Source organism: Lutra lutra, chromosome 17 (assembly GCF_902655055.1).
Source record: "Lutra lutra chromosome 17, mLutLut1.2, whole genome shotgun sequence".
NCBI lineage: Eukaryota > Metazoa > Chordata > Mammalia > Carnivora > Mustelidae > Lutra > Lutra lutra.
Window position 1 is genome coordinate 53988689 of NC_062294.1, and position 140201 is coordinate 54128889.

The window sequence follows — 140201 nt, forward strand, 5'->3', positions numbered from 1 at the left end:
GGAAGGAGGAAGGGAAGGAACGTGTCTGTTCTGAGAAACAGACCCGTTTTCTCTCTTCACCAGCCCGTTGATTCAGAGTACATTCTGAAGTGGTTTTTTTTTTTTTTTTAAGATTTTATTTATTACTTGACAGAGAGAGACACAGCGAGAGAGGGAACACAAGCAGGGGGAGTGGGAGAGGGAGAAGCAGGCCTCCTACTGAGCAGGCAGCCTATGCTGCAGGGCGTGATCCCAGGGGGATCAGGACCTGAGGCAAAGGCAGATGCTTAACGACTGAGCCACCCAGGTGCCCCCGAAGTTTGTTTTTTTATTCCACTTGGAACGCATTTCCACTCCCACGCCCCTCATGCGTTTGCTCTTCCTGGGTTGGAGAAGGCATCTTCCCCTCAACCTCCATGTGGTGTCCTGGCCCTGAGAGACCTCAATCTGGGGACTTCCTGTCTTGTCACACAGCTAGCCGTTGTGACTGCTCTTGAACTCATTCTTGGCATCTGCTTCTGTTCCTCTTCTGTAGAAATAAGGGGCTGCGATTACTCTAGATTAAGATTCCGCAAACTCTTCCTGCAAACGACGAGACAGAAAGTATCTCAGACTCAACTCTGCCTGACATAGGCTGTGGACATACATAAAAGAATGCGTGCGACTATGTTCCAATAAAACTTTATTTATGGACACTGAGATTTGAATTTCATATCATTTCCACACATCACAAAACATCTTTCCTCTTTTGATTTCCCCCAACCACTTATTTTTTAAGATTATTATTTTTTAAATTTTTATGGTTAATAATCTCTACACCCAGCTTGGGGCTCACACTTGGGACCCAGAGATCAAGAGTCACAAACTCTTCCCACTGAGCCAGCTGGGTGCCCCTCCCCCCTACTATTTAAAATGTAAAAAGCACTCCTGGCTCAAAGTTAGGCAGAGGGCCAGACTTAGCCTCTGAAGTTAGCTTGCTGACCTCACAGAGCAGTAGTTTAATTGTCTTTAAAGGCCCTCCCACCTTTGAGAAACTGTGGCAAAGCCAAGACTTTTCCTTGCCTCTCAGAATAGTGTGCTCAGATCTGGGATGGGTGAAGCCATCCTTGGAGGACGAGAGAGAGAGAGAGAGAGAGAGAGAGACTGACTGGTGGCTCATTTTCCTCACCCTCTCCATTCTGCCTGACCTGGGTCCCAGCCCTGCCACGCCGCAGCCCAAGACAGCCTCAGTGGAACTTGACATCTGTGTACTCTGAGTGGGTATCCTCGGGGTCCTGGGTCTCCCGTGGTCTGAGGCCTGAGAAGTGGAGGGTAGCATAATGGAGCTCCTCTTGGTTATTCTGCGATTCTGAGGCTTGAGTGAATGAGTTGGGTCCTGGACAAGTGTGGGCAACAACATGGAGCTCCTTCTGGTTCTTCTTCGATTCCAGGGAGTGAGCACTGGGAGGAGGGGCTCGGGAAGGACTGCGTGGTGCGGCTTTCCGATTCCGAGCCTGAGGGGAAAACAACCATCCTTCATTCCCTCCTCCCTTCCTTCATTCAACAGCTGCTCGAGAGCTTACCATGTGCCAGGTGCCAATTGAGGACCTGAGGATTGATTACATCTTGGGGCAGGAACAAACAGTAAATAATGTCTGTGTGGAGGCCAAGAAAAACAAGGCTGTACCCACCTCGAGTCTAGCCCTGAGATTAGTACAGCCATCTTGGCAAAGCAAAAGCTGGCACCTTGCACCCCTCTCCACCTGCTCCCCTCCCCTCGGTAGTATGTGTGACATCCCTCAGCCACCCCTGGCTGCCCTAAAAGAAAAACAAAGAGTTAACTTGCAGAGATCACAATCCTGCAAGACAGGAGTCTCCCTCGGTTTACAAATGTCCTAGTGAAAGAAGCTATCTTCTCAATAGCCCAATTTCAAGAGACAAATAACTCAGTTCCTTAAGCCCTAATGTCGCCCTCCCCACCATAAAACTGAAGGAGGCTGAGGCAGAAGGAAATGTAAATAAAGTTAAATTTCTTCTCAACCTAAATCTCACTAACAAGGACACTTGATAGGAGGAATGTGAAACTTTATCTCTAAATCTCCAAGATAGTGTCAGCGATCATTCCCAAGCATATGACCCACTGATATACATCTAAAGGGTCTCACAAGATTTTTATTATTGGTAATGAATAACCTTTTCCCCAGACAACAGCTAGCCCCTCAAGGTCCTGGAGACCTCGCTTCCAAAATTCCTTAGAGACTTACATCATCCATAACCCCCTTTGTCCTCACCCACCGCCGAGTCCACCCCTACTCTGCCTTTAAAGACTCTGACTGTAATCTGGTTCAGGGTCCAAGTCCCTACTCCGCTGCGTCGGGTATACTTGGGCCCAAGCTTAAGCATGTCACCTCAGGGTCCAAGTCCCTACTCCGCTGTGTCGGGTATACTTGGGCCCAAGCTTAAGCTTGCTGAATAAACCCTCGTCTGATTACATTGGTGCTTGGCTCCTTGGTGGTCTCTCAGACGTGAAAACTCGGGCATAACAGTCTGTGGCTTAAGCCACCCGCTCTGTGGTTCTTTGCTGTGACAGCCTGAGCAAACAAACACAGACAGATTCCTGTGGCCGCCACCACAGTCAAGACGAGAACTGTCCCATTGCCTCAAAGCTCCTCTCTTGCTATTCCTTTATGGTCCTCATCAGCCTCCTGTCCCCAGCCCGGGCAGCTATGAATTTGTCCTCCATCTCTACAATTTCACCATTTTCAGGGTGTTATAAATATGGAGTCATGCACATATGACCATTTGAGGTTGGCCTTTTTTTGGTCTTTAAGGTTTTTCAACCAGTAGCTTCTTTTAATTGTTTGTTCCTTCCTTTTTTTTTTATAATTTTAGATTTTATTTATTTGACAGTAGGCAGAGAGGGAGAGAGGGAAAAGCAGGTTCCCCACTGAGTAAGGAGCCTGACACAGGGCTTGCTCCCAGGACCCTGAGGTCATGCCCTGAGCCGAAGGCAGATGCTTAACGGTCTGAGCCACGCAGGCGCCCCTCATTTGTTCCTTTTGATTGCTGAGTAGTACCCCATGGGGGTAGATGTACCTGTTTGGGCTTGTAAAGGATAGCATGCAGGAGAAAGAGAGCCAGGCGGTGAGAGAGGAAGCAGGGGGCATGCACAGGAAATGGGGTGGTGCATGGTCTGGTATGGGGTGGGAGAAGTGGTTTGGGTATATTTTGAAGGGGATTTGCTGATGGGTTAATTGTGGCGTGGTAGAGAAGAGAGGAGCAAAAGATGACTTCCAGGATTTCAGCTTAGGCAGCAGGGCAGATGTGGTGCTGAGATGGGTGCGAAGATAGGCCGGGGTGGGGGGGAAGCCTACAGGGTAGAGTTAGTTTTAAGTTCTGTCTCAGGCAGGCTCAGTCCAAGATGCCTGTTAGACATCCAAACAGAGGTACTGCCTCAACAGTTGGCTGTCAGCCCCAAGGTCAGGGGTGAGTTTGAGAGATGTAAATTTTGGAGTCATCGGTGTATAAATGTTCTCTCCTGAAACTATCCAGCATCTGTAGAACACTTGCTAGGTGCCAAGTACTATTCTAAGTGCTTTACAGGTACAGTGAGCATGGTGAACCCTTAGAACAATTCTAGGTGGAAGAAAAAAAGAAAAGAAAGAGCATGATCCTAGGTAATAAGGATTACTATTTTCCCCCATTTTATAGGTAAAGAAACTAAGGCACAGGGAAATTAAGAGATTTGTCCATGAACGCACGATGATAATACCAGGACTGAACCCAGACCAGCTGACTTCAGAGCCCTGCTCTTAATCACTAAATACACTGCCTCTCGACGATATTAATAATGATCACATCATTAGTTATAATCAGTAACATCATCAGAGTGGTAGTCATGGCACGGCCGCTCCATTTTAAGCAAGTGCATGCGTTCTAATCCTTGAACCGACTCCCGGAAGGAAGCAGAGGGAGAAATGGAGGCTCTGAGGGAGCGACCGATCTGGTCAAGGTCTCACAGAGAGTAGGTGCCAGAATCAGGACTTGAATCCAACACCTGCTCCTTTTCCGCCTTGACATCCCTCTGGGGAAATGTTGGGACAGGACAGGAGAGGGGCTGGGGGAGAAGTCTGAGCCGAGAAAGCACAGGCAGCCCAAGAGCCACTTACCAGGGGGCCAGGGTTAGGGAACACATTGATATAGTCCAGGATTGTGCTTCTCCGTGCAGGCCTGGGTCTCAGCGGCATCCCCACCTGGGCCGGAGTCCCCGCCTGGGCCTGAGTCCCCACCTGGACCGGAGTCCCCGCCTGGGCCCGAGTCCCCGCCTGGGCCGGAGTCCCCGCCTGGGTCTGATTCTTCCTCAGAGTCTTCCTCCTAGGGAAACAACCCGCATGTGCCCCCTTGGAACCAAACCAGCCCCAGCCCCACACACCAGCCCCACACACCATCCTTCTGGCTCCTCACTCACATGACCAGGAGGAGGCAGAGGAAAAGAAAGGTCATGACGCCAGTTCCCAGAAATGTTCCATTGGAGAATGCTTGTGAGACGAGACCCTTATCTGCACGAGAAAACGGTTGGCTGTCTCTTAGCCTCTCCCATTAACCTGGAGCCTCACGCCCACCTGCCACAGGGCGCTCAGGCTTTCAGCTCCCTTCCCAGACTTTTTATCTGAAACCCCTTCTGTCCAAGTCTTGGAAACCCTGGGGCACCCCAGGCCCAGGTGACAGGACTTCCAGTTTGGATTTCCCTCTGCATCCCTGGCCACAGGGACTGAGTGCCCTTTCCCAGCTCCTGCTCCAACCACAGAACCCTGGCCCCTGCCCCATTCAGCATCCAGTTGGCGTCCGGACCTGGGAGCAGCAGGACAGCGGCGCTCTGTTTCCCGTGCACGTTCCAGGCCTCACAGGTGACTCTGAGGCCAGAGCCCAGCAGCCCACTGAGGCTCAGGGAGCTGTTGGCCCAGGGCCCCGCAGAGCTGGAGGTGACGGTCCAGGAGGCGTTGCTCTGGTTCCCCTCCAGCAGCTCCTCCCCCAGCCTCCAGAGCAGGGTGGGCGCCGGCTGGGCTCGGGAGGAGCAGTTACAGCGCAGCCCCTCGCCCTCCCAGGAGCAGGAGGGGCTGAGCAGCCGCGGGGGGTCTGCGGGAGAAAGGGGAAGGGTCAGCCGTGTCTCTCCTCCCCAGGCCCCGGGGCAGCCTGCCCCCAGGGGTCCCCACACTCACAGACCACAGAGAGATGCAGGGAGACGTGCTGGGAGCCCAGTGCGTTCTGAGCTTGGCAGGTGAGGTCTCCTTCATGCTCCATTTGTATCTGAGGGAGCTCCAGGATCCCAGGGTGTGCGGGCTGGGAGGGGCTCAGAGTCTGTCCCCCCAGGACCCAGCTCAGCCGGGCTGGGGGGTTGCTGTGGGTGACACAGAGCAGACGCAAGCTTTGGCCCTCCAGGACTGGGAGGGATGTGCCATTCCCGAGGTTTTCCAGGACTAGGAGAGGAAAGAGGACAGATGCTCAGCTGAGGGCACAGGGTCCCTTTGGGGCGCCAACATTCCAGACACTGAGGCCCCCAGCGTGGCCCCATGAGGCCATGGTTTCTCTGGTCCCCTGCCTACCTGTTCTATTTGCATACAGGGTCGTCACTCTCAGGTTCTCTGGGGCGTCTGAAACAGAGACAGGGTTCTGGCTTTAGACAAGGGGCTGCCCTTTGGGCAGAGAACCTTCCTTGGAGACCAAGATGGCAGGATGGGGTTGGGGGGGTGGGAGCGGGGGAGGCGCGGATTGAGTCACCAGCTGACCGATTCTCCTCTGAGTGGCGCAAGGGAATAGATAGGTAAAGGAGGGCTGGCGTCTGTGATTTGTGATTTATAATAAGAAATATCTGTTTGGTCTCTGTCTGGTTCCTGGTGCAGAGCTCCTAAAACCCTTGGAATTTCGTACGTGATGAGAGTCATAAAGGTGTCTTGATATTAATAACAAACCCCTTTCCACCACACCTGGGTTTATGCAAATGAGGCGATTTTTGGAAAGCACCTCCGTTCTGCCCCACCCCTGACTTCCAGGGACTGAAGAGAGGCCGAAGGTGGAGCCAGTCAGCAATGGCCAGTCATTTGCTCAATCCTGCCTTATTGAAACCTCCATAAAAACCCAAAAGAACAGGCTTCGGAGGGTTTCCAGGTGGGTGAGCGTGTGGAGGTGGCAGGATCAGGGCGCACCTGGAGAGCGGCCCTCGACCCATGCCTGCCCACCCCCCCACCCGCGTCTCTTCCACCGGCTGTTCCTGTTCTATCTGCTTGTGGTAGCCTGAGACCGTCAGTAAAATGTCCCCGACTTCTGTGAGCTACTTTATCACATTAATTAAATCTGAGGAGGGGGTCATGGGAAACTCCGATCTATAGATGGTTGGTCAGCCTGGGCTTGAGGCTGGCCTCTGAAATGGCGGGGGGTGGGGGTGGGTGGGGGTGGTCTGGTGGGACTGATACCCGCCACTGCGGAATCTGACTCTGCCTCCAGACAGAGTGTGGTGGAGCTGAACCCCTAGAACGCCTATCTGGCATCAGAGGACTGCCTGGTGGTGTGCAGGGGGAGCCCACATCAGAGATGGAATTGGAATCATCAGCCCCAAAAGGCCTGGGACCCTGCCCCCAGCCCCGGCCTCCTCATCCCTCTCCCTTTCTGGAAATCAGGGCCCGGCAGGTCGCACTCACACTGCACAGAGAGGTCCAGGGTGCGGCTCTGGGAGCCAAGCCTGTTCTCCGCTCGGCAGGTGTAGCCACCGGAATCCCCAGGCTTTACCGCCAGCAGCACCAGCTCCAGGGTTCCAGAGCCCCCGGGGTGGGACCTAGCGAGGACCCGGTCCTCCAAGGCCCAGCTCAGCGTGGCTGGGGGCTGGCCGTCAGCAGCACAGAGCAGTCGCAGGAACTGGCCTTTCTCGGCCTCCAGATGTGGGCTGTTGCCCTGGGGCTCCAGGCCTGGAAAGAGCAGGAGAAAGGCTGCGGGGGGACGACGTCTCCCTCGCCCTCCTGACACCAACCTGTCCTCCTGCCAGGACTAGCCCCCGCCCTGCCCCAGGCCCTCCGTACCTGTACCTGACGTGTTGACTCGGGAAACGCTGATAACCAGGTCTTTGGGAGCATCTGCAACAAGATTGAGAGCTGACTCTGGGGAGGAAGGAGGGGTTCCTTACAGTCTGAGAGAACACCCGCGGGGCGGAGGCGGGGAGAAAGTGGGGCTACCCTCGGGACACAAGTGACAAACATGGGCTGAGGCAGTGTGCTGGGCTCCTCACTGGCCTCTCTGGGCTGCCCACACCGCCCCCCCCGCCAGCTGCTGCTTCTCTCCACCTACACAACCTCCGTGCCCATCAGCACGCTCCGATGCCCCGCCACCAGACTCACAGGCGACATTAAGTCTGGTGGTTCTCTCTGTGCTCACACCCTTCCTGGAGAAGTCCACGCGGCAGGTGAGGTGGGTGCCGTGGTCCTGGGGTCTCGGAGTGAGAGTAAGCACTGAAAAGTAGGAGGACCTGGGCCTGGGCCCTGGGGCGGAGATGGCGGCCCCCAGCCAGGAGAAAGTAGGGGCTGGACATTCCTCAAAGTTCCAGTTAAACACACAGATGACTGTCACCGGACGTCCTGGCTCCAGGATCTCTGGGACGTAGACATCTGGCTTCTGGGTGAGGGCTGGGACACAGAGAGGGCACATGGGAGCCCTGGAAGGGGTGTAGCAGGGGGCGACCCCTGGTCTGTTCCCCACAGTACCCCCTTCCCACTGGGGAGGAGGTGGGGGATGGCAGGGAGGAGGAGAGGCCCCACCCCCGGTCAGTTCCGCACCTGTCACTTGCAGAAAGAACTGGTTTCTCACAAAATTGTATTGCACGTGATGGCCTCTCTCCACCCGAAAGAAGTACAATCCCGAGTCTTCCATCTGGGCCTCTCTGATCAGCAGGGAACAGCTCCAGTTCTGGGGATTGCCAATGAGCTGGAATCGGTCCTGGGGCACGGTCTGCACTGCTCGATTCGGGTTGTTTGTGGCCACTGGCCTCCCGATGCTCGAGTCTGTCCCGGTGAGGAACCAGTAGCCAAGAGCGGGGGTGTCCTCCGTCCAGCCAATCGGGGGGTAGGAGAGGGTGCAGGGCACACGCACACACAGGCCCTCCTGCACCGTCACCACCTTCTGTACTTGCAGTGAGAATCCCTGGGACTGAGCCAGAGACCCTGTGGGAGACAGAGGTTCAAGCTCCAGCCCCCGGCCCGGGCCCCCACCCAGGCCCCTTCTGGCCCTTGGCCCACTCACCGCCCAACAGCAGGGCCAAGAGCAGCAGTGGGAGCATCTCTGCACAAGGAGGCGCTTGGGCCGGCCCCCAGACGCTGGGAGAGGCAATGGGCAGGGCAGAAGGGGAAGAACCCGGCAGAGGAAGCTGAGCCCCAGGCGCCTGATGCGGGGCCCCACATGACACTCCCCGTCCTTGCCACTCCCCACCCGAGCTCATCCACTGGGACCCAGGTCTTCCCTGGGGTGCCCCGCCCAGTGCACAGGACTGCAGAGCTGGTCCTTCCGGCAGTCACCTCCCCAGGGAGGGAGTGGAAGGCGTGTGAGGCCATGGGGCCGGGGCCAGTGGAGGGTAGGGGCTCTCCCCCTGTGCCCTGGGTCACTGGGGAAGCAGAAGTGAAAGTACACGGTGAGCCCTTCTTCAGACAGGGGCCCTGGGGATGGTGGTCAGTGCAGAGGTGGCTTTTGGGGGGATGGGGGAAAGGCTGGTCTAGAAATTCAGAATGTCTAGCCTAGGTCTTTTTTTTTTTTAATTTTTAAAAAGATTTTATTTGAGAGACAGCAGGAGAGAGAAAGAGAGGATAAGCAGAGGGGAAGGGCAGGGGGCGGGGGGGACAAGAAGACACACCGCTGAGCAGAGAGCCTGACCCGGGCTGGATCCCAGGACCCAGAGATCATGACCTGAGCCAAAGGCAGACACTTAACCAACGGAGCACCCAAGCATCCCTAAAGTTCACTGCCAATTAAACAACAAATAATTTTGTTTTGATGTAAGTATGTCCCAAATATTGCAATGGGACACTCCTGTATTAAAATTATTTGTTGTGGGGCCCCTGGGAGGCTCCATCGGTCAAGCATCTAACTCTTGGTTTCAGCTCAGATCATGACCCCTGGGCCCTGGGATCAAGCCCTGAGGCAGGCTCCTCACTAAGCAGGGAGCCTGCTTTCCCTCTCCCGGCACCACCCCTTCCCCCCTGCGCCTGCACACACACACTCTTTCTCTCAAATAAATAAATAAATCTATAAAAAATAAAATTATTTGTTGTTCATACCTGAAATTCAAATTTAACTAGACGCCTTGTGTTTGTAGTTGCTAAATTTGGTAACCCTAGGCCAGTCTTAGTTCCATCCCTTCCTCCCTGATTGGTGGGCTCACCGATCCCCTGGTCTGCCAGAAGCTCCCACCCGCAAGACCTTAGTCTACTTCTACAGCTCCTCTTCTTTTGCCCTAAGATTGCATTTACTTGTGTGTGTGTGTGTGTGTGTGTTTTTTTAATTTATTTCAGAGAGAGAGAGCTCGGAAGCAGGGGGAGAGGGGGCTCGACCGCAGGACCCTGGAATCATGACCTGAGCCGAAGGCAGATGCTTAACCAACAGAGCCACCCACGAGTCCCTGGATGCCCTTACTTGTAATACTTGTGATAAGAACACCTGCACCCATAGGTAAGGGGGATGGGACTGAGTGGAAAAGCTCCCAGATGTTGTCCCCCTCACCCAGCCCTTCTCCTTGAAATGACCCCGGTCACAGAGACATGTGTTGGTCCACTGAACCTCTGAGCCTGGGGACCTAGTGCGTGGCAGGTGTCAAGGTACACGCCGGAGACACAGGCAAATCAGACACGCTGTCTGACCTCAGGGGACCCAGTTTGGTAAATGAAGCTTCTGAGAAACAGAAAAGCACTGAAGTACTCATAACTCCTCCCACTGCCGACCCCCTCCCCCACACTTGCCCCGAAGCCCATGCTAGGAGAGAGAGTGATGAGGAAGGCATGGTCACTTCTTCCTGGAAAGCCAGGAGAGGTCTCCTGGGGAAGGTGACCTGTGGCTGCCTCTGTCCTTGCTCTCATGTCTACTGTGTTCATGTGCTTGGGCTGCCATAACAAAGCACCACAGGCTGAAGGGCTTAAACAACAGGAGAAATTTTCCCCACAGCTCTGGAGGCTGGTAGTCTAAGATCAAGGTGTCAACAGGGTTGATGTCTTCCCAGGCCTCTGTCCTTGGGGTGTACACGCCATCTTCTCAGTGTGTCCTCACATGGTCGTCCCTCTGTGTGTGCTGATCTCTCTTTCTTTCTCTCTTTCTTCCTTTCTTCTTTTCTTTCTTTCTAGTAGGCTCCACACCTAGCATGGAGCCCAAAGCAGGGCTTGGACTTATGACCCTGAAATCAAGACCTGAGCTGAGATCAAGAGTTTGACGCTTCACCAAATGAGCCACCTGGGTGCCCCCAATGTCTTCTTAGGAAAATGCCAGTCCTACTTGATTTGAGTTTGCTCTATGACCTCATTTTAACTGAATTACCCTTTTAAAGGCCCTGTCTCCAAATACAGTCACATTGGTCAGTACTGGGGTTAGGATTCAACATGTGAATGGGGCAAGGCGGGGGACACAATTCAGTAGCTAATATGCACCTTCTGCACTCTGATCCTGGTCCCCACTGCCCAACCTGGGCTTTATCAGGGGACAGCCCCCATCCCTTCTCCCAGAAGCCTCCTGTCTGGGGACTTCACAACGTGAAGCTCATAAAAGGCCTCCCACAGGGAAGAAGAACAGGGAGGGAGGGATGCCTGGGTCCTAAAAAGACCCTCTCTTACTTAGCTTGCCCTGATGGTGCTACTGACAATTCCTTGATTTTCCTATTGTACTTAGCTGTGGAAGATGATAACATTGGGGGACACCTGGGTGGCTTAGTTGGTTAAGTGTCTGCCTTCAACTCAGGTTATGATCCCGGGGTCCTGGGATCGAGTCCAGCAGCAAGCTCCGTGCTCAGAGCAGAGTCTGCTTCTCCCTCTACCTGATGCTTCCCCTGCTTGTGCACTCTCTCTCTCTCTGACAAATAAATATAATCTTAAAAAAAAAAAGATGATAACGTTGGAGGGAGGAGGTTCAAATCCATGGGATATCCCTGTGCACTTCCTGGCAACCTCCCGTGACTCAATAGTTTCTTCACGATGAAGTTCAAAGCAAACCAAAATAGATCATCACAAAATGCAACAACAACAACGAACAGGCTGATGACTATAAATTGTATCTCAGCCCTGACCCTTTCCTGTCCATCAGATTCCTACTCAGGAATCTACAATGTGTGTCTCAAGCTTCACGTGCTTCATGCCACAATATTTCTCACCGCAACCCGCTTTTCAGCTGTCTAAATATTACCATGTGACACCAAGTCCTGACCACTTCCTGTATCTCCATACACCACCACCCACAAGACCCATCAGTTCAGCTTCTTGAATATTAACAAGGTCTATCCACTTATCCCCATCCCCACTACCATTCCTTACCCTGGTCCAAGATGTCAATCTTAGCACTCTTGACATTGTGAGTCAGATCGTTCTGGGGGAGGGCGGGTACAGGGCAGGATGTCCAGCAGCAGCCCTGGCCTCACTCCTCAGATGCTAGTAGCAGCCGTCCACTCCAGCTGGGACAAGTGAAAATGCTCCCAGACATTGCCACCTGTCCCCTGGATGGCAAAATCACCCTCGATGGAGAATAGCTGCCCAGATCCGAGCCACAGCCCTCACTTACCTGTTACGATGGCAGTGATCAGTTGTCCTCCCTGCTTCTACTCTGCTCCCTTCTTGGTGGCTTCTCGACACAGCAGCCAGAGATAGCATGAGCAGGGGGAGTCGCAGGCACAGGGAGAGAGAGAAGCAGGCTCCCCGCTGAGTAGAGAGCCTGACACGGGGCTAAATCCCAGGGCCCTGGGGTCATGACCTGAGCCAAAGGCAGACGCTTAACCAACTGAGCCACCCAGGTACCCCCAGAGTTATTTTTCAAATAGAAATCAAACCAAGTCCCACTCTTACTTAAACATTTCAATGGTATCTGGTTATCTTTGGGAGGAAATCTCAACTGCTCACAGTATCTCTCCCCACCTCCATGACCTCCCCAAACTCACTTTGAACCCTCTTCTGCTTTGTTTCTGCATTCTAACAGTGATCACCCCCTCCCACCGCTCAGTTCTCACCTGCACCAAGTTTACTCCCACCTCTGGGGATGATACTTGGGGTTGTGGCTGCCCCTCCCACTGTTTGGAGCTCAAATTCGTCCACAACAATTCCCCGGCCCCTTCCTGGGCCCCCTCAGAATTTCCCGCCCTTCCTCAGTATGACCAGATCACCTCTGCTCCTCCCCCAGTCCTGCCCAGACAAGAGCCAGGCTGCTACCTGAGGCCAGGAGAATCTTTTTTGGTTATCCTCGCATCTGTCCTCTCTGCCCAAGAATGTTCAGATTTTCTCTGAACATATTCCTTTAAGACAAACAAACACCCAGCTCCGCAGGCCTCCCCTCTCCTCTCATTAATAAATGTTGAACACCTGCTCCTTCTTCCGCTGATGTCACAACAGGGGGCAAAGGTATATGTTGAGGAAGTGAGATGGAGATGGGGAAGTATGGAGCGGGAAAGGGTGGGTGGGGGAGAGGTAGTTAATTCAGGATGCCCCCTCGGAAGGGTGCAGGGGTGTGGGCCTGAGGACTAGAGTGATGTGTTGCAGGGATGTAGGGAAGGATCCTGGTGGAGGGTGAAGAACCCAGGTTTGTCTGTAGTTGAGACCCTGAGGGTGCTGAGGAGCCTTTATTAGGGTCAGGGGGCATCTTATCCTTCCCCGCTACACACACACACACACACACACACACACACACACACACACCCCACACACACACACACACCCCACACACACACACCCCCCCCCCCCACACACACACACCCCTCTTCCTGTCATCTGGCCCCGTAGGACCTGTCCCAGGTGCCTCGCTGCCTCTGCTGCAGTTCAGCACGCAGCCTTCAGGGGGCGCTCCATTTCCCCCCGCAGCACGGACCCCTGTGGAAACCCCAGGCACCAACCAGGGTCTGTGTGGGTGGTGGTCCTGGAGAACCGCCGCTCTCTCCGGGGACTCTTTCCCTGATGCTGAACACTTGCTGCAAACGTGGCTCTTCCCAAAAGGTTGCATTCGTTCTCGCTGCAGCTACAAATTATGACTGTGCTCCTTCCACGGCACCTCAATAAACCGAGTCTCTGCCAGGGGGAGCCTATGAAAGAAGTCACTGTGTCCGCCCTCCTCCCCTGACTGCAAATCCACCCTCCCCAGATTTAAAACACTTGGGTACCTCCCGGTGCTCACACGTCATTCTCAAATGGGGTCCCACCGAGGCACACTCACAAAGTGACGCCCGGGGAAGAAAATGCGATCCTGTGGAGGGTTCGTCTGGGCTGCTATAACAGGGATCTCACCGGGTGGGTGGGTTAAGCAACAAACACTCACTTCTCGTAGTCCTGGAGACTGGAAGTCCCAAGATCAAGGAGCTGGCAGATTCCGTGTCTGGTGACAGCCCACTTCCCAGTCGGCAGAGGGCCATTCCTGGACCGCCATGCCCTCCCGTGGTGGGAGGGCCAAGGGAGTCTCTGGGGCCTCTTTTACAGGGTCACTGGTCCCATTCATGGGACCTCCTGCGACCTTCACATGTGTGGGGGATGGGTTTCAGCATACAGATTTTGGGGGGGACACAGTCTATAGCAGTGGAGTTATCAGGTCCCATCTTTTGCATCGTCTCCGTTGGGGTTGTGTTCTCAGTTGGGCCTTCACCTTTTTCTCTTCAAGCCAAGATAGCTTATTAAGAAGCAAGAAGGTGAGAAAAACACTACTATAGGATAAATTTGAATTCGTTAATTTCTAGTAAAGGAAAAATTTCACGAGTTCAGAACTTTATTATCAGACGCAATTGCTACTGACTGGCACGTGTTTTGACAGTGTGAAGTATCTAATTTTCCAAAGTGAAATGCCAGCTCTTTACGTGAAGACCCAAGGCTGTCCCTGATCTGATCCCTGTTTACTTCTCTAGTTTTCCTATCTTTTTACTCCATTACTTTAAGTTTTTTCCCCCTTTAATAAAGAGTAAAGCAGCCCCTGCTAGCATTCACATCCAGGCCCTGGTGTTCTCCTATTAGATACAAATGATTTCATAGGATTTCACATCAGACACACCTACCCTGTGACCGCAGTGGAACAAGGTAAGGACAAGATTACTCCATAGTCATACCTTAACACAGACACAAACAAGAACATTGTTTAAGCCACAAAATGACCACATAGCCCCTTCTCCCCAACCCCCAATCCAGGGTAATGTAAATGACTGTGGAATATTTACCAACTATAGCTTTAGCCTTTGCAATGGACCAAATGTTGTAACCCTCCCAACACTCATATTCGGGAGCGCAAATCCCCACTGCAGTGGTATTTTGAGATGGGATCTTTGGGGAGTAATTTGGTTGTGAGGCTAGTTTGCTGAATGAGATTTGTGCTCTCACGAAAGAGGCCCCAGAGAACACTCTTGCTCCTTCTGCCATGTGAGGACCCAGTGAGAAGCCCCTCATGAATCGGGACACATGCTCTCACCAAATACCAGATATGTCCATGCCCTGATCTTGGATTTCTCAGCCTTCGGAACTGTGAGAAATAAATTTCTGCTTTCTATAAGCTACCCAGTCTGTAGCACTTTATTATAGCAGCCTGAACTGACTATGACAGATCCCACGGGAGCTCAGAGACATCATTTGGTGAGCTGGCATATATTCATCTAACTACCCTTATCAAGATATTGAATATTTCCGGGGCACCTGGGTGGCTCAGTGGGTTAAAGCCTCTGCCTTTGGCTCAGGTCATGATCCCAGGGTCCTGGGATCGAGCCCAGCATCAGGCTCTCTGCTCGGCAGAGAGCCTGCTTCTCCCCATCCCCTCTCTCTGCCTGACTCTCTGCCTACTTGTGATCTCTGTCTGTCAAATAAATAATTACAATCTTAAAAAAATAGATATTGAATATTTCCATCATCCTAGAAAATACCATCCATCATGCCCTTTCCTATCAATGCCAGTGTTCAGAGTTAGAATCTCTGCCCTGTGGATAAGCAGCAGCTCGAAGAAGAAAGCCCCTAACTTCTCAGCTGTGTTCACCTGGAATTAGCCTCTTCAATATAGCTGGCAAGGAATGGGAGGTGCTGGCAGCCTGCCCTTTCCTGGGAGGAAATGGAGCCTTGTGTCCTTGCTTTACCCACCTGCAGTGGAGTTTCCACCATCTTGAACTAGAATAGGGATGGAAGTAGAACCAGCAACATTATTCTTAAAAGCCAAAACTGGGAGGGGCGCCTGGGTGGCTCAGTGAGTTAAAGCCTCTGCCTTTGGCTTGGGTCATGATCCCAGGGTCCTGGGATCAAGCCCCACATCGGGCTCTCCGCTCAGCAGGGAGCCTGCTTCCTCCTCTCTCTCTCTGCCTGCCTCTCTGCCTACTTGTGATCTCTCTCTGTCAAATAAATAAGTAAAATCTTAAAAAAAAATTTTTTTAAAGCCAAAACTGGGAATGATTGAAATGTCTATCAACTGGCGATGCATAAATGAAATGTGGTGTATATTCATCCAATGTAATAATATTAAGAATAAAATGTCGTTAACTATGGATGTGTGCTCTAACATGGTTCTATCTCAGAAATTTAATGCTTAGTGAAAGATGGCAGACACAATAGACTTTATGTGATTCCATGTGTATGAAATATTCATAAAAACAGTTCATTAGAGACTGAAAGCAGATCAATGATTTCCTGGAGCTGTGGAGGGAGTGGTATTGATTGCAAATGGGTATAAGGATCCTCTTTAGGCTAATCAAAATGTGTGACAATGACTACACAACTCTATAAATTTACCAAGAATCATTGAACTGTATACTTACAACAAATTAATTTTATATGTCATAAGTTATACCTCAATAAAACATAATTAAAAGCTTGTTGGGGACTCCTGCTTCTGAGCATGAGAGGGTAACAGGGCCCAGAATTATCCTCCTGTAAACAACTAGAATACCAAACAAAATACAAGAAACCTCTATTTTCTTTTTTTTAAAGATTTTATTTATTTATTTGAGAGACAGAGATCATAAGAAGGCAGAGAAGCAGGCAGAGAGAGAGGAGGAAGCAGGCTCCCTGCTGACCAGAAAGCCCAATGGGGGGCTCGATCCCAGGACTGTGGATCATGACCTGAGCCAAAGGCAGAGGCTTTAACCCACTGAGCCACCAAGGCACCCCAAGAAACCTCTATTTTCATACATGGAATGTAGACAGGGAAAAACTGTGCTTCTTGAGAGAAGGACAAAAATGAATTCAACCATATAATCATCCAGGTTTTTTGAGAGGAGGATAGCAGTTTGTGGATAGCAGAGTGAGAGGCGATGGGGGCACAATAAAAGGGACTGCAATTTCACTGAGTTGAGGAGCCAGACATTGAAGGTTAAGGAGACTGACCCAGCTAAAATATGTAGGTCAGAGTTTCAGACAGGAGGGAGTATTGTGGAGAAAGGGCTCAAGGTCTCCATGAAAGGTCCTTGAGTGGTTGGCAGAATACCAAATCGCATGTTCACAGGCTGAAACCCCATGAGGCCAAACAAGAAAATTTCTAAGGAGAGAAGCAATTACCGGAGAGCTATTAGATGGGAGATTCCCAGGGCTCACAAAAGGGCCTGGACTTGTGCATATCCCCTCCAGCCAGAGTGAAGATACCTCCTTGAAGCCATGAGACACTCAGTAAAAGTTCTAAAAAGGCCATGGCATTCAAGTGAAAGAAAATGACCCTGACACCAGACCTATCTTAGGAGGAACTAAAAATTAAATAGTCTTTTTTTTTTTAAGATTTTATTTATTTATTTGACAGAGATAGTGATCACAAGTAGGCAGAGAGGCAGGCGGGGGTTGAGGGGGGGAAGCAGGCTCCTCGATGAGCAGAGAGCCCAATGCGGGGCTCGATCCCAGGTCCCTGAGATCATGACCTGGGCTTAAGGCAGAGACGTAACCCACTGAACCACCCAGGCACCCCTAAAAGTTAAATAATCTTAAAAATATTGGCCCAGAGGTGCCTAGGTGGCTCAGTTGGTTAAGCATCTGCCTTCAACTCAGGCCATGATCCCAGGATCCTGGGACTGAGTCTTGCATCAGGCTCCCTGTTCATCAGAGAGCTTGCTTTTCTCTTTCCCTCCCCATGCGTGTGCTCTTTCATTCTCTCTCTCTGTCAAATAATCTTAAAAAATATATTGTCCCAATATGCAAGTAACTTAACTGCCTTAAAAAAAAGTTGGTTTTTAAAGAAATACAACAAAACCAAGCAGTCAGACACATAAAATTGACAATGTCCAGCATTCACTGAAAAATCACTAGATATACAAAGGAGTATAAACACATGACACTCGACAAGAGAAAAGTCATTCAAAGGAATCATGGTCAGACATGACACAGGAGGCAGAAATAGAAGACAAAGACATTGAAAGAGTTATTACAAGTATGTGCCAGATAGACTCAAGGATGTAAATGAAAACATTACCATTATATATTAAGAGAAGAAGAAGATTAAAAACAGGAAACGTAACTTTTTAAAAAAGATTCTATTTATTTGGGAGAGAGCATGTGTGAGCACACACATGCGTGTGAGAGAGTGAGAGTGGGGGTGGGGTGGAGAGGGAGAGAGAATTTCAAGTGGACTTTATGCTGAGGGCAGAGCCCAACTCAGGGTTGGAACTCATGACCTTGAGACCATGATCTGAGCCAACATCAAGAGTTGGACACTGAACAACTGAGCCACCCAGGCATCCCCAGGAAATGTAACTTTTTTTTAATGTTTGTATTTATTTATTTGACAGAGAAAGAGCACAAGCAAGGGGAGCAGCAGGCAGAGGGAGAAGAAGGCTTCCCACTGAGCAGGGAGCCTGATGCGGGACTTGATCCCAGGACCCTGGGATCATGACCTGAGCTAAGAGCAGATGCTTAACTGACTGATGCACCCAGGCACCCCAGGAAACATAACTTTTAAAGAAGAAAATAGGGCGCCTGGGTGGCTCAGTGGGTTAAGCCGCTGCCTTTGGCTCAGGTCATGATCTCAGGGTCCTGGGATCGAGTCCCGCATCGGGCTCTCTGCTCAGCAGGGAGCCTGCTTCCCTTCCTCTCTCTCTGCCTGCCTCTCTGTCTGCTTGTGATCTCTCTCTCTGTCAAATAAATAAATAAAATCTTTAAAAAAAAATAAAGAAGAAAATATATTATCTGAGATGAGAGTTCCACTGAATGGGATCAACAGCAGATAGAACGTTGTAGAAGAATGATCAGTGAAGTTGAAGATGTAGCAGTAGATCCTGTTCAAACAGCAAATATAGAGGGGGAAAAAGGTTGGAAAACACATGTTCAGGGCCCTGTGAGATAGCATCAGGCCACATTACATATGTAAAAGGAGAAACCCAGAGATAATGAGAGAGGAAGAATAGGAAAAAAATACTGAAATAAATATTAGCTTCAATTTTTATCAAATTTTTTCCAAATTGAATTATAATAGTGAATCCACAGACCCAAGGTACTCAACAAATTCCAAACAGGATAATATCTTTCTCTCTCGTGTTCTCCCACTCCCTTCCTTCTCAACACACACACACACACATACACACACACACACACACACACACCCTAAGGCATATATTAACAAAATAATTTAAACCCAGGGAAAAAGAGAAAATATTAAAACTCGCCAGAGAAAAAGACAAAACTACAAAGAAAGAAAGAAAGGAACTACAGAATTCTCACAAGAAACTATGAAAGACAAAAGAATTTGAAGTACCAAAAGGGAAGAAAATGTGATCCTTAAATTCTTTATCCCATAAAAAAATACCTTTCCAAACTAACTTAAACAGAAACTTTTCCAGACAAATAACAGCTGAGAGAATTCAGCACCAGCATACCCACACCACAAGAAAGATAAGACAAGGTGTTCCAGCAAAAGGAAATGGATGCTACAGGGAAAATGTATACAAAAGAATAAAGAGACATCAAAGGGTTAATATGTGGATAAATATGAAATAGTTTATTTTTCTAATTTAAAAAATCTCTTTAAAATTCTCTGTTTTAAAAAATGATATATTTTGAGATTTATAGCACTGTATTGTGGGGTTGAAGTTTGGGCTTATCCAAGATAAACACACAGAAGCAACATATTACACAGGGTATGCCTAATTCAAATGAATTATAACAAAAATCCATCTGTGTCCTCCTCACCACGGATGCAGAACCAGCAGGAAGAGTCTTAATGGCCAGAGGTAGAGAGACCTGATTCCTGGAGAGGAGGCAGGGTCCAGCCCCCCAGGACCCCCTTGCTCCACTGAGCTGTACAGGAGTGAGTCTCTGGGGCGAGGATCTGTAGTTTGACGGATCTCATCCGCGGGTCAGCAGCACCACCGTGAGGAAGAGGGCTCAGTTACAACTTGCAGCCTTACTCTCTTTGGAGCCTCTGAACCTGTTGGGGGAAACACCGTTCTGAAATAAGGGGCCAGTTCTGTGGAGGGCTTGCTTTGGAGAGGACAAGAAGAGTGAAGCCACCCAAGGTGTCCCAGAATCTGGGCTTTTCACCTGGTGTAGTAGATCCAGGTGAGGCCATAGGTCAAAAGGAAGCCAGCCCCCATGAGGGCCCCTCTGAGTAGGGTGAGGATTAGAGGCCAGGTGCCCCCAGAGATTTGGGGACAGGAACAGGAGATACCTGGGGGAAGAAGACCAAGAGGAGGAGGAGGAGAGTGAGGTTTCTTAAGTCCATACCTTAGTCTCGTTCACCTCAGAATGCAGGTGTCCCACGTATACTCATCCTGCACAGCTAGGTTCGCGCAAACGTGGTAGGAGCTCCACAAGTATTGGGCCTGGCAGGGGAATTCTCCTCCATCACCCAAGACCAGCTGGGGCAGCACTAGGACCCTGGGATTTGTGGGCTGGGAGGGGCTCAGAGTCAGGCTTCCCCAGCACCAGCTCAGCCTGGCAGGGAAGTTGCCACCAGTGTCACAGACCAGATGCAGGGACCGGCCCTCCTGAACTTGAAGAGTGGTGGTTCTGACTAGGGTCTCTAGGACTACGGGACAGAGAAAGCCAGAAGGGGAGGGCTGAGAGCCCCTTCTCTTCCTCTGCTCTTCCACAGACACAGCACAGCCGTGGAAAATAGAGTCTCTCAAACAAGTGTTACAAGCACAGGCAAGTAAGAGTGAAGGGCCATCTGGTGAGGTGGAGAAAAGGAGAAGCACCCGATGATCCCAGGACAGGTGGATGGACCTCTGAGCAAGAGCTGGCCTGTCTAGACCTGGCAGAGGACGTCCCAAGAGGTGGGCTTTGATGTGTGATGCTGAGGAGGGGCGTGGACACACGTAGGGTCTGACCACTTGCAGGGAGAGACGTGGAGGTTCACACACAGGTGATGCTCCCAGCCTTTCCTCTGAAGGCCACAGGGAACCGTGGGAGGGTCTGAGCGGGGGAGGAACAGGGCCAGATCTAGGGCACACAGAGAGACACCTGCGGGCTGAATTGTGCTGGGCTGGAGGGGTGGGGTGTTGCACAGAGAATGGCAGGCGGGAGAGGAGGCTGGTCCCAATGCAGGGGGTCTCACTACGCGCAGGTGAGAGGAGGCGGAGGCCTGAGGGGGTGCTGCTGCCAAGGAGATGGAGGAAGAGAGTCATTTGAGATATTTTCGAAGCTCGCTGAGTCATGGGGAGTGCTGGTTGAGGCAAAGAAATGTCTCAAGTGACTTCCAGGATGTTGACTCAGGTGGCTCGGGTGGGAGGGGCTCCCCAGGGAAGCGGAAGGGGCTCGGGAGGATCTGGACTGGACAGAGACAGACAGAGGGTCTTCTGGGCAGATGGGGGACTAGAGGCTCCAGGGCCCGGGGTTACTCACGGGGTCGTGCAGAAAACAGCCCGAGACCCAGTGTCCAGCAACAGGAACCTGTATCTAAGGCTCCTGGTGGGACAGTGAGATGTCATGGCCACAGGAGAGGCAGAGAATCAGAAAAAGGGCGTGATAGGAGAGTGAGGGGAGAGAGGAGGCAGCCACGGTGACAGCGAATGGTCAGCTAGGATTCCCAGGGACTCGGGAGTCCATCCAGGGGATGGGGGAGGGGCAGATTGGGTCTAGGGAGGGGATGAGGAGCGATGGGGCTTCATTCTGGCAGACCCTCACAACATTCCCTTATTTGACCTCTGAGACATCCGTGGTGCCCCGGGGCCTCTCCCACCTGTGCTGTTTCTCCTGAAGGTGTGGACGGTCAGGTTTTGTGGAGCATCTGGAGCAGAAACAAATATGTGTCCACTTGCAGTGTGACGAGGCAGCCATGAGCAAGGGGGTGGGGCCCGAGAGTTCTCTCCCTCTTGACCCTGTGCCTCTAAGAATTCTCCCCAAGTATCTCACCCAACCCCTGTCCCCCCAACACCCCCAGCCCTCAGGGACCCTGGCACCCAGGCCTGGCACTCACAGGACACATTGAGCTGGATGGTTTTCTCCGTGCTCACACCAGCTCCAGGGAAGGTCACTCGACAGGTGAGGTTGGTGCCGTGGTCCTGGGGCCTCGGGTTGAGGGTGAGCTCGGGGGAATGGGGAGCCTTGGAGCCCCAGGAGGGGAGGGCAACTCCAATCCAGGAGAAGGTGGGGGGTGTCCCCTTCTCACAGGCCCATGGCACGCTACAGGTAATGTTCTTTGGGTGGCCAGATTCTAGGGGCCCTTGAATGTGGATGTCAGGTGTCTGTGTCAGAGCTGAGGAGGAGAGAGAGATTCTGGAGTGGGACCCTGAGTGTGCCCCTAGAAGCAGCCTCCACCCCAGGCCAGCTGTCTACTCCCCAGCCAGGATGGAGATCAGGGGGTCCCTTCCCGGCCCTGCCCCAGGAGCCCTCGGGATCCATGCATGGGACATGTGTCCTCTCCTGAAGCCCATTCCTTACCCGTCACAAACACGGAGAGCTGATTCTGCAGGTAATTATATCTCACAGAAGACCCTCTCTCCACCCTAAAGAAGTATGTCCCCGAGTCCCTTCTCTGTGCATCTCTGATGTCCAGGGAGCAGTCGTAGGCCCGGGGGTCCCCGAGGAGGCGGAATCGGCCCTGGGTCTCCTCCTGCACTTTACGACCTGGGTTGTTTGTGGCCACCGGAGCATGCTGGTATACACTGGCCCCTTCCTGGAACCAGTAGCCAAACGCCGGGAAAGACTCAGTCCAGGACATTTTGGAGTGGGAGAAGCGGCAGGGCACGGAGACGCACAGGCCCTCCTGCACCTTCACTGTCTCCTGCACCAGCAGCTGGAATTCCAAGCCCTGAGCCAGGGACCCTGTGGAGAATGGAGGGTCAGCAGCAGCCCCGGCCCACCTCGCCCCCTCCCCTCGGCCCACTCACCTGTCCAGAGCAGGGGTAGAAGCAGCAGCAACGGCAACAGCATCTGTGAGATGGAGTGTGTGTGGCCTCCGGTGGGTGAAGGAGAAGAGGAAGACAGTGGGAAGGAGGCTGAGGGGGACCCACGGGAAGCTGGGGAGGAGCACAGGGCCTTGTGGTTCACAGAAGAGGAACTACAGCTCCAGAGCTCTCCCCGATCTCTACACAGAGCCGGCCACACCCTTGGCTGGACACCATGGAGACCCACTCGGGAAGGAGAGAGCAGGAGCAGACCCGTGTCCTGCCCCTCATCTCAGCACTTCCCTCTGGCACCAGAGCCTGGACCAGGACCTCTGAAGATACATGAGGCCTGGGACACAGTGAGTCTCCTGAGGTCTCTTCCATCTGAGGGGCTTGTCTGAGCAGCACCGTCTACACTGGGGAGCTAGTCAACTCCTGGCTAGACCTGGAAGGTCACATCCACATCTAGACCCTTGGGTGTTCTGTCCTGCAAGGTAGAGGACTCTTTAGGTCTGTGTGAGCCTCTGGGGCAGAAGAAGAGATGGGATCCTGGGTGAACAGAAGGCAGCGGCCATTCATACATTCATTCATTCATTCTCCATGAGCTTAGTGAACATCTGTGTTGGGGGAACTGGAGACGAGACAGCTGGACCTGGCCTGGTCCATCCTGTGACGGGGTCCCCACCCAGGGAGCCACTTCTTCCCTAGACACACGGTACCGTCCCCGCAGGGCTCAGAGCTACAGGCACCTGTAACTGTCACATGTCCTGGATATTTTCTAAAAATATGAGTATGAGATTATTTTTGACATGAATAAAGCAAGTAGTAAACAAGAACAACTCTTTTTAAGCTGCAAAACTTGAACTCTACCCATTACTTTTTTTTTTCTTATTTGACAGACAGAGATCACAAGTAGGCAGAGAGGCAGGCAGAGAGAGAGGAGGAAGCAGGCTCCCTGCTGAGCAGAGACCCTGATGCGGGGCTCGATCCCAGTACCCCGGGATCATGACCTGAGCCGAAGGCAGAGGCTTAACCCACTGAGCCACCCAGGCACCCCAAATTCTGCCTATTAAAGAACAACTTCCCATTTCCCCTACTCCTGGCCCCTGAAACCACCATTGCACTTTCTGTCTCCAGGAATTTGACTCCTTTTGAGAACTCACATAGGTGGAGTTATCCAGCACCCGTCTTCTTTGTGACCAATTTATTTAACTTATTAACTTACCGTAACATCCTCAAGGTTCATCCATGTGGCAGCTTATGTCAGAATTTCCGTCCTTTTTAAGGCTGAAAAAATTTTCCATGATAGGGGCACCTGGGTGGCTCAATCGGTTAAAGCCCCTGCCTTCGGCTCAGGTCATGAGCCCAGGATCCTGGGATCGAGCCCCGCATCGGGCTCCCTGCTCAGCGGGGCATCTGCTTCTCTGTCTCCCTCTGCTCCTCCCCCTGCTTGTGCTCTTTCTCTTTCTGCCAAATAGTGAAATTAAAAAAAAAAATCTTTCAAAAAAAATATTCCACGGTAGGTTAGGCCACTTTTTTATCTGTTCAGCTGTTGAGGGATCCTTGGGTTGCTTTTACCTTTTGGCTCTGGTGCCTAACGCTGCTATGAACATGGGTGTGCAAATATCTCTCAGGCCCCTGCTCTCAGTTCTTTTGGATATGCACCTGGACGTGGCATTGCTGGATCATATGGTGATTCTATTACTCATTTCTTGAGGAAAGGTCATACTCCTTTATAACTTTATCTATTATCACGTCACATTAGCTATGCATTTTAACGTCTCCACTCCGGACCCCTCTTCTGATTCTGGACATTTGTACTCCTGCTCTCTCACGGACATCCCCGTTGGAGGTCAAGGGGCTTCTCCAAATGAACCTTTCAAAACCCGGCTCTCTGGAGTCCTGCCTGGAACAGGACTCTGTCCTTCCAGCTGCTCAGGGGAGACCCTGGGTATCGTCCTTGCTCCTCTCTTCCTCCCATCCCCCACATCCATTAGAGCATGCCGTTGGCCTGATCTTCGGAATACATCCAGAATATATCCTCCCCAGCTACAGTGCATCCCTGGTCCGGCGCACCACCACCTCCTGGACCCCCCTGGACCACCGCTGGGACCCCTCCACCCCCTACCCCCAGTGCCGTGCCTCTCTTTTTTGTTGCCCTGGCCCTGGTCTGGCTGATTCTGAACAGAGTAGCCATGGGGATCCTGCTAAAATGAGGGTCTCAGCATGCATCTGCTCTCTGCAAAGGCTCCCAGAATCTTGCGGTGGGCCGCAGTGGCCTTCCTTGGGGGTCTGTGCCATCTTCCGGGCTCCCCGACATTTGCACTCCTGTGCTTTCGGCCTCAGAGCTGCCGTACTCGCAATTCCCCTCTTCCCATCTTCCTGGAATACCTTCCTCTTAGGCAAGCAAAGAGTCTGCTTCTTCTCTCCCTTGGGGCCTTTGCTCCACTCTCACCTCCCCAGCCTCTCCGCTCCCAGAAACCCAGCCCAAGGCGCTGGAGAGCTCTTCCTCCAGGTCTGTATCAATCCATGACATGCTATCATTTTATTTTTTACTTTTATGTATTCTTTTTTTTTTAAGATTTTATTTATTTGTCAGAGAGAGAGAGAAAGAGAGAGAGATCACAAGTAGGCCGAGAGGCAGGCAGAGGCAGAGGGAGAAGCAGGCTCCCCGCCGAGCAAGGAGCCCGATGTGGGACTCAATCCCAGGACGCTGGGATCACGACCTGAGCCGAAGGCAGCCGCTTAACCAACTGAGCCACCCAGGCGTCCCACTTTTATGTATTCTTGTCTCCATAACGACAGCACTTTGACCACAGAAGTGCTTCCTGTCCCCTTGAGTTTCTTGTGATAAAATATTCATAAAAATAAAACTTGCAAATTTTTGATACTGTAGAGGGTGCAATTCGGGGACACTGAGTACACTCACAGTGTGGTGTAACGATCACCGCTGCCTCTTTCCAAAACTTTTTCATCATCCCCAACAGAAAGTCCACACAGTTACCCAACAACCCCTCCCCACCTCCATCCCTGAGCTCCTTGCAACCTCCATTCTACTTTCTGTTTCCATGAGTTTGCCTGTTCTGAGTAGCTTAGAGAAGCAGAATCAAACAACATTTGTCCTTTAGTGTCTGGCTTTTTCCTTTAGCATACTGTTTTCAAGGGTCATCCCTGTTGTGGCTGCACGACATTCCATTGTGTGTCTACACCACATTGACTCATCTGTTCTTTTGTTTTTAAATCATCTTTTATTATTATATTTTGATTTTGTATTCATTTGAGAGAGAGAGAGCTAGAGAGAGAGCACAAGCAGGGGTAGTGGCAGGCGGAGGGAGAAGCAGACATCCTGCTGAGGGCGGAGCCTGGCTTGGGGCTCAATCCCAGGACCCTGAGATCATGACCTGAGCCAAAGGCAGAAGCTTAACCGACGGAGTCACACAGGTGTCCCAAAACTGTTTTGCTTCTTGCTTTATGATCTGGATAATTCTTTTTTTTTTTTTTAATTTGACAGAGAGAGAGAGATCACAAGTAGGCAGAGAGGCAGGCAGAGAGAGGGGGGAAATGGGCTCCCCGCTGAGCAGAGAGCCCGATCTGGGGCTCGATCCCAGTATCCTAAGATCATGACCCAAGCCGAAGGCAGAGGCCCAACCCACTGAGCCACCCAGGTGCCCCCTGATCTGGGTAACTCTTATTTCTACTTCTTGCATTTATTGCAGTGGAAAGGATCTACAAAATTCTGTTTAACAGAAGTGGTAAGGGCAGCCATCCTTCTTGTGTTTGATCCTGGTGGGAAAGTTCTGTGACCTCTGGGACCGGCCCCTCCAGGCCTTCAGAGAAATCGTTAGCAGAAACTTTCTGTTAAAGCATCTAAGAGAAGTCCTGACACACACATGTGTGCAGAGTTCACAAAAAGCTTTGTGTCAGGACTTACTGACTCATCGATCTTTCGTGATCATCTCGCTAGATGAGGATAACTTCCCTGCTTTGTAGAACAGTAAAGTGAGTCATAAAGTGTGTCTGTGGCGTAGACGGATTGGAACTCAGTCTTTTGGACACAAATCCTGGGGTCTTCCACATGTACTAGGAGATTCAAACCATTGCCAAGAAGCCCATTAATTTTAAAAAAGTCAAGGCTGAGTGTGACGGGCTGAAAAATCATAAGATTAATATATTGAAGTCCTAAACCCCAGTACTATAGTACTGAGACTATAGGAGATGGGGTCTTGAAAGAGGAAATTTCAGTTAAAATGAGGTCACTACGGTGGGCCTTAATCCGGTACATCTGGTATCCTCAGAAGAAACTTAGGACACAGACTCACACAGAGGGAAGACCAGGTGAGGACAGAGAAAGAAGACGGCCAACTACAAGCCAGGGAGAGAGGCCTCTGCTGACACGTCGATCTCAGCTTCCAGCCTCCAGAACTATGAGAAAAACAGTTCCTCACTTGTGTGTCTTGATCTCTGAGTACTCGGTGTGGATGTCTTCCTGTTCCTGATACTTCGGCTTGGGAAATCTGAGGAGAGCATAGTGGAGCTCCTGTTCCTCTTCTGAAATGGGTCTGGCTTCAGCAGGAGCTGGGGGGGCTGCAGGGATGTCCGTCCAGGACTGTTGCTGATATGCCTGAGTGGAAGCAAGAGATACTCGAGCTGGTCAGTAGGGTCTGAGGGAAAGCAGCTGAGGACCAGAAGGGAATTGGCCCTGATGGGACTTTTATCACTTACCCATTCATTTATTTTTAAATGTTTAATAATTAAGGTTGGCCAGCCCTTAATTAGTGTTTATATCAATTACGTTACATTCTTTAAAAAAAAAAGTCTGAGAGAGGGTATTATTTATGTATTCATCACACAAATAATAAAACTAAGGCTAAGAGAAATGATACACATTGCCCTAAGGACACACATCTATATAGGGGTGCTTGGAAGGCTCGGTCGGTTAAGCCTCTGACTGTTGATATCAGCTCAAGTCTTGATCTCAGGGTAGTGAGTTCAAGCCCCAGGTTAGGCTCCATGCTGGGTGTGGAACCTACTTTAAAAAAAAAAAAAGACACACGTCTGTATAAATGCATCATTGAGCCAACTCAAAATCAGTTCTAACTGTAGTACCATCCTTTGTCTGGACAGTGTATGAGCTGTTGTGTGGAGTGACGAACAACACAACTACACAAGTACAGTTCCTGAGATCAGACGGCTTATGATTTTCTAGGAAAGGCAGTCACTAAACAAATAGAAAACAAATACATTCAAAGTTCTACATTTGTGATAGGAGATATTTTGAAATCTAAAACAGTCAGGGTTGGCGTATCCAGTTCCCAGGCAGGGGCAAGAAGACCTAGCAGAGGTCAGATCTGGCCATCAAGATGACAGCCCGCCTCTGCTCAGGACCCACAGCACCCTCAGGCTGTGGCAGCATGAAACAGAGGCCCTCACACAGTGGCTCAGTGAGGCAAAGAGAAAGAGTTCTCAGATTAAGAGGAAGCAGGTATTTCTCGGGGCTCTGGGGATACAACAGGGGATAAAACAATAGCAACAGCCACAAACCGCCCTTGGGACTCCCCTGCTTAGGGGAGGGAATGATTCTGATTGGAGTCATGAGTCCTGGGCTTAGTCCACGCCAGGTACTGTGTTAGACACTTCTCGTCACTACTCTACGATACTCGATGGACTCGTAATATTCCCATGTCACCAACATAAAGAGCGGTCAGAGAGGGTGTGTCACTTGCCCAAGGTCACCCAGCTTGTCTGTGGGGAAAGATGGGATTTTGAATGCAGGAGTCTAGCTCCAGAGTACATGTCTGTGGCCACTATACTGTACGAACTGCAAAAGACATTCCCTTAAAAGAAAAAAATACTGAGAATTTGAAAGTAAAGAAATGGAAGCTGTATTTCCTGATTCCTGACAAGATGGGGATTTAGCACATGCTAAGGGTCCCATTCCCCAAGGTCAACCAAGGAGAAACAAGACAGGGAATTATGGTAATTAAACTTTAAAAATGATTTTGTGTGTACTTGTTCTGCCAGTTACTGAAAGAAGAGTTTTGAAATCATCAACTATAATTGCCAATCTGTTCTCCTTACTGTTCTGTCAGTTTTCATACGTTCATTTTGATGACTATAATAATAATAATAATAATAATAATAAATTTATATTATTATATTATTTATATTATTATATTTATATTATTTATATTATATTTATATTATTTATATTATATATTATTCTATTTATATATAATTATATATTATATAATGTATATAATATTACAAAATATTATATATAATATTACATATACTATAATATTAATTAATATTATTGATTATAATATATAATATAATATATTATTATTATTATTATTATTATTATTATTATTGGAGGCATATATGTTTAGGATTTTTACATCCAGACAAAGGGAGTAAATATTCCATGATTTCATTTATATGAAGTTCCAGACGGGACAAAACTAATCCATAGTGATAGAAATCAGTGATTGCCAGAAAGGTCAAGCTGACTGGGCAAGGGAACAAAGGTATTTGGGGACCTGATGGAAATGTTCCACATCTTGACTGGGGACATGGGCACAGGGCGAACACCTTTGTTAAAATTCATTTCACTGCATACTTAAGATAGGTGCATTGTTATGTGTAAAGTATACCTCAATGAAGTTGATATCAAATACATACACAGGGGTAGATTTGAAAAATGAAAAGTGGGAGTGATGAGTTGTGAGTTTGGGGTTCCCAAGTCTCTCTACCTTAGGGCTCAAGTCTACTGCTTCCCTAGCACCCAGTGGGTCTGGCACAGACTAAGTTTGGGTCAATGTACTTCTGGGTCATCAACCCCACAAGAAAAAGCTAATATTCCAGGGGAATGTGATACTCTGACATAGGAGCCATAAATATCTCTACAAGCAACTGGGCTATATACTTAGTCCATCAGAAGCAGAAGTATTAGAGCAGTTGAATCAGGAATTTAAAATAACCACATGTGGAGCTCCAGGGAGTATTAGATATAAATCGGGAAATGCTCAGGTGCCCTGACTGAGGGCTCCTTCCAAAAGCCATTTGCTGAATAGGAGCTCACAGCCTGTCACTCACCCCAGAGCCTGAGCTGCCAGCTGGGCTCATATCCATGCTTTGCACTGGCTGGACTGTTTTCTTCCTGCCGGTCTTCACTCTAAGGGAACAGCCGCGGGTCTTTCAGCTTGGTTATTTGGGGCATGCAGTAGGCAGACCATCCCTTGCACCCCATGAAGGGCATAGAATGAGGTAGGTGGAGGTGGGTCCAGTCCCCAGGTGCTCGCCCTAACCCAAGAGCTGGACCAGGGGCTGGAAGCGGCCCCAGGCTTGGCCCAGTTGGGTATGGGTTGATTCACACTACCACGCAGCCTCCTTCCCTGACTGCTGGATTTCCAACCAGCCCAGGCTCCTCTAGCTCAGGCTCTCCGAGATTCCACGACCTTATGCCCTTCCCTCTCCAGGCTTCTCCCTCTATCCCTGGACCCACTCTCACCTGAAGATGAGGCAAAGGCAGAGGGAAAGCAGGGCCATGGTTCCAGCTCCTGCAACTGCTTCTATGACCCCACTGGTTCTGGGTTCCGGTTTATCTGCTGAAAATTTGAGTTGTGTGTAAGCTCCAGCTCCAATACATGGCACGTTCCAACTGGCCACTTCCTTCTCTCCCCACCCCCCATTAGTATGCCCACTACCCATCTAGGACTCAGTCATGTGACATTCCACTCCCCAGGGGACCCTGAAGCAGCCCCTTCCCCAGACCTCAGGACTGAGGATCTTAAACCTCCAGCTGCTCCATTTGGGGCCTTGGTAGCTCTCCCCCACCAGCCCCATCTCTCCGGGGCTGTTATGGGTTGAATTGTATCCCCCACCAAAGTCATATGCTGAAGTCCTAGCCTTCTGGTATACCCTTCCACCCAGCATCTCAGCATGGGACCTTACTTGGAAACAGGGTCTTTACAAAGGTAACCGAGTTTTAAAATGGGACTGCTAGGGTGGGCCATAACCCAATATGGCTGGTGTCCTCATAAAATGGGGCTGTTTGGACACACACACACACACAGGGGGATGCCATGTAAGCATGGAGGTATAGGTTGGGGTGATGCTTCCACAAGCCAAGGAACACCAGATTGCCAGCAAACACCAGAAGCTAGGGGAGAGGCTGGAAAAGGTTCTCACAGCCTCAGAAAGAACTGATCTGCAGACACCTTGATCCTAGGCTTCCAGCCTCCAAAACTGGAAGACAGTAAATGTCCATTGTTTAAGGTACTTTGTTACAACATCCCTAGAAAATTAATACAGGGTCAAGTTCTTCTTCCTCCAGGCATCACTCCCCAACAGACCCCAGACCTGGGAGCAGCAGGACAGCGGCGCTCTGTTTCCCCTGCGCATTCTGGGCCTCGCAGCTGAGTCTGAGGCCGGAGCCCAGTGGCCCACTGAGGCTCAGGGAGCTGTTGGCCCAGGGCCCCACAAGGCTGGAGGTGACAGTCCAGGAGGCGTTGCTGTGGTTCCCCTCCAGCAGCTCCTCCCCCAGCCGCCAGAGCAGGGTGGGGGCCCGCTGGGCTCGGGAGGAGCAGTTACAGCGCAGCCCCTCACCCTCCCAGGAGCAGGAGGGGCTGAGCAGCTGCAGGGGGTCTGCGGGAGAAAGGGGAAGGGTCAGGGGTGCCGCTGATCTCCAGGCCCCGGGCGGCCTGCTCCCAGGGGTCCCCACACTCACAGACCACAGAAAGATGCAGGGAGATGTGCTGGGAGCCCAGCAGATTCTGAGCTTGGCAGATGAGGTCTCCTTCCTCCACAGCCCCTGCTTGAGATAGGTCCAGGATTGGACTCCTGCAGATTGGGGTGGCTTTCCAAGTGGGGGATCCCCGGAACCAGCTCAGCATAGCAGGGGGGTTGCTGTCAGTAACACAGAGCAGCTGCAGAGCCTGGCCCTCCAAGATGAAAACTGATGAAGTGTTTTGCAGAGTCCCCAGGGCTTTAAGGAGAGAGAGAGAGAGAGAGAGAGAGAGAGAGAGAGAGAGAGAGAGACACCTGAGTTTTATGAAGCTGGTGTTTCTCTCCTCTTGCAATGTCCACACTTGCTCTGAGGAGGAGACTAGCAGAGTCCATGCCAAAGTCCTGCAAAGGAGGCTCAGACGATTTCCCTGGAGCTGCTCCAACTGTCCAGCAGATGAAAATCTGAGGACCCGGGACCGGAATATCATGAACAAAAGCAGGGAAAGGGTCAAAGAGGAGCCCAAAAGCAGGAGGAGGATTTGCCCAAAGAAAGTTGTAGGTGAGCGAACATTCACTTCAGGGAGTCAACGTTGTTGGGGGCTTCTCCCCACCACTCTCCCCATGCCTGAACTCAGTGACTGGCTTCTTGTACATGTCTCATGCAATTCCTGGCCAGCAGGAGCTCTGAGACCCAACAAGGACTGTCCTGGTAGACCCAGTTTCCACCCCAGCCCTGGAGAAAAGAGGTTCTTTCCTACCTGTTCTGCTTCCTTGGAAGATCCTGATGGCTGTGTTCTGTGGAGCATCTGGACAGAAGGATGAGGCAGCCTCAGCACTCGCGGTAAGAGAGGAGTGTGTGCTGGGCCTTCCCCCCAGGAGCCACAGAAGCAGGTAAAGGGGTTCTCTTCCTGCTTAGCTACCAAGACCCCATTGTCAAGCCCTAGCCCAGCTCCGCCCTGGTCTCACATCTCAGGGACGTGGGCATCCTGGTCCCACACTCACAGGTGACATTGAGCTGGACAGTCCTTTCCACCATCACACCAGCTGCAGGGAAGTACACTTGGCAGGTGAGGTTGGTGCCGTGGTCCTGGGGCCGTGGGGTGAGGGTGAGCACCGAGGAGAGGTGAGTCCTGGGGCCCAGGGAGGTGAGGGCAGCTGATGTCCAGGAGAAGATGGGCGGCGTGCTCCTCTCACAGGCCCAGGGCACAGAGCAGGTCAGGTTCCTGGGGTGTCCAGACTCCAGGGTCCCCGGGATGATGATATGAGGTGTGTGGGTCAGGGCTGTGAGGACAGAGAGGATAGATAGGGGCCTCTCGTTGTTTTGTTATCCTGTCCCAGTGCCTGGCCATGGCTGTCTCCACCCCTCACCGTCCCCCACGAGGAACAGAATGTACATTTTTCTATCTCTGGGGCCTTTCCCTGGGCCCTTACCATACCTGTCACATTCAGAGAAAACATAGTATCTAGATATGAATATGTGCCCAGGTGAAAGAAATAAGTCCCACTGTCCCCCATGCGGACTTCCGTGATGTCCAGGGAGCAGTTCCCGGTCTGCGGGTCCCCATGGATGAAGAACCGGCCCTGGGTCCTCTCATGCAGCTTCTCGTTTGGTTTGTTGGTGGCCACTGGAGGATCTTGGTTTACATCTGCCCCTTTCTGGAACCAAGACACGTAGGCGCTTATAAAGGGAAGCCAAGGGTAGGAAAATTCGCACGGCACGTGGACACACAGACCCTCCTGCACTGTCATGGACTTCTGGAGTTTCAGCTTGTAGCTCAGAACTTGAGCCACAGACCCTGGAGAGAGAGAGAAGGAAAAACTCATCCCAGAGCTCCAATGCCTCCCCCGAGTGGGGCCCCCTCTCCCATCAGCCCACTCACCTCTCCACAGCATGAGCAGCAGCCACAGTGGCATCCCTCCCCGATGCCCGGGACAGCCTCTGCGGTTCCTCTGATAGAGAAAAGAAGCCACAGGATACGGGAGGGCAGAGGAAGCTTCGACCGGAAGCCTGTGGTAGAAACAAAACGTCACAAACCTAGAATAGAGAACTTCATACCCTCAGTCAACTGTAATTAACCTTTGAAATAGTCTGGTTCCCTTTCTGTGTGTGGCAGGTGGGTGCTGAGGCTCTGAGGCGGCAAAGGTCTTGCTTAAGTAAGGCAGCGAGGAGGGACGAGAGCCTCCAAGTCCTGCCTCTTGGGCTCCTGCCCAGTGGTCCAAACTGGACACCTGTTCCTGGACAGAGAAGTGGTTCTGAACTTGGGTTTGGCTCTTGGCCACTTGAAAATAATATTCACACACACCTAGAACTAATATAACACTGGATGTTTACTATACTAGAATTAAAGGAAAAGGAAAGAAAATCAATACTTGAGAGACAAGAGATGGTGCTTTATTCAGGAAGCTGGCAACCTGGGAAGATGGCAGACTGATGTCTCAAAGAAGGCATAGGAAAAGGAAAGGGAGCTGCATGCAGAAGAAGCAGGTTAGTCATGTGCGGACATGACCCTGAACAGACTGGCTGACATCCACAGCAGCTCTGTTCACAGGTGGTCATGCCTTCTCTCTTGGGAAAGTCTGGTCCTTCACTCCTCAAGGCTAGTGGTCTGCCAGTCTCAAAGAAAGAAAGTTAGTTCTGCTGCAGATCAAGAGACGTAAGTCAGCATGCAAGGAGAGCATAAGCTTGAAGCAAATTAACCCTTCAGACCTGTTGGAATGCTGTTAGAGTCCCAGCCAGCCAGCCCTCCAGAGGAGAGTCACAGCCTCGGGATCGTCATGGATGTGGCCTGCAAGGGACGGGTCTCAGGATAGCCTACATAGCTTCAGAGGCTTAAAAGAGTCCAGATGAAGCAAGAGAAGCAACACACATCTTCACTTCATCCATCCATCCATCCATCCATCCATTCATTCACAAAATAACATTGAAAAAAAAAAAAAGACAGATTTGAATCAGTCCTGACCTTCAACTAACTCAAGCAGTGGGGGAAGACGACAAACTTGGGCTTCATCTGAAGGCAATGGGGAGCCATGGAAGGTTCTTGAGCAGGAAAGAGGCAGGGTCATATCGTTATCAACATGATCCCTCTAAGGCCAGTTGTGGGGAAGAACTGGAAGAGAGAGGCTGGAGGCCAAAAGGTCAGAGAGGAAACTGTTGTGACTTTTGGGGAGGGGAGAACCAAGCCCAGGTGGAGATAGCAGCCTTGGTGATGGAAGAAAGAATGATTTAAGACACTTTTAGGAAGTGAAACTGCAAGAGAGGTGCAGCGGGTGGGGGAGGGACTATTAGAGGGACTCCCAGAGCCCTGACTCTAGTGATGGGGGCTGGAGGTGTCATGGCCAAGAGTAGTGAATGTGCAGGGCTAGGCTGGGAAGAAGGCGGTGGGAAAGGTAGCAGAGTTCGCCCCAGGGGCAGGTATACTCAGTGGGGGGAGCCGGGGTCCCTGGGTGGAACCGTGGAAACACACATACACACACTCAAGCTTAACTGTGGGAATAGGAGTGAGGGACTGAGGTGGCCTGGAAAGGAAAGTAGCAGGAGAAGATGGTCCTTGGTGACCCTGGTGAGAGTTTTTCCAGGAAGGAGCTGGAGGGGGCAGCAGCCAGACCATGAAGGGGGCATTCAACAGGACATCATCAGCCTTCTCCCCTCTGACCTCTGACTTCTGCCCTGAGCAGCAGAAACCCCACTTCCATCACTTCCCCAGAACAGAGTGTCTTTCCTACTTGTGCCATTTCCTTGGACAGGGCCCAATACCAAGATTCCTAGACTATTTGGACCAGACAATGACAATATTTTCTATCTCAACTTGGAGATGGCGGCTAACACTTTGGGTCTACAGAAGGCTGGTGAAGTGAGACTGTCATGCTTTCTTCTCCTTCCTCATGCCAGGCTTTTAGTCAGGCCCCAAGTCACACAGGTCCTCAGGGACCCAGGTGTCCTGACCAACAACTGTAGGAGACGTTGACCCAGGTGGTGTCAGGAGTTTAGCTGAGCGAGGGGTCTAAGCAGACAGCTCAAGCAGCAATGAGTCAAAATGAGAGTAGCAATGAAGCCTTTAATCACATACTATGGTATATTCTACCGGAGTCTAAATGGGAGAAACCACCGCCTCCTCCCTGTCCCACTTTCCCCAACAGAAAGATGATTGGGTGCTAAAGGAAAAAATATATATGATTCTAGGGGCTCCTGGGGGGCTCAGTTGGTTAAGCATCTGCCTTCGGCTCAGGTCATGATCCCAGGATCCTGGGATCAAGTCCTGCATCAGGCTCCCTGCTCAGTAAGGAGCCTGCTTCTCCCTCCCCCTCTGCCTACCACTCCACCTGCTTGTGCTCTCCCACTCTCTCTCACTCTCTCTCTCTCTGTGTGTCAAATAAATAAATAAATAAATAAATAAATAAATTAATTAATTAATTAAATTAAATCTTTTAAAAAAAGATGTGATTCTAACTGTCAAGGGAAAAATTATTCATGACACTCCTTTAGGAAGGATAAAGACTGTATTCAGAGCCATTGCAGTAGATACAGAAACCACCACAATGGGGTTTGGCAGCAGGAGAGAGACTGGGCTCAACTCTGAATACAATAAAGAAAAGTGGGAATTTAAAGCCAAGGAGCAGGATGAGGGTCAGTGGAGGGAAAATCATTTTGAGGGGTGGAGATGGGGAGGTAGGAGTGGAAAATACTGAGTTCTGAGTCAGAGTGGGGAAAGTGTCTTCAAGTTTTTCTCCTCTTTCCCCCATAAGGAGGCCTCAGTGGAGGAGCCTGAAGACCTCTGCCTGAGGCCCCAGGTAAAGAGGGGTCAGAATGAAGACCCCTGGCCTGTAGATGCAACTATGTGAGGAGAATGACCAGCCAGAAAGGTCTGAGTCCTTGACAGGAGCAACTCTCTTCAGACCTTTTGATGTGCTGGCTGTCAGCAACTCTGGAGCAGGGAGGGAAGCTTTGCCCCTTGAGGCCTGTCCTCCAAGGAAGGCCTTCATCTGTGCCTGTGACTGGCCTGGAAAATCACATACAGGTTTTAACCAAGGGCCTTCTCAGATGGTACTGTCCACAAAACTACCACTTCCTAGGCAGGTCACCTGATATGTAGTGCTGGTGTCATGACCTTGGGATCTTAAGATATGCATGAGTACTAAGGGATGAGGGGTCTTGGGGCCCAGGGAGGTGAGAAGCATCTTACAGAAGCTCCTGGAAAAGTGCTCTTCAGATTCTGAAATGATTCTGCCCTACAAGCTATAAGGGTATAGATTTGGTGTATATGGTACAAACTGGGGAAGTCAGCTTTTCCCCTGGAGGAAAAGACTCAGATCCTAGAGTGTGATCTTGGGCACAACCTCTGCAATGGCCTCTCCTTCTATTAGCCTCAGTGCTCTGTACATCTCCCCCACCCTCTAGATAAGGAGATGTGTTCCCATTTCTGGGGTCCTTCCCTGGGGACCCTTGGCTATTTGTCACATTCAGAGACAGTGTCATATATTGGAAGCTATATTTCTCTACCTTTAAAAAAAAAAAAGATTTTATTTTTAAGTAATCTCTACACCCTTTGTGGGGCTTGAACCTACAACGTTGAGATCAAGAGTTGCATGCTCCACTCTCTGGGCCAGCCAGGTGTCCCTATATTTTTCTATCCTGAAGTATTTCCACTTCTCTGAATTTTGGTTAATCTGATGCTCAGAGAGCAACTGGGGGCCCTTGGGTCCCAGAGGAGGTTCTCTCTCTTTGCTTTTGTTAGGATCTGTGGCCAGAGAAGAATTATGATGTCTCTCGGCTGACTCCAAGATCTAAAAGTGGGCATTGATAAGTCAAAGTCAATCTTAGGAAGGTCCTTCAGCACCTAAACACTTTGAATGTCTTCCTTCGCTTCCAAAGACAATGCCTTAGTCAGCCTCCTGATATTCCAGTCCTTTCTTTATCTGACAGACACTGAAGTATATATTTTTTATTTTTTTTAAGATTTTGTTTTGTTTTTATTTATTTGACAGACAGAGATCACAAGTAGGCAGAGAGGCAGGCAGAGAGAGAGGAGGAAGCAGGCTCCCTGAAGAGCAGAGAACCCGATGCGGGGCTTGATCCCAGGACCCTGGGATCATGATGACCTGAGGCAAAGGCAGAGGCTTTAACCCACTGAGCCACCCAGGCGCCCCTGAAGTATATTTTTTAAAAATCTTTTAGGATCTGGCACATAACTAGAGTCAGTAAAGGATCATGAGACTTGTTCTCCATCTTTCAAGGTTCCATTTGGGTATCAGCCAGAGCCTGAGCAAGAGAAAGAGGGAGAGAGGGTGGAGGAGAGAGGGACAGAGGAAGAGGAAAAGGGAGAGGGAAACAGGAGCGAAAGGGGAAGTGGGGAGGAAGATATCAGCTTTTTTGATAGAGAGGCCCTTCTTGGAAGAAGTGGAGGAGAGAGTAAAGGTTTATCCAGACAGGGAGGGATCTCTGAAGAGATTGGGGGTGGAGTCAACCCTGAGAGGCAAGAAACCAAGTGTATATGAGCAGTCCCGCACATAAGGCCCTAACTCCCTGGGGTGGTAAGGAGTCTGGGAAGGGCAGAGCTAAACTGGGAGGCACTTACCCTGTTGGTATCTATCCCCAGGACTTCCCGATTCTCCCATTGCGTCTGCCCACAGAGGGAGCGCTCTATCCAGCCAAGACCCCGAAATTAGGCAGCGCCGCTGTCCGTGGTGCTGAAGCAGGATTAGGTACCCAGTTCGGGAATAATTGGGCTGTGCAGAAGGGTCTCAGTCCAGGAAAGCAACTGAGTCAGGACTGGGCCTGCCTGGGAGTGAGAAAGCTGGGAAGGAGCCAACCCCTTTCCCACTCCTCCTTCCTTACCCCGCTGGCTAAAGTTGGCTCTGCCAAGCAGTTGAATCAAAGCCCCTAGCAGCCCATCTCTAAACTTAGTGTTATGTTAGAAAAATAAAACCCCATTTATTAAGGTTCCTGAAAGTCCGCCTTGTTGTAACTTAGAACAAAATGCATTTCTCATTGATACGTTAGGTGGGAAGTGGAGATGATTCTTCCAATTCCATCTGACGCCAACAAGACATTTTCCAAAAGTGTCCTACTCATTTAAATATCCCGACGACCCATTAAGACTGCCTGATATGATTGACTTCTCTCACTTTTCTAATTCAAGATTAGGGAAATAGTGTTATATTTCTTTATTTTCCATTGATGTGATTATAAACAACTTTCCTCATCTATTTCTGTTTAGTTAGCTATAATCCTTCTTGGGACGCCTGGGTGGCTCAGTCGTTAGGCATCTGCCTTCAGCTCAGGTCATGATCCCAGAGTCCTGGGATGGAGTCCTGGGATCAAGCCCTGCATTGAGCCCTGCAGCGGGCTCCCTGCTCGGCAGGAGGCCTGCTTCTCCCTCTCCTACTCCCCCTGCCCATGTTCCCTCTCTCACTGTGTCTCTCTCTGTCAAATAAATAAAATCTTTTTTTAAAAAAAGATTTTATTTATTTGACAGAGATCACAAGTGGGCAGAGAGGCAGGCAGAGAGATAGAGGGAGAAGCAGTCTCCCTGCTGAACAGAGAGCCCGATGTGGGGCTCGATCCCAGGACCCTGAGACCATGACCTGAGCCAAAGGCAGAAGCTTTAACCCACTGAGCCACCCAGGTGCCCTAAATAAATAAAATCTTAAAAATAAAATGAGATAAAATATTCATCCTAACTCTAAATAAAAGGAACCTATTTGATGAAGTTCTAGAACCTAGACCTAGGTTCTAGAACCTTGGTGAGGTTCGGTGGTGGGGTCTGGAGCTAAAGACCAAGAAAGAATTCTTGAGACATCTTTGGTGCAAAATGGTGGTTTATTAAAGCACAGGGACAGGACCCGTGGGCAGGTAGAGCTGCTGCCCCGGGGATGTGAGGAGTGGTCTATTATATATTTGTAAGTTGGGGTGGGAATTAGGGATGACATAAGTCTCTAAGGAATTTTGGAAGCAAGGTTCAGGACCTTGAGGAGCTAGCTATTGTCTGGGGGAAAGGTTATTCATTCCCAGTGATAAAACCTTTTCGTGAGGCCCTTTAGATGTTTATCAGTGGGCCACATGCTTGGGAATGATTGCTAACACCATCTTGGAGGTTTAGAGATAAAGTTTCCAAAGGAATTGTTAAAGTAGACTTACAGGATCCTGGTTGGGGGTAGGGGGTCAGTCAGGCTAGGATTGCCCTTTGCCCTTAGCAAAGCCTTAAGGTGGGGGTAGTTGAGCCCCTAGAAGAGAGTCACTCTGCCTGTTTTAAGGGCTTGTCAGTAGGTAAGGAAATTTAATAATTTTTCTTCTGCCTCTGTTTCCCACATCATATTCACCCCTGTTTGGGGAATCACAGCTTTGGAAGTTATGCTCTGTGATCTCTTTATTTGCAGCAAAGAAATTTTCTTTGTGTGATAACTCCACTGGTGTAATTTCTGACGTGGATAACAAAGGCAAAAGGAAATGTGGATAAAATTAAATTCCTTATAACTTGCAACCCATTGACAAATGCTTGAGGTAGGCAGAATATGACATCCCTCTAGAACTCCCAACTGTCTTAAGGTTAATGCCTTCCTAGAGGGGGAAAACAAAACAAAAAACCCTTAGCTTGACAACAGTCAGAACTGGAGGATCTTTTAAGTCTTCTTTAGCATCTGAAAATCCTTTTGGAAACTTCTTTTGTCTTTACCTCCCCCAACTCCAAAGGATATAATTAATTGCTCCTTAAAAATCCCAGTGCAGCTCTTTTGGCCCAGGGGTCCTGTCCTGAGTTTTAATAAAACTACTTTTTTTGTACCGAAAATGTTTCAAGAATTCTTTCTTGACCTTTTGTTCTCCAACCTCACTTCAAATCACATCAGCTTCTATTTGTGACTTCACAAGGAAGGAACTCACATTAGTTCAGTTACACAATGACCTTAAACAATTTTTCTTGGGCATACCACAGGAACCTAATAAATATTTGTGGAATAAATGAACCAGAATATTTTTCTCACATAACAGCACAGCCTTATTATGTAACAGCACTGTTTTAAACATTTTTAAATTTTTTTAAAAGATCTTATTTACTTATTTATTTTTAAAAGATTTTTATTTTATTTGACAGAGATCACAAGTAGGCAGAGAGGCAGAGAGAGGAGGGAAGCAGGCTCCCCACTGAGCAGGGAGCCCGATGTGGGGCTCGATCCCAGGACCCTGAGATCATGACCTGAGCTGAAGGCAGACGCTTAACCCAATTAGCCACCCAGGCTCCCCTTATTTATTTATTTGAGAGACAGAGATCACAAGTAGGCAGAGAGGCAGGCAGAGAGAAAGGAAGGGAAGCAGGCTCCCTGCTGAGCAGAGAGCCCGATGCGGGGCTCGATTCCAGAACCCTGAGATCATGACCTGAGCTAAAGGCAGAGGCTTTAACCCACAGAGCCACCCAGGCGCCCCTGTTTTAAACATTTTGCCTATGATAATTTAATTATTTAATCCTCATAACTTTTTGAAACAGGAAATTGAAATACAGAGAGGTTAACTAACTCGCCCAAACTTGAACATCTTGCTTTAAACCCAGGTAGTCCAGCTCTAGAATCTTTGTGCTTAACCGTTATATCTGATGTAGGAAAGATGTTAGGGTTTGGAAGCTGATGGCCAAGAAAGAATTCTTGAGACATCTTTGGTGCAAAAAGGTGGTTTTATTTATTAAATAATATAAAAGGTGGTTTAATTTATTAAAGCACAGGGACAGGACCCATGGGCAGAAAGACTTGCACTGGGGTCATGAGGAGTGGCCCATTATGTACTTTCAGGTTGGAAGGGGGTTAGGGATAACCTACGTCTCCCAGGTATTTTGGAAGCAAGGTTTCCAGGACCTTGAGGGGGCTAGCTATTGTTGGGAAAAGGTAATTTATTACCGTCTAATAAACCTTAGTCATGAGACCCTTTAGATGTGTATCAGTGGGCCATATGCTTGGGGATGGTTGCCGACACGAATCTTGGGGGGTTTAGAGATAAAGGAAAATTCTAAAGGAATTTTTATATGTTCAAGTAGACTTAGAGTGGGGGGGGGGGCGTTGTCAGTCAAGCTAGGATTGCCTTTTCGCCTTAGCAAAGTATTAACATCACGCAGTTGAGTCCCAAGAGGAATGCCACTCTGCCTGTTTCAAGGATTTATAAGTGGGCTGTAGATAGTAAAGAAATTTATTAATTTTTCTTCTCCCTTTGTTTCCCGCATTATACCTACTGCACTAAACGGCTGCAGAACTTACTACTTCTGAACACTGGGTCTGGCTTTGTCTCTTCTCACCTGCAGAGCACTGGGGAGTGGCTCCTATCAGTCCTGAAGGGCCAATCCCTGTGTTTGGTCTGAGGATTGACAGCAACCCCTGCCAGGCTGAGCAGGACCCTGGAGAGGCAAGTCCACAGCCTACCCAGTCCCCAGAGTCTGCGGTTGGAGCTACTTCCGGGGGAGTCTGGTGATAGAGAGGGGTTTGTCGGCCAGGCTCACCACACGCTGAGATCCCACTAGCTTTTCCGCGCAAGGTGAGTTTGGTAGGGAAGAAGGGACAGAATACCTGGATCCAATAAGATGCCATGATGACTATGGCAGGGTATCGCTTCACAGTTTCTACCGAGCATGCGCACCGCTCACTCCTGGCCGCGCTAACAATCGAGCCTGGAAATCTAACCCAGACCGGAAGTGGCTTGACGCGGCCCTTTCGATTGGGTTGTTAACTGGTTCTGACCTGTCACCCGTGTGGGAGGCCCAGGTGTTTCCGGAAGTTAGCCGTGGAGATCCTTTGGGGTCCGTGAGGGGAGCTCGGCTTAGGGTGAGTGTGAGGGGCTGAGGGGAGGAATGACGAGGGTCTGCGGAGTGAGTGACGGGGCCTCAGTGAAGGGGGCTGTGGGATGAGGGGCGTTTTCTAATCCCGGTTGGGTGATTGGCTCGGTTATTTTCAGGCTCTGCGTATTTCCTGTATGCGTGTAAGTGTTCTGGGAGTTTAAAATCCCAAGTGTTTTGGTTTGTTTTTTTAAGAATTGTTTTTAGGGGCGCCCTCTGGCTCAGGTCATGATCCCAGCATCCTGGGATCGAGTCCCACATCGGGCTCCCTGCTTGTCGGGAAGCCGGCTTCTCCCTCTCCCACTGCGCCTGCTTGTGTTCCTTCTCTCGCTGTGAAATAAATAAGATCATTTAAAGAAAGATTTTAGAGAGAGAGCAGGAACAGGGGGAAGAGGGAGAAGGAGAAGGAGACGCGCGCCTGGAACAGGGAGCCCAGCGCGGGGCTCCATCCCAGGACCTTGAGTTGAGATAGGACCCAAGCGGGAGGCAGACGCTCAACCGACTGGCCACCCAGGAGCCCCCCAAGTGTGTTTTAATATCACGTTTTGCATTGTTGGCCCTTGAAACTTGCTCACTTGAGGACGGCGAACATGATTCTGGAGCGGGCCTTAGTAGGTGGCACTGGGGACATGCGGGGAGTGACTCTGGAGACGGTGATTGACTGGGAGCAGGAGCTTCAGGGATTGGAGGAGCTTGAGGGTCCGGTTGTAACATCGCGGAGCAGTGTTTGGGGACCTGCGGAAATCAGAGCGCGGTGCTAAGGGTAGGGTATGGGAGCCGAAGGACTGTCGGTCTGGATGGTCAGTTATGGGGGTTTCCGAGGCCCTTCCTTAGCCCCCTGTGGACATGGTGAGGGTCGGTAGTGGTCAGCAGTTGAAGAGATGGATGATGGTTTCCTGTTGGGCTGCGTTAATTGCAACCCCATGTTGGGGATTATTTGGGGTCCTGTGGAAATCACAGTCCCTGGGAAACACTGGCAGCCAGCGTAGCCTGGTTACGTGGGTGATAGGGAGGCATTTCATGACCTTGCGGCAGTCCTGTGTTCCACTCCTTGGGGATATCAGGAGGTCAGTGCTGTCAGTGACTGCATTTGATGTGGGGTTGGGAGGCAGTTCATTACGTACAGTCAAGACACGTTAGGGATCTGGGGTCCTGGTGAGGAGGGAGCTTAAGGCAAGCTGTGGACAAAGCAGAAGCTGACCCCTGCAACCTCCGCCCTCCCCCCAGTCCTGGGTGGGACCGGTGGGACCTTCCAGGAATGTCCCATTTTATGTTAAATACCTTGCTAGAAGGGAAAAACAACCTTAATCTGACAAAGGCAAGGCCTCCAGTATCTTGTAGGTCCTCTTTAGCATATGAAAGTTCTACTGAAACCTCCCTTTCTCCTTACCTCCCCCAACCCCATCCTATATAACCCACCACCCCTCACAATGGGACCTCGGCTCTTTCTGCCCCTGGGTCCTGCCCCCAGGCTTTAAAAAACGACCAGTTTGCACCAAAGCTGTCTCAAGAATTCTTTCTTGGTAGTCAGCTCAGACTCCACCCCACTGAACCTCACTTACATCCTAAAACTTCATCACTGTGCTTGTCTGCAGGCTTTCCAGGTGAAGGGGGTTGAGGACAGGAAATTTAAGTTTCAGCTTTGTTATGGGGCTCCTGGCTGCTCAGTCGGTTGAGCGTGTGACTCCATGTGGGGGCTGTAAGTTCGAGCCCCACCTTGGGTTCAGAGATTACTTAAAAATAAAATATTTAAGAAAGAAAAAAAAGAGAGAAGTCTGGGCTGTCTGGGATGGGCACTGAAATGTCCAGAGGCTTGCACGGACGTATCAGCTGGGCCACCTCGGATCCTCACCTCTCTGAAGGCAACAGGAAATGGGAATGGTGTGTCTGGAAGCTGACCACGTAGGGGATCACGTGGGATAGAGTCAGCTGTGTGTAGTTTGGGACAAGGCAGAGGAAGGACTGATTCTCTTTTCTTCCCTCTGCAGACTGACCGCAAGGCAAAGCCTGGAACAGCTTCAGTTTTCTCATCCACAAAATGGGCATAATAACGATCATAATGTTTAGTGGGCCAAGTTATGTGGAAATTAAACAGGGTGTTCATGCCAGGCAGGTGCTGCAGGCTTAATGAGACTCATCACAGGTCAGTGTCCCGATGCCTGCGATTAAAAACTTGCATCCTCGTTTTGGAAACTGCATTTAAAGTCATACTTTCCTATTCCCAAGGCTAAAAGGTGGCAGAGCTACAGTTAAACCTTCATGTAGTCCAAACTCTGTGTTTTGTTTAGTTTTTTCCAAGATTTTATTTATTTGACAGAGCATAAGTAGGCAGAGAGAGAGAGGAGGAAGCCGGCTCCCTGCTTAGCAGAGAGCCCAATGTGGGACTCGATCCTAGGACCCTGACACCATGACCTGAGCTGAAGGCAGACGCTTAACCCACCGAGCCACCCAGGTGCCCCTAAGATTTGTTATTAGAGAATATGAGTGCGGGGAGAGCCAGAGGAGGGAGAGAGGATCCCAAAGCAGACTCTCCACTGAAAGCGGAGCCTGATGAGGGTTCGATCCCAGGACCCTGAGATCGTGACCTGAGCTGAAATCAAGAGTCAGCCACTTAACTGAGCCACCCAGGCGCCCCAGAACTCTGTCTTTTATTTTACCCTGATTTGTAACCGGTTGGGTTCTTCTGAACTAATAGTCCATGGGGTCTAGCACAGTGACCTCTCCCTAAGGACCCTCAAAAATACTTGTGTGGAGCAAATGTTAGAGAAGCGACCATGTGAGCACTGCCTTTCCAGGACTTCCTGGTGGCTTTGCAGAGCTCATGGGTCAGACCATATCACTGAGCCTGCGGGTCTCTCTTCACAGCCCAGCCAGACACTCCCCGGCAGCTCTGATCGAAGCCTCCAGATGCCCACCCAGCTTCGAGGTCCCAGGAAAAGTGGAGTTGTCGGCAAGAGAACCCGAGAAGTGAAGCCCAGGGGAGACATGCCCGCTGACAAGAATGTGCCCCAAAGGTCCCAGGTCCTGGGTCCACAGGAGCAGAATGGGCCATGTGAGGTAAACAGGAATGGCGCCAGGGACGGTTCTCCAGAATTTGAGGGCAGACACAGGAAGCAGCGGGCTCTGGACTCTTGCTGAGACCATGTGCCCCTCCTCCTGAGAGCGGACCACAAGGGCTTATGTCCCCTCATCACAGGCCTTTTGTACAGACCGGTGGAGTAGTGTATGTTGTAGAGGGCTGGTCCAGGGGCAAAGGAAGAAGAAAAGGGAGCCCCTGATCCGGGTGGGAAGCCCCAGCCACTGGCAGGGCAATGCGGACTCCTTCCTGCCCTGCTGGGAAGTGCCTTCATCCACCACTGGGTCTTTGCATGTTCTCAGCTGGTCCCAGTCTGACTTCTTACCTGCTTGTTGGGGGTTGGCTCTTTTCCCTCTGTCCTCATGGTTTATAGAATCATAAGATACTAGAGCAAAAACAGAGTTTTAAGGACATGTATGGTTTTTCCTATTTTATTTTATTTTATTTTACTTTTGGTTTTTCCTATTTTAAAAGATGAATACAAATGCCAGAGAGGAGTGTTTCCAAATTGCCCACAGATAAAATACTTGATATTGGGGAAAGAGGAAGATTGTTCGGTATACCGAAGATTTCCTGAAATTCCTAGTCAGTGTGTTTTATTTATTTATGAAAGATTTGTTTATTTGAGAGTGAGAGGAAGAGAGTGCAAGCATGAGCAGGGAGGGGCAGAGGGAGAGGGACAAGCAGATTTCCTACTGAGGGGAGAGCCTGACTCAGGGCTCAGTCCCAGGACCCTGAGATCATGACCTGAGCCCAAGTCAGATGCTTAACTGACTGAGCCACCCAGACGCCCCTAGTCTGAGTATTTAAAGACACTGTGTTTTAAAATAATACTGAATGGCCATAATAATAAACAGTGCATTGTTTACCTGTGATAGGTTTATAATCAAAGTTACAGAAAGTTGTTCTGTTTTAAAAAAGCATAACAAATGCATGGTTGATTACCACTGTGAGCCAATACATTGTGAGATTATCTATTTCAGTAATGTCTAAAGTCATCTCCACCTGACAAAAACATTTGATAATAGAAAATTTGAGAGAAAGTGTTAAAACTATTACAGTAAATGCCAAGTAAAAATCATTTAACATCAAAAGATACTGCCCCAGATATTCAGAAGTCATTCTTAAAATGAAAACACCCAAATCTGAAACAAAATTGTCCAGATCGTCATTGAGTGACTCAGATAGTTCGCTAGGGCTTCTGTATCAAAGTACCACAGAGTGGGTGGTGGCTTAAATGCCTTAAACAGAAATTTATTTTCTCATAATTCCAGGGGCTAGAAATCCAGAATCAAGATGTCAACAGGGTGCTTCCTTCTGCGGTCTCTCCTTGGCTTGTACATAGACTTCTGACTGTGTTCTCACACAGTCTTCCTTCTGTGGGGGTCTGTGTCTTAATTTCCTTTTCCTATAAGGACCCCTGGTCATACTGGATTAGGGCCCAGCCTGCTGACTTCATTTTAACTTACTTACCTCTTCAAAGACAGCATCTCCAAATACTGGCACATTTTGAGGTACTGGGGGTTCGGACTTCGACATGAGAATTTTGGGGGTGGGGAGATACAGTTAAGCCCGTAAAGAGTGACAGAAAATTACATTGTAGGAAAATGCCTCTTGTGTTGCATTGCTGTGGGTTGAAGTATTAAGAGTGTGATTGAAAGCATTTCAAGTGGCTGTTAGGATACGGGTTATTTCAGGGCACCTGGGTGGCTCGGTGGGTTAAGCCTCTGCCTTCGGCTCAGGTCATGATCTCAGAGTCCTGGGATTGAGCCCCCGCACCAGGCTCCCTGCTCAGCAGGGAGCCTACTTCCCCCTCTCTCTGTCTGCCTCTCTGCCTACTTGTGATCTTGATCTCTCTCTCTGTCAAATAAATAAAAATTTTTTTAAAAAGGATGTGGGTTACTTCATAGTAGCACATTGCCTTTGATACGATGAAATTAATTTTGCCCGCTTGCCCTGGTTTTCATTTTGCCGTTTCAATAGATAACCCTTTTGCTAATTCCAATTTTTCGGTCAGCTTGTAAACAAAAACGCTGCCTTTGCAGACAGCGCCCTGTGGCAGAGAATCGAAATGGTCCTGACTCCCAGCTTGCTAGAGCAGGAAGGTGTAACCTGGTTCACTGTTCTCCGTAAGAGCACGTGTTCCAGCTCAAAAAAAAAAAAAAACCAAAACAGCTAACAGCTGTCAAGATTGTCTTTCTCCTCAGTGGCAGTGAATTTTTACCCTATTAACGAAATATGTGGCTGTTTACCTCCCAATCCTTTAATGACACTCTTACACAGTTGTGTGACACTGAGGTTTATGAGAAACCTGTATATTTGGTTGTTGTCGGCATCCAGGGCTCCTGGCTCACAGCTCCCCAGATCTTTGGAATTTCCTGAGCTATAAGTAGTAGGAGGGGCATCTTTTGTGCCCGGATTTAGCCTTTTTCTCAGTTCCTGGCAGCTGGGGGGGGGGGAGCTTTAGTGCGTGTCTTGTTATTCATAACAAGCCCATTTCCACCACAACTGGGTTTATGTAAATGAGCTGAATTTTGGAAATCCCCTAAGGGTGGTGGTTGCCGAGGGAACCGACCCAATGGTTAGAGGGGGCATGGGAATGCCCACGTACCTTGCCCCGTGCACCCCTTCATTTGGCTCTTGATATATATCTTTTTCTAATAAACTGGTGATCCCAGTGAGTAAACGGATTTCCTTAATTCTTTGAGCTGCTCTAGCATATTAATTGAGCCCAAGAAGGGGGTCGTGGGAACCTCTAATTTAAGCGAGTCAGAGGTACAGGTGACACAGCCTGGGCTTGTGACTGGCCCCTGTAGCGGTGGGGCAGTCCTAAAGGGCTGAGCCCTGGCCTGTAAGAGCAGTCGCCACCTCCAGGTGGATGGGGTCGAATTGAGTTGAATTGAAGGCCGCACCGCTGTTGGGAGACCTGCTTGGCGAGGGGAAGGGGGCATCCCTCCTTCCACACATCTATTGCCATTTGGTCCAGAACCAAAAAGAGCTACCTCAGTTGGAGTTTTGAGTGAGCGCTCTTTCATATCCTCCCAGACCCTCGGAACTAGCGTGCTTTTCACGCCCACCCTTCCAGGAGAGGGGGGATCAGCTTTTGGTCAGATGGATGTTCCCTGTTGAAAAGGAAAACTGCTTCTCCTTCACGTCTCCTTTACACACACAGAAAACTGCGCTTCTGATGCTTCCTGTTTAGCCAGAGCGGCCCCACCTCGGTTGAACAGCCATTTGGTTGTTTATGCCGTAAAACTTAAATTGACCCTGTCCACCCCCCCACCCCCGGGGAACTTACTTAAAAGCAAGTCCGGGAGGGACGCCTGGGTGGCTCAGTTGGTTGGGCGGCTGCCTTCAGCTCAGGGCATGATCCCAGTGTTCTGGGATCGAGTCCCACATCAGGCTCCTTGCTCAGCAGGGAGCCTGCTTCTCCCTCTGCCTCTGCCTGCCTCTCTGTCTGCCTGTGCTTGCTCTCTCTCTCTCTCTCTCTAAAAAAAAAAAAAAAAAAAAGCAAGTCCAGGAAACCAGTCCCAGGTAACAGCCCAAATACAAGCGTGGGTCAGGTCAGGTGGAGACGTTCAATCAGTGGGGGCCATACTGTCTCCTAGCTACCAAGGTGATGGGCTAGTTTCCATAGCTACTATGGGGTGAATTGTAATTCAGTTCGCCACCTGTGTGTGGCCAGGCCCAACCACATGGCCTTTGTCTGTGGTTAGTTAGTCTGGAAAGCAGGGAGGGGTTGTCCTCTCTGTAAGGGGCGGCCCCAACCGGTCTGTTTGACGGTCGGTCTGATTCTTGATGCTTGGTGCGAAATAAAGCTTTGCTTGACCTTTGCTTTGTATCAGTCTCGCTCCTTTTGTTGGGTCCATGGTCAAAGGAGCGAGACTGATACAAAGCGAAGGTCAAGCAAAGCTTTATTTCGCGCCAAGCATCGAGAATCAAACTGACCGGCCAGGGCTGTCTCTTGCAAAGAGGCGACCCCTCCCAGCCTCACAGACTAACTTTTATAGAGCAAAGGCCACATGGTTGAGCCTGGCCACACACAGGAGACCAATTGAATTTTACAATTCACCCTGTAGTAGCTATTTCAACTAGCCTATCACTCTGGTCAGAATTGGCGCCCAAAAGGCAGGGCCCACATTCTTGGGTGGTTACGGAGATGCTTTCCTGATTGGCTGTCTTCACCTGGCTTGACTCATCCTTGCATTCTGGGCTCTGTTAGCTCCCCCTGACCTGACACGTCCTGATATATGGGCTCTGTTATCAGGGGCTGGTCAGTCATATTTTACTGGTTTCCCAGACTTGTTTCTAAGTAAGTTCCTGGGGGGGGGGGGGGTTGTCAATCTTAGTTTTCTGCGTAAACAACAAAATGGCTCACTCTGGCTAAGCAGGCCCTTACACTTTGACCATGGACTCATCATTTGGGGACCCAACAGCATGGGGAATTTTTTCCCACACTGAGCACTTCCCTGTGACACCAGCTGGGTGTCCTACAACGTGTCAGCAATCTGCAATGTGAAGATTTGATCCCAAGCAAGGGAAAGCCTCATTGCCATCCATTTGCCATACTGGGAAACCACAGCCTTTGGGTACAAAATGGGGAAGGTTTAGGGTTAAATAGGCAAAACCTGCAAGTTCTATACCGCTAGCGAGGGTGGTCAGGCTGAGGTCCCAGACTTCAACCTCAGGCGCAGCGTGACAGGCGGGGTGCAGCTCCCAGGTTTCTGGCAGTGACTCCGGGATGTGGTGGCCGATGAGGAGCAGGAGCACGTATCGTGGGGGTTTCTCTGAATTTTGCGCAGGCGCGTCCCCTTGGGCTGTGCTGACCAGGTTTGTCCTCACCGTCATCTGGCCTGGCTGAAATTAATTTCTCTCCCTTGACATGAGAGAACCCATCTTGTGCATTAGCTGTTGCTAATTGTTTGGGTCTTGTTCTCAAATTCAATTCTGGCACTGTCTGCCCGTATATGGGGCCACATCCCTCACGTTAAGGGCACAGTCCGACAAGACAGCCCCTCTCCCCCGACCTCAGATGCCGGTTGAAACTCCGCGTTGTCACCAATGCTTCTGACCCTCTGGGCTTCAGAGGTTCCCGTAACCTCCTCCTTGGGTTTAATTAATTTTCAAGAGTAGCTCACAAAACTCAGGAAACCCATGTACTCACTAGGTTACTGGTTCACTGCAAAGGAGATTAAAGGACAAGAATCATCAACCAAGGGCACCTGGGTGGCTCAGTAGCTGCTTTGGGCATGGGTCATGATCCCAGGGTCCTGGCGTCAAGCCCTGCATTGGGCTCCCTGCTCGGCAGGGAGCCTGCTTCACCCCCTCTCCCTGCTTGTGCTCTTTCTCAGATAAATAAATAAAATCTTAAAGAAAAAAGTCAACCTCCAAATGAAGAGATACACAGGGGGAGATTCTGTCCCCATACAGTTGGGAGGCCGGGCTGGGTAGCGGATGAAAGTGATCTGGTTCAGCAACCTGGGAGTTGTCCAAACCCTGCCCTTCCGAGTGCTTATGGAGGCCGAGGAACACGCAACCCAGATTTCAGTGATGAAATCGTTGGCGACTGGTGATGGGTTCCAGGTCGTGTCCCCTTCCTGGACTTCAGCAGTGGGGCTGAAAGTTCAGTCCTCTCATCACTTGGTGGGTTCCCCTGACAACCAGCACCCCCATATCCAATACTGACCTGTTAACAGAAGAGAAGACACCCTTTATCACTCTCCTCACTTAGGAAATTTCAAGGGTTTTAAGGAGCTCTGTGCCAGAAAACTAGAACAAAGACCAGCCCAGTGTCAACGTACGTAGTAGACGGCAGCGTATTTCTAGAGACTTTTTAAAACCCCCAAATACAACATGAAATGGGTATTAGTGGAAAGCCGTATAGATCGTGGTGAAGTCATTAAAAAGAAGTCTCCAGGTAGCTGTGTTCACCGGTAGTGAGTAATTGACATCGGAGTATGTTGTTACAGGGATTGGTGTCATTTGAGGACGTGGCCATGGACTTCAGCAGGGAGGAGTGGCAGCGGCTGGACCCTGCCCAGAGATGCCTGTACCGGGACGTGATGCTAGAGATCTACAGCCACCTCCTCTCCGTGGGTGAGCACACCTGACCCGGGAATCTTGGATGGACCTCGTTGGGATTTCCTTCCTTGTTGTGCGACGCAGTAGGGCATCTGAAGTATGTAATCCGTGTGCCTTTGACTTGTCCCGGATTGTTCATTCGTTTAGGACACCCCTGGATATCACTTTGTTCCCAGTGGAAGATGTTGACTTTTCTGATGAGCCAATAGCCCGTAAAGCCCCAGGCCCCATTCAGATCCGAGATTCCTTCTCATTACCAGGATATCACAGTCCCAACCCAGAGATCATTTCCAGGATCCTCTGAGCTGAGAGGCTCAGCTCCCCTATCAGAGGCATCAGAGTGAGTGACTATTACCTGGCCGATGTGGATATCTTTGGGGGGCATTATCTGTCCCCTAGTGGTGGGCTGTACGTTGCCTCCCACTCCCAGTTTCTGACTAACACTGTGATACTTTATCTTGTAAACGCCCCTTGGGGAGAGGTGTCAGAATTTCTCCGAGGTGGACACTCGGGAGCGGGATTCCCTGACCCCTGGACAGAAGTTTAGTTAATGTGACCACGGAAGCCATCCCGCTCTGGAGACGAGCTGCGTAACCTCCGCTCCCGTGGGAGAGCGCATCTCACCTGCCAGCCTGGCTGTTCATCAGCCTTCTCTTGGCCCGTGTGGTGGGCGATAGGGCTATTTCTTGCTTTAATTTCATTTTTCTAGTAAAGACAGCATCTCCTCATCTGTCATCTGATTGGGTTTCCCATCTTTTGTCATCTTGTTGCATCCATGGAGTTTTTTCTTAAGGCCTTTTTTCCTTTTTATTTGTCCCCTGAATTCATCGGTTTTTCTTTTCTGTGCGGGATCTTCTTTCTTCTTCTTTTCCCCTGATTGTAGCACCTGCAGTTCAGGGCCCCCATGCTTCCTTTTTTTTTTTTTTTTTTTTTTAATAAGATTTGATTTATTTATTTGACAGCGAGAGAGGGAACAAAAGCAGGGGGAGTGGGAGAGGGAGAAGCAGGCTTCCCACCAAGCAGGGAGCCCGATGCGGTGCTCGATCGCAGGACCTGGGGATCGTGACCTGACCCGAAGATAGAAGCTTAACAACTGAGCCGCCCAGGCACACTGTGTCCATGCTTCCTTCTGATCATCCCTTCACGTAGGAAGTTAAGGCCCCTTCTCTTCGAACACCCAAGCCGCAGTTTTTTTCTGGTGGTCCCTAGATCGACCCCCTCCAGTCCCTGTGCCTAAACCATTCTCTTACTCAGTTACATGGCAGACACTTCCCGTAGGAAGACTCACTTCCTCTAATTTTGGGAGATCAGAAATTGGAATCCTTACACAAATCAGACGTGCTTTCTCGCCTTACACGTTTTACCAGAGTCTCCTGCATGTCTTGGCTCTTCCACCACAGTCCTCTTACTGAGAAATCTAACAATTTTTTCTTTTGAATGTGCAATTTAGTTGATGCTTTTTCTTAATCCCAGTGGTCTCCGCTAAATGAGCTCCTGTATCTTCCTGCTTGTGTTTTTGTTCCTAGTGGGTTTTGTGGATTCTAGATGAGGTCAGTCATGATGCCTTGACAGAGTTTTCCAATATATTTTTTTTTCCCTGAGATTTTGATGGAAAAATACAGTTATTACTATGTAGGATTAACAGAGTCTTCTCAGTGACATCAGAGTTGTGGCCACATATTTCTAATTTTAAGTGTAGCTGAAGAGTTGGATTGCTCATGCTCTGTTCTGTTGGGTTCCTATTTTGTTCCATGTCTGCTACAGAGACATATGTATGATATACATAAAGGTAGACAATACATATTATCTAAGAAAACTGTAAATATCTGGGCGTGAGTCTATTTAAAATAAGGAAATTTTAAAAAGATGGTTGAGATCATAAATTTCATAATTACATGTTTTTTACCACATATTTTTAAGATTTGATTTTTAAGTAATCTCTGCACTGAACGAGGGGCTCTAAACTCACAACCTCAAGATAAGAGTCATGCGCTCTACTAACCAGGCCAGTCAGGCGCCCCTCTTTCTTTTTAGCATCTGTTCTATACTAGTAAATTTGATGATCAATGACTCCCATTCTTGGTGGGGAAAAAATGGTGTATTAGATGGTGTACAGAGACACCAAGGTTCAGTGACAATTTCTAGAATAATTTCTCTCCTGTAAAACAGTTTTTTAAGAAAGCAGGTCAGGGGCACCTGGGTGGCTCAGTGGGTTAATAAGCCTCTGCCTTTGGCTCAGGTCATGGTCTCAGGGTCATCGGGCTTTCTGCTCAGCGGGGAGCCTGTTTCTCCCTCTGCCACTCCCCTTGCTGTGCTCTCCTGCTCGCTGTGTCAAATAAATAAAAAAAAATCTCAAAAAATAAATAAGTAAAAATTAAAAAGCAGGTCAGCAGGAAGCCTTGCTTCTTGTATTCTTCAGGTGTCTTGAATTTTTCCCTCGCTGTTGCACTCTGCTCTGTGATGCTGTCCCTCTGCAGCATTGAATGTGCCGGGTACCCAGAGGCAGGTCCTGCTGGGCAGAAACGGGGTGGAGGGTACTGAGAAGCTGTGATCTCATGGCCCAGGCCAGAGCTGGTGGATAATGCTGCGTTCGCATTCCATCAGCAGAAACAGACTCACCGTCCCACCTCCTCGCAGCGGCGCTGGGAGCTGTTCTGTAGCTTGGCCTGTCCACAGTTCACTTCTGTGGAAGAGGGTGACACACGTTTCAGGGGACAGCTTACTTGTCAACTTCTTTAAGATTTTATTTATTTATTTGACAATGCACAAGTAGGCAGAGAGGCAGGCAGAGGAAGAGGGAAAAGCAGGCTCCCTGCTAAGCAGAGAGCCCGATGCGGGACTCAGTCCTAGGACCCTGAGATCATGACCTGAGCCAAAGGCAGAGGCTTAACCCCTTGTCCACTCTTCCAATGTACTTTTCTTGGGTCATAAGTTTATCGGTTCAAGCAAACAAATTTCAGCTTCCTGGAGAGTTGAGTCTGGGCACAGGTGTCCTTTCCCTGCTTGGCCGTGTCAGGGTTGGAGCTTTCTTACTTCTCCAGAGGATTAACAGGGCAACTGGGTTTGGTATCGTTTCTAACAAGTGAGAGGAAACTGGCGGGTTAGTGACAGTTTAGATCTGAAAGCTGATGAAGAGCTGCCCTCTGAGCCCCTCCTTTTCAAGCCTTGGCTGTTCCCACATGTGTCACACCCCTGTCTGTATTTTCTGTCATCGTAGGTGTTGGTGTCTCCGGGTTTCTAGACCACCGGCCTGCATTAGGTGGAGCTGGCTTGTCTTTGTTCTCATCTAATTTTCCCCAGAGCTCCGGGAGGTGCTTTTGGTCAGCTACTTAGAGACTGCCGCCTTCTGTTCTGTGAAATGGAGAGTAAGCGCAGTTACGCGTGCAGGGTTGTGAGGATTGAAGAGTTTCCGCGTGACGCGGAGCGCTGTTGCACACTTGCTCTGTGCTGTATGCAGACAGGTGACATGTAGCGAAGGCAGGGTGGCTCTCTCCTCTGCAGCACCGCCCTCCCATCGTCGTTATTACCGTGACCCAGCAATTCATGTTTGCCCTCAGTCCGCTCCTATGATTTCTCCTCCATCCTCTCCTAACTCGTGTCCCTTTCATCTTCTTCCTCTCCTAGAAGGGGCGTTGGGACTTAAAACCTCCCAACAGAAAATATTTGAAAAAGCTTCATTTCACAATGATAAGGAAAGTGAAGTCACAAGAGGTGGTCCGTGGTGTTCCATTTCAGAAGACCTGTGGGGACACCGTGGTCGTGCAGCGAGGGGTCAGCAGAAGCAAGATGAACCTGCATGGCGTGGGGTCTTCCTTGACGGGAAGACACTGGATACAGAGAGAGACTGGGAGCGGAAGGACCCGGGAAGAATCATTCATGTGAGGCCTCACCTTGTTTGTTCACAAAGCAGACCTCTTAAACACTGCTCAGTTGCCAAGAGTTTGAAGCCTAATCCAGACGTGAATCATCAGACTCAAAGCAACAGCACAGAACACCGCGGTGAGCTGGCTGGCTCTGGCCGGCTGTTCACCCGTAGCTCTTCCCGGGCCAGCTGCAAGCACGTTCATCCAGGAGAGAACTTCTGCGAAGGGAATCAACGTCTGAAAGTCCTCAGCCATAAACAGTCACGCACGCAGCACCAAATTCGTAATCAGGAGAGACCCCATAAATGCGCTGAGTGTGGCAGGGGCTTCCCCCAGAAGCCGCCCCTCGAGCAGCAGAGATTCCATAGTGTAGAAAACCTCCAGGAGTGTAGCAGATGTACCAAGGGCTTCACCCCACAACCAAAGCTCGGTGTGTATCCGACAGCTCACACAGCTAACATCTGCAAGGAGTGTGGGAAGGTCTTTGTTCAGAGAGCAGAACTGATGACACACCAGAAAACTCACACAAGAAGGAAGTCCCATAAATGCCACGAATGTGGAAAAGCCTTTTTCCAGACGTTATCTCTCTTCAGACACCAGAGGACTCACACTAGTGGGAAACTCTACGAATGCAGTGAATGTGGGAAAGGCTTCTCCCAGAATTCAACCCTCGCCATCCATCAGAAGATTCATACGGGTGAGCGCCAGTACACGTGCGGTGAATGCGGGAAGGCCTTCACCCAGAAGTCAACGCTCAGCTTGCACCAGAGAATCCACTCAGGGGAGAAGTCCTACGTGTGCATTGAGTGTGGACAGGCCTTCGTCCAGAAGGCGCACTTGACTGTGCATCAGAGAGGCCACACCGGAGAGAAACCTTACCCATGCCACAGCTGTGGGAAAGCCTTCATTTCCAAGTCACAGCTTGATATACATCACCGAATTCACACCGGGGAGAAGCCTTATGAATGTGGTGACTGTGGAAAAGCCTTCACCCAAAAATCACACCTCAACATCCATCAGAAAATTCACACCGGAGAAAGACAACACGTATGCGGTGACTGTGGGAAAGCCTTCAACCAGAAGTCCATACTCAGCATGCATCAGAGAACTCACACCGGGGAGAAGCCTTACAAATGCGGCGACTGTGGGAAAGCCTTCACTTCCAAGTCACAGTTCAAGGAGCATCAGCGCATTCACACGGGAGAGAAACCTTATGTGTGCACCGAATGTGGGAAGGCCTTCAATGGCAGGTCAAATTTCCACAAACACCAGATGACGCACACCAGAGAGAAAACCTTCGCCTGTTACAAATGTGGGAACGCCTTTCTCCAGAAATCAGAGTTGGTGGCACATCAGAGAACGCATGTTGGGGAGAAGCCTTATGAATGCTATGACTGTGGGAAATCCTTCGGCCGGAAACCACAGCTCCAAGTGCATCAGCGGATTCACACGGGAGAGAAGCCTTACGTATGTTCTCAGTGTGGGAAGGCCTTCAACAACAGATCCAATTTTAATAAACACCAAACAACTCATGCTAGAGACAGGTCTTATTAAAGCAATTATTGCATGAAAGGCTTTACCTAGAAATCAGTTCCTCGTATGCATCAGCGTATACACGAATGAGATAAACTAAATTTCTTGAAGAAGAGAAAAATCTCCCAAGCGTCAGATTCAGTTGTAGGTTACAGAATCCAGGATTCTGAAGAACTCCAGGAAAGCACTGCGTGTCGCAAAGTTGCACATCATTTGACGTGAAAGAAAGGGCTCAGAAAATAACATGAATTAACATGATTGAGGGTAAATGTCCATATTTGTACTAGCCTTGTTAAGGACTATGAAACTCATCTGGGAAGAAACCCTGACTGACACACTGAGAATTGTGTTCCTCTGGGAAGTACAAGACTTGTCACAAAATTCTTCTCACAAAATTTGTGAGAAATTAATGGTAACCCTGTTGAATTTGGAATATCGGTATTTTCAAAGAACTAGAAACCGGAATGACCAGACAGGTGTGTGTGTGTGTGCACCTACATAACACTCAGTTCTCTAGTGTTTGCTGTAGGCTTAACTGCATAGCAGAGGTGTGGGAAGGTTTATTTGTAAAGGATCTACCATAATTAAGTCTATCAAATTTATTCCCAATTGAATATATCCTGAGATTGCACAGTCAGTAATTACTAGTTTCTTTATACACACAGGCACAGCTACCTCATTTTGTCGTGCTTTGCAGATACCGCGTTTTTACAAATTGAATGGTTTGTGGCAGCCCTGTGTCGGGAAGGTCACTGCCACCTTTCCCCATGGCGTTTGCCCCCATCATGTCGGTCACATGTTGGTTGTTCTTGGGATATTTCCAAGTTTTTCATTATTATCCTATTGGACATGGTGATCTGTGATGAGTCATTACAACTCACTGAAGATTCAAATGATGGTTGGGGTTTTTTTTAAGTGTTTTTTAATAAGGACACACTTTCCTTAGGGGTACCGCTGTTGCACACTTCATAAACTATCATGTAGTGCCGACGTGACTCTCACATGCACCGGGAAACCCAGAAATTCATTGGACATGTTTTATTGCGACATTCGCTTTATTGAGGGGCCTGAAACTACCCAAAGCTGCGGTATCTCTGAGGTGTGCCTGTCTCGACACGCGAGTGTACTTTCTTGGTTAAATATATAAATGGGATTTTGTAACATACACTGGCCTTCATAGTGCACCTTTTCTCTTTCGTGACCCGCTCAGCTCTACCACCCCGCCCCCATTTCTTTCCACTTCCACCGTCTGGTGAGCAGCTCCATAAATGACCAGTGTTAACCTTACGGTATGGACTTCTTTGTATTTTTACACAGGCTCCTGATCATTTACACCAGGAGTCAGCAAACCCGCCGTCAGTCAAATAAGGTTGGCCACCTGCTCTTTGGAATAAAAGTTTTACTGGACGTAGCCATGCTTCTGTGTTGATGTGCGGTCTGTGACGGCCCCTGTGCTCCAGTGGCCTGTGTGCAAGCCAGAAATACACGCCATCTGGCCCTTTCCAGAAGATTACCTGATACCCACCTGCGTTGATAATCTGTACCCGGGTGGGAACTCTGTCCTCTGGAAGTACCAAATCACACCACACACACGCGGGCACCTCGGTTCTCCCTGCCGCTGTGCGTCTGTTAGTGGCTGTGTGGTGTGTGCGGTGAGCACGCTGGACCGTCCTCACAGGTTTTACTATTCGTTCTTGGCGCTTTCGTTGCTACAGGACAGCGGCCGGGCTGCCTGCTCTTCCAGGGCATGGGCCCAGGAGCCAGGTACCCAAGTTTGATCAAATGTCGGTCACACAAGTGTTTAGCTCCTCTGCCCTGGGTTTTTAAAGGATGATGCTAACAGTGCTGGGTGGGTGGGTGGGTGGTCAGCACTTAGAGCCACATGGAGAGAACCTGAGAGTTTGGGGCTCTGAATCAACGCCTGGAAATGAAAGGGTGGGGATGAAGGCTGGAGGAGAGGAGAAGTGAGTAAAATAAACTGTCCTTTAATAGGAAATCAGTTGGGAGGGCTGCCCTGCAGCCCAGGTCTTGGGGATCCTGGTCCAGCCTCCAGCTCCCCTGCAGCCTGCCACGGGGGCTCCTAGGACCGGGGAGTGGGGAACTCGATGTCCATGGTGAGGTTGGTGTAGAGGGGCTGCAGCTCCTTGGAGAGCAGCCTGTAGCCCAATGAGTCGATGCCATCCTGCAGCCCTTTGTGGCGGATTGAGGCCAGGAGGTCGGGGCTTAGGGGAGGGGGAGCAGCCACATGAGCCCAGGACCTAGGAATCACCTGAGGTGGGACATCCTGCTTCAAACCCCAGCTTACCTCTGGGGGCTCCGCTGGTGGCTGGGGTCCTGCCCCTCCAGCATGTGGTAGCAACCGAAGAGCAGATGGGGTCAGGAGAGAAGCATCCCGTTCAGTTGCAGCCTTACAGGGGGAGAGGACAGGGAACCCATGCCACACCCAGCCCTTCAGGAGATGGTGGCCCGTGTACCCCACACCATGGGGGTCCTGCAGCCCCGTGCTAGGTTCCTCAAGCAGGGCCCCCACCTGGCAGCGATGTCATGGTCCTCACGATCCCAGCCCCGGTACGAATTGGGGAAGCTGTTGATCCTCAGGTAGTGAATGGGTCGCAGGGCAAACACACCCCAAGGTAGCCGTGGTAGGGTAGCCTGGAGAGACAGAGTTGGAAACAAGTTTCAGGCCACAGGGGCCCTGGCTAGGATCTCCAGGCATTATTTCTGGGTTTGCCCTTCCCCACTCACCCCTGTGATAACTAACCACTCCCCTGACCCCTCAGGTGTCCCTCCCCTAATCTTAGAGTAGCCCTTCCTCTGCCCCTTGAGATGGGCCCTCATTTGACCTGGGATATTCCCTCCCCTAAATCTGACAGGCCCACCTTGTGACCCCTTGATGGCCCTTTCTCCCCAGACTTCTGGGATAACCCTCTCCTGCCCCCCAGACAACCTGTCCTTTCATATATGTTCTTCTCTGACCTCCATCAAGACCTTATCACTGACCCCTCCCCCCACCCCCCAGTTAACACCTGCATCCCAAAGGAAGGTTCTCCCCTGTCTACAAGGCTTTTCCTTGGGCCCCATCATCCCTCTCTGCCTCGGTGCCAGGGAAGCACAAGGCCTGGCCAACCATCCCCCACAGGAAGCTCCCTCCCTCCACCTACTTGTAGTCGAACTTGTCGATGGCCACAGACACATGGGCAGGGAAGATGTCGCAGATGTAGAGGTTGCGGTCATCCTCTGGGAGGAGGTTCACATCATGGAAGAAGACACAGTCCCATTCCTCCTCCTGCATGGCCTCCCAGAACCCCACGTTGCGCAGCTTGCCCCGGTTGAAGGCGGTGTTGTGCACCTGGGATGGACAGAGACGCTCCATGCTTTCTTGCCAGCAGGCAGAGCATGCTCCCAGTTGCCAGGCCTGTCCTCCCCCACTTTCCAAGTGCCATTCTCCTGCCTGGACCCTATTCCCACTGGAGCTGGAGAACCCAGACCCGTCCACAAGGGCACAGTTCAAAGGTTACCTTCCCTGGAAAACTTCCTGAATTCCCGCCCCCATCCTACGCAGAGTCAGTTTCGACAGCCCCTTGCTCCGTCCATGGCCATTTCCAAGGTTCTCAGGGAACCTCCCCTTTAAGAGACCGTCTGAAGGAGGCAGGAATTAGGGTGAGCAGGGAGCACCTACGGCTTTCTGCTCTTACCAAAGACTGGGTCTGATGCCCAGAAACCATGACAGGGTTTGCCTCTCCCTCTCTTGCTCCATGGTCATGTTCTCCTTCATCATCTTCTTGACTCATAAATCCAGCCCCCATACACCCTCTGGCCCAAATGCTGTCAGCTCAGAGGCTGACGACTTCAACCTTGACTCTCCACGGCCATGCTCAGACCCCTCTGTCTTCTTGTCTCCAGCCCTCCCCGTGCTGGCTGTACCTGGTTCACCACATAGATGGCGTAGTGCAATTGCTGGCGCTGGAGGAAGGGGTGCAGGTGGAAGAGCAGGTGCTGCAGATGCTGGTCTTGCTCATAGTAGGGCACCACGACCGCCGGGTGGTGTCGTGTCCAGCAGTCAGGAGGCCGGTACTGGCCTCCCAGCTCCACCAGCGGGTTCTTCTCCACCACCTGCTCCATCGTCAGGTTCTCTGGGATCATCACCCTCAAGGGGCCATCTGAAAGGGGCAGATGTCAGGGACCTGCCCCAGAAACGCCACAACCTAGCTGTGTTCAATCATGTCCACCCCCACCACCTCCGCCGTCGCCAAACCCTGTCTGCCAGCACTTCAGAATGGGACCTTGGAAATAGGGTCCATGCAGATGCAGATGGTTAGAATGTGGAAATTCTGGATAAGGGTGGGCCCTCAATGTAACGACTGGTGTCCTTATAAGATCATCTGAAGACCCAGCGAGAAGGCAGCTGTGGAGGCAGAAATTAAAGTGACCTGCTTACAAGCCAAGGAAAGCCAAGGATCGCCACCAACCACCGGAAGCTAGGAGAGAGGCGTAGGATGGCTTCTCTCTCGGAGCATCTGGGAGGAACCAACCCTGCCCCAACACCTTGATTTTGGACTTCTGGCTTCTAGAACTGTGGGAAGATAACTTTCTGTTGTTTTAAGGATGTCTCCCCTGGGCTGGTTCTCAGGACACCGGCTCTCCCTACACCTCGGACTGCTCCTTCCAGTTCCCTCACTGAGGGCTCCACCATCCACCTGCCCAGCTCCAGCGGCGGCTCTGGCCCAACATGCCCTTCTTACAGTGTGACTTTGATGCTCCCCCCAGGGAGAGTGAGTCTGTCTCCACCCCTTAAAATTGGTTGGGGGGGGGGGCGCTTTATGACAGTTTCAATGAGTAGAGTATGTCAGAAATGACACTACACGGCTTTTGAGACTAAGATCATGACTTCTGCCTGATTCATGTGCACACTTGCTCCTGAAGTTTGCAGTTGCCGCGTAAGCGCTCGGGCTGCCATGCTGTGAGGAAGCCCACACGAGCCCGGGGAGGGGCTACGCGGCGACTCTGAGATTTCGTGGGGAGAATGGGTTGCTTCTACTCCAGCTGCTGTCTTACCTCCAGCTATATCGCACTGCAACTGCGTGAAACACCTGGACCACGACTGCCCAGCAGGACCCTTCCCCAGACTCCCAACCCAGATACACATTGAGAGTTGGTGGCTTTTAGAGACACTCATATCTGGGGTCGTTCGTTATGATGCAGCCACAGATGACCAGCACATCTCTCCATCACCCCCGGCCACCAGGCCTGTGCCGTCTGCTTCCAGGATCTGTCCCTCTCCCCTGGGAGTCCTGCTAGCTCCCCAAAGCCCAAGGCAGGGTTGAGGGTGGAGGATGCCCTGACAAGCTTACTCATGTAGGGGGAGATGAGGGGGCAGCTGGGCAGGTCCTCCTTCCTACGGTCCATAGGGTGGATCTGGCTGAGGTTGGCGTATACATCCTGGGAAGAGGTCCCTGCAGAGGAGACCGAGACCAAAAAGGGCAACTCTTCTCCCACCGCTGGCCTGTCCCGTCTCAGGACACGCAAGAAGGAGGCAAGGCTGTGGCGGTGGTGGTTCTGGTAGAGGAACGCCCCCATAAGCGGCAGCTGTACCCCCAGAAATAATAACAGGAGCCCCCTCTGCTGTTCCGTTCTGGGAAAGGAAACAGAAGGTCATTCTTCCCATTTTGCAAAGCCCACCTTTACCCCATATACCTCAGTTGCAGGGGCCTGCACCCACCCTCCCTGACTGCGCGCTGGAAGGGGGGCCAGGGTGAGAGAACAGTGCGGCTGCTCAAGATGCATCACCCGCATGAAGACCCCGCCTTGTGCACATCTCCTCCAGCCGGTCGCCTCCAAACCCCAGGGTCACAGTGGACCCTAGCTGGTTGCTCCCCTGGGTGACTCTCTCTAAGGCTCAATGTCATTGTCTATAATGGGCACTACATGGAATCGAGCTCACTGGGTTGCTGCACTAGAACACGCAGTGTGCAATGCAACCGGCTCCAGATTATTCCAGACTGTGCCAGGTCTGATCATATCTCCAGCATCCTGTATGAAAGGGACCTACGTGACTCCTGTTCATTCTGGGTGCTCTTCTTCCTTGTAACGGGCACCAAGTAGCCCCTTAGAGGCTTACACGGCCTCTATATCTACCTCCACCACAGTCTGTCATCCTGGATTGTGACTGTCCTATCAACTGCCCCCATCAGACTAGGAGCTTGCAGAGAACAGGGTTCAGGACTGACTCATCTCAGCCCCTGGCACAGGAGGGCCCAGGAAATGAATGATGAAGAGTGAGTGCTAGAAGGATTTGCAACCTGGTATACTCCTGCTCGTCCTCAGCCACCGCAAGTTCTCCTCTCCTCTTCTCCACATCCTCCCCTATCTGCCTCAGCCCTCCTGGCCCCCCATATCTCAGCTGTCACTGCTCTGGCCCCCAGACAGGGAATGATCTGTGTCCAGATCTCCTTCCCTCACCACACGGGGAGTGGGGCAGGCCTCAGCCCAGCTCAGCCCTGGGTCCCTAGCATTACCCAGCACAAAGGCTGAGTGTTTGTTCAACTCTAGTCACTAAGCATCACTTCTGTGCCAGGATTACTGTGCAAACCAACAAAGCTGCCACAAGCAAAATCAGCAAAACCCTCTACTCCCGGAAACCCACATTCTGGTGGGGAAGACTGGCAAGAAAAAGGTTTCAGTGAGCAATAAGAACCTATACATCAAAAGGGGTGAAGAAGGAAATGGATGGAGGCTATCTCTGCTAGGTGGCTGGGCAAAGGGAACAGCAGGTGCAAAGTCCCTGAGGTGGGCAGGGGGAGTCAAAGGGCACTGAAGAGTCACACACAGGCTGGTGTCCTTGTCACTAAGTCGGCGAGCGTATTTTTAGATGAACCAAAAAATTATCTCATTACAGAAGCAGGCTCAGGGCTGCATCTCAAATGTGGAACAAAACAGAATGTGATCGGGGACAGAATATCCTTCAATTCTGAAGCACGGAGACACAAGAATTGAGTGTCGGTAGCAAATCCCGTGTTGTGGGGCAGGAATAAGGAAGAACTACCTGCTGGTAGAATTCCTCTTAGCTTTCCAGCTGGAAAGACAGCATACAAAAGAGTGTTGTTTCACAGAATACCAAGCCGACTTTTGAGTGGCACTCCAAATTCAGATGCCCCGCCTTTAATCAAAATGAGAAGAAACACCCAGATCTGGTGGAAATGCACCCCATTCTCACACAGAAGACAAGTGATGATCAAGTATGTCTCAGGAGCCCTCGGGACCAAAACCAGTCTTGGCAACATGCTGGTAGAATTGGCCCAGCAGCAGTTTACAAATGTATTCACTGAAAACAGCAGGGCTCATACTAATCCCTATTTCTCAGCTGTGAATGCTGCGGGTGTGGACCGTTCCTGAGTCCTGCTGCACCTGCCAGTGTCCAGCTGCTCTGTTAAGTCGGAGGTGCCAGCACAGCCTCGGTGGTGATTCTATTTCCTCTTCCTAGGCAGGGGGTCGGTGAGCTTAGGGGAGCAAGGAATCTTTCACGGCGTATGTGTGCTCAGGAGTGTAATTCTTCACACAGGAGTGTAATTCTTCACACAGGAGTTGGCTGCATCTGGTGGTTTCCGTGGGGCCACCAACAAAGGGAGTGTGTTGGATACACAACACCCAGTGTTAGGACATGCAGGCCCACTTCTCCAGATTTCCCCCTCCTCCTGCAGGACAGGAAAGGCTGCTGTTGAAAGTGTGGGCTGTCTCCTGGAGACCTGAGTAAAAAGGACCCCTCCGACTCCACAAGAAATGTGACAGTCACGTTTTTGTGGACGGCAACAAGCTTTTATCTTCTGATCCCGCGTTTTATAATCAATCCCTATTGCAAATACAGGGTTTTGTGGGTTTTTTTTTTTTAAGATTTTATTTATTTATTTGACAGACAGCCAGGGAGGGACTGAGAGAGGGAGAAGCAGGCTTCCTGCTGAGCAAGGAACCCGACGCAGGCCTCGATCCCAGGACAGTGGGATCATGACCTGAGCCAAAGGCAGACACTTAACGACAGTACCACCCAGGTGCCCCGGAAACATAAGGGTTATGACTTAAGACGCAGTGTGACTGTCACTTGGGCTCCTGGGGGAGAAAATTTAATTATGAACTCAATGACTAAAAAAAAAATTTTTTGGAACCATGATCATGTGACTGTAGGGGTGGGAGCATAAATTTTCCTGTTACTTCCTCAAAAAATAGAAGAGTCCATTTCGCTACTGTTGAAAGGTGAACCAGGTAGGATGAAATCAACTGCATACTGTTCCCCAAAGTTACATAAGATTTCAAGGAAAAAAAAAAAACCTGACGTCTTACACTAGCAGCAATTCCCATGCATATGACATGATTCAAATTAGCACACCCACATTTCCCAAGTGACATGTTTCCAAGTCTCATTTAATAAGTTATATTTTCATTTGGGGGAAGTAAGCTTTATCCGGCTGCTGTGTGGTGCACGTACAACCAGTAAGGGCCCACAGTGACTTGGGAGACCCAGAGTCTCCCCCAAGGAGTCTGGACTCCCTCAATCGCCCTGGGAACTGGTCTCTTCCTCCTGGCAGGTTTCTGGTACATAGAACCTCTTTTATCTAGCAGAGGTCTTCCAAGTGGGGTGTCTACACACAACTCCCTGCATGGAAGTGTATTTCTATTCTAGTCATTTAAGGTGATGGTTGGTTCACGTTGGGATGTTTTATATTCAGAACAACCAAAGCATGAGTGTTTAGTAGAGCTAATTTTTTTTTTTTTTAGTTCAACTGCAATGTTTTCAGGGGAAATTTTTTTTAAGTTACACTGAATAAAATATCTAGATAAAAATTAATGGTCCTCATTAGAATTGATATGCATTTTTCTCTTAGGTACTTAAAGCCTATTTGAGTCATGTCATAAAATATTTACTCCATTAACAGTCAATCTCATCTCAAGTCACCTTGGAAAATGTATAACATTTTCCACCTCTGATGCCTGGGTGGCTCAGTCAGTTAAGCTTGTCCCTTTGGCTCAGGTCATGCAAGCCCCATGTTGGGCTCCCTGCTGCAGGCGCCTTTTTTCCTTCTCCCTCTCCCTCTGCCTGCTGCTCTCCTCCTGCTGTGCTCTGTCAAACAAACAAACAAATAAATAAACAAAATCTTAAAAAAAGATGAGGTGAGGATACAAAATTCTTCAGAATGGTTTCCTCCCAAACAAAAGTATTTTAGAATTACTATAATATGCACATACACACACACACTCAGACCCCTTCTGTCTTGGCTGGTTCCAAGATGTATGAAAAATTGTTTTAATAATTTCCTAAATCGTAAAACCAAATGGGAAAATTCACTCATTGGATCAGAAGTAAATGTACTAAGCTTCTTGGTGAAGGTCCCTTTGTCCTGGGGAATGGGGCGGGATGACCTTGCAATTTGCTGAGACATTCTCATGGTCCAAAGTGAGTATCATTGCAGTATAATGCAAGTCACAGATGTACTTTTACATTTTTTTAAAAGATTTTATTTATTTATTTGACAGAGAGAGAGATCACAAGCAGGCGGGGTGCGGGGGGAAGCAGGCTCCCTGCTGAGCAGAGAGCCTGACGTGGGGCTCAATCCCAGGACCCTGAGATCATGACCCCAGCCGAAGGCAAAAGCCTAACCAACTGAGCCACCCAGGTGCCCCTGTACTTTTTACATTTCTATTAGTCCCATTTAAAAAGTGAAAAAATAAATAGGTACAATTAATTTTTTAACATTACACTTAAGCCAATATAGCAAAAATGTTATGATTTCAACATGTAATCAAGGTAAAGGATTACTGGAGAGATATTTTACGTTCTTTCTTCACATGAAGTCTTCTAATCTGATATTTTGTATTTACGGCACAGCTCTAATCAGACTAGGCACACACGGCCAGTGGGCGCCATACTGAAGAGCCATGCTGAGGACCCCTGTACATTTCCCCCACGTTCCTGGGAAAAATCTGTACTTTCCCAATATCAGCTACAAGTTCCACTTCAGACCCTTAGTTCAAGCTTGTCAGGGCTCTTGTTCGAATTTTCCACAGCTTTATAGTTTTTTATCTGCTTGACGAATTGCTGAGAAAGATGTGTTAAAATGTCACAGTGCTTCTAGAATGTGCCGGTTTCTTCTCATCCTGCTCACTTCGGCTTTATTTCTTTGGAGTCTGTGTTGTGAGGTACATCCAGTTGTTTTGCCAACCTGGTGATTCCTTCATCATTCGCGATGACATTCTTTACTACTCACAGTGCTTGTTGACTTGAAAATCTGGTGGTTGTAGCTGAACTTGGATTTCTTTGTGCTGTGTTCCTGGTGTGTCTTCTTCCCCTTTCACGTTCACACTTTTGAGTCTTTACTTATTAGATGTGGGTCTCATGTGCACAACAAATGTTTTTTTCTTAACTCACCTGGCAACTGAAACAATCTTGTTCATTCCTGTTTTGCCCCACACGAAATCTTATTAAGAAATTTTTATTTTTTTAAGTTATCTCTGCACTCAATGTGGGGCTCAAACCTACAATCCCAAGATCAAAAGTCACATGCCTTTTGGAGACTGAACCAGCTAGTGCCCCCACAGCAAATCTTTTTTTTTTTTTTTTAAAGATTTTTATTTATTTATTTGACAGAGAGAAATCAAAAGTAGGCAGAGAGGCAGGCAGAGAGAGAGGAGGAAGCAGGCTCCCTGCTGAGCAGAAAGCCCGATGCGGGGCTCGAACCCAGGACCTGGGATCATGACCTGAGCCGAAGGCAGCGGCCCGACCCACTGAGCCACCCAGGCGCCCCGTCCCCACAGCAAATCTTATTTAAAAACATTCCTTGGGGCGTCTGGTGGGGCTGAGTGGGTTAAGCCTCTGTCTTCGGCTCAGGTCATGATCTCAGGGTCCTGGGATCGAGCCCCAAATCCAGTTTCCTGCTCAGCAGGGAGCCTGCTTCCCTTCCTCTCTCTCTGCCTGCCTCTCTGCCTACCTGTGATCTCTGTCAAATAAATAAATAAAATCTTTAAAAATAAATAAATAAATAAAAAAAAAAAGAAGAGAGCATGAATTTGAGTCTAGGCCTGTGTGTGTGACTCCAAAGTTCTTTCCATTACCTGGTTGGGAAAATCCTGGGGGACAGGGTGAGCTCAGGAAAGGTTTCCCCCGAGAGGTAGTATTCTGAGGCAGGTCACGAAGGATAAGCAGGCATTTAACCCCCACACCAAGGGAGGGAAAGGCACGCTGGGCAGAGAGAATGGAGGCACAAGAAAGCTCGCTGTGCATAAGTAGCAGCAGTCATGGCACCTCACATCTCTGGAGCTCTTACTCTGGCCCAGGAGCTGCTGTAAGCACTCATCAGGTGCCCCCTCCTCTCGGCCTCAGCACATACTGACATTTTAGGCATGTTAGTTCTTTGCCATCGGGGCTGTGCTATGTTTTAGACGTTTTACCACTGCTGGATGCCAGTAGCCCCCTACCCCACTTGGGACAACCAAAAATGTCTCTGTCGAATGTCCTCTGGGGGTCACAATCATCCCGGGCTGAGAACCACTGCTGTCGTCCTATGAGGGCTGGACTATTATTTCGATGTTACAGGTGAGCAAATGTCAGTCGCCCACAGTTACACAACCAGGATGGTAATCCCAGGATCTGAACCAAGCTGCTTCTGGTGACCACTACGGTAGGGCAAGCTTCCTGCCTGGGCTCTGTGCCCACTGGGGGGCAGGTACCAGCAGGAGACAAGAAAGGAGGGGTGAGGCAGGGACAGCTCAGGTGACAGAGCCCAAGGTGATAGGGCCTCTGACCAAAGTGAGGGCCCGGGGCTGCAGGAGGCCCGAGGCGGCTTGCTCGTTAATATGCAGTGCAAGGGAGGACAGGTCCCGAAGGCTTCCTGGAGGAAGTATGTCCACACGGCTACCTGGATGAGAAACAGGAATTAATGTGGTGAGGAGGGGTGAGGGAGGGAGGGTCTTCAGGAAGAGAGGATGGCATGTGTAAACACACTGGCATTGGGTGGGACCTGCCAGAGCCACAGGAAGCTGAAAAGTCACCAGGGGCCCGGTTGCAAACACCAGGCTGAGGAACTCAACCTTCCCCTGCAAGTGCTGAGCAGCCACAGTCCTCTGCCGTCTCCAGAAGCCTCTGCCACCAGCTTACAGTCTTTTCCACTGGATTATTAATGTGTTGCAACAAACGAAACGTGAAGTGTTTGCAAAGCACCCATGAGGAGCTTCTGCCCAAACCATGCCAGCTTGCTGGTGGATGCGGCCACCGAGGGCTAGAGGGACCGATCCAGTTCTCACCATCACCAATTCCTGCTGCCCCAGGGAAGTGACCTGAGGAACGAGAGCACCCCAGCCCCAAGCACTTACTAAGCACGGAGCCCCGATATTAACACTTTACACAGGTTAACTCACCGACTTCTTTAACCCAACCATGCTATCATCATCTCCACTGGACAGATGAGGACACTCAAGCACAGAAAGTTTTCATCACTTACTCAAGGTCACGCAACTAAGCAAGCAGTGTAGGGCGTCAACTGGCAGGTAGACTTTCACATCCTCTTTCTGTCCCTGACGTCCAGTTTGAGGTAAACCTTTTTTTGCCAATTTCTCAGCTGAAAGTATGTGGGTGGTGTTCCGACCTGCTCAAGTACTTAGTGAAAGAAACTTGCAAAGTAGGAGACTAAAACCAACACGGAAACACCTGAACCTGTGAACCAAATACTAGTTTTTGGGTGAGAAAACCAACGTGCATCACAGCAGAATACCGCTTAGATCAACGTTTCTCACCTTTGGCACTGTTGTTTTGAACCAGATAATTCTTTACAGTGAGACACCAGCCCGTACACACTATGTTTGGAAGCATCCTTGGCCTCTACCTACCAAATACCAGTCACACCCTTCCCCTGCCTCCTTGTTGTGACAACCAAAAACGTCTCCAGAGAGTGCCAAATGTTCTCTGAGGTACAAAACCACGCCCAAACTGGGAACTGACTTACAGACTATCAGTAGGTTGCCTGAGGTTTTCAAACTCTCACCCACTCCTTGCTTTAAAAAGAAAAACTAGGGGGAACCTGGGTGGCTCAGTTGGTTAAGCATCTGCCTTCGGCTCAGGTCATAATCCCAGGGTCCTGGGTTCAAGCCCTGCATTGGGGCTCCCTGCTCGGTGGGAAGCCTGCTTCTCCCTCTCCTACTCCCCCTGCTTGGATTCCCTCTCTTGCTGTCTCTGTCAAATAAAAAAATAAAATCTGTAAAAAAAAAAAAATAAATAAATAAAAGAAAAATTAGGCCTGGTCACCAAAGGAAAGCCATCCCTGGTTATGAAAGCTAAGTGAAAACAATGACAGTTTACTGCTTGGTGAACACTTTCTGTATTACCTCATTTATCTTCACCAATAGTCTAAAGGGCAGATTCTGCTATTACCCCCCCACACACACACCCCCACACACACCACCCCCCCACCCCCCCACCCCCGCTTACAGAGGAGGAATTTGAGATGCTGCCTGGAAATGCAGAGTCCATGCCAACTGCTCAGTAAGTACTGATCTTTCCCCCATGTCCTGGCTTGGAGCACTTGTAGCGTCTGGGTCCCTGCAGCTCCTGACATCTGGTCCCTCCACATCAAGCTTCATCATCCTTATCTCCCCAGCCACGCCTGACACTCCTATGTCCCCCAGGGCAGAACCTGGCACACTGGAAGCCTCAGTCAAACACTAATGTATGAGCCCGATGACCCGGGGTTCAACCCTCTTGACAGTTTCATAAGCTCCAAGGTCCCGCATCACCCTTCATTCACAGTCCTCCCTATTAAGGACTCATGGGGGTTAGAGACAAGAGAATGTTGGAATATAACACGCGGGAAAGGAGGCAATTTGGGGGCTGGAAAGCGACTGAGGGGAGCAGGGTTCTGGCTGACTCTTGAGAGAATGCACCCTAACCCTGGGAGCCTCCCATGTCATGGGTCTCACCTGCCCTCCATCCCGAGCTCTGCCTTCAACCCTGCAAGGCTGGAGGTGCGCGCACTTGTCACTGGGTCACACCGGTGCGTAACTGCTCACCGGTGCGTAACTGCTCACCGGGGTCACGCCCCGACCCGGGCACGCGCCTGGAGAAGCGCAAACCGCTCCTGTCAGCTCCGCGCACGCACAACCCCGCAGCTGCACGGCCGTGGCTCCCACCGCGGGCGCGCACCAACTCTCACTCCCACGGGGGCGCGCGCAGAAGCCCACGCTGTGTCCCGGGCGACGCGGCCAATCCGGGCACCTGCGCGGCGCCCGTGCCGTCTTTCTCCCTTGCTCACCCCTATTCCTTTCTCCTTCCACCCCGACAACTCTCCACCCGCACCTCAAATCCTATCAGACTCTCATAAAGGCTGAAAACCTAAAAGACATCCATTGCGTCTTTACACTAAAGTACACAGCGCGAGATAACGTCTACAAACCACACGCCCCACCTGTTGTTGCGCAGGCGCATACGACGGACGCGCCGGCCGGTCCTGGAGCACTCTGGGAGTCGTGGGCGGAGTGCGTGACGTCACCGCGAGGCTCTCAGGGTGTGGGCCTACTGGGTCTCAGAGCACCAGGCGCTTCGGGCCAAACCGCCCCACCGGCACCTGGGAGTCGTAGGCGGGTAAACCCAAAGCCTTCTGGGAGTCGTAGTCCCTTCACCGCTTCCGCGTTTTCCCGGAGCCTGGACTTTCCTGCGCGGGTTCTACCCACGTGAGTGTTCCCTTCCTCTGCGCGCGGATCCTGGCCCTTTGTCGTACTCCCGTGTAGGATCTGAGGGTCTCCATATTACTCTCCCACGCATTCCGGTAGGCATCCCTGGAGATATGGCTCTTGTCCGTGATCCCCCAACGCATGTCTCTGGCGACCCTCGGGGCTGGAGTGCCTTAAGCAGCTGGTGTCCCTGCTAATCCGCTTTGGACTCTGCCTGTGTTCGGGCTCCTTCTCGTTTCCACCCCCCAACCTAAGGGCGGTCCCTCCTTTATCCTGATTACTACCTAGAGTGATCAGGGCTGGCGTGGGGGGCGTCCGGCAGCCGTGGGAGCCCAGAGGAGGTGCCAGAACCAGCCCAGGGTTCAGGAAGGACTTCCAGAGGAAAGGACCTCAAAATTTACCATGCCCAAACAAAATGACAGATTCTCTGGCCTAAACCTACGCCTCTCACAGTATTTGCCTAGTTTTCCTATTTCCCCCACCTCCTCTCCACGAAATGGTCCCACTATCCTTCCAGTGCTGAAGCCAGAACCCTGAAGTTGTCCGTGCTCTCTGCTTCTCTCACCTACTGCCTCGCTCAACCAAGTCTTGTGTGAGTCGCTCCTAATCTGTTTCCAGAAGAGATCCAGAATCTGACCCCTTCTCTCCACCTCCACTGCCTCTGCTCAGCCCTAGGCCGCATTATTGTTCACCTGGATCATCGCAGGGGCCTCCTTACTGATCTCCCCTCGCCACTCTCCACCCCCTGTTCACACGCAGCAGCCAGAGGGATCTTGTTAAAATATAAATCAGATACTGTCGCTACACAGCTTATAACCGTCCAGTGGTTCCCATCTCCTTCAGGATAAAATCCAACCTCCTCACCCTGCCAGCCTTCAAGCCCTGCTCCTCTTCCCTCCTCAGCCATAACTCACTTTCCAAACAACTGAACCTGAACCTGCCCTTCAGGTCTTTGCATTTGCTATTAAGTCTGTCTGGAACGTTCTTCCCACCCCGATGTAATACCTGACTCCTCATCCTTCTGGCCTCGGCTCAGAGGATAATTCCTCATATTGCTCCTTATATTTGTAAGGTATCTTGGTTATTTACTTGTCAATGGTTTGGCTTGGTGAACTTGGTGCCAGCAACCGACCCTGTTTTGATCAGTGCTGTCCTAGTGCCTTATGCGTGTTAGGTAGATGGGAGGCAATGAATGGTGTCTGTTGGGTGAATGAATAATGAACGCTTAAGCTGAGATTTGAAGGTGTCAAGCTTGCGCAAGTGCTGAGAGAGTAGTCCAGGCAATGGGTGTACTCAGTGCTATCCAGGCCGCCTCCCTAGAGGCAACGACCCCGCAAGCCGGCATCCGCATGTAACCCGCCTCCCCTCTCTCCCTGTCCAGGAGAAGCCAGCTCCTCCCCGCACACCCGGAACCCAGCCCGCGATGCCCGCTCCTCAGTGCTCCTCCTGCCACGCGGCCCGCGCGGCCCTCCGCCGCCCGCGCTCCGGCCAAGCGCTGTGCGGGCCCTGCTTCTGCACCGCCTTCGAGGCCGAGGTGCTGCACACGGTGCTGGCGGGCCGCCTGCTGCCGCCTGGCGCCGTGGTGGCCGTGGGCGCTTCGGGCGGCAAGGACTCCACGGTGCTGGCGCACGTGCTGCGCGAACTAGCGCCGCGCCTGGGCGTCTCGCTGCGCCTGGTGGCGGTGGACGAGGGCATCGGCGGCTACCGGGACGCGGCGCTGGCGGCCGTGCGGCGCCAGGCCGCGCGCTGGGACCTCCCGCTCACCGTCGTGGCCTACGCAGACCTCTTCGGGGGCTGGACGATGGACGCTGTGGCCCGCAGCACGGCCGGCACCGGCCGCAGCCGCGCCTGCTGCACCTTCTGCGGGGTGCTGCGGCGCCGCGCGCTGGAGGAAGGGGCGCGCCTCGTGGGAGCCACGCACATCGTCACGGGTGAGCGCGGGCACTGCAGCCGAGGCGCGAGGGCCGGCACCTAAAGGGGGCTGTGCACGGGCCCGATATCTGGTGGAGGAGATGCTGGGGGTGCCCCGGGTGGAGGATGTCCACGAGGAGAAGCGGATATGCGTGCCCGCTGAAGGCACACGGGCGTAGCACTCGCGGGCCGGGATGGGCGCGGCAAGCTTTCGAGTCCCTGCCGTCACACTGGCAGCTAGAGGGGCGGAGGGGTACTCCCCGGCGCTGTGGTTCCCTGCATTTTAAAAAATGACACACTTTGTGTCCCCCTTCACAATAGGAGGCCAGTGAAGTGGTACCACCCATCAGAAGCCAACTGTATTCTGAAACGCCCCTGTCCTTGAACTGCTTTTCTCTGTTAGCCTCTCCTCTCTGATAACCCTTACCCTCTCCTGGTCATTACTTCCACACGTGATTCTTGACCATTTACTATGTAGCAGATACAAGCTTGGTAGCCCAGAGCAATACCTAGCCTCAGTTACCTCTTCTGTAAAATAGGGTTATTAATATCCAGGTCCCAGGGTTGTTGGGCATTAGATGACTTATGTGTGAGGCGCTTAGACCAGAGACTGGAAAATAGTAGACCTTACGCAAATGTCACACAAGAGTCTCTGTGCCTGCTCTTCTCTCACACACATATTTAAAACCTGAGAAGCTCTACTAAGGAAAATCGCACAGACTTTGCCAGTTTATAGCAGGAACACCCCATGGAAGGAAAAAAGTAGGGGTTAGGAGCATTTCCAGAGTAAGGCAAGACCTGAAGGCCATTCACGTAAGCAGTGGAGGGTGGACAGAGGGTTGGGTTCTGAGCAGAGGAAACAGCTTATGCAAAGGCCCTGAGGAGGGTTAGTATGGCCTATTGGAAAAGCCCTGAGAAGACCAGTGTTTTACTATCTGGATTATACAGACTCACATTTAAGATAACAAGATGCAAATTAGTAGAGATTTAGCTTATGTTTTTTATGGCGATTGTTGTGTAAATCTTTCCTTACCTCCTTCCTGGTCTTTCTAAATTCGGTGATCTGCATTCGCAGAGGCTCAAGGCTCACTTGAGAATCTCCGCTGTTTAATGTCATTTTGACTTCTGTGCAGTGGGAAGCACACTTCTGAGACTGAAATGATATTTGTAGCACAAAGCACTTTTACTACCTTCGTGAAAAGGCAACTAGCACAGGGCCTGGTTGGTAATAAGTAGGTGGCTAATGAGGGCACCCCAAGTTGCTCCCTGGGAGCCTGTGTGTGTTCCCCTCTTGTATTTCATGGTGACCACCTCCAGCCTCCACCAGGCTGGCCCATAGTGCCCAGGGGCCTCCGTGGCCCTGTCTGGCCCCTCCCTGCTGCTCCCCACACCCCTTCTGCATCTCTCTGGGTCCTGGCTGCCGCATAGTGTCTAGGGTGTGAGGTCTCCATGGCCCGGTCACCCACTCTGCCACTTTCCACCTCCCCGTCTCTCTCTGGGTTCTTGGGATGGGGTCTCCATGGCCCGGTCGCACACTCCGAGCCGCTCTCCAGGCCCCTCCCCGTCTGGCTGGGTCACCGCTACCCCACGGTGGCGCCCCTGCCTCACCTGCTCCCCCTCTCTCCCCCAGGCCACAACGCCGACGACATGGCCGAGACCGTGCTCATGAACTTCCTGCGGGGCGACGCGGGGCGGCTGGCCCGGGGCGGGGGCCTGGGCTCGCGGGGCGAGGGGGGCGCCCTGCCACGCTGCCGCCCCCTGCAGCTGGCCTCGCAGAAGGAGGTGGTGCTGTACGCGCACTTCCGCCGCCTCGACTACTTCTCCGAGGAGTGCGTCTACGCGCCCGAGGCCTTCCGCGGCCACGCGCGCGACCTGCTCAAGCTCCTGGAGGCGGCGCGGCCGTCGGCGGCGCTGGACCTGGTGCACTCGGCTGAGCGCCTGGCCCTGGCCCCGGCCGCGCGGGCCCCCGCCCCCCGGCGCCTGCTCCCGCTGCGGGGCGCTGGCCAGCCGCGCGCTCTGCCAGGTCTGCGCCCTCCTGGACGGCCTGCAGCGCGGCCGGCCCCGCCTGGCCATCGGCAAGGGCCGCGGGGGGCGCGACGAGGAGGGGCCGCCAGGGCCGCGGTCCCCGCCGCCCAGCGACCCCGGGTCTGCGCCGGGCCCCGCCGCCGGGGTGTGCGGGGCAGCCTGTAAGGAGCGCAGCGAATAAACCCCCCTCTGCCCAGGGCTGCGGTGTGAGGTTTAGAGGGGGATGGACGGGACCAGCCCGAAGCTGAAGCTGGGACCCCTGGGTCTGAGGGAGAAGGGACTGGGACGGGAACTCTTGGATCTAAAAGAGAAGAGAACTGAACAACTTCCCATTCCCAACCAGTGGGAATTAGGGGGCTGCTTACTTAGTACTCTGCCCAGTTCTGGGCATGCGCAGGATAGTCCCAGCCTTCTTGAGCACCTACTGCGTGTCATGTTTGCCTGTAGGGGGATTTGACTTGACTTGGCAGGTGGTCTCTGGTCATTTCCAGTAACCATGATGCTTATCTCTGAGGGCTGTGAGTACTACCACGCCACAAGGTCTCATTTCATCCAAACCACACACCATCTCATTGGCCTGAGGCCCCCCAACTGCCTGAGGTCACCTAGCTGGAGAAGGACGGAACTGGGGGCTCCCACTCAAATCCGCACCTGGAGCTCAAGATGGTGGACTTGCTCCCCACCCCCACCTGAATCTCTCCTGGGGTTTCTGTGTGATGGGTGAGGAGCAGCTGGGTGGGCCTGGGTCAGTGACCTAACCTCTCTGGTCTTCGATTTCCTCCTCTGAAATGGAATTGCACCCCTCCACCCCCTATCAAAGCACTGTTGTGAGGATTAGAAGTGCTCAACATGTGGTGGTCAACTTCATGGGTCATATTACATTTTGGCCACCAGGGGGCTCTGGGTTTCAGATTTGCTACTCGGTGTTTCCCGGAGGGTGTGAGGCGGGGAGGAGCTTCCTGCATGACCCCTGGGGAGAGAGTTGGCGTTCTCATTCCCCCTCCAAGTTCTGCTGGCTTGGTCGCTTATCAGGAATGTCGTCCCTTTGCCATCTTCCTTCTCAAATCCTCCAGGGGACTTCTAGAAGCCTTCCTGACTCTCTCTTCTTACCTGCCAGCTCGGGACATAGAGCTCTTCCCAAATCCCAGCTCCTGGGGCCCGCCTTCATGTGTGGCCACCCACACTCTGGTTCTTGTTCTCCCTAACTGGAGTGAGGTTTGAGGGCAGATCTCCTGCCCCACCAGATAACCAGCATCATTTATTCAGTATGTATGGAATCCCTAATGTGTGCAGGGACATTTCTAGACATTGTTGAAAAAACAACAACAAACAAAACCCTCTCGCTCAGGGCTCCTGGCTGGCTTGGTCGGTGGAGCATGCAGTTCTCAATATTGGGGTCGTGAGTTCGAGCCCCACATTGGGTGTAGAGATCACGAAAAATAAATAAATAAATAAATAAATAAACTTAAAAAAAAAAAAAAAAACCGTCTCACTCATGGAGCTTCCAGTATTGGGAGAGAGGGACACTAGACAAATCCGGAAGCCTGATGAAGGCTGCTATGAATAACAAAGCAGCAGAAGGGGGAGGGGTGTGGGGCAGGTGCTGTATCAGTTCAGGAGGTCAGGGTTTGAGAAAGTGACTTCAACGGAGACCGAAATAAAGCAAGAAAGGTTTCTAGCTATGTCGGAGTATCTCGGGTCTGAACAACACTGCCGCTGAGACCAACTGAAAAGAAAAAATGGATCTATAACAAAGCAATCTCTTTGAAGACATCAGAGAGGTACCAAGGGGGCCAGGATCCCACAGAATAGGCTCATTTTTGCTGCAGGGACTCGTTTCTGCTGAGGAACGGGCAGAAAGCATGGGCTAAGAGGCTGGGGATCGGAGTGGAGCTTTCAACATTGTGATGGGACAGGAGACAGTATTGGAGTCCGGGACTAGTGGGTGGGGACTCGAGGGGCCAGAATCAGGGGTGAAGGGATGAGCATTGAGGTCAGCCAGACACTGTGTTCATATGTTCTCCTGGAGGGTTTCATGGAACTGGGGTAATAAATTGGATGCTCAGGGTCTCGTACAAAATAGAGGCCTGGTAAGCACCTGTTAGCACCCAAATAAGGTCACAAATTAGAAGTAAGGGTCACCTAGGGGTGCCTGTGTGGCTCAGTGGGTTAAGCCTCTGCCTTCGTCTCAGGTCATGATCTCAGGGTCCTGGCATGGAGCCCTACATTGGGCTCTCTGCTTGGCGGGTAGCCTGCTTCTCCCTCTTTCTCTGCCTGCCTCTCTGTCTGTGATCTCTCTGTTAAATAAATAAATAAAATATTAAAAAGAAGAAGAAGAAGAAGTAGGGTCACCTAGAAGTAGACCCACCCACAAAAACACCAGAACCTAGCTTCAAACACACTCAATCCCAGACCAGTGAAGAAGGTCCCTACTTTGCTTGCCAGAAAGCAGAAGCAGGGGTAGCCCTAGCCGCTGAGCCTATTTACCCTTATATTGATTAAAATTGAATTTAGAGGGAGGGAGTCAAGATGGCAGAGAAGTAGCAGCTGGGACTACTTCAGGTAGCAGGAGATCACCTAGCTAGCTTATCTAAAGATTGCAAACATCTACAAATCCAACGGGAGATTGAAGAGAAGAAGAACAGCAATTCTAGAAACAGAAAATCAACCACTTTCTGCAAGGTAGGACTGGCGGAGAAGTGAATCCAAAGCGACAGGAAGATAGACCGCGGGGGGAGGGGCCGGCTCCCGGCGAGGGGCGGAGCAACGGAGCACAAAATCGGGACTTTTAAAAGTCTGTTCCGCTGAGGGACATTGCTCCAGAGGCTTAACTGGGGTGAAGCCCAGGCGGGGTCAGCGCGGCCTCAGGTCCCGCAGGGTCGCAGAAGGATCGGGGGTGTCTGAGTGTCGCAGAGCTTACCAGTATTAGAACGGGGAAGCCGGCTACAGAGACAGAGCCGAGGAGTGACTCTCAGCTCGGGGTTGCCTTGAACTGGTCGCAGGCTCGGTCAGCTCGGAGCGCGGCCGGAGGCCAGGGTGGCGGGAGTCATTGGGCGCTGTTCTCTGAGGGCGCACTGAGGAGTGGGGCCCCGGGCTCTCGGCTCCTCCAGGCCGGACACCGGGAGGCCGCCATCTTCATTCCCGCCCTCCGGACTCTACGGAAAGCGCTCAGGGAACAAAAGCTCCCGAAAGCAAACCCGAGCGGATTACTCAGCGCGGCCCGGGTAAGGGCGGTACAACTCCGCCTGGGGCAAAGACGCTTGAGAATCACTACAACAGGCCCCTCCCCCAGAAGATCAACGGGAAACCCAGCCAGGACCAAGTTCACCTACCAAGGAGTGCAGTTTCAATACCAAGGAGAGCGGCGGAATTCCAGAGGAGGAGAAAGCAAAGCACGGAACTCATGGCTTTCTCCCCATGATTCTTTAGCCTTGCAGTTAATTTAATTTTTTTTTCTTTTTCAATTTTTTTTTCTCTTCTTCTGCTAAATTTTTTTAACTTTTACCGTTTTCTTTTTTTAACGTTTTTAAAATAGTTTATCTAATATATATATATTTTTTTTCCTTTTTATATTTTTTCTTTATTGGCTTTCTTTTTTTATTTTATTTATTTTTTTTCTTTCTGAACCCCTTTTTATCCCATTTCTCCCCCCTCACGATTTGGGATCTCTTCTGATTTGGCTAAAGCATATTTTCCTGGGGTTGTCGCCACCCTTTTAGTATTTTACTTGCTCCTTCATATACTCTTATCTGGACAAAATGACAAGGCGGAAAAATTCACAACAAAAAAAAGAACAAGAAGCAGTACCAAAGGCTAGGGACCTAATCAATACAGACATTGGTAATATGTCAGATATAGAGTTCAGAATGACGATTCTCAAGGTTCTAGCCGGGCTTGAAAAAGGCATGGAAGATATTAAAGCAACCCTCTCGGGAGATATAAAAGCCCTTTCTGGAGAAATAAAAGAACTAAAATCTAACCAAGTTGAAATCAAAAAAGCTATTAATGAGGTGCAATCAAAAATGGAGGCTCTCCCTGCTAGGATAAATGAGGCAGAAGAAAGAATTAGCGATATAGAAGACCAAATGACACAGAATAAAGAAGCTGAGCAAAAGAGGGACAAACAGCTACTGGACCACGAGGGGAGAATTCGAGAGATAAGTGACACCATAAGACGAAACAACATTAGAATAATTGGGATTCCAGAAGAAGAGGAAACGGAGAGGGGAGCAGAAGGTATGTTGGAGAGAATTATTGGAGAGAATTTCCCCAATATGGCAAAGGGAACAAGCGTCAAAATCCAGGAGGTTCAGAGAACCCCCCTCAAAATCAATTAAGAATAGGTCCACACCCCGTCACCTAATAGTAAAATTTACAAGTCTTAGTGACAAAGAAAAGATCCTGAAAGCAGCCCGGGAAAAGAAATCTGTAACGTACAATGGTAAAAATATTAGATTGGCAGCAGACTTATCCACAGAGACCTGGCAGGCCAGAAAGAGCTGGCATGATATATTCAGAGCACTAAATGAGAAAAACATGCAGCCAAGAATACTATATCCAGCTAGGCTATCATTGAAAATAGAAGGAGAGATTAAAAGCTTCCAGGACAAACAAAAACTGAAAGAATTTGCAAATACCAAACCAGCTCTACAGAAAATATTGAAAGGGGTCCTCTAAGCAAAGAGAGACCCTAAAAGTAATAGATCAGAAAGAAACAGAGACAATATACAATAACAGTCACCTTACAGGCAATACAATGGCACTAAATTCATATCTCTCAATACTTACCCTGAATGTTAATGGGCTAAATGCCCCAATCAAAAGACACAGGGTATCAGAATGGATCAAAAAACAAAACCCATCTATATGTTGCCTACAAGAAACTCATCTTAAACCCGAAGACACCTCCAGGTTTAAAGAGAGGGGGTGGAAAAGAATTTACCATGCTAATGGACATCAGAAGAAAGCAGGAGTGGCAATCCTTATATCCAATCAATTAGATTTTAAGCCAAAGACTATAATAAGAGATGAGGAAGGACACTATATCATACTCAAAGGAACTGTCCAACAAGAAGATGTAACAATTTTAAATACCTATGCCCGTAACGTGGGAGCAGCCAACTATATAAACCAATTAATAACAAAATCAAAGAAACACATCGACAATAATACAATAATAGTAGGGGATTTTAACACTCCCCTCACTGAAATGGACAGATCATCCAAGCAAAAGATCAACAAGGAAATCAAGGCCTTAAATGACACACTGGACCAGATGGACATCACAGATATATTCAGAACATTTCATCCCAAAGCAACAGAATACACATTCTTCTCTAGTGCACATGGAACATTCTCCAGAATAGATCACATTCTTGGTCCTAAATCAAGTCTCAACCAGTATCAAAAGATTGGGATCATTCCCTGCATATTTTCAGACCACAATGCTCTGAAGCTAGAACTCAATAACAAGAGGAAATTTTGAAAGAACACAAAAACATGGAGACTAAACAGCATCCTTCTAAAGAATGAATGGGTCAACCAGGATATCAAAGAAGAATTGAAAAAATTTATGGAAACAAATGATAATGAAAACACAACGGTTCAGAATCTGTGGGACACAACAAAGGCAGTCCTGAGAGGAAAATATATAGCGGTACAAGTCTTTCTCAAGAAACAAGAAAGGTCTCAGGTACACAACCTAACCCTACACCTAAAGGAGCTGGAGAAAGAACAAGAAAGAAACCCTAAACCCAGCAGGAGAAGAGAAATCATAAAGATCAGAGCAGAAATCAATGAAATAGAAACCAAAAAAAAAAAAAAAAACAATAGACCAAATCAACGAAACTAGGAGCTGGTTCTTTGAAAGAATTAATAAGATTGATAAACCCCTGGCCAGACTTATCAAAAAGAAAAGAGAAAGGACCCAAATAAATAAAATCATGAATGAAAGAGGAGAGATCACAACGAACACCAAAGAAATACAGACAATTATAAGAACATATTATGAGCAACTCTACGCCAACAAATTTGACAATCTGGAAGAAATGGATGCATTCCTAGAGACATATAAACTACCACAACTGAACCAGGAAGAAATAGAAAGCCTGAACAGACCCATAACCAGTAAGGAGATTGAAACAGTCATCAAAAATCTCCAAACAAACAAAAGCCCAGGGCCAGATGGCTTCCCGGGGGAATTCTACCAAACATTTAAAGAAGAACTAATTCCTATTCTCCTGAAACTGTTCCTAAAAATAGAAATAGAAGGAAAACTTCCAAACTCATTTTATGAGGCCAGCATCACCTTGATCCCAAAACCAGACAAGGATCCCATCAAAAAAGAGAACTACAGACCAATATCCTTGATGAACACAGATGCAAAAATTCTCGCCAAAATACTAGCCAATAGGATTCAACAGTACATTAAAAGGATTATTCACCACGACCAAGTGGGATTTATTCCAGGGCTGCAAGGTTGGTTCAACATCCGCAAATCAATCAATGTGATACAACACATTAATAAAAGAAAGAACAAGAACCATATGATACTCTCCATAGATGCTGAAAAAGCGTTTGACAAAGTACAGCACCCCTTCCTGATCAAAACTCTTCAAAGTGTAGGGATAGACGGCACATACCTCAATATTATCAAAGCCATCTATGAAAAACCCACCGCAAATATCATTCTCAATGGAGAAAAACTGAAAGCTTTTCCGCTAAGGTCAGGAACACGGCAGGGATGTCCGTTATCACCACTGCTATTCAACATAGTACTAGAGGTCCTAGCCTCAGCAATCAGACAACAAAAGGAAATTAAAGGCATCCAAATCGGCAAAGAAGAAGTCAAACTACCTCTCTTTGCAGATGATATGATACTATATGTGGAAAACCCAAAAGACTCCACTCCAAAACTGCTAGAACTTGTACAGGAATTCAGTCAAGTGTCAGGATATAAAATCAATGCACAGAAATCAGTTGCATTTCTCTACACCAACAACAAGACAGAAGAAAGAGAAATTAAGGAGTCCATCCCATTTACAATTGCACCTAAAACTATAAAATACCTAGGAATAAACCTAACCAAAGAGACTAAGAATCTATACACAGAAAACTATAAAGTACTCATGAAAGAAATTGAGGAAGACACAAAGAAATGGAAAAATGTTCCATGCTCCTGGATTGGAAGAATAAATATTGTGAAAATGTCTATGTTACCTAAAGCAATCTACACATTTAATGCAATTCCTATCAAAGTACCATCCATTTTTTTCAAAGAAATGGAACAAATAATCCTAAAATTTATATGGAACCAGAAAACACCTCGAATAGCCAAAGGAATATTGAAAAAGAAAGCCAAATTTGGTGGCATCACAATTCCGGACTTCAAGCTCTATTACAAAGCTGTCATCATCAAGACAGCATGGTACTGGCACAAAAACAGACACATAGATCAATGGAACAGAATAGAGAGCCCAGAAATAGACCCTCAACTCTATGGTCAACTCATCTTCGACAAAGCAGGAAAGAATGTCCAATGGAAAAAAGACAGCCTCTTCAATAAATGGTGTTGGGAAAATTGAACAACCACATGCAGAAAAATGAAATTGGATCATTTCCTTACACCACACATGAAAATAGACTCAAAATGGATGAAGGATCTCAATGTGAGAAAGGAATCCATCAAAATCCTTGAGGAGAACACAGGCAGCAACCTCTTCGACCTCAGCCACAGCAACATCTTCCTAGGAACATCACCAAAGGCAAGGGAAGCAAGGGTAAAAATGAACTATTGGGACTTTATCAAGATCAAAAGCTTTTGCACAGCAAAGGAAACAGTGAACAAAACCAAAAGACAACTGACAGAATGGGAGAAGATATTTGCAAATGACATATCAGATAAAGGGCTAGTGTCCAAAATCTATAAAGAACTTAGCAAACTCAACACCCAAAGAACAAATAATCCAATCAAGAAATGGGCAGAGGACATGAACAGACATTTCTGCAAAGAAGACATCCAGATGGCCAACAGACACATGAAAAAGTGCTCCATATCACTCGACATCAGGGAAATACAAATCAAAACCACAATGAGATATCACCTCACACTAGTCAGAATGGCTAAAATTAACAAGTCAGGAAATGACAGATGCTGGCGAGGATGTGGAGAAAGGGGAACCCTCCTACACTGTTGGTGGGAATGCGAGCTGGTGCAACCACTCTGGAAAACAGCATGGAGGTTCCTCAAAATGTTGAAAATAGAACTACCCTATGACCCAGCAATTGCACTGCTGGGTATTTACCCTAAAGATACAAACGTAGTGATCCGAAGGGGCACGTGCACCCGAATGTTTATAGCAGCAATGTCTACAATAGCTAAACTATGGAAAGAACCTAGATGTCCATCAACAGACGAATGGATAAAGAAGACGTGGTATATACACAATGGAATACTATGCAGCCATCAAAAGAAATGAAATCTTGCCATTTGCGACGACGTGGATGGAACTAGAGGGTATCATGCTTAGCGAAATAAGTCAATCGGAGAAAGACAACTATCATATGATCTCCCTGATATGACGGAGAGGAGATGCAACATGGGGGGTTAAGGGGGTAGGAGAAGAATAAATGAAACAAGATGGGATTGGGAGGGAGACAAACCATAAGTGACTCTTAATCTCACGAAACAAACTGAGGGTTGATGGGGGAGGGGGGTTGGGGGGGGTGGGGTTATGGATACTGGGGAGGGTATGTGCTATGGTAAGTGCTGTGAAGTGTGTAAACCTGGCGATTCGCAGACCTGTACCCCTGGGGATAAAAATATATGTTTATAAAAAATAAAATTTAAAAATTGAATTTAGGGGCTCTTGGTTTCAGCTCAGGTCATGATCTCAGGGTCCTGGGATGGAGCCTCATGTAGGGCTCCGTTCTCAGCAGGGAGTCTGCTTCCCTTCTCTCTCTCTCTCCCTCTGATTCTCTCCCCACTTATGTGCACTGGGAGAGGGTCTCTCTCTCTTTCTCTCTCTCTGAAATAAATCTTTTAAAAATTTTTATTTAATTCAAAACACAGTTCTTTGGTTACACTAAACCCATGTCAAGTGCTCCACAGACACACACGGCCGGTGGCTGCCATACAAAACCATGCAGACACATTCCCATTGTCACAGAACCTTCCCCTTTGCAGAGCTGTTCTAGAGACTTCTACAATCCAGGGGGGAAAGATACCCACCCAAGCCTCAGGAAATCTCTGCAATTTTCATACAAAATACCTGACTTTCAGTTTAAAAATCTGCCAGGGGAAAGGACAAAATGATGGCATACGGAGAGAAAAACAGCATAGACATGACCACGGGTGATCTTGATGGAGAAGTTTTAGGCATGGACTGGAACCATTATCACCATGCTTAAGAAAATAGACAATAAAATGGAAAATTTCATTGTTGAGTCGGATTTCATTTTTAAAAACGCCAGACAGGATCAAATCACCAATACGAGACTTAACGCTCCTAATGTAAACAAGTATAAAACTGTATGTAGCGTGTGGGGCGGTTCACTGTCTCACTCCCCGTGCAGGCTGTCTTCCCTGATGACCAACACCAGCCTCAAGCCCACTACCACCCACCTGGCCAGGTGCCCACAGAGGCAACGGCTGCTCAGAGAACTTTCTGGAAGCTCCCGCTTTGGGCTCCCATGTTGGCAGCTGCACATTCTCTGTAAACTCTGACATGTCCCCTCCCCCCACATGCACCTGTACTTCAGGAGAGCTACGGAACGATGATGCTCTCTCTTTCCCCTCCTGCCCCCTCTGGGACCCTTCTCCCCAGTGACGACCAGGGAGGAGAAAGCTGAGCTCTTTTCACTGCAGAACAGGTGTAACCTGTCACGGGGCCCCTCCCCTCGCACTCCCCACTCAGGTTGCTTCATCCCAAGTTCATTCCGCCCCCCCACCTCAGAATATGGATGCGGGGTGTCCCTGTCCACTCGGATTCTTGGACCACTCTCTCAGAGCAGGAGCATCTGGGGGCCAGGACTTACCTGAAACTGAATCTTTCCTGCATTCTGGCTCTTAGCCCAGACTTGGTCAGACACGAAGCCTCCAGAAAGCAAGGCTGAACCCAGGCTCATCTGCAGGGATCCCTAGGGCCCACCCACCACTAGAACTGACATCTGGGGCCCTGGCTCCGGCCCCAGACTTGCCTGTGATGTTTGCAGGTTTATGGTGTCGATATGAACTCAGGAACTGTGTGTGGCTCATTCTTGGGTTTCCCTGGGGCCCTACAAGTCACTCATCTTCAGAATGAGTCCTAACCTCAGCATTTCCTTTAGCTCCATGAGGCCTCCTCTGTGGTACTTACTGGATCTTCCTTCCTTACCCACCACTGTTTCCCCGATCTCGAGGCCTGACTGAGACCTGAATATTTACCTTTCATATAAAGTGAAGGAAAACTTAGAATTTATCTCTGTGACCCACCAGCTCCAAACATAAGATCTCAGCCTGGCTTCTGATGCTTTATTCCTTCAACGGAGCTGAATCAGAACTCGCCATGGCACCAGGCACAGAGCAGGATTACAAATCATGCTGTCATCGAGTTCCTTGGCGCTACAAGGAAGGGATTAAAAGCAGGAGCAGGGACACCTGGGTAGCTCAGTTGGTTAAGCGTCTGCCTTCAGCTCAGGTCATGATCCCTGGGTCCTGGGATGAAGTCCCACATCAGGATCCCTGCTCAGCAGGGAGCCTTCTTCTCCCTCTGCCTACTGCTCCCCCTGCTTGTGCTCTCTATGACAAATAAATAAAATCTTTTTTAAAAAAGCACAAGCAAATATCAACACATGGAAAGTGAGGGGAAGAAGGGGAGGAATGGGACCCAGAGAAGGTTTTCTGGAGGGCGTGAAGGCAGAGTCAGCCCTGGGGGGCAAGGCATCCCGTGTTCTGTGAGAAGTGCATTTTGTCTATGACGTTAACTAAGCCCCCAGGATGAGGAGGTTCTCAGAGGAAGAGGGGACGCTTGGCCAGTACCTCAGCCCCTAGGACAGAATATCACACCAGTCCCATTCCCCAGCCCTCCTGTCTGCATCTGAGGCAGCTCAGGGATCTGCCTCCAGGGGGCGCTCCACCTACAATGCCAGACCTGGAGACCTCCCCGCCCAAGGGTTGGCGCTGTCCGTGGTTCTGGAGCAAAGCTGGGTGAGTTCAGGAACCCCAACTCTGCCAAGGACCCCAATCCACAGGCACAAGTTCCCGAGCTCTAGGCCAGCAGGGCACCTAAGTCGGAGCGGTTTCCGAAAGGCTGGGTCCCTCCTGGCAAGGAGGAGCCAGAAGAAGTGGTGGGAGTGGGCTGGGCTCATCTCTGTGCTTTTCCCTTCAGCCCTCTTGTTGCCCTAACATTCTTTGGACCTCGTGGTGCAAGCCTGGTGAAGAGACAAGGAGGAACAAGGTCTTCTGTGAGGTTCCAGATTATGCTCATGCTGCTGGCCTTTGACCCAGACTATTTTTTTAAAGATTTTATTTATTTATTTGAGAGAGAAAGAGAGAGAACATGCCCACGACAGCAGAGGAGAGCAGCAGAGGGAGAGGGAGAAGCAGGCTCCCCGCTGAGCAGGGAGTCTGACAGGGGACTTGATCCCAGGACCCCAGAATCATGCCCTGAGCTGAAGGCAGATGCTTAATGACTGAGCCACCCAGGCATCCTGGACCACACTTACTAGCAAGTCTGTGCCCAGATCTTCCCTCAAGTAGAGGATAGGAAAGAGGTGGGTGTTCACTGGAGCTCCTCCTGTGCCAGGCTCAGGACTGTGCCTTTCTGCACATTGCCCCAATGAACCTTCACGACCACCCCTAGAGAGGACTGGCTAACAATTCCCATCTGGCAGAGTGGGAAATGAGACTCGAAGTGGTAAGCAACCATCACAGGGTCTCACATCATTGATGAATATTTGGAGGCTGGACTCGTGACCCACACATGCTTGAGGCCATAGAGAGGGATACCTTAATGCGTGGCACTCTGGTCCCAGAAAAGGAGATGATGCACAGTGGGAAGCTGTCTTATTTGTAAGGGATAGGACTTATCTTATCAGATAAGGACTATCTGACAGTAGTCCAGGACTGATGGCAGCCACAGACCGCAGGAGAGACCTCCATAGGAGGAGGCGTCTAAAGGAATCAACATCATGTCTCTAAGGAGCAGCCCCTATGCCATCTTCCAACTGGTCCAGGAGACTCTGCTGCTAATGAACATGCAACATGCTCATGAATATTAACAGTGGATTTCACTTTGCATTTGCAACCGAATGTCCCTAGAAGAGGAAGTTCCCCAGAGAACTTCGTATCTTAGGGAAGCTACCAAGCTTATCAGGCCACCACTAAGAATTAAGATCTCAGTGTGACCTACAGAGAGGGTAGTTTTTAGGCCAGCTATGGAGAAGCAGGGGACTGGGGAAGAAGCTGTGCTGCTGCCCCTCGGAACAATTTGTTAAACTGTAACCCCTGGAGGATTTCACTAGTTGCCAAGCACATGTAGATATGGCCTTAAGAAATACATATACTGGGACACCTGGGTGGCTCAGTTGGTTGGACGACTGCCTTTGGCTCAGGTCATGATCCCGGAGTGCTGGGATCGAGTCCCGCATCGGGCTCCCAGCTCCACGGGGAGTCTGCTTCTCTCTCTGACCTTCTCCTCGCTCGTGCTCTCTCTCACTGTCTCTCTCTCTCTAAAATAAATAAATAATATCTTAAAAAAAAAAAAAAGAAATACATATACTGGCAACAGGTCTTTGGGGAGAAGGACGATATACGACCGTGAAGCTGGGCAGCTGGGGATGCCCCGGCTCGCTCAGGGCGGGAGGCAGCCCCTTCACAGAAGCCGAGCACACGGGAACACCCCGTCAGCTCAGGGTGGAACCAAAACCGCCTGCTTCCCTTTTCCGTGATCGCTCCTTTCTCTTCCCAGAAGCACCCGTTGTTAGTTAGATGAGTCCTTTGAATGTGCTTGGTTAACTATAAACTTTGTCCTCCTCCTCACTTGTCCACAAGCCGAGACTAACATCTGACCTTCATCGGTCCTTCTGTTGGCTATTGTTTCTATCTAATAAAAGTGAGACTGTGGTGTTGCTCGTGGCAGCAGTCTTTTCGATGGTTGTCCCCTGCTCCCGATCTCTTGCAGCTGACTTGTTTGTGCCTAATTCTTCTCCCGTCGCCGGCTGGAAGCGGCAAAGCTGGGCATGAGCAGGAAGAATGTGCGGGAATTTGTTTAAAAAAAAAAAAAAAAAACCTCTGGGACACCTGCCTGGCTCAGTTTGTGGAACATGCAGCTCCTGATCTCAGGTTTGTGAGTTTGATCTCCAGTTTGGGTGTAGAGATTACATAAAAATAAAAACTTAAGAAAAAAAAAAAAAACCCTCCTATCATCTTCTACCTGTCAGAATGGCTAAAATCAAAAACATGAGAGGGCGCCTGGCTGGCTCAGTCAGAAAAGCATGTGAGTTTGAGCCCCATGTTGGCTTTAGAGATAACTAAAACAAAATAAACTTTCCCCCCAGAGGTTTTATTTATTTACTTGAGAGACAGAGAGAGAGAGAATGAGCAAGGAGGAAAGGGAGAAGCAGGCTCCCCCCCTGAACAGGAAGCCTGATTCGGGGCTCTATCCCAGGACCCCAGGGACAAGACAGGACAGGACAACCTGAGCCAAAGACAGAGGCTTAACCGACTGAGCCATCGAAGTGCTCCCAAAACAAAATAAACTAAAACAAAACAAAACCAAAACCAAGAAACAACAAGTGTTGGAGAGGCTGTGGAGAAAAAGGAACCCTCCTGCACTGTTGGTAGGAATACAAGCTGATGCAGCCACTGTGCAGAACAGTTTGGAGTTTCCTCAAAAAGTTAAAAATAGAACTACCGTAGTATCCGTAATCGCACTGAGTATTTACCCCAAGAATACAAAAACACTAATTCCAAAAGGTATATGTTTTGGAATACCTACATTTACTGCAGCATTATTTACATTATAATAATTTGGCTATTATTTACAATAGCCAAATTATGGAAGCAGCCAAAGTGTCCACTGGTAGGTGAATGGATAAAGAAGATATGGGATATTAGCCATAATCTTCTAATAATCTTCCAATAATATTCCAATACAGTGGAATATTAGTGTAAGGTCCTATTCAGCCAGAGCAGCCCCACCCTGGTTGAACTGCCATTTTGCTGTAAAGCTTAAATTGACACCCCCCACCCCCACACCCCCACACCCCCACCCCCGCCAGGGGAACTTATTTAAAAGCAAGTCTGGGAAACCAGTCCCAGGTAACAAAGTCCAAGTACAAGGGTGGGTCAGGCCAGGTGGAGGTATTCAATCAGTGGGGGCGCATATTGTCTCCTAGCTACCAAGGAGTATGGGCCCCCACCCTTTGGGAGTCTTTTGGCACCAATCCTAACCAAGGTGTGATAGGCTGGTTCAAATGTCTACTAGGGTAAATTGTAATTCAATTGGTCACCTAGCATCACTGTGGAGTTTCCTGTGGGTGTTACAATCTCATTGGCCACTTGTGTGTGGCCAGGCCCAACCACATGGCCTTTGCTCTATAAAAGTTAGCCTGGAAAGCAGGGAGGGGCCCGAGAGGCGGCCCGACCAGTTTGTTTGACGGTCGGAATGATTCCTGATGCTTGGCGTGAAATAAAGCTTTGCTTGACCTTCGCTTTGTATCAGTCTCGCTCCTTTAATCACGGACCCATTATTGGGGTACCCAATTTTGGGGGGACCCAACATTAGCCATACACAGGAATGAAATCTTGCCTTTTGCAACAACATGTATAGAATTGGAAAGTACAAGGCTAAGTGAAATAAGTCAGGGAAAGACAATTGCCATATGATTTCACTTGTATGTGAAATTTGAGAAACAAAACAAATGAAGAAAGAAAAAAGAGACAAACCAACAGACTCTTAACTATGGAGAACTGAAGGGAGTGGCGTTAGGTGGGGGGATGGGTGAAATAGGAGAAGGGGATTAAGAGTACGTGTACCATGATGAGCCCTGAGTAATGTACAGAACTGCTGAATCACTGTACTGTACAGCTGAAACTAACATGACATTAACTATACTGGGATTTAAAAAAATAGTGTCATTTAGGCCAAATCCCAAACTGGGACTTAACACAAAACCTAACTGCAGTTTCAGTCTCCTATCATCAGGGCTCAGGAGTGCAGGAGCAGCTGGCTCCAGGAGTCCCAGACAGATGGGTTCAGCCACTCCAAAGGTAGAGACACAAGCGGTGGTAAAACAAGGCAGGAATTTACTCCAGGAAGGCCAACACGGGGACCACAGTGGACTAACGTCTCCAAGACTGTCTTCAGAGTGCTGAAAATCTTCCTAAGTTTATATGAGGAAAATGTGGACGGCGCTGGGGTGGCTCAGTCGGTTAAGTGTCCGACGTGATTTCAGCTCAGGTTATGATCTCAGCTCAGGTTATGATCTCAGGGTTGTCTGATTGAGCCCCACATCGGGCTCCACGCTCAGCACAGAGTCAGCTTGAGATTCTCTCTCTCTCTGCCCCTCCCTCCCCATTCCCATCCCTTGCACACACTCGTGCTCTCTCTCTCTTAAAAAAAAAAAAAAAGAAAGAAAGAAAGGGGAACCTGGGTGGGTCAGTTGTTAGGCATCTGCCTTCCGCTCAGATCATGATCCCAACATCCTGGGATCGAGCCCCACGTCAGACTCCCTGCTCGGCGGGGACCCTGCTTCTCCCTCTCCAGTTCCCCCTGCTTATGTTCCCGCTCTTGCTTTGTCTCTGTCAGATAAAATCTTTTAAAAATACAAAAAAAAAATTAAAAAGAAAAGAAAGTACGTGAGGAAGAGCAGTGGGGACATGCTGTTAGGCAGGATAGGTCTGGTAGATGGTTGTCTTGGGATCAGACCTACTGGGTCTCGCTGGCTTAAGGCAGTGCTTATTGGTTGAGGGGGTATTTTCACTTCCCATCGCGGATGCTCCCCCCTCCTCCAAGGTCTCTTTTTTTTTTTAAGATTTTATTTATTTATTTGTCAGAGAGAGAGAGGGAGAGAGAGTGAGCACAGGCAGACAGAATGGCTGGCAGAGGCAGAGGGAGAAGCAGGCTCCCCGATGAGCAAGGAGCCCGATGCGGGACTCGATCCCAGGACGCCAGGATCATGACCTGAGCCAAAGGCAGCTGCCCAACCAACTGAGCCACCCAGGCATCCCCAAGGTCTCTTGCCTGAGTTCAGAGATAAGCTGGAATGAAGAACTTAATCAATTAGAAAGTACAGACTAAAGCAGCGCCTGCATGGCTCAGTCTCATGAAGGGTCCAATTCTTGACCTCAGCTCAGGTCTTGATCTCAGCGTGGTGAGTTCAAGCCCCAGGCTGGGCTTCACGCTGGGCATGGAGCCTACTTCAAAAAAAAAAAAGTACAGACTGAGGTCAAAGTGGAGCTGGTTGACATCCTCTGTCATTCCCCAGAGACGCAGTCCTAGCTGGTCAGTCAGGAATTTTCTGGTCAGCGCCAAAGAGTCTGCCACAAGGGCCCCTCCATCCCCCAAAGGAAGATGAGGTAATCTTAGGAGGACACCCTTTACCTTCACCTCTCCACACAAGAAAAAGCAGCCTAGCCTGGACCAATCCTTTTCTCGTGCTATAACTTTCTTGCCCTACCTCCTTCTAGAAAAATTTCCATTTTGTACCTTAATTCAAAGCTTAATGTCAGGCACTTAACGATCAGGAAAGTTCAGAAAAGCTCATTGGACACCGGCATGACAGTGCTGCTGGGGAAGTTTCAGCTGCTTTCATTTTAGTGCTTTCTTGAAAAAAAAAATAATAATAACAAGTTAGTTCAACTTTACAGGAGAGGCGAGAATGAGCTCTTTCTTCAAGGCTCTGAGCCGCAGTGCGTGCAAGGACTCAGGGGCGAAGGACCAGCCCCTGGACACCAGGTGAAGCGAAGAGGCAGGGCCTCCAGGGGAGGGATCTCAAACTGCACAGCCGTGGGCTGGAACAACACAGAGGTTGTAAGGAAGAAAGCAGAGAGAAGTGCAGATGAGCGGGGCCAAGGAGCAAAAATTCCACCGAGTAAATCTGAAGATGTAATTGGCTTTATTCAATGACTCCTGAATCGGGCAGCATCCCATCCCGTAAAGAGACAGGCACTCTGAGGGGCTGCACGTAGGGGAAAGTTTTTATAGGCAGGAGGGTGGGGCAAGGGAGTTATTATCAAAAGAAAAGATTTTTTTTTTCAGGTCGGGCCATTTTTGGGGGGAAGCTCTCACCCTGCTGGTGACCTCATCAGGGCTGATCAGGAAATTTCAGACCCTCTGTTGAAAGGCCACATTTCTGGGAGAGGTTGAGACTGCTGTTACTCTTGGTTTGCTCAGTTGTGGGGGCAAGTGTCTCCACTTCGCGTCTGTGGTTTCTTTTCCAACAGTAGCTAGCAGGGAGGGCATGATGGACTTTAAAAGCCGGGGGCAGCCAATGCTCGTGATGTATTGTCTAAGGCTAGAGAGCCTTGAAGGCGGTTGTGCAGGAGACCCGGGGTCAGCTCTCTGGCTGCTGGACACATCGCTGTGGGGCCCATCCATGAGACAGGGAAGGGACTGGAGGTCAGGAGGTGAAGGAATGTGCTGGAAGAATTGACAGGTACAACTGCGATGAGAAGACTCCACAGAGATGATAAGAGGCACATATGTCATGAAGCAAACACCAGGCTGAGCGACTGGTCTTTCTTTCCCTGAGGGGGCTCTGAAGAGCTCTGGGAAGGAGAATGACACCAGCAGGTCGCTACGCTGTGCTCCGGGCCTGGTCATCCCGAGCCTCAGGGTAACTTGCCAATTATTTTTCTGTCCAAAGAAGAGAAAGCAGTAGGTACTGAGCATAGGTAAGGCAGTTGAGACGGGACTTTTGTTGGTTGATTTCTGTGTGTTAATTTCTTTAATGTCCACAACCACCTCTGAGGCAGAATGCGCGATCTCTGATTTACAGAACAGGAAACTGAGGCACAGAAAGATGAAGTGACTTCCTTGGCAGCCTACATGAGAGCCCGAGTCAGCTCTACCTGGGTACGCTCGGCCAGTCCTTCCTGTTCATATTGCCACAGGGGTCCACATGCTTTGCTGATTAGTGCCTGACTTCTCCTCTGCCCCAGGAGCTGCGATTCCTTGGGCCAGCCCCAAGCTCTAAGCCGTCCTCATTTGTCTTGATCTCTGAGTACTCGCTGGTGCCTGTGCTCTCCTCATCCTTAGGCTCCCTCAGCTTCATCCCTTGAAAGCTGAAGGAGGCGTAATGGAGCTCCTGTTGCTCCCCTGAGGGAGGGGCATCCCCAGTACGGGTTGCTTGGGTTGGGGGGCTGTCTGGACAGGACTTTTGCCTGGAACCCTGAAGAAAGGAGAAACAAGGGAGTCAGAGAAGAAATAAGGCAAGTATGGGATAATGGGACATTTATTCATTCATTCATTCATCCACCTATTCACACACACTTCCTATGAATCCAACGCTTCACTCATCCATTTAAAATCCTGTAATGCTGGGGTGCCTGGGTGGCTCAGTCGGTTAAGCATCTGCCTTCGGTTCAGGTCATGATCCCAGGGTCCCAGTCCCAGGACTGAGTTCTGCATCGGGTTCCCTGCTCAGCAGAGATCCTGCTTCTTCCTTTGTCCCTCCCCTGACTCATGCTCTCCCTCAAATAAATAAATAAATAAAATCTTAAAAAAATAAAATAAAATTCTGTAATGCTACATTACAGAATGCTACAATATGGCTGATTAGGCCATATTGAAGGCTTACTAATCAGTTTAATCCCCACAGTGTGAAGGATACTGATTTCCCCCATTTTACAGATTAGGGAGACTGAGGTGGGGGAAGGTAAAGTAACTTGCCCTCTAGTCACCAGCAGAGCCAGGAACAAAATGAGTTCTGTTGTGTTATTGGAAATAAAAAGGGGAGGAAATACTTGGACAAAATAAAGATAAAATTCCCAGAATTGAAGAAAGATAAACCAACACAGCTGAAAAGGGCCCCACAAATGGAAGATTTTAAAAAGAGCAGGGGAGGGGAACCTGGATGGCTCAGTGGGTTAAAGCCCTGCCTTCAGCTCGGGTCATGATCTCAGGGTCCTGGGATTGAACCCCACATAGGGCTCTCTGCTCAGTGGGGAGCCTGCTTCCTCCTCTCTCTCTGCCTGCTTCTCTGCCTACTTGTGATCTCTGTCAAATAAATAAAATCTTAAAAAAAATAAAAAAATTAAAAAAAATTTTTTAAAGAGCAGGGAAACCACATACCCTAATATAGCACAGTAAATCTTAAGAATACCAAAACTGAGGGCACCTGGGTGGCTCAGTGGGTTAAGCGACTGATTTCAGTTCGGGTCATGATCTCAGGGTCCTAGGATCAAGCCCCCACATCTGGCTCTTTGCTCAGCAGGGAGCCTGCTTCTCCCTCTCTCTCTGCCTGTCACTCCCCCAGCTTGTGTGGGCCCTCTGTGCTCTTTCTCTGTGTGTGTGTCAAATAAACAAACAAAATCTTAAAAAAAAAAAAGAATATCAAAGCCGAAGAGAAAAATGTAAAAGTTTCCAGTGACAATGAGTGGATCGCTTAGAAATGTGCAAGATTCATAAAGACATAAAATTTCCTTTTCTTTTTTTTCCCTTTTTTTTTTTGAGAGAGAGACAGAGTGCATGTATGCAAGCAGGGGGAGGGGCAGAAGGAGAGGGAGAGAGAATCTCAAGCAGATTCCCCAGTGAGCACAGAGCCCGACATGGGGCTAGATGTCACCATCCTGAGATCATGACCTGAGCTGAAATCAAGAGTCAGAAACTGAATCACCTGAGCCACCCAGGTGTCCCTAGACATAACCTTTCTTAACCGTGACACTGGGTACAAGAAACAAGACAGTACAGTGTTGAAAGCGTTGAAGAAAGAGGATGCATGGCTGGCTCATTGGGTAGAGCTTGTGACTCTTAATCTTGGGGCTGCAAGTTTGAGTCCCATGTTCGGTATAAACATCCCTTAAAGTATAAATAAGATAAAATAATAAAATAAAGCATTGAAGGAACATCAGTTTGTTCCTAGAAATTATATCCTGCTAAATGAAATTCAAATGTAGGAGCATGAAAAAAAATTTCAAACACACAAGTCCTCAGAAGTCTTAACACAAGAAAACCCATATTGAAAGCATATTGGGAGGAAGAATTCAAATAAAAGTAACAAAACCTGAAAATGCTGCAATAAATCTGGGGTACAAAGGTGACAAAGTACCCCGGTAAAATGTGTGGCTGTATCTTAAAAGACCAAATTTTAAAATGTTAAGTATGTTCATAATAACCCAGAATGAAAAATGAAGATCTAGAAAAAGCACCAATATCTTGGAAAGTGGAGGGAAAGGAGAACAAGAGATATATAAAAGAACACTAAAGTTTTTTGTTGGATATAAGAGAGATACTAATTTTTTAAGAAAGGAGAAAATGGAATATTGAAAAAAATGGAACCTAGAGGATAAAGTATTTCTAAAATATGTGGGCTCACAACACTGAGATCAAGAGTCACAGGCTCTTCCTACTGAGCCAGAAGGTGCCCCGTGATAATTTTTAAATCGAAAAAAAAAAGCCCATTAAAATGGCCAACAAACACATGAAAAAGTCCTCAATATCACTTGCATCATGGAAATACAAAGCAAAAACCACAATGAGATACCATCTCACACCAGTCAGAATGGCTAAAATTAACAAGTCAGGAAACGACAGATGTTGGCAAGGATGTGGAGAAAGGGGAACCCTCCTACCCTGTTGGTGGGAAGGCAAGCTGGTGCAGCCACTCTAGAAAACAGCATGGGAGTTCCTCAAAAAGTTGAAAATAGGGGCACTTGGGTGGCTCAGAGGGTTAAGCCTCTGCCTTCAGCTCAGGTCATGGTCTCAGGGTCCTGGGATGGAGCCCCGCATCGGGCTCTCTGCTAGGCGAGGAGCCTGCTTCCCCCTTTCTCTCTCTGCCTGCCTCTCTGCCTCCTTATGATCTCTCTCTCTCTGTCAAATAAATAAATAAAATGTTTTTTTAAAAAAGGTTGAAAATAGAGCTACCCTATGACCCAGCAGTTGCACTACTGGGTATTTACCCTAAAGATACAAATATAGTGATCCAAAGGGGCACATGTACCCGAATGTTTATAGCAGCAATGTCTACAATAGCCAAACTATGGAAAGAACCTAGATGTCCATCAACAGATGAATGAACAAAGAAGATGTGGTATATATACACAATGGAATACTATGCAGCCATCAAAGGAAATGAAATCTTGCCATTTGCAGTGACGTAGATGGAACTAGAGGGTATTATGTTAAGTAAGATAAGTCGAAAAAGACAATTATCATATGATCTCTCTGACATGAGGAATTTAAGAAACAAAACAGAGGATCATAGGGGAAGAGAGGGAAAAAAGCAAGAAGAAATCAGAGAGGGAGACAAACCATAAGAGACTCTTAATCGTAGGAAACAAACTGAGGGTTGTTGGAGGAGTGGGGGTGGGGGGATGCGGTAACTGGGTGATAGGCATTAAGGAGGACATGGGATGTAATGAGCACTGGGTGTTATATAAGACCGATGAATCACTGAGCTGTACCTATGAAATCAGTAATATATTACATGTTAATTTTTTTTTAAACCTGTTAAAAATACTTCAGTGTCGGGGTGCCTGGGTGGCTCAGTGGGTTAAAGCCTCTGCCTTCGGCTCAGGTCATGATCCCAGGGTCCTGGGATTGAGCCCCGCATCGGACTCTCTGCTCAGCGGGGAGCCTGCATCCTCCTCCCTCTCTGCCTGCCTCTCTGCCTACTTGTGATCTCTGTCCGTCAAATAAATAAATAAAAATCTTCAAAAAAATACTTCAATGTCTATATACAAATTATTAGAACTAACAAGGGAGCTTAGGGGTGCCTGGCTGGCTCAGTCGGTGGACCATGCACCTCTTCATTTCAGGGTTTGTAAGTCTGAGCCCACAATGGGTGTAGAGATTACTTAAAAATAGAATCTTTAGGGGTGCCTGGGTGGCTCAGTAGGTTAAGCCTCTGCCTTCGGCTCAGGTCATGATCTCAGGGTCCTGGGATGGAGCCCCACATCAGGCTCTCTGCTCAACAGGGAGCCTGCTTCTCCCTCTCCTCTCTGCCTGCCTCTCTGCCTACTTGTGATCTCTGTCTGTCAAATAAATAAATAAAATCTTTTTTAAAAAAATTGAATCTTTAAAAAAAAAAACTAACACGAGAGTTTAGCGAGCTGGAAGAATATAAGAGCAATATATTTGTAATTGCTTTTCACGCGTTGCTGCATCTACAGAGAGAACGAAGACAATTCTCAGCATCCAGACCAGCACCCCAAAGAGCTGGGTGTCACTGGAAGAGACGAACATTTACAGTGGATCCCCAGAAGAACTCTGCAGGGGTGCTCGACCCCACCACGGTAGAAAGTAGCAGGAGAAGCTGCATGGACACATTAAGGAACTGGCTACTGTTGCCTCTTTTGCCACCTACTACCCACACTCCTTGTGACACAGACCTCTGTGACCAGAAAACAGAGTCTGAGTGTGCTCACTTTCCTACCACTGATTCAGGAGACTGAGTCACTTACTGAAATTCAAAAACTCTTAGAGGAAATATATGTCTGCAGAGGACGCAGTACATAAAGGCCAAAAGGACGAGTTGATTCTTGAAGGAAATGACATTACATTTGCATCAAATTCAGCTACTTTGATTCAGCTAGCCATGAGGGTTAAAAACAAGAATATTAAAAAAAAAAAAAAAAAAAAAAAAACAAGAATATCACAAATTTTTCAGATGGTATCTCTCTGTAAAACCAGGGTACACCAGGGTACACCAGGGTTATGAGTAGATCTAAAAATGCTCCAGCTACCAAACCACTAAGAATCTAAATGACACACCATTTGTAATTTTTTTTAATTCTAAAATGCTTTATATAAATTTTTTGAAGTTTATTAGTATTATTATTATTTTAGTAATCTCTACACCCAACATGGGGCTCAAACCCATGACCTGGAGATCGAAAGTTGCATGCATCTCCCACTGAGCCAACCAGGTGTCCTAACGCTTCATAATTTTTTTTTAAAGATTTTATTTATTTATTTGACAGACAGAGATCACAAATAGGCAGAGAGGCAGGCGGGGGGTGGGGGGGAAGCAGGCTCCCTGTTTAGCAGAGAGCCCGATGTGGGGCTCGATCCCAGGACCCTGAGATCATGACCTGAGCTGAAGGCAGAGGCTTAACCCACTGAGCCACCCAGGCGCCCCAAATTTTTAACAAATGTTTTCATTCTGTGTATCATTGATGAATGATCAGAAAATGCACTTTTTAAAAGATAGCATTTGTAGTACTAACAAAGCTGGTTATTAAGGAAGTAAAATAAAAGATTGCAAGACCTGTCTGAAGGAATTCTACATCTTTCTTGGAAAAAACTGGACCTAATATCTGTTTTTATGGACAAGAAGACTGGAATCTATAAATAAGTAAATTCTTCCCAAGTTGATCTACAGATTCAACATAATTCTAATAAAAACACCAATAGGAGGACTTTTTGGAATGTGATAAACTAGTTCTAATGTTTAAATAGATCGGCAATGGGGCGCCTGGGTGGCTCAGTCAGTAGAGCATGTGACTCTTGGTCTCGGGGTTGTGAGTTTGAGCTCTATATTAGGCATGAGTCTACTTAAAAAAAAAATGAAATAAAGGGGACACCTGGATGGCTCAGTCATTTAAGTGTCTGCCTTCAGCTCAGGTCATGATCTCAGGGTCCTGGGATAGAGCCCTGTATCAGGCTCCCTGCTTGGCAGGAAGCCTGCTTCTCCCTCTCCCACTCCCCTTGCTTGTGTTCCCTCCCTCGCTGTCTCTCTCTCTGTCAAATAAATGAATAAAATCTTAAAGAAAAACTATTTTATTTATTTATTTTTCAGGGAGAGAGAGCACAAGCAAGGGTAGTGGAAGAGGGAGAAGCAGGCTTCCCACTGAACAGGGAGCCCAACATGGGGCTCCATCCCAGGACTCCAGGATCATGACCTGAGACCAAGCAGACATTTAACAACAGAGCCACCCAGGTGCCCAATAAAATCTTTTTTTTTTTTTAAAGAAACTATACTTGAATATCCTTCTAATCCTAGGGTAAGAAAGATTTTCTTAAATGAGACCCAAAGTCACTCAACAGAAAGGAAGAGATTGTTGAATATGGTTATATTACAATTAAGAACTAACCTTCATCAAGGTCACCTTTAAAAAGTGAAGACAAGTTACTCACTGGAGAAGATATTTACAATGCATATAATGGAGAAAAAGTAGTATGAAAATGTATAAAACTCTCCAATAAACTCAGTAACAAAGTCGAACACCCAATAGGAAAATGGGCTGCTGATGGGACCAGGCATTTTAGAGAGGAGGTGTTCATATACCAGCGAGGGCAGAGACATTTTCATCCTCATTGACAACCAAAGAAATGCAAGTCAATACCAGAGTGAGATAGTGAGATGGAAAAAAAAAAAATTAGAAAACCAAGCGCTACAGAGATTATAGAACAACAACATGTGATAGGCATAGATGGATGTATAAACGGATGCGTTTGCTCTGGAAAACCCGGTCAATCAGAACATTCACATACCCGCCCACCTAGTAACTAAATTCTTATGTAACAATGAAGAAAAACTCTTGCATGTGAATGCAATGAGATATGAACCAGAACATCTGGAACAATTCAAATGTCCAGCAACAGGACCTTAGGCAATAGACATAATCATAAAATGAAACAGCGGCAATGTCCCGCAACACAGATGGTTCTGTAGGACGTAACTCACGGTGCTGGGTCTACAAAAGAAAGTCCAAGAAGAATGCACAGAACGTGACCTTTGTTGGTGCAGAAGCAATGAAACTAAACAGTGACTCTTTCAGGCATATGTCCGTGGGATAACGCTAGCAAGAAAAGACTCAGTGGTGGTTCCTGGGTATGGGGTCACAGAGCAACCTGAGTGGATGGAAGTTAGGGTCAGTGTTTGAGGTCTTCGGTTGGATAGTAGGGTCGCAGCTGCTTATCATATCATGAACAAAAGGAGTAAGCACAAATGAACAACGCTTGTTCCTGCAATAAGGGGTTGGTCACGAATCAAGCATTTTGGATAACTCCATTTAGAGCGACACGGGTGCAATTTTGTAAGAGGTGAGAGGGGGCAGGTTGCACATGGAGTGAGAGACAACAGCAGCCCCCTGCCCGCAAAGACGTCACAAATACAACAGGGCAGAGACAGGCAAAGGCAGTGATGCTGTGTAAGGTGCCCCTCAAGACAGGGATGGACACGGAGCTCTCTCTATGCGAGAGAGAGACACAGACACTGGCAGGGAGGGGGATGGCAAAAGCTTCCCGGAGCCGATGGTGTTGGTACTGGAGCTGGAAGGGCGATCACACGAGGTGGTCTGGTGGAAACGGGGACAGGAGTTTGGAGGAACCGTACATGCAAAGGCTCCAAGTTGTAGGGGAGCAGGTGTGTATGGAGACCGTGAGAAAGCCAGTGTGGCTGGACCACAGCAGGACCAAGGCCATCGGGAGACTGCTAGAGGGACTTTAAATATCAGACCAAGGAACATGACTCGATTCTCTAAACAACATCGTTGAAACTCCCAAATGGCTGGAAAGCAATAGAGTCTAGGAGAGGTTCCATCAGGCTGTGTCTAGAAAAGGCCGATCAGTGGGGATGGAACAAGAGGTGACCAGAGGGCCACTGGGTCTGGGAGATGAAGGTGAAGAACAGAAGGGAGGTCAACTCCCAGGCGTCCTTCCAGGAGACCAGAGCAGAGCAGGGGGTGGGGAAACGCTGGGAGCCCCATCTGGACTCGGAAGGGACAAGCCCAACAAGCGCCCCAACTGCACGAGAGGACGCCAGCATCACTCACCCAGGCCACTGTACCCATGACAGGATCTTCGTCATCCAGGCCCTCTCGTCTCCCGGATGCTTGCTTCCCGCGGGCTTTCACTCTAAGGGGAGAAAGCAGCACACCGCAGCCACGGCTCAGGCTCACATGGGCCGGCTGCCCACTCCCTGGTGAGAGGGCGTCCAGACCCCGGACCAGCCTCAGACCTTCCTGACCTGCACGTAAGCACTCCGTCCCCCTGGGTGAGCAGAGGTTGGGCCGGACCAACTTCATCACTAAAGATGCCCCTAACACATAAACCCTGGGGTCCGAGTGGTCATAGCAGCGTTCTTCGTGACAGCCCAAAGGTAGAAACAACCCAAATGTCTATCGATACACGAGGGAGAAAATGGGCTCCACCCTTGCAATGGAACGGCATATGGAGATAAAGGATGAGGTTGGGCACCTGGGTGGCTCAGCTGTTTAAGCGTCTGCTTTCAGCTCAGGTCATGATCCCAGGGTCCAGGGATCAAGCCCCACTTGGGCTCCCTGCTCAGTGAGGAATCTGTTTCTCCCTCTGCCTCTGCCTCTGTCTCTCCCCCCTACTCGTGCTGACTCTCTCTCAAATAAATAAATGAAAATCTTTTTTTTTTTTTTTAAAGGACCAAGTACTGACACATTCCACAACATGCAGGATCCTTGAAGACATGCTAAGTGAACGGGGTCAGTCATGAAGGACCCCGTGTTGCATGACTCCACTTAACACAGAATGTCCACAATAAGAGGCAAAGGCAGAGAGACAGAAAATAGACTGGCAGTTGCCTAGCGCTGGGGGAGGATGGGGCCAGGATGAAAATCAAGGAGAAAAGGGTTTCTTTTGTTTCTTTCTTTTTCATTTGGGGATTGATGAAAAAGTCCTAGAATTGGGGTCATGGATGCACAGCTCTGAATATGCTAAAAGCCACTGAATTGTACCCTGTAAACGTGTGGGAGTGGTATCGCCATGCAGCCCTTATCCCCCAGAAGAAATGTCCCCTGGATCTACTCTACTCGGCTCTGCGTTTCTGGGATTGAGTGGCCTCTCTCCGCACTCCCTGTCGCTCCCCCGACAACAACTTACACGCAAAAGAAGAGGAGGCACAGACTTAGGGACAGCAGAGCCATAGCACCGGCACCTCCAAGAGCTGCGGGCACTGCTCCTGCCAGGAGCACCGGTTTCCCTGCAGGGAAGAGGCGTGGCGAGACTCACTTCCGGGACCTGTCTCTTGCTCTCCTACTTCCTCACAGAACTTGCTGAAGGACCAGCTTAGGCCAGAGACGGAGCAGCACCCTATCCCACCAGTCGCCCCCTGTGCAGACCCAGCCCCACCCCCAGACCTTCTTTTCTAGGATCCAGACTCCCTCCTCCTACACCTCTACCCCCGACAGCTCCCGGACCTGGGAGCAGCAGGACAGCGGCGCTCTGTTTCCCGTGGTCATTCCGGGCCTCGCAGCTGAGTCTGAGGCCGGAACCCAGCGGCCCACTGAGGCTCAGGGAGCTGTTGGCCCAGGGCCCCGCAGAGCTGGAGGTGACGGTCCAGGAGGCGTTGCTCTGGTTCCCCTCCAGCAGCTCCTCCCCCAGCCGCCAGCGCAGGGTGGGCGCCGGCTGGGCTCGGGAGGAGCAGTTACAGCGCAGCCCCTCGCCCTCCCAGGAGCAGGAGGGGCTGAGCAGCCGCGGGGGGTCTGCGGGAGAAAGGGGAAGGGTCAGCGGGTCAGCGGTGCCGCTGTTCCCCAGGCCCCGGGCAGCCTGCCCCCAGGGGTCCCCACACTCACAGACCACAGAGAGAAGCAGGGAGACGTGCTGGGAGCCCAGCGGGTTCTGAGCTTGGCAGGTGAGGTCTCCTTCATGCTCCATTTGTATCTGAGGGAGCTCCAGGATCCCGGGGTCTGCGGTCTGGGAGGGTCTCAGAGTCTGTCCCCTCAGGACCCAGCTCAGCCAGGCTGGGGGGTTGCCATCAGCAGCACAGAGCAGCCGTGGTATCTGGCCTTCCTGGGTGAGAATGGCCGAGGCGTTTCCCAGAATCTTCAGGGCTTTGGGAGAGAGATGCAGAGAGAGAGAGAGGGAGAGCACCCGCTCCAGTTGTAGGAGGCTGGCAGTCTCCTTCCTCCCTCCTTCACAGGAGCTGGTTGGCATTTCCCTCTCCTTCCTTGACCCAATGACTCGGTTCTGTCAGGGTTGAAAGGGACTGGCTTTACACCCCAAAGAGTTTGACCTCATGTGTCTGCACCTCATATCTTCAGCGGAGGCTCAGTGTCCCACTGGGACATGCTTGGTGGCTTCACTCAGTGAACGCGGCAGGAAATAGGATGGAAGAGGCTGGGGTGGCGGGGTAGGCGGGAAGCCAGAGGCCTACCACTCGTGAGTTGAAACAGGCTTTGAGCAGTTAGTGTGCGTGTGTGTGCGCGTGTGCACGTGTGAGCATGGGTGCGTGGGAATGCAGGTGCATGCACCCGTGGGAGGTAGGGGGCTGCTGATTTTTTTTTTTTTTTTTTTTTTTGCTTTTCCCCTATCTGATCCCATTCAAGCTATGATCCCCTCCCCTTTGCTGGGAGCTGACCCCCTACTCCCACCCCAGGGCCTGGTCTCAGTCCCCAAGAAGACAGGTTCTTTCCTACCTGTGACATTGCTGGAGAGGAGGCTGATGGTGAGGTTCTGGGGAGCATCTGGGATGGAAAGATAAGGCCCTGCCTCAGACCTGAAGATTAGGATGGAAGATGACCCAGCACCCAAGGAGGGGTAGAGGACCACAGGGGACCGCAGGGAAAGTGGGGAATGCTGTCCTTGTCCACTCCCCACCTACGCTCCCAAGGTGCATCTGCGCGCACACACACACACACACACACACACACACACACACAGTCCCCACTGCCCTGGGGAGCCCAGCCATCCCTCCAGCACTCACAGGAGACATTGAGCCTGATGGTTCTTTCCACGGTGCCCTGACCTCCTGGCAGGTGCACCTGACAGGTGAGGTTGCTGCCATGGTCCTGCACCCTCGGGGTGAGGGTCAGCACCGAGGAGTGGAGGGTCTGGGGGTCCAGCGAGTCAAGAGCACCCCCTACCCAGAAGAAGCTGAGAGGTCCTCCTTCTTCACAGATTCCCCGCAGACTACAGGTCAGGTTCGTGGGATAGCCAGACTTCAGGGGCTCCGGAAAGTGGATGTCGGGTTCCTGTGTCAGGGCTGAGGAGGACAGACGCAGGTGCCTGGGCCCCAGGGAGCTGGGGACCCAGAGTGTGACCCTGACAGGGACCAGGGCCTCAGGGCACAAGCTGACCTCAGGCCCCCATGTCTCTTCCCACCATCTCAGCCCCAAGACCTGGAGCAGGGAATGTTCCAGTGTCCTGCTCCTGTTCTAAGAGGGGGGTCTCCACATCCCAGAGCTCTCCTGGGGCCCCTGCCATACCTGCCACCTGCAGGTTCAGCTGCTTATCTCTGTAAGCATATCTCCGATAGTCTGTCTCTATTTGGAACCTGTAGAGTCCCTGGTCGCTCCTCCTGGCCTCTCTGATTCTCAGGGAGCAGTCGTTTTCCCCGGGCTTCCCGACGAGGATGAACCGGTCCCGGAACTCTGTCTTCACCTTTGTTTTTTGATCATTTGTAGCCACAGGCTGAGAGTTATGGGAGCTGTCCCCACTCCGGAACCAGTACACGTAGGGCCTCTCACGGGTAGGCCACGAGCTCCTGGGATAGGAGAAGGTGCAGGGCACGTGCACACACAGACCCTCTGGCACCGTCACCGTGTCCTGCACTTGGAGCTTGTACCCCCAGTCCTCCTGCAGGGACCCTGGAGGGAAACCGAGGCTCAGCTGTGGCTCCGGCACACCCCCACCTGTGCCCGCCAGCGCTGCCCCTTGGCCCACTTACCCCCCCACAGCAGGGGCAGCAGCAGCAGGGGCACCATGTCTGCACCAGCCTGCGTTCAGGTCCCTCTGTTGGGGAAGGAAATGGCCCGAATGAGGCCAAGGAAACCCCAACAGGAAGCCGTGTGTCAGAGCTGTGGTCACTGCAGAAAGGGAACTTGGGCAGCACCGGGCACTGGGGGGGAAGGGGCTGAGAAATTACCATGTCTCACCTCTGCATCTGATACAGCAGGTGAGAACATCAAGACCACCGCCCCAAAGGCTGGGATGCTTGTCCAGATGTGAATCTGGACGTGAACATCTTCCAAATGACGTTTAAATCGAGAGTGAGGTCAGCGAAGGGCTAGAGCAGCTAGAAAAGAGAAACAGGGAGGATGCGGCCAGCCTCAACCCCTTCCCCCAGCCCTTTCTCTTCCCAGTTCGCCATCAGCCTGTGCCATCAGCCGGGGCTGCTTTGGGGAACGCCCTGCAGGGCCCTAGGGTCTTAGTTCTTCATCATGCCCTACAGTCCCTTGGACACGGATCACACCTAGAGCCCGCTGAGCCCCAGCTCCAGGATTTCAACAGTCATCCAGACCCACAGCAGCCGCATCCAGCAGATCTGCGGAACCACCACTCAGATAAAGAATCTTGATGATCTGGGCGCCTGGGTGGCTCAGTTGGTTAAGCAACTGCCTTTGGCTCCAGTCATGATCCTGGAGTCCTAGGGTCGAGTCCTGCATTGGGATCCCAGCCCCGCTGGGGAGTCTGCTTCTCCCTCTGACCTTCTCTTTTCTCATGCTCGCTCTCTCTCTCTCTCTCAAATAAATAAATAGAAATAAGTAAATAAATAGTCTTTTAAAAAGGAATTAAAAAAAAAAAGAATCTGATGAGCCAATGAGGAAGTAAGTGGGACTGGAGCAACCAGAGGAAAATCTGCAACAGTTGGAATATTCCAGCAATCAGCTTGCTAAGGAAACAAATGAATTACTGAACTGGGAACTTCAGAAAGATGCCTCCTGAGTGAATTCTCTGGAGCGGGAAAGATTTCCAAGCAGTGCAGGGAAGAATGGCTGAAAAGGAAAAGGAGCTTATTCTGCCTTCGGCTTGGGTCATGATCCCAGGGTCCTGGGATAGAATTCTGCATCAGGCTTCTTGCTCAGCAGGGAGCCTGCTTCTCCCTCTGACCCTACCCCTCACTCATGCTCCTCCCCAAATAAATAAAATGTTAAAAAAAGAAAAAGATTTGGCCATGACGATCCATGACCAAGGTGACCCAGTGACAGCAGAGAAGCCAGTGTGGAAAGCTCAAAGGTGCGCGCAGACAGAACCGCTGGTCAGTTACAGCACACTGTTTACTATCAGAAAAAATTCTCACAAGAATATCTATATTCTGGCCCTTGTCCTGTTAGTGATGATTGCAATCTTGGCAAATTTGAAGCAATTGCCTCAGGGCTGCCTTTTGCTGAGCTGTTTTTAGGGGCCAGGGCTTCTTGGAGTCTTGCCAGAACAAACAAATATCACAGGAAGAGAACATATATGCTGGAACGACCTGTCATCAGTTAGCTAGAAACTAATGACTAGCCAGACAGTGTTTTTCAATTTACATATACATTAGATTGATTTCTCAGATTAGTAAGAGTTAATTTATGTGGATTTTTCTCACTTTTGAATTCTGATGGCCCTTCATCGTGAGTGTTTACTGACACTTGCATTCTAGATATTTTTTTTCTAGATATTTTTTTTAAAGATATTTGTGTTTTGACAGGTGACACTAGAATCTGGTAACATCACCTTTTTAGTGTATAAAAGACTCATCTTTTCACTAGCAACTGAGAGAGAATTACCTTCTGGCACCCAGAATATTGGAGCCTGTCAGAAACTATATAATAAGCCAAAGCTTTTTATGATTTAGCGTTTTCATTTGAATTTCTAAGCAGAAATCTGCTTTGAAAGATTTTGGCAATGTGTTTAACTGTAAAGCAAACAATTGCACTGTGATCCAGATTAAAAGTATGGATTGGAGCCTTCCAGTTGTTGGGGTACATGCTATTCTGGGTTTGAAGTTTTCTTTATTGTCTGCTGGTGTCCGTAACAGCTTACCCAGAACCATCTTGTTCACAGTTTAAAGCAGTGAATTTCATTAACATGACTATACTCTCTGGAGTCCCTCTCCTCCAGTCTGTATAGAAAGGAAGATATATTTATTTTTTTTAAAGATTTTATTTATTTATTTGACAGAGAGAGATCACACGTAGGCAGAGAGGCAGGCAGAGAGAGACGGGGGAGAAGCAGGCTCCCTGCAGAGCAGAGAGCCCGATGAGGGGCTCGATCCCAGGACCCCGAGATCACGATCTAAACCGATGGCAGAGACTTTAACCCACTGAGCCACCCAGGCGCCCCAGAAAGGGAGATTTAGACAAAGCATGCTTTTGAAAGACAAATGGGAATTGTTTGGAATGATTTCATCTTATTGTTGTTGTTCACTTGTGGTTCTATGGTCCTGGTGAACAAGGAATGTTGCTATCTCTCTGAAAAGGTTGCTATCTCTCTCAAAAGTCAAAAACCAGAAACAAATGCAGTCATTGTAATTTAGAATAAACAACTGGGAGGATAGTCACACATGGAATGACTAAAATTAACACATCAGGAAATGACAGATGTTGGCGAGGATGCAGAGAAGGGGAACCCTCCTACACTGTTGGTGGAATGCAAGCTGGTGCAACCACTCTGGAAAACAGTATGGAGGGTCCTCAAAAAGTTGAAAATAGAGCTACCCTACGACCCAGCAATCACACTACTGGGTATTTACCCAAAGGATAAAAACATAGTGATCTAAAGGGGCACTGACACCCCAATGTTTATATCAGCAATGTCCACAATAGCCAAACTATGGAAAGAACCCAGATGTCCGTCAACAGATGAATGGATACAGAAGATGTATATATATGCAATGGAATACTAGGCAGCCATCAAAAGAAATGAAATCTTGCCATTTGCAACGACATGGATGGAACTAGAAGGTATTCTGCTAAGTGAAATATATCAATCAGACAAAGACAATTATCATATGATCTTACTGATATGTGGCATTTAAGAAATAAAACAGAGGATCATAGGGGAAGAGAAGAAAAAATAAAACAAGATGAAATTAGAGGGAGACAAACCATAATATCAAACAATATAGTCATAGGAAACATATAATCATAATATATAATATAATATATACCACACAATCATAATATACAAACCATATAACCATAGAAAACAAACTGAAGTTTGCTGGAGCGGGTAACTGGTAGCTGGAGGAAAGGGGTAACTGGGTGATGGACATTAGGAGGGCACGATATGGAATGAGTACTGGGTGTTATTTATAACTGATGAATCACTAAACTCTACCTCTGAAACAAATATTACACCATATGGTAAGTAACTGATTTTATATAAAATTTAAAAATAAATCAAAAACAATACCAAAACCAAAAATGAATTATTGATACATATAACAATATAGATAAATCTGAAAAATGTAAAACTGGGAGAAAAAATTCAGACCCTAATGCATATGTAAAGCTTGAGTCCACTTACATAGCGCCCCAAAATTGGCAATACAGATCTGTATCGACAGAAAAGAGGGAGTTGGCATGCGTGTGACTCTGCTGACTTGAAGGAGCCCAAGACAAAGCCCAACACCTTCAGCACGGCGCTCGCGGCTCCAAATTTTCTGACCCTGCCTTCTGTCCCGCCGTGATCATGTCTCTGGTGCTCCCGGTCATCCCCACCAAGTTACAGGTACAGGTGTGCTCCCCTTCATCTGCCAGGGGGTCTCAATTCTTGGCCCATCTCCGCCAAAGCTGCCTGCCCCCCCTGCCTATCCTTCCCATCTCGTGGCGGGACCTGACCCTCAGGGGGAGGGGGATGGAATCTGTATGTTGAACTTGGTGTTGGAAGCAAGGGTGTGCACACAGGTAAGCATTCATCTAGTTGCACTCCTTAGATTTGATTATTTAATCAATTTAAGTTAGACCTCCAAACACAATGAATACATAAAAAGTCTTCTTTAGACCGTGTTCAACAAAAAAAAAGGATAGAAGATTGAGACATAGTTTTGCTCTCGAAACTTCCACAGAGACATTAAACAGTAAAATTAATTTTTAGGTTGCATCTTTAATAAAACTTTTATTTATAATTAAATGTGATGTTCTGTAGCAATTATTATGAGGTAGGTGTCTCTCATCTGGGAAAGAAAAGCTGTATTCTTGACTCTATTATGCACTATCGTCTACACTGAGAGGGAAGTTTGAGAGACCAGAAACTCAGGGGTTGAGCAGGTCATGGGAAGTAAGCTCCCTTACAGGGGCAGGGCTGGGGATGGAGAGGAGGAGGGTGGGAGGGGTGGGATGGGCAGAGCCAGCAAGGAGAGGCAGGCTGAGCAGATGGAGACTGGCCTTAGGCAGAAACAAGGGGGCATCAGCTATGGTGTGTTTTTACTTCCTTTTTTCCTTAAAAAGCTTGCCATCTGGGGAGAGATGGCGCCTCCTAGGGCTAGCCAGTTTTTAGAGATGGCAAAGAGTTCTGCCGGGAGCTCAACTTTCAGATCAAACTAACCAATCCCCAGCACGTGTCCCCCAAATACCCTTTAAAAAAAAAAAGTTTTATTTATTTATTTGAAAGAGAGACAGAGAGACAGAGAGAGCACAAGCAGGGGGAGGGGCAGAGGAGAGGGGGAAGCAGGCTCCCTGCCCTGATGGAGGGCTGAATCCGGGGACTCTAGGGTCATGGGATCATGACCTGAGCTGAAGGCAGATGCTCAACCAACCGAGCCACCCAGACGCCCCAAACACCACTTTTCTCTAACCCACACACCCTGCCCTAAATCACCAAGGACAGGTCGCAGACAACTAGAGTCACCCCTTTAGGTCAAGGCCCCCCAGAATTACTCAAGACTAGCTGATCCTGAACTATACTCCTGGCCTTGTCTTTCTCACACAAACCCCAGGAAAGGCTTTTGCGAGGCCTCCCCTGTACCTGCTTCTGCCTCCCAGCCAAAACGTGGTGCTTCTTCTCGCATGGCCCTGCATGGCGTGGCATGCCCCGTTTCCTTGGGAAACGTAAGTAGTAACTTCTGATGGTGTTGGCCTCTCTGTGTCATCGCTCCTTCACCTCCCCAAATTAAACTCCAGGGGTACAGTGGAGAAGGTTTGAGTTGAGAGGTTCCAGGAAGAAGCTGACCATGACGTCTCATATCTGTCCCCCTGGGCTCCAGGTCCACACCTCAGTCCCGTCTTGAGAAGGAGAAAGGCTCACTCAGGCCTCTCGGCCCCGATCCCTGGGGGTCCCCTGCACCTGCAGAACCAACGCGGGTCTCAGATCAGAGAGCAGCCATGTAGTTCTAACTCCAGGCAGGATGGGACGGCTCAGCCCCACCCAGAACTCGGGGCCAGTCAGCAGACTTCCCGGGAGAGGGATGGGCCCGCTCACCTGGTGTAGTAGATCCAGGTGAGGCCATAAGCGAGGAGGAAGCCAGCCCCCATGAGGACCCCTCTGATCAGGGTGAGGACCAGGGGCCAGGAGCCCTCCTGCTTCTCAGTCACACAGTTGCAGGAAGAGGGGCTACCTGGGGAAGGAAGTCCAGAGGCTGAAGCTCTGTCCTCAGACCCCAGTCCCTTCCACACCCCAAACACCTGACCAGGCTGCCCCCTCCCCAAACCTGTATTATAACTCACTGTGCACAGAGAGGCTGATGGAGATGTGCTGGGAGCCCAGCGTGTTCTGAGCCTGGCAGGTAAATTCCCCTTCATCTTCCACCCCTACGTGGAGCAGCTCCAGGACCCCAGGCGCCGAGGGCTGGGAGGGGCTCAGGGCTTTGCCCTCCCGGGACCAGCTCAGCAAGGCAGGGGGGTTGCTGTCAGCGATGCAGACTAGGCTCAGGAACTGACCCTCCAAGACAGGCAGTGACATGCCGTTGCTCAGCATCTTCGGGACTGGGTAAGAGAGTCACCACCAGCGGGTGGAGCCCAGAGAGGCATCTCTCCCTCCCTCTTCCCACAGAGCCAAAGTAGGCAGCTCTGGCGGAGATGTGCCAGGAACTGAAACCGCCTGGCAGATGGGGGAAGTGCACTTGTCCCTGGAACTTGGTGGGGACTGGGGACGACCGGGAGCATCAGAGACATGATCAAAGCGGGAGAGAGGGCAGGGTCAGAAATTCTGGAGCCGGGCTGAGGGCACTGGGCTTTGCCCAGAGGTTACTGGGAAGCGGTAGGGGCTATGAGCAGGGGAAATGCAGAATCAGCGCTGGGTCTACAAAGAGCTGGGCCAAGTGCGGCCCGGGAGATGTACAGGAGGCAGGGAGGCTGAGGAGGAGGCTGAGGCAATGGTCCAGGGCCCGGGAGAAAATTGGAGCTGGCCTGGGCCAAAGGCAAGAGGAGTGAAATGATTTGGGAAATGAAGTTCTCAAGACTCACGGACTCATGGGTGCAGCTGGTGAGAAGGGGAGTTACCCAGCGTGGGGTCCAGCCCCGCCGCTGGGGTAAGTAGCACACGCAGAGAGGCATCCGCAAGAGGCAACTGCACATCTGACCCATGACCGGCTAGAGAGTTGTGGGGGGCACCAGGACAGGGTCAGCATAGGGATGGGGTCACAGGAGGAGACCGGGGACAGAATGAGGATGCCAGGAAAGTGGACACAGAGAGCAACAGGGGTCCAGGGTGGAGTTACGGGGACTGAGAACAGGGAAGGGTCCAACAGAAGACGACGAGCTCGGCCACGAAGGAGTGCGGACGGAAATTCAAGCGCGGGGAGCAGAAGCTGGGAGCTGCAAAACTCACAGAGACAGGCGGAAGGTGAGAGGCGGGAGGGTGGCCGCCAGGGGCTGGGGGAGGGGTTGGGCAGTCAGTGTCTGGTGCGCAAAGAGTTTCGGTTTCGCAAGCTGGAGAGAGCTCTGCAGGCGCCGTACTGAAAGCCTCCAACACGGCTGAGCTCTAGCCTTAAACATGGTGAAGACAGTAAGCTTTACTTTGTGTCTGTTTTATTACAATGACACATAAGCTCTAGGGCCCCCCTGGGTGGCTCAGTCAGTTAAGCCTCTGCCTTGGGCTCAAGTTATGATCCCAGCCAGGGTCCTGGGATAGAGTCCTGCCTCCCGCTCTCTGCTCAGCGGGGAGCCTGCTTCTCCCTCTGACCCTCCCCCTACTCGTGTGTATTCTCTCTCTCAAAAATTCAGAAACAAGGGGCCCCTGGGTGGCTCAGTGGGTTAAGCCTCTGCCTTGGGCTCAGGTCATGATCCCAGGATCCTGGGATCAAGCCCCACATCCAGCTCTCTGCTCAGTGAGAGAGGAGCCTGCTTCCTCCCATCTCTCTGCCTGCTTCTCTGCCTACTTGTGATCTGTCAAATAAATAAATAAAATCTTTTAAAAAAATTAATAAACAAAATATTTTTTTAAAAGACTCTCCCCTTACCTTTCTGCCCCTCTCCCCCATCTCTCTAAGGTGAAGAGATAAAATAAATCATTTTAAAAAGAAAACAACCATAAATTCTACAGCTAAGGAAAAAAGGAAGGAGGTCAAAAGGCACCAACTTCAGTTATAAAATAAATAAGTTACATCCTCTCCTGAGGATGTAACGCATACGGTGACTATAGTTAATAGTGCTAGACTTTATCTTTGAAAGTCCCTAAGAGTAGATGTCAGATGTTGTCATCACAAGGAAAAAAGTTTGTGACTATGTTACGTAGACTTACTGTGGTGATCATTCTGCAGTGCAAACAAATACCAAATCATTATGTTGTCTACCGAAAACTAATACTGGTACATGTTGATTAGAATGCAATTAAAATGAAACATACATAATACACACAAACTAGAGGAAAAAAAGAGGCAGCAGCTGAAAGCAATCCTGGGTCCACAATGGAAGACCCTGGTGAGGTGGGGGGGTAGACAGAGAGAGACTCAAGGGGCTGAGTGAGGGAGGGTCTCATCTCCAAGCCCTGAGCTCTGAGCAGGCAGACCCTGTTCTCATCACAACCCCAGGTGAGAAGATCTTTCCTACCTGTGTAGTTTCCCTGAAAAACACGCGTGGTCATCAACTGTGGAGCGTCTGAGGAGGGAAGATGCGGTGAGGGGCAGGTGGGCTTTGGCCCTTTGTTCCAGGAGCCCCATAAGTGGAAGGGATGAACTTTCCAATTTCCCCCAATCTCCTCTGGATAAAGGATCCCAGGACTAGCCCCTTTCCCCCCACTGCCCTGAGGGACCCAGCCATCCCTCAGCACTCACAGGAGACATTGAGCCTGATGGTTCTTTCCACGGTGCCCTGACCTCCTGGCAGGTGCACCTGACAGGTGAGGTTGCTGCCATGGTCCTGCACCCTCGGGGTGAGGGTCAGCACCGAGGAGTGGAGGGTCTGGGGGTCCAGCGAGTCAAGAGCACCCCCCACCCAGAAGAAGCTGAGAGGTCCTCCTTCTTCACAGATTCCCCGCAGACTACAGGTCAGGTTCGTGGGATAGCCAGACTTCAGGGGCTCCGGAAAGTGGATGTCGGGTTCCTGTGTCAGGGCTGAGGAGGACAGACGCAGGTGCCTGGGCCCCAGGGAGCTGGGGACCCAGAGTGTGACCCTGACAGGGACCAGGGCCTCAGGGCACAAGCTGACCTCAGGCCCCCATGTCTCTTCCCACCATCTCAGCCCCAAGACCTGGAGCAGGGAATGTTCCAGTGTCCTGCTCCTGTTCTAAGAGGGGGGTCTCCACATCCCAGAGCTCTCCTGGGGCCCCTGCCATACCTGCCACCTGCAGGTTCAGCTGCTTATCTCTGTAAGCATATCTCCGATAGTCTGTCTCTATTTGGAACCTGTAGAGTCCCTGGTCGCTCCTCCTGGCCTCTCTGATTCTCAGGGAGCAGTCGTTTTCCCCGGGCTTCCCGACGAGGATGAACCGGTCCCGGAACTCTGTCTTCACCTTTGTTTTTTGATCATTTGTAGCCACAGGCTGAGAGTTATGGGAGCTGTCCCCACTCCGGAACCAGTACACGTAGGGCCTCTCACGGGTAGGCCACGAGCTCCTGGGATAGGAGAAGGTGCAGGGCACGTGCACACACAGACCCTCTGGCACCGTCACCGTGTCCTGCACTTGGAGCTTGTACCCCCAGTCCTCCTGCAGGGACCCTGGAGGGAAACCGAGGCTCAGCTGTGGCTCCGGCACACCCCCACCTGTGCCCGCCAGCGCTGCCCCTTGGCCCACTTACCCCCCCACAGCAGGGGCAGCAGCAGCAGGGGCACCATGTCTGCACCAGCCTGCGTTCAGGTCCCTCTGTTGGGGAAGGAAATGGCCCGAATGAGGCCAAGGAAACCCCAACAGGAAGCCGTGTGTCAGAGCTGTGGTCACTGCAGAAAGGGAACTTGGGCAGCACCGGGCACTGGGGGGGAAGGGGCTGAGAAATTACCATGTCTCACCTCTGCATCTGATACAGCAGGTGAGAACATCAAGACCACCGCCCCAAAGGCTGGGATGCTTGTCCAGATGTGAATCTGGACGTGAACATCTTCCAAATGACGTTTAAATCGAGAGTGAGGTCAGCGAAGGGCTAGAGCAGCTAGAAAAGAGAAACAGGGAGGATGCGGCCAGCCTCAACCCCTTCCCCCAGCCCTTTCTCTTCCCAGTTCGCCATCAGCCTGTGCCATCAGCCGGGGCTGCTTTGGGGAACGCCCTGCAGGGCCCTAGGGTCTTAGTTCTTCATCATGCCCTACAGTCCCTTGGACACGGATCACACCTAGAGCCCGCTGAGCCCCAGCTCCAGGATTTCAACAGTCATCCAGACCCACAGCAGCCGCATCCAGCAGATCTGCGGAACCACCACTCAGATAAAGAATCTTGATGATCTGGGCGCCTGGGTGGCTCAGTTGGTTAAGCAACTGCCTTTGGCTCCAGTCATGATCCTGGAGTCCTAGGGTCGAGTCCTGCATTGGGATCCCAGCCCCGCTGGGGAGTCTGCTTCTCCCTCTGACCTTCTCTTTTCTCATGCTCGCTCTCTCTCTCTCTCTCAAATAAATAAATAGAAATAAGTAAATAAATAGTCTTTTAAAAAGGAATTAAAAAAAAAAGAATCTGATGAGCCAATGAGGAAGTAAGTGGGACTGGAGCAACCAGAGGAAAATCTGCAACAGTTGGAATATTCCAGCAATCAGCTTGCTAAGGAAACAAATGAATTACTGAACTGGGAACTTCAGAAAGATGCCTCCTGAGTGAATTCTCTGGAGCGGGAAAGATTTCCAAGCAGTGCAGGGAAGAATGGCTGAAAAGGAAAAGGAGCTTATTCTGCCTTCGGCTTGGGTCATGATCCCAGGGTCCTGGGATAGAATTCTGCATCAGGCTTCTTGCTCAGCAGGGAGCCTGCTTCTCCCTCTGACCCTACCCCTCACTCATGCTCCTCCCCAAATAAATAAAATGTTAAAAAAAGAAAAAGATTTGGCCATGACGATCCATGACCAAGGTGACCCAGTGACAGCAGAGAAGCCAGTGTGGAAAGCTCAAAGGTGCGCGCAGACAGAACCGCTGGTCAGTTACAGCACACTGTTTACTATCAGAAAAAATTCTCACAAGAATATCTATATTCTGGCCCTTGTCCTGTTAGTGATGATTGCAATCTTGGCAAATTTGAAGCAATTGCCTCAGGGCTGCCTTTTGCTGAGCTGTTTTTAGGGGCCAGGGCTTCTTGGAGTCTTGCCAGAACAAACAAATATCACAGGAAGAGAACATATATGCTGGAACGACCTGTCATCAGTTAGCTAGAAACTAATGACTAGCCAGACAGTGTTTTTCAATTTACATATACATTAGATTGATTTCTCAGATTAGTAAGAGTTAATTTATGTGGATTTTTCTCACTTTTGAATTCTGATGGCCCTTCATCGTGAGTGTTTACTGACACTTGCATTCTAGATATTTTTTTTCTAGATATTTTTTTTAAAGATATTTGTGTTTTGACAGGTGACACTAGAATCTGGTAACATCACCTTTTTAGTGTATAAAAGACTCATCTTTTCACTAGCAACTGAGAGAGAATTACCTTCTGGCACCCAGAATATTGGAGCCTGTCAGAAACTATATAATAAGCCAAAGCTTTTATGATTTAGCGTTTTCATTTGAATTTCTAAGCAGAAATCTGCTTTGAAAGATTTTGGCAATGTGTTTAACTGTAAAGCAAACAATTGCACTGTGATCCAGATTAAAAGTATGGATTGGAGCCTTCCAGTTGTTGGGGTACATGCTATTCTGGGTTTGAAGTTTTCTTTATTGTCTGCTGGTGTCCGTAACAGCTTACCCAGAACCATCTTGTTCACAGTTTAAAGCAGTGAATTTCATTAACATGACTATACTCTCTGGAGTCCCTCTCCTCCAGTCTGTATAGAAAGGAAGATATATTTATTTTTTTAAAGATTTTATTTATTTATTTGACAGAGAGAGATCACACGTAGGCAGAGAGGCAGGCAGAGAGAGACGGGGGAGAAGCAGGCTCCCTGCAGAGCAGAGAGCCCGATGAGGGGCTCGATCCCAGGACCCCGAGATCACGATCTAAACCGATGGCAGAGACTTTAACCCACTGAGCCACCCAGGCGCCCCAGAAAGGGAGATTTAGACAAAGCATGCTTTTGAAAGACAAATGGGAATTGTTTGGAATGATTTCATCTTATTGTTGTTGTTCACTTGTGGTTCTATGGTCCTGGTGAACAAGGAATGTTGCTATCTCTCTGAAAAGGTTGCTATCTCTCTCAAAAGTCAAAAACCAGAAACAAATGCAGTCATTGTAATTTAGAATAAACAACTGGGAGGATAGTCACACATGGAATGACTAAAATTAACACATCAGGAAATGACAGATGTTGGCGAGGATGCAGAGAAGGGGAACCCTCCTACACTGTTGGTGGAATGCAAGCTGGTGCAACCACTCTGGAAAACAGTATGGAGGGTCCTCAAAAAGTTGAAAATAGAGCTACCCTACGACCCAGCAATCACACTACTGGGTATTTACCCAAAGGATAAAAACATAGTGATCTAAAGGGGCACTGACACCCCAATGTTTATATCAGCAATGTCCACAATAGCCAAACTATGGAAAGAACCCAGATGTCCGTCAACAGATGAATGGATACAGAAGATGTATATATATGCAATGGAATACTAGGCAGCCATCAAAAGAAATGAAATCTTGCCATTTGCAACGACATGGATGGAACTAGAAGGTATTCTGCTAAGTGAAATATATCAATCAGACAAAGACAATTATCATATGATCTTACTGATATGTGGCATTTAAGAAATAAAACAGAGGATCATAGGGGAAGAGAAGAAAAAATAAAACAAGATGAAATTAGAGGGAGACAAACCATAATATCAAACAATATAGTCATAGGAAACATATAATCATAATATATAATATAATATATACCACACAATCATAATATACAAACCATATAACCATAGAAAACAAACTGAAGTTTGCTGGAGCGGGTAACTGGTAGCTGGAGGAAAGGGGTAACTGGGTGATGGACATTAGGAGGGCACGATATGGAATGAGTACTGGGTGTTATTTATAACTGATGAATCACTAAACTCTACCTCTGAAACAAATATTACACCATATGGTAAGTAACTGATTTTATATAAAATTTAAAAATAAATCAAAAACAATACCAAAACCAAAAATGAATTATTGATACATATAACAATATAGATAAATCTGAAAATGTAAAACTGGGAGAAAAAATTCAGACCCTAATGCATATGTAAAGCTTGAGTCCACTTACATAGCGCCCCAAAATTGGCAATACAGATCTGTATCGACAGAAAAGAGGGAGTTGGCATGCGTGTGACTCTGCTGACTTGAAGGAGCCCAAGACAAAGCCCAACACCTTCAGCACGGCGCTCGCGGCTCCAAATTTTCTGACCCTGCCTTCTGTCCCGCCGTGATCATGTCTCTGGTGCTCCCGGTCATCCCCACCAAGTTACAGGTACAGGTGTGCTCCCCTTCATCTGCCAGGGGGTCTCAATTCTTGGCCCATCTCCGCCAAAGCTGCCTGCCCCCCCTGCCTATCCTTCCCATCTCGTGGCGGGACCTGACCCTCAGGGGAGGGGGATGGAATCTGTATGTTGAACTTGGTGTTGGAAGCAAGGGTGTGCACACAGGTAAGCATTCATCTAGTTGCACTCCTTAGATTTGATTATTTAATCAATTTAAGTTAGACCTCCAAACACAATGAATACATAAAAAGTCTTCTTTAGACCGTGTTCAACAAAAAAAAAGGATAGAAGATTGAGACATAGTTTTGCTCTCGAAACTTCCACAGAGACATTAAACAGTAAAATTAATTTTTAGGTTGCATCTTTAATAAAACTTTTATTTATAATTAAATGTGATGTTCTGTAGCAATTATTATGAGGTAGGTGTCTCTCATCTGGGAAAGAAAAGCTGTATTCTTGACTCTATTATGCACTATCGTCTACACTGAGAGGGAAGTTTGAGAGACCAGAAACTCAGGGGTTGAGCAGGTCATGGGAAGTAAGCTCCCTTACAGGGGCAGGGCTGGGGATGGAGAGGAGGAGGGTGGGAGGGGTGGGATGGGCAGAGCCAGCAAGGAGAGGCAGGCTGAGCAGATGGAGACTGGCCTTAGGCAGAAACAAGGGGGCATCAGCTATGGTGTGTTTTTACTTCCTTTTTTCCTTAAAAAGCTTGCCATCTGGGGAGAGATGGCGCCTCCTAGGGCTAGCCAGTTTTTAGAGATGGCAAAGAGTTCTGCCGGGAGCTCAACTTTCAGATCAAACTAACCAATCCCCAGCACGTGTCCCCCAAATACCCTTTAAAAAAAAAAAGTTTTATTTATTTATTTGAAAGAGAGACAGAGAGACAGAGAGAGCACAAGCAGGGGGAGGGGCAGAGGAGAGGGGGAAGCAGGCTCCCTGCCCTGATGGAGGGCTGAATCCGGGGACTCTAGGGTCATGGGATCATGACCTGAGCTGAAGGCAGATGCTCAACCAACCGAGCCACCCAGACGCCCCAAACACCACTTTTCTCTAACCCACACACCCTGCCCTAAATCACCAAGGACAGGTCGCAGACAACTAGAGTCACCCCTTTAGGTCAAGGCCCCCCAGAATTACTCAAGACTAGCTGATCCTGAACTATACTCCTGGCCTTGTCTTTCTCACACAAACCCCAGGAAAGGCTTTTGCGAGGCCTCCCCTGTACCTGCTTCTGCCTCCCAGCCAAAACGTGGTGCTTCTTCTCGCATGGCCCTGCATGGCGTGGCATGCCCCGTTTCCTTGGGAAACGTAAGTAGTAACTTCTGATGGTGTTGGCCTCTCTGTGTCATCGCTCCTTCACCTCCCCAAATTAAACTCCAGGGGTACAGTGGAGAAGGTTTGAGTTGAGAGGTTCCAGGAAGAAGCTGACCATGACGTCTCATATCTGTCCCCCTGGGCTCCAGGTCCACACCTCAGTCCCGTCTTGAGAAGGAGAAAGGCTCACTCAGGCCTCTCGGCCCCGATCCCTGGGGGTCCCCTGCACCTGCAGAACCAACGCGGGTCTCAGATCAGAGAGCAGCCATGTAGTTCTAACTCCAGGCAGGATGGGACGGCTCAGCCCCACCCAGAACTCGGGGCCAGTCAGCAGACTTCCCGGGAGAGGGATGGGCCCGCTCACCTGGTGTAGTAGATCCAGGTGAGGCCATAAGCGAGGAGGAAGCCAGCCCCCATGAGGACCCCTCTGATCAGGGTGAGGACCAGGGGCCAGGAGCCCTCCTGCTTCTCAGTCACACAGTTGCAGGAAGAGGGGCTACCTGGGGAAGGAAGTCCAGAGGCTGAAGCTCTGTCCTCAGACCCCAGTCCCTTCCACACCCCAAACACCTGACCAGGCTGCCCCCTCCCCAAACCTGTATTATAACTCACTGTGCACAGAGAGGCTGATGGAGATGTGCTGGGAGCCCAGCGTGTTCTGAGCCTGGCAGGTAAATTCCCCTTCATCTTCCACCCCTACGTGGAGCAGCTCCAGGACCCCAGGCGCCGAGGGCTGGGAGGGGCTCAGGGCTTTGCCCTCCCGGGACCAGCTCAGCAAGGCAGGGGGGTTGCTGTCAGCGATGCAGACTAGGCTCAGGAACTGACCCTCCAAGACAGGCAGTGACATGCCGTTGCTCAGCATCTTCGGGACTGGGTAAGAGAGTCACCACCAGCGGGTGGAGCCCAGAGAGGCATCTCTCCCTCCCTCTTCCCACAGAGCCAAAGTAGGCAGCTCTGGCGGAGATGTGCCAGGAACTGAAACCGCCTGGCAGATGGGGGGAAGTGCACTTGTCCCTGGAACTTGGTGGGGACTGGGGACGACCGGGAGCATCAGAGACATGATCAAAGCGGGAGAGAGGGCAGGGTCAGAAATTCTGGAGCCGGGCTGAGGGCACTGGGCTTTGCCCAGAGGTTACTGGGAAGCGGTAGGGGCTATGAGCAGGGGAAATGCAGAATCAGCGCTGGGTCTACAAAGAGCTGGGCCAAGTGCGGCCCGGGAGATGTACAGGAGGCAGGGAGGCTGAGGAGGAGGCTGAGGCAATGGTCCAGGGCCCGGGAGAAAATTGGAGCTGGCCTGGGCCAAAGGCAAGAGGAGTGAAATGATTTGGGAAATGAAGTTCTCAAGACTCACGGACTCATGGGTGCAGCTGGTGAGAAGGGGAGTTACCCAGCGTGGGGTCCAGCCCCGCCGCTGGGGTAAGTAGCACACGCAGAGAGGCATCCGCAAGAGGCAACTGCACATCTGACCCATGACCGGCTAGAGAGTTGTGGGGGGCACCAGGACAGGGTCAGCATAGGGATGGGGTCACAGGAGGAGACCGGGGACAGAATGAGGATGCCCAGGAAAGTGGACACAGAGAGCAACAGGGGTCCAGGGTGGAGTTACGGGGACTGAGAACAGGGAAGGGTCCAACAGAAGACGACGAGCTCGGCCACGAAGGAGTGCGGACGGAAATTCAAGCGCGGGGAGCAGAAGCTGGGAGCTGCAAAACTCACAGAGACAGGCGGAAGGTGAGAGGCGGGAGGGTGGCCGCCAGGGGCTGGGGGAGGGGTTGGGCAGTCAGTGTCTGGTGCGCAAAGAGTTTCGGTTTCGCAAGCTGGAGAGAGCTCTGCAGGCGCCGTACTGAAAGCCTCCAACACGGCTGAGCTCTAGCCTTAAACATGGTGAAGACAGTAAGCTTTACTTTGTGTCTGTTTTATTACAATGACACATAAGCTCTAGGGCCCCCCTGGGTGGCTCAGTCAGTTAAGCCTCTGCCTTGGGCTCAAGTTATGATCCCAGCCAGGGGTCCTGGGATAGAGTCCTGCCTCCCGCTCTCTGCTCAGCGGGGAGCCTGCTTCTCCCTCTGACCCTCCCCCTACTCGTGTGTATTCTCTCTCTCAAAAATTCAGAAACAAGGGGCCCCTGGGTGGCTCAGTGGGTTAAGCCTCTGCCTTGGCTCAGGTCATGATCCCAGGATCCTGGGATCAAGCCCCACATCCAGCTCTCTGCTCAGTGAGAGAGGAGCCTGCTTCCTCCCATCTCTCTGCCTGCTTCTCTGCCTACTTGTGATCTGTCAAATAAATAAATAAAATCTTTTAAAAAAATTAATAAACAAAATATTTTTTAAAAGACTCTCCCCTTACCTTTCTGCCCCTCTCCCCCATCTCTCTAAGGTGAAGAGATAAAATAAATCATTTTAAAAAGAAAACAACCATAAATTCTACAGCTAAGGAAAAAAGGAAGGAGGTCAAAAGGCACCAACTTCAGTTATAAAATAAATAAGTTACATCCTCTCCTGAGGATGTAACGCATACGGTGACTATAGTTAATAGTGCTAGACTTTATCTTTGAAAGTCCCTAAGAGTAGATGTCAGATGTTGTCATCACAAGGAAAAAAGTTTGTGACTATGTTACGTAGACTTACTGTGGTGATCATTCTGCAGTGCAAACAAATACCAAATCATTATGTTGTCTACCGAAAACTAATACTGGTACATGTTGATTAGAATGCAATTAAAATGAAACATACATAATACACACAAACTAGAGGAAAAAAAGAGGCAGCAGCTGAAAGCAATCCTGGGTCCACAATGGAAGACCCTGGTGAGGTGGGGGGGTAGACAGAGAGAGACTCAAGGGGCTGAGTGAGGGAGGGTCTCATCTCCAAGCCCTGAGCTCTGAGCAGGCAGACCCTGTTCTCATCACAACCCCAGGTGAGAAGATCTTTCCTACCTGTGTAGTTTCCCTGAAAAACACGCGTGGTCATCAACTGTGGAGCGTCTGAGGAGGGAAGATGCGGTGAGGGGCAGGGTGGGCTTTGGCCCTTTGTTCCAGGAGCCCCATAAGTGGAAGGGATGAACTTTCCAATTTCCCCCAATCTCCTCTGGATAAAGGATCCCAGGACTAGCCCCTTTCCCCCCACTGCCCTGAGGGACCCAGCCATCCCTCAGCACTCACAGGAGACATTGAGCCTGATGGTTCTTTCCACGGTGCCCTGACCTCCTGGCAGGTGCACCTGACAGTGAGGTTGCTGCCATGGTCCTGCACCCTCGGGGTGAGGGTCAGCACCGAGGAGTGGAGGGTCTGGGGGTCCAGCGAGTCAAGAGCACCCCCCACCCAGAAGAAGCTGAGAGGTCCTCCTTCTTCACAGATTCCCCGCAGACTACAGGTCAGGTTCGTGGGATAGCCAGACTTCAGGGGCTCCGGAAAGTGGATGTCGGGTTCCTGTGTCAGGGCTGAGGAGGACAGACGCAGGTGCCTGGGCCCCAGGGAGCTGGGGACCCAGAGTGTGACCCTGACAGGGACCAGGGCCTCAGGGCACAAGCTGACCTCAGGCCCCCATGTCTCTTCCCACCATCTCAGCCCCAAGACCTGGAGCAGGGAATGTTCCAGTGTCCTGCTCCTGTTCTAAGAGGGGGGTCTCCACATCCCAGAGCTCTCCTGGGGCCCCTGCCATACCTGCCACCTGCAGGTTCAGCTGCTTATCTCTGTAAGTATATCTCCGATAGTCTGTCTCTATTTGGAACCTGTAGAGTCCCTGGTCGCTCCTCCTGGCCTCTCTGATTCTCAGGGAGCAGTCGTTTTCCCCGGGCTTCCCGACGAGGATGAACCGGTCCCGGAACTCTGTCTTCACCTTTGTTTTTTGATCATTTGTAGCCACAGGCTGAGAGTTATGGGAGCTGTCCCCACTCCGGAACCAGTACACGTAGGGCCTCTCACGGGTAGGCCACGAGCTCCTGGGATAGGAGAAGGTGCAGGGCACGTGCACACACAGACCCTCTGGCACCGTCACCGTGTCCTGCACTTGGAGCTTGTACCCCCAGTCCTCCTGCAGGGACCCTGGAGGGAAACCGAGGCTCAGCTGTGGCTCCGGCACACCCCCACCTGTGCCCGCCAGCACTGCCCCTTGGCCCACTTACCCCCCCACAGCAGGGGCAGCAGCAGCAGGGGCACCATGTCTGCACCAGCCTGCGTTCAGGTCCCTCTGTTGGGGAAGGAAATGGCCCGAATGAGGCCAAGGAAACCCCAACAGGAAGCTGCGTGTCAGAGCTATGGTCACGGGACAAAGGGAACTTGGGCAGCATGGACCATGGCGGGAGAGGGGGGAGCTGAGAAATCATCCGTCTTGCCTCCCTGCCATTTGCAGATGGTGAGATGCTTGGCTAGGAGGATAACGCCCCAGAACTGCGGCACTTTCCTAGTGCAACAACACGGAGAGGGGCGCAGGGAGAGGGGGAAGCAGACCCCTCCTGGTCAATATGTCGGGAGTCCGACACACGGCTGCACGCAGGGCTCCATCCCAGGATCCTGAGACCATGACCTGAGCCTAAGTCAGACACTTCACCGACTGAGCCACCCAGGCGCCCCGTCTTGTGCCCCATGTTTGCACAGGGAAGAGAATACCACCTGGCCAGTTCCCGGGAATCAGAGCCTCTGCGTGCTGGAAGAGATCTGGAGCAAATGCATTATCACATGATCGGCCTCTAAGGAGAAGCTCCCAGGCTGAGGATCCAGGTGGCCGTGCCCACCCCTCTGTCAGGAGAGAATTTCTCAGGGACAAATCCATTGGTCCACGATAGTTACAAGAGATATGGCTCCCACCAGTGACCCTGAGGCCTCCTGACCTCTTGGATCTGGGTCCCCAGTCCCACCATAGTCCTCATCCCAGGCAGCCTCAGATTCTGGCCTTGGTGTTAATGCAGAACTGACCTGAGAGCTGGGCATTTGGAATGTGGAAGTTGGGGGCATGGAATTGGAACCCAGACATCTACCTACTTACCACCCTGCCTACCACCTGCTCGACTTTACTAAATTCTGCTAACCTCTCTGTGCCTCAGTTTGCCCATCTACAAAATGGGGACACTACTACAAATGGTGTGTGACATTAAATGAGTTCATGCATGCTTAGGACAGTGCCTGGTACTCACTGAGCATTTGTTCATCCAAACGATGTTTCCTGGAACCTCCCATGTGCCAGGCCCTGTTTTAGGGCTGGAGATAAAGCAAAGGGTCAGCTCTGAGGATAGAAAAGATGAGTCAGAAACTCTAGTTAGAAGACAAACAGTTAATGAACAATTTTAAATGCACTATCACTGAGAGAGTGATATATTTTAGGGGAACCCCCCCAAAAACAGAAAAATGTAAGAGGAACCTTTAAAGACTGCTGAAATTTAAAAAAAGAAAACTGTGCCTGGGGCAAGCCTCATGGAGAAGGTGACATCTGAGTGAAGATGTGGACAAAGTGAGAGATACTGTGGGCACCCATGCAAAAGGAACCCATTGTGAAGGACTAGTGCCCTCGGAAGTCCCAAGTGAGGGTAGGTGTGTTGGCAGAAGGTTGGATGACAGCACAGCAGAGTGAGCCATCGGGAACGTTGAAGGAGAGGAGGTCTGGGAGTTAGTTACCCTAGGTCAGCTTCTGAAGAGCTCTGGAGGCTGCTGTAGGAACTTGAATTGTACTCTGGGTGTATTAGTCAGGGTTCTCTAAACAGAACCCATTGGATCACATCCTATGCATATACAAAGAGATCTATCGTGCGGATTTTGCTCCTGTGATTATGGAGGTTGACAAGTCCCAAGATATGCGGTTGGCAAGCTGGAGACCCAGTACATCTGATGGTGAATTCTAGTCCAGAGACCAGCTGGCTTGACACCCAGGAAGAGCCAATGTTTCAGTTCAGGTACAAAGGCACAGAAAAAAATGATGTCCTAAGCTGGAAAGCAGTGAAGCAGGAAGAGTTCCCCTTAGTTGTACAAGGGTCAACACTTTCCTTCCTAACTGATTGGATCAGGCCCACCACACTGGGAAGAAGAATCTGCTTTAAACAATCTACTGATTTAAATCATTGGCCATTGGTGATTTATTCAACTTCCAGCCCCTTTCTCCTCCCTGGAAGTCAAGGGGGTGGGACTGAAAGTCCCAATCCTTCAGCCAAAGCTCCATTCCCTTAGCAATCAGCCCCCATCCTTAGCTGCTATCCAAATGTCACCTCATTAACATAACAAAAGACACCTTAATTGTTTTCAACACTTAGTAAATTCTAAGGGTTTTAGGAGCTCCCTGCTGGAAATGGGGATGGATGGACCAAAGGTGCATATTTCTTATTATAAATCATAGTATCACAGGTGTGAAGGGCAGTGCAGGACTTGAGCAGAAAAGGGACAGGATCCGATTTGCTTTTCCCCTGACCCCCTGCTTGCTGGACTGAGCCCAGACTTCTCTGGGGCTGTTGTGTTGCCCTGCTTGTGAGATGGGAGTGCCCAGATCTGGGTGGACATGGTGGGTTGGTGGGAAGTTGGTGGCTAGCAGTATTTGTTGGTATATCAGATCCATATTGAGAGAGAAAGAGAAAATTCAACAACACCAATGTGTTTCTCCCAAGTGGTTGAAGCTGCAAGCCGCCATTGCAGAAAAAGGGAAAATCTTTAAGAGATTTTTAAAGAAGAAATTCGGGAGCTCAATCTCAGACATATTGGATTAGAGACACACATGTGGAAAAATCAGACAGAGGGTGCTTGATCTGAGGGTCTATAGCTTAGAAAAAGTCCAGTGGCACCCATGAACTTGGAATGTCACCACACGGATCATATTTAACTGTGGGCCTGAGTGTGATCACACACTGCATGAGATAAAACAGAAAAGAGGTGAGGACCATCCCCAGTGGGCATCAGACTCACCTTCCTGCTAAAAACAACCACAAACAGAAAGGGAAAATCATGGCAAATCTGAAAACTACTGAAGGGCTGACAAGTGTAAGGTTTCATAGGAGAGATACACAGGACACCAGGCAAGATAGGAGAAAGGCAACGTTTATTAAAGATGCCCTCGGGCGAAGTTCCTCGAGTTGGGGAAGTTGCGCTGGAAAGGGGTTGAGTGAGCTTTTATTGGGTTAAGACAGGGCATAGGTTCACAGCCATATAAGGTATGGTATTTGGTGGTTGGAGGGTAGGGAAGTCCTGATGTTCCTGTTTCTCACATAGGTATCACTTATGTAATACCTATGTGAGGTTTACTTATGGTGATGTGTCCTCAGCATGTCCTTCTGGCAGGAGAGTCATGGGTAGAGGAAAAGGGCGGCCTGGAAGATGGTGGCCTGGTGGCCATTTTATTGTTCCTCCTGCATTCCCACAGCTGCCGACCTAACAAGAAAATTTTCAGCGTGAAATCGAGGACAGGGTAGAAACCAGACAGGGAAGGGAGGCACCAAAGCTACACATTAGCTGGGTATGATTGTAAATGGAATTCACTCCTTAATTTCTCTTTCTTCTCTCTCATTGTTAGTGTATAGAAATGAAACTCATTTCTGTGCATTGATTTTATATCCTGCCACTTTGTTGACTTCCTGTATGAGTCCTAGCAATTTTGGGGTGGAGTCTTTTGAGTTTTCCAGAGAGTAAGATGCTACTTTTAGATAGAAACCGGGATCTGAACAGTCAAAAGACTGATCAACCAACCAACCAACCAACAACAGAACAATGGCACAGGAAGACAGAGCCATGAGGGAGCGCTGGGGAACCCAGAAATGTAGGGGAGGCCGTGGGGGTGAGAAAAGGCACCAAACCATAAGATACCTAGGAATAAACATAACCAAAGAGGTAAAGGATCTGTACTCAGAAAAATATAGAACCCTCATGAAAGAAATCGAGGAAGACGCAAAGAAATGGAAAAACGTATCATGTTCATAGGTTGGAAGAACAAATATTGTGAAAATGTCTATGCTACCTAGAACAATCCATATATTCAATGAAATCCCTATCAAAATACCATCAACTTTTTTCACAGACCTGGAACAAATAATCCTAAAAATTATATGGAACCAGATAAGACCCCAAATAGTCAAAGGAATGTTGAAAAAGAAAAACAAACCTGGTAGCATCACAATTCCAGACTTCAAGCTCTATTACAAAACTGAATCATCAAGACAGCATGGTACTGGCACAAAAACAGACACATAGATCAGTGGAACAGAATAGAGAGCCCAGAAATAGAACCTCAACTCTATGACCCACTAATCTTTACAAAGCAGGAAAGAATATCCAATGGAAAAAAGATAGACTCTTCAACAAACAGTATTGGGAAAATTGAACAACCACATGCAGAAGAATAAAACTGGACCATTTCCTTACACCATGAACAAAAATAGACTCAAAATGGATAAAAGACCTATATAGGAGACAGAAATCCATCAAAACCCTAGAGGAGAACACAGGCAGCAATCTCTGTGACCTCAGCCACAGCAACTTCTTGCTAGACAGGTCTCCAAAGGCAAGGGAAACAAAGGCAAAAATGAACTATTGGGACTTCATCAAGATATAAAGCTTTTGCACAGCAAAGGAAACAGCCAACAAAACCGAAAGATGATCAACAGAATGGGAGAAGATATTTGCAAACAACATATCAGATAAAGGGCTAGTAACCCAAATCTATAAAGAACTTGTCAAACTCAACACCCAAAGAATAAATAGTCCAATCAAGAAATGGGCAGAAGATATGAACAGGCATTTCTTCAAAGAAGACATGTAAATGGCCAACAGACACATGAAAAAGTGCTCAACGTCACTCAGCACCAGGGAAATACAAATCAAAACCACAGTGAGATACCATCTCACACCAGTCAGAATGGCTAAAATTAACATGTCAGGAAATGACAGATGTTGGCGAGGATGTGCAGAAAGGGGAACCCTCCTACACTGTTGGTGGGAATGCAAGCTGGTGCAGCCACTTTGGAAAACAGCATGGAGGTGCCTCAAAAAGTTGAAGATAGAACTACCCTATGACCCAGCAATTGCACTACTGAGTATTTACCCTAAAGATACAAATGTAGTGATCCAAAGGGGCACGTGCTTCCCAATGTTTTTAGAAGCGATGTCCACAATAGCCAAACTATGGAAAGAGAACAGATGTCCACTGACAGGTGAATGGATAAAGAAGAGGTGGTATCTATATACAATGGAGTACTACTCAGCCATCAAAAAAAGAAATCTTGCCATTTGTAATGACATGGATGGAACTAGAGGGTATTATGCTAAGTGAAATAAGTCAATCAGAGAAAGACAATTATCATATGATCTCACTGATATGGGACATTTAAGAAACAAATCATAGGGGAATAGAGAATAAAATAAAACACGGTGAAATCAGAGAGGGAGACAAACCATAAAAGACTCTCAATCATAGGAAACAAACTGAGGGTTGCTGGAGGGATGGGGTAACTGGGTGATGGACATTAAGGAGGGCACGTGATGTGATGAGCACTGGGTGTTATAGAAGACTGATGAATCACTGACTTCTACCTCAGAAACCAATAATACATTATATGTTAACTGTATTCAAATAAAAATAATTTTTTTTAAAAAAGCAGTATCTTGGGGTACCTGGGTCACTCAGTCTGTTGGGCATCTGATTCTTAGATTTGGCTCCAGTCCTGATGTCAAGGTCATGGCATCGAGCACTCTCTCTAAAATAAATTTTTAAATCTTTAAAAAATAATAAAAATAGGGCGCCTGGGTGGCTCAGCGGGTTAAGCCGCTGCCTTCGGCTCAGGTCATGATCTCAGGGTCCTGGGATCGAGTCCCGCATCGGGCTCTCTGCTCAGCAGGGAGCCTGCTTCCTCCTCTCTCTCTCTCTGCTTGCCTCTCTGTCTACTTGTGATCTCTCTCTGTCAAATAAATAAATAAAATCTTTAAAAAAATAATAATAATAAAAATAAAAACAGCATCTTGATTTCGTTTTGGAGGATGACCATCCTCCCATCATCAACTCCATTCCCTACTCCAGGGGTGAATCTGTGAACTGACACTGGCCAGTTGGCATATTTCATCACTGATAACACCTGTCAATTTATCAGACTTAGATGAGCCTATATCCATTTGACTCAGAAGAGTTTCCAGGACTTCTGCTAGACCTTTGGAAAAAATGGCTGCTCTCTTTCCCCTGGGGTCTTTGTTTTTTGTTTGTTTGTTAGGTTTATTTATTTATTTATTTGACAGAGAGAGATCACAAGCAGGCAGAGATGGGGGGGTGGGGGGAGGAGAGGGGAAAGTAGTCTTCCCGCTGAGCAGGGAGCCCAATGCAGGGCTCGATCCCAGGACCCTGAGATCATGACCTGAGCCGAAGGCAGAGGCTTAACCCACTGAGCCACCCAGGTGCCCCTTTCCTGAGGTCTTTGAATGGGAAAGATTCAAGCCTCGAGCTGTCAGAACCCAATACTGGACTTGAGCCTGCCTGAGAACAAAGCCCACAGAGGAAAGCAGAGCTATGGGGGTAGCAAATTTTTGAAAAAGGATTTCGGTGACATTGACCAAGCTTTAGAACCCTCTGTGCCAGAAGCCAGCATATTTCAAAACTTTTCAGCTAACAGAGTGTGATACTGTGATTTATAATAAGAAATATATATTTGGTCATTGTCCCAGTTCCTGGCACATCATCCTAAAACCCTTGGAATTTCCTAAGCGATGAGAGGGGATGATAAATAGGCCTTTCGCTCTGCTAACGAGGTGACTTGGAAGGCACCTAAGGGTGGGAGATGGTTGCCAGGGGAAACAACCATGCAGTTGGAGTGTTGGTGCTTTCTGTCCCAGCCGGACTTCCAGGGAGGGGAGAGGAGCTGGAGGGTGAGCTCAAATGCCAATGCCCCACGATTTACGCACTCAAGCCTATATAATGAAGCCTCCATATAAACCTAAAAGGATGAGGTCCAGAGAGACCTTTCAGATGGTTGAACCATAGCACATCCACATGCCACCATTCAGGGTCCCAAACTCCACAGGGACAGGAAGTTCCTTTGTTCAGGACCTTACCCTATGTACCTTTGATCTGTTGATTTGTATCCTTCGATATCCTTTGTAATAAACTGGTAATCTAGTGAGTGAACAGGTTTCCTGAGAATGTGAGCTGCTCTAGCAAATTAACTAAACCCAAGGAGGGGCTCCTGGGAGCCTCTGATCTAGAACCCGTGGCTCAAGAGCACAGGTGACAACCTGGGACCTATGACTGGCATCGGAAGTAGGGGAAGGGGGCAGCCTTGTGGGACTGAGCCCTTAACCTGTAGATCCGAGGCTATCTCCAGGTAACTAGCGTCAGAATTAAGTTGAATTGCAGGACACCTCACTAGTGTTGGGGAATTTCCTGGATGTGTAAGGAGAAGACCCACATATTGGAAATCGGGAATAGAACTGTAGTGAGTTAGTACTTTTTTCCCCTCCATTAGGCCAGTTTGAACTGGATTGATGGTACATGGACCTGAAAAAGTTCTAACACAACCTCCCCTCTAACCACCGTGCCCACACCCCCTTACCTACTCTGCCTCAGCCCTGGATGCTGCCCAAACCTCCCCATGAAACTAAATTTCACAGCTCGTAAGCCTCTCATGGACTTTCAGGAAAGACACTGACACATGCTCCTGCTCTTTAATAAGCCCGTTTCTGAAGCCCATCAGAACATGACCATGACCATGAACATGACCAAACCCAGTTGTAGATATAAAAACCAATCTTAGCTTGTGCTTCGATTAAAAAAAAACAACAACAAAAACAGAGGGTGGCCACTTAAACGAAATGGGGGGAGGGAAGGAGGAAAGGGGAGGGAAAGAGAGAGAAAGAGAGCTCCTGAGTGGGCTTGCTCACCAGTCTCTATCTTTCCTCTTATTAAGAACATTAATCCCATCACGGGGGTTCCACCTGCAGGACCGCGTCTAAACTTAACCACCTTCTAGAGGCTTCCCTCCAACTGATCACACGGGGGTTAGGTCGTCAACATATGCATTTAGGATAAATTCAGGATGGGAGGACACAAACGTTTAGTCCATAACAACCAACCACCAAGAGCAGGTAGAAGTTACTTATTCGGAGCTCGCTATAGGAAGGGAGTCGGCCACCATCACTGGCACTTGGACAGAGACTCCAAGGCAGGCAGAGGATTGGGAAAGCTTCACTGAGGAGAAAAGAGAAGACTTTAGGTGTGTCCTGGTTGGAGGCTGTTGATCTGAGGAAGCTGGAGGAGGGTTAACTAGAAGGGAGGCTCCCCAACCAACCGGTTAGGGTACACATTGGCTTTCTCTGTTTGGTCCTAAATTGGGAGCAGGGACAAAAACCAGGGAAGCCATCAGTTATTAATCAAGTCCTGGCCATGTGTGGCTGCTCGATCGATACCGGGGTTAGCGTTTGGCGTCCTGCATCCATTGTCAGAGACGCGGTGTGATTTCCCACAAGTCTGATTTGTCGGCATTAGGCTGGCTTCCGGGCCGGCGGCTTGTGGGTGAGAGTTCTGTTTTTACACACGGTCTGAGTTTCCGTCACTTGCATATGCAGTCTCTCAGCATATGGAAGCAACGTCCACACTCACAGAGGACCACACAATTCATCTCAGGGAGAGGACCTACAAACTTCCTTTTCAGAACAAATCAATGGCCTTTTGGGGATCTAAACAGAGAGCCAGGGTTAGCCGGGAGCTTGGGCTAAAGAGTAGGTTAATATGTCTCCACCTGATAAAATCCTGTGACCCCACAAGACTGGCTGAGAGAAAGACTGAGGGCAGCATCGGTGTCAGTGGCAGTACGGGTGGTAGGGACGGAAGCTGGACTTCTTAGGAGAGATGTGATAGGAGACGCAGCTGCTATGAGGCCCCATGGGGTAGGGATGGACAGTGCAGGTTAACGTCCCCTTTAGGTTACTTCCTTTTCCGTGGGGTCATTCCCCACTGCTGTCTCCGAATGTTTCATATGTTACCCATACTACCATCGGATTAAAGTGCTAAAGAATGCAAGAAGTTTTGCTTTGTTTTCCCATATTGGGGAAAAGGACATCACAATGCATGTGACGATTAGGAGAATGGCATCATCTCCAGTAATTCTCCAAAATAATATGCAGAGTGGGCAATGCTGTATATACTGTACTTTTGTGGCATGGGGCCTCCAGTTATAGTCTCTAGATTTTAAAAAACTGGGGGCTGCAGGATTTGGGGGACCTCTGGTTTGTTCCATGCATGATGGCTAAAATGCCTGAAGGTATCAATCTGGTGTACAAAAGCTGGACATAACTGAAGGTGACAGAAGGAGGTGAGAACAACGGTATCACCCTCTGCATTAGGACACGGTGCAATGCAAAGAAGCTAAAGTACAGGGAGGATATTTTGTGAGGTGCCACCTAGCACAGGTGTCATACGCAGGAAGGACAGACGCCACACTTGACCAGCAGTGGTTCCAGGGCCAAAGATAAAACCAGGCAGTTGTGAAGAGTCTCTCTCCCCTTGACCTGGTTTCTAACAAACAGGCTAGGTCGTATTTGTGTTTTGTTTGGTTGGACTGGTTTGGAAATATTTTAACAAATAAACTTAAAACATTTCAATATTGGGAGATATTTATATATATATAATGTTATATATTATAATATAATATTATAATAGTATGTATATTATATATTTTTTTAAATTTACTTTTTTTTTTAAGTAGGCTCCATGCCCAGCATGGATTCCAACATGGGGCTTGAACTCACGACCCTAAGATAAAGACCTGAGCCAAGATCAAGAGTCAGCTGCTTAGCAGACTCAGCCACCCAGGTGTCCCTCAAGATATTTCTTTTTTTTTTTTTTAAGATTTTATTTATCTGACAGAGAGAGAGATCACAAGTAGGCAGAGCAGCAGGCAGAGAAAGTGGGGGAAGCAGGGTCCCCCCCGACCCCACCAAGCAGAGAGCCCAATGCAGGGCCCGATCCCAGGACCCCAAGATCATGACCTGAGCTGAAGGCAGAGGCCCAACCCACTGAGCCACCCAGGCGCCCCAAGATATTTCTTCAGAAATTAAAAGATCCAGTATTCTCGCCTGGTAGCAGTCAGCCAGGGCTGCACAGGAACTGACTGCCTTTATACCGCTGCGCTGCCCGCACCATGCACCATTGCCCCCTTCCATTAAAGCCAAATGCAGGGACCATCCATCAGGTACTTTCCTTACGCTAGTCTGCCCCACTCATTTACTGTACTGCCTTGTCTGTGTGGGGACTCGATTTTGGGGAAAACCCCTCAGTATCTGTGGTCCTGGTTTGAGGAAGTATTGCTATCCTTAAATATTGAATATTCAAATTAAATATTCAAATTGAATGACCTAGCTCTTACTGAGGCCTTCTTTAATTTCTCTCAGCAACATTTTCAGTTTCAGGTGTCGAGGTCTTAATTTGGCTGGTTTTACTTCTAAGGAATGTCGTGATTTGGGTTGCTTTTTAAAATGATATTTAAAAATTTTTAAATAAAATGATATGGTATTTTTTATTTAATTTTCTGACATTTGCTAATACAGATACAGAAATCATTTCTGTAGGTGGACTTTGGATACAGTAACTCTACCGAATTACATATTAATTCCCGTAGTTTGCTTGTCTGTTTTGAATTTTCTATGTAAATGATCTTGTCATTGGAAACAATGATGTTACTTCTTCCTCTCCAATTACACTGCCTTTTCCCACTGTTTCACTGAAGCCTCCAGTCGTTTCATCACAACTCTGAGTAGAAGGAATGAAAATAGAGACCCCTGGCTGGCTCAGTCAGAAGACTGTGTGACTCTTGATCTTGGGGTTTTGAGTTTGAGCCCCATGCTGGGTGTGGAGGTTTCTTTTAAAATTTAAAAAAAAAACATGGGGCGCCTGGGTGGCTCAGTGGGTTAAGCCGCTGCCTTCGGCTCAGGTCATGATCTCAGGGTCCTGGGATCGAGCCCCGCATCGGGCTCTCTGCTCAGCAGGGAGCCTGCTTCCTCCTCTCTCTCTGCCTGCTTGTGATCTCTCTCTGTCAAATAAATAAATAAAATCTTTAAAAAAATTTTAAAAAAAAACATATTTTAAAGAAGAAGAAGGAGGAGGAGAAGCAGGAGGAGTAAGGAGAGGAAGAGGAAGGAGAAGGAGAAATAGAAGTGAAAATAGACATCCTTGTCTCTTTCTTGACCTTAGGGAAACAGCATTCAATATTTCACTATTCAGTGTAATTAAAGACAGTGCCATGTAAATACAGTGACTCCTGTGCCATTCACCAAAACATTCTAGATGACAGTTTGCATTTAGTTTACACACAGGTTTCTTAAACAGCTTTAATTCATTCGTCACAGTTTATCATCTGGAGATCTCTTGATAATCGGAATGTCTGCCCTCTCTTGAAAATGTTGATGATCTGGCACTCCCGTGTGACAGAAACCAGCTGGGGTCGAGCAGGACCTGCGGGCTTTATTGTGGGGCATTCTCCCAGCAGGTGCTGTGGTCTCCCTGGACCTGGGGCCAAAGCCCAGATACCGTTTTTCAGTATACCTGCCCCATTATTGTACTTTACCCCATGTCTCCTAGCTCATTTTCTATACCTGCCTTTCTTTTGTGGCGCTTAGTTTTGCATGCGCTGAGAAAATAGATGCACTGCCCCATCAAGCCAAAAATTCCTCTAACCAGAGTTTCACTCTTCATTTCTCAACAATAGACCCTGTTCGACCTGAGCCGGGGAGGCAATCAAGGTCCAAGTGTGCCCCCTGCTGGACAAAGTGCGCTCAGCACACTAGGCCAGTAAAGCAGGGAGTGAACAGGATTCCCAACTTAGACGCCTAATAATGCTCCAGCTCTCTCTTCCAACCCAATTTTGACAAAGAATAAAGGAGAAGGGCGCCTGGGTGGCTCAGTGGGTTAAAGCCTCTGCCTTCAGCTCAGGTCATGATCCCAGGGTCCTGAGATCAAGCCCCACATCTGGCTCTCTGCTCAGCAGGGAGCCTGCTTCCCCCTCTCTCTCTGCCTGCCTCTCTGCCTACTTGTGATCTGTCAAATAAATAAAATCTTTAAAAAAAAAAAAAAGAATAAAGGAGAAAAAGAAAAGAGCATGAAAAAATTATAAGGAGAGGTGCCCAGCTGGCTCAGTTGGTGTAGCATACAACTCTTGATCTCGGGGTTGTGAGTTTGAGCCCCTCTTTGGATGTAGAAATTACCTAAAAATAAGATCTTTTATTTTTTAAAGATTTAAAGATTTTTAAAATTTACTTGACAGAGAAAGGGATCACAAGTAGGCAGAGAGGCAGGCAGAGAGAGAGGAAGGGAAGCAGACTCCCTGGCAAGCAGAGAGCCCGTTCCAAGGACCCTGAGATCATGACCTGAGCTGAAGGCAGAGGCTTAACCACTGAGCCACCCAGGCGCCCTTCTTTTTTTGAGAGTATTTTAATTTATTAACTGCATCACACACACACACACACACACACACACACACACACACACACACAAATCGTAGACTGTAGCAGCTTCCCACTTATAAGGAAATTAAATAAAACTTATATAAGCAATGATAAGAAAACAATACAAATGGAGCTAGTAAGTCTAGGGTAAATTATTAAAGAGAAAACAATGACAATGAAAAATTAAAATGAGACTTAGAAGCATAAAGTACAATGCTTGGCACACAGATAATAAAAACTAGTGCACAGATTCCAAGTTGAGGAAAATCACACAGGACGCAGGGGAAAGAAACAAAAGGTGGAAATAGTGAAAGGGAAAGTGAGTTCTGGAGGAACTTTTCCAAAACATAAGTTGCAAAAACTCTTCTTAGGAAGAGATCGAATTTGTTAAATAGATTGGTAATTATGAAATAAACTGACAGAATCAGATTTAATTATTTTATTTTATTTTAAAAGATTTTATTTTTAAGTAATATCTACACCCAACGTGGAGCTCAAACCCATGACCCCAAGATCAAGAGTCGCTCACTTTTCCAACTGAGCCAGCCAGGTGCCCCATACTAAATTATTTTAAACTATCAACACACAGACGATTCTGACTCAAAGTAAACTAAATATAAAAATTAAAACTTCCCAATTATTTGTATAAAGCCAGCACTATAACTGTAATATGGTAACACACCATGGCCAAAGGGATCTCCTAAAATCCAGTTACCTTTCCCAACAAAAATCCCCTTACATAAGATTATTTCTTTAATTTAGAAGTCTACTTGGGGTGCTTGGCTGGCTCAGAAGGAAGAGCACATGACTTGATCTCACGGCCAAGAGTTCAAGCCACACACTGGGTGTGGAGGTTACTAAAAATAACAAACTTAAAAAAAAAAAAAACTCTTTCAAATTCTACTTACCTACCTATCTGTCAGGTCACATAAAACGAAAAACAAGTTAAATGCTTCCTTGCAAAACACTGCATTGGCCTATTCCAAGGTCTACTCCTTATGGGTAAGGAGAACAAAAGCAAAAGGAAAGGCAGAGGGGCACCTGGGTGGCTCAGTCAGTGAAGTGTCTGCCTTCTGCTCTGGTTATGACCTCAGGGTCCTCAGATAGAGCCCTTCATCAGGCTCCAAGCTCAGCGTGGAGCTTGCTTGAGAATCTCTCTCTGCCCTTCCCACTCATGCTTGCTCTTTCTCTCTCTCTCTAAAATAAAATCAAATAAAAACAAAATCTTTAAAAAAAAAGGTATATAAACAGTCACTCCTCACAACCCTTGGTGAAGCTTTTTCTGCTCACAGGTCCTGTCCCTGTGCTTTAATAAAATCACCTTTTTTTGCACCAAAATCTCTCAAGAATTCTTTCCTGACCATTCACTCCCAGACACCACATAAAATCACATCACTTGGACCACTTCTCTCTGCTATCTTTACACATTCCCAAAGCAATTCCTTCTAGTTCGAAGTCTTTAAATACTATCCAATATTGATAACTCCCAAATGTGTATCCTCCTTCTGGTCCTCTCCCCAAAGCTCCAGATTCATCCATTTAATTGCCTGCTTGGGTATCTAAAATGCACCTTAACTCACCATGCCCAAGCCTTAGTCTGCATTTCTGCTGCATGCCCGCTCTTCCCACAGTCTTCCCCATCTCAGGAGTTAACTCCGCTTTGCAGGTGCACAGGTCAAAGACCTCAGACCCATCCCTGTCTCCTCTCCTTCTCACTCACCCTACATCCTGTCAGAAATCCCCTCAGCTCTGCATTCAGAATATATCCAGAATTCATCTCCTTTTTTCTCCTCTCCTTCCTTTCTCTTCTTTTCTTTTTCCCTTCTGAGCAGTAGGGCGCAGGTGTGGCAGAGCTAGATGGATACCTTGGCAGAGAGGTGACCGGGAATGGGGTGTCTCAAACACAATGAGGAGGGTGTCTACTCCAGAATGTCACAGAGGAATGTCAGAACCTGAGCAAGATGAGGAGGGCGTTTACATGTGTTCACCCTTGGAACATCCCAGCAGGGAAAACAGACTAGCAGGATAAGGAGGGCAACCACATTGGAGGGGAATGGTGGCTGAGAGGGAGAGCTAGTTACACTCAGGGGGTCTGATGAAACAAGTAAATATATTTTGGATAATGGGAAACAGATTTCTCATTTTCAGAGAAGGGATTGACACATACAGGAAAGCAGAAACTAGAATGACCTGTGTGGTATTGGATTGGAACTGGAGGTAAAGGACTGGACACACGGATTTCAGTATTTGTTTTGTAAATGAATGAATGAATGTGTGCAGACAAAAGGCTATTGCCAACGAAGTCAGAAAAAAGACAATGGCCCCTGCTACCACAATTATTATTTAACATTCTAATAGTTGGGCTCTTGGTTGCAAAGGAAACCAATTGGGGTTAACTAAAAAGAAAAAAAAAAGGAATTCATTCAGAGGACATGGGGCAGCTGACAGTTTGGATGAGAAAGCTAAAGTAGCAAGTTTAGAAAATGGGTCAGAACCCAAGGAAACAATGAAGGGAGAATGGTCACCAAGTTTGCCTAGGGACAGCCTGGTCCAGTGCCAAAGCCATCCAAATGAGCGCTGACCCATTCCTGATGTCTTTATAAAGTCTCAGTGTGAGTTCAATCAGACACCTGCATGCTGGCCACGAGGTTTCCGAGAAAACAAGTATTTGGCCTTTAGGTCCTTAATGGTAGGAAGTAGGAGCCCACAACAGTAGAATTCCCAAACAGAGAGACAGAGCTCAGCGGCTCTGCACAGACATCGTTCTGACAGTGTCCGCCAAATGCAGTTACAAAACAGAACCAAACAAGAGGTATAGATACTGGAAAGGACATATCCTTATTTCTTGCAATTAGACACAAAATGAACTGGAAAAAGTATTAGAAGCAATATGATAACTCAACCAAGGTGTGGAGTTACACCGCAGTTTTTCAATTTCAGCATTATTTATATTTGGAACCGGATAATCCCTTGTTGTGGGGAGAGCGAGTTAAGCAGATCTCTGTCTTCTGATTACTAATGCCAGTAGCACCCCTCTCCCCAACTCAGGACAAACAAATGTCTCCAGACCTTGCCAGATGTCCCCAGGAGGGAGAGCAAAATCGTCCCCACTTGGATTGAGTTGTACAATTAATTTATAAAAATCGGTAACTTTCGTACATTAGAAAAACAACCAATCAAAAATTACAATGGGAAAATACTTTTTAGTTCATACATAAATTACCTTAAAATCATATTAAATCCAGCTGTAATGACATCGTGTGTGGTGTGAGATAGAGATCTAAGTTTACTTGTTGATTCTTCACAAAACCTTGTTTAGTATATTTATCTTATATCTTGCCAAGTCAAAGAACTTGATAATGAGTTCTGTTTCTCTGTAAATTCTCTTGGGTTTTCTAAGTAAAGGATCATATCATTTGCAAAAGATGACCATCTTGTCTTTTCATTTCTCATATTTACACTGTTCTTCTCAATTTCCTATCTAGCCACCTTTCCTAGCACTTCAGAAGCAATTATAATTGTGTTAATAGTGAGACTGCCTTTGTTCCTGGCATAAATGGGAAGACTTTAGAATTTCACCATTATCACTAATGACTCTTAAATTTCTTTAGCAGTTGGGATGGCTGTACTCTGTTGGATTCATATAATTCTTTTCTAGATATTCTGAAATAGTGATTTTGACTTTTTGGCCTACTGTCAGAGAATGTTTTTCTTCCATTTTTGCTGTGTGTATGTGTGATTTTTACCATTTTGTGATGGATACAATGATTCATTAATTATATGAAATAGATCTTCTATGTGGCTACAGAGCACTTAAAATATGGCTATTTGTAACTCCCTGAGTATTCAATTTTATTTCCCTTTAAAATTAATTTAATTTTTTTTTTATTTTTAAGTAATCCCTACACCCAATGTGGGCCTGAAACTCACAGCCCCAAAATCAAGAGTTGCATGCCTTACCGACTGAGCCAGTCAGGTACCCCTCACTTTAATTAAGTGTACATAGCAGTATGTGGCTATTGGCTACCACATTAGACAGGACAGCCCTAAAATTTTACATATTTTTATACATTGAATCTACCCTGGCCAAGAGAAGTGAATTAAAATCTCTTAGTATAGGTCAGTATTTGTGTATTTCTCCTCATGTTCTGCGTTTTTTGCTGTTTAAATTAAAATGCGATATTAGGGGCGCCTGGGTGGCTTAGTGGGTTAAAGCCTCTGCTTTCGGCTCAGGTCATGATCCCAGAGTCCTGGGATCGAGCCCCGCATCGGGTTCTCTGCTCAGCAGGGAGCCTGCTTCTTCCTCTCTCTCTGCCTGCCTCTCTGCCTACTTCTGATCTCTGTCTGTCAAATAAATAAATAAAATCTTAAAAATAAAAAAATAAAATGCGATATTATATGATATGTAGAATATTGTGGCTGCTAAATCATTCTTGTCTAATACATCTTTTATCCTTATAAAGTATCTCTCTTTATCTTGTTTATGGCTTTTTGTCCTAAATTCAGTTTGGCTGTATATTAAAATTGAAGCCCCGCTTTCTTTTTCTTTCCATTGGTCTCATTGGCCTTGGCCCATCTTTTCATTTGCAGACCTT

General features: G+C 49.1%; 7 protein-coding genes, 1 long non-coding RNA gene and 1 pseudogene across 26 annotated transcripts; 3 read left to right on the plus strand and 6 right to left on the minus strand.

Moving 5' to 3' along the window:
* Nucleotides 1-230: 230 nt before the first annotated feature.
* Nucleotides 231-33145, minus strand: LOC125088870 (sialic acid-binding Ig-like lectin 10). Of its 13 annotated transcripts, XR_007123803.1 has the most exons (13): nt 8242-8441; nt 7779-8162; nt 7344-7628; nt 7035-7082; nt 6654-6917; nt 5562-5609; nt 5178-5435; nt 4810-5094; nt 4427-4517; nt 4128-4332; nt 1167-1472; nt 578-613; nt 231-524 (listed from the first exon to the last, which is right to left on the minus strand). XR_007123803.1 is itself a non-coding variant. In XM_047710448.1 (12 exons), exons 1-11 carry the CDS (start codon nt 8435-8437, stop codon nt 1206-1208), a joined length of 2331 nt encoding a protein of 776 aa, XP_047566404.1. In that variant the 5' UTR covers nt 8438-8441; the 3' UTR covers nt 231-508; nt 1167-1205. The 13 variants fall into 13 exon arrangements, 11 of the variants coding, with proteins under 11 accessions (XP_047566404.1, XP_047566405.1, XP_047566406.1 ...); XM_047710448.1 differs by lacking the exon at nt 578-613 and having other exon boundaries at nt 231-508; XM_047710449.1 differs by lacking the exons at nt 231-524; nt 578-613 and adding an exon at nt 544-561.
* On the minus strand, nt 19133-22753 carry LOC125088892 (sialic acid-binding Ig-like lectin 14). Of its 5 annotated transcripts, none has more exons than XM_047710513.1 (6): nt 22427-22753; nt 21978-22361; nt 21514-21792; nt 21240-21324; nt 19638-19764; nt 19133-19524 (listed from the first exon to the last, which is right to left on the minus strand). In XM_047710513.1, exons 1-6 carry the CDS (start codon nt 22467-22469, stop codon nt 19501-19503), a joined length of 942 nt encoding a protein of 313 aa, XP_047566469.1. In that variant the 5' UTR covers nt 22470-22753; the 3' UTR covers nt 19133-19500. The 5 variants fall into 5 exon arrangements, with proteins under 5 accessions (XP_047566469.1, XP_047566468.1, XP_047566470.1 ...); XM_047710514.1 differs by having other exon boundaries at nt 19134-19524; nt 21277-21324; XM_047710512.1 differs by having other exon boundaries at nt 19133-19764.
* Nucleotides 19832-20752, minus strand: LOC125088902 (uncharacterized). Its single transcript, XM_047710526.1, has one exon. It carries the CDS (start codon nt 20750-20752, stop codon nt 19832-19834), a length of 921 nt encoding a protein of 306 aa, XP_047566482.1.
* ZNF175 (zinc finger protein 175) lies at nt 31455-57923 on the plus strand. 3 transcript variants are annotated; one of them, XM_047710461.1, is made up of 5 exons: nt 31455-31709; nt 31827-31991; nt 44821-45012; nt 51001-51127; nt 54737-57923. In XM_047710461.1, exons 2-5 carry the CDS (start codon nt 31935-31937, stop codon nt 56527-56529), a joined length of 2169 nt encoding a protein of 722 aa, XP_047566417.1. In that variant the 5' UTR covers nt 31455-31709; nt 31827-31934; the 3' UTR covers nt 56530-57923. The 3 variants fall into 3 exon arrangements, with proteins under 3 accessions (XP_047566417.1, XP_047566418.1, XP_047566419.1); XM_047710462.1 differs by having other exon boundaries at nt 31830-31991; XM_047710463.1 differs by lacking the exons at nt 31455-31709; nt 31827-31991; nt 44821-45012 and adding an exon at nt 45023-45238.
* A 519-nt stretch (nt 57924-58442) lies between these two features.
* LOC125088908 (beta-1,4-galactosyltransferase 2-like) lies at nt 58443-62148 on the minus strand (annotated as a pseudogene).
* A 5925-nt stretch (nt 62149-68073) lies between these two features.
* LOC125088929 (uncharacterized) lies at nt 68074-69920 on the plus strand. The gene is made up of 3 exons (XR_007123813.1): nt 68074-68159; nt 68953-69036; nt 69899-69920. It is a non-coding gene; the product is annotated as an uncharacterized LOC125088929 (long non-coding RNA).
* Nucleotides 69921-70960: 1040 nt separating this feature from the next.
* Nucleotides 70961-76581, plus strand: LOC125088891 (cytoplasmic tRNA 2-thiolation protein 1-like). The gene is given in 3 exon segments (XM_047710510.1): nt 70961-73142; nt 74753-75084; nt 75086-76581. Coding segments are annotated over 3 exon segments (1083 nt in total). The 5' UTR covers nt 70961-72634; the 3' UTR covers nt 75329-76581.
* Nucleotides 76582-92835: 16254 nt separating this feature from the next.
* Nucleotides 92836-114733, minus strand: LOC125088563 (sialic acid-binding Ig-like lectin 5). The gene is made up of 15 exons (XM_047709769.1): nt 114139-114733; nt 113678-114058; nt 113176-113454; nt 112952-112999; nt 110630-110887; nt 110384-110520; nt 104929-104977; nt 104468-104848; nt 103966-104244; nt 103679-103726; nt 102836-103093; nt 102461-102745; nt 102144-102243; nt 101066-101147; nt 92836-93519 (listed from the first exon to the last, which is right to left on the minus strand). The coding sequence occupies exons 1-15, from the start codon at nt 114173-114175 to the stop codon at nt 93262-93264; spliced, it is 2880 nt and encodes a 959-aa protein (XP_047565725.1). The 5' UTR covers nt 114176-114733; the 3' UTR covers nt 92836-93261.
* Nucleotides 114734-118058: 3325 nt separating this feature from the next.
* LOC125088889 (sialic acid-binding Ig-like lectin 14) lies at nt 118059-123431 on the minus strand. Its single transcript, XM_047710508.1, is given in 8 exon segments — nt 118059-119454; nt 119590-119725; nt 119835-120092; nt 122158-122205; nt 122383-122448; nt 122451-122660; nt 122884-123264; nt 123345-123431. Coding segments are annotated over 8 exon segments (1179 nt in total). The 5' UTR covers nt 123382-123431; the 3' UTR covers nt 118059-119411.
* Between the last annotated feature and the right edge of the window lie 16770 nt (nt 123432-140201).

Coding starts and splice junctions, on each gene's coding strand:
- LOC125088870 (XM_047710448.1), bottom strand. CDS start 8,437: ATGAGCTCGGGTGGGGAGTGGCAAGGACGGGGAGTGTCATGTGGGGCC. Junction 6,918..7,034: donor TTCCCGAGTCAACACGTCAG/GTACAGGTACGG, acceptor TGCTCTTTCCAG/GCCTGGAGCCCCAGGGCAAC. Junction 4,333..4,426: donor CTCTGCCTCCTCCTGGTCAT/GTGAGTGAGGAG, acceptor TTGTTTCCCTAG/GAGGAAGACTCTGAGGAAGA.
- LOC125088902 (XM_047710526.1), bottom strand. CDS start 20,752: ATGACTCAGCGAGCTTCGAAAATATCTCAAATGACTCTCTTCCTCCAT.
- LOC125088892 (XM_047710512.1), bottom strand. CDS start 22,469: ATGCTGTTGCCGTTGCTGCTGCTTCTACCCCTGCTCTGGACAG. Junction 22,362..22,426: donor TCTACCCCTGCTCTGGACAG/GTGAGTGGGCCG, acceptor CATTCTCCACAG/GGTCCCTGGCTCAGGGCTTG. Junction 21,325..21,513: donor CATCCAGCTCAATGTGTCCT/GTGAGTGCCAGG, acceptor TTTCTGCTCCAG/ATGCTCCACAAAACCTGACC.
- ZNF175 (XM_047710461.1), top strand. CDS start 31,935: ATGGCTGTGTTCTGTGGAGCATCTGGACAGAAGGATGAGGCAGCCTCA. Junction 45,013..51,000: donor AGCAGAATGGGCCATGTGAG/GTAAACAGGAAT, acceptor ATGTTGTTACAG/GGATTGGTGTCATTTGAGGA. Junction 51,128..54,736: donor CAGCCACCTCCTCTCCGTGG/GTGAGCACACCT, acceptor TTCCTCTCCTAG/AAGGGGCGTTGGGACTTAAA.
- LOC125088563 (XM_047709769.1), bottom strand. CDS start 114,175: ATGGTGCCCCTGCTGCTGCTGCCCCTGCTGTGGGGGG. Junction 104,849..104,928: donor GCTGCCCCTGCTGTGGGGGG/GTAAGTGGGCCA, acceptor GTTTCCCTCCAG/GGTCCCTGCAGGAGGACTGG. Junction 103,094..103,678: donor CCTCTCCAGCAATGTCACAG/GTAGGAAAGAAC, acceptor TCTCTCCCAAAG/CCCTGAAGATTCTGGGAAAC.